The sequence below is a fragment of the Dreissena polymorpha genome, chromosome 2 (assembly GCF_020536995.1).
Source record: "Dreissena polymorpha isolate Duluth1 chromosome 2, UMN_Dpol_1.0, whole genome shotgun sequence".
Lineage (NCBI taxonomy): Eukaryota > Metazoa > Mollusca > Bivalvia > Myida > Dreissenidae > Dreissena > Dreissena polymorpha.
Genome location: NC_068356.1, coordinates 87,336,851 through 87,477,440, shown reverse-complemented (window position 1 = coordinate 87,477,440; position 140,590 = coordinate 87,336,851). Strand labels below are relative to the sequence as shown.

General features: G+C 35.8%; 7 protein-coding genes and 1 non-coding gene across 10 annotated transcripts in view; 4 read left to right on the top strand and 4 right to left on the bottom strand.

The window, feature by feature from the left end:
* Positions 1–18,964: 18,964 nt before the first annotated feature.
* On the bottom strand, positions 18,965–35,197 carry LOC127867951 (protein disulfide-isomerase-like). The gene is made up of 11 exons (XM_052409472.1): positions 34,970–35,197; positions 34,169–34,366; positions 33,530–33,663; positions 32,553–32,690; positions 31,715–31,819; positions 27,354–27,476; positions 26,324–26,524; positions 24,977–25,097; positions 24,119–24,297; positions 22,346–22,441; positions 18,965–21,201 (listed from the first exon to the last, which is right to left on the bottom strand). Exons 1-11 carry the CDS (start codon positions 35,112–35,114, stop codon positions 21,124–21,126), a joined length of 1,518 nt encoding a protein of 505 aa, XP_052265432.1. The 5' UTR covers positions 35,115–35,197; the 3' UTR covers positions 18,965–21,123.
* A 2,473-nt stretch (positions 35,198–37,670) lies between these two features.
* LOC127867950 (uncharacterized) lies at positions 37,671–51,770 on the top strand. Of its 2 annotated transcripts, XM_052409470.1 has the most exons (12): positions 37,671–37,812; positions 38,722–38,985; positions 39,664–39,978; positions 40,882–41,166; positions 41,775–42,104; positions 42,365–42,649; positions 44,000–44,323; positions 47,766–48,050; positions 49,441–49,812; positions 50,190–50,323; positions 50,566–51,310; positions 51,510–51,770. In XM_052409470.1, exons 1-12 carry the CDS (start codon positions 37,758–37,760, stop codon positions 51,608–51,610), a joined length of 3,495 nt encoding a protein of 1,164 aa, XP_052265430.1. In that variant the 5' UTR covers positions 37,671–37,757; the 3' UTR covers positions 51,611–51,770. The 2 variants fall into 2 exon arrangements, with proteins under 2 accessions (XP_052265430.1, XP_052265431.1); XM_052409471.1 differs by lacking the exon at positions 51,510–51,770 and having other exon boundaries at positions 50,190–50,313; positions 50,566–50,722.
* A 3,236-nt stretch (positions 51,771–55,006) lies between these two features.
* Positions 55,007–60,305, bottom strand: LOC127867949 (glutathione peroxidase-like). The gene is made up of 5 exons (XM_052409469.1): positions 60,066–60,305; positions 59,030–59,143; positions 57,849–57,992; positions 57,016–57,215; positions 55,007–55,651 (listed from the first exon to the last, which is right to left on the bottom strand). Exons 1-5 carry the CDS (start codon positions 60,261–60,263, stop codon positions 55,591–55,593), a joined length of 717 nt encoding a protein of 238 aa, XP_052265429.1. The 5' UTR covers positions 60,264–60,305; the 3' UTR covers positions 55,007–55,590.
* A 4,180-nt stretch (positions 60,306–64,485) lies between these two features.
* LOC127867948 (A disintegrin and metalloproteinase with thrombospondin motifs 2-like) lies at positions 64,486–84,814 on the top strand. The gene is made up of 25 exons (XM_052409468.1): positions 64,486–64,586; positions 65,089–65,378; positions 65,731–65,873; positions 66,559–66,685; positions 67,132–67,215; positions 68,042–68,189; positions 69,173–69,278; positions 70,111–70,254; positions 70,656–70,788; positions 71,064–71,180; positions 71,509–71,654; positions 72,141–72,204; positions 72,696–72,801; positions 75,097–75,230; positions 75,586–75,712; positions 76,259–76,351; positions 76,840–77,003; positions 77,474–77,612; positions 77,946–78,078; positions 78,825–78,964; positions 80,816–82,013; positions 82,373–82,595; positions 83,070–83,205; positions 83,886–84,029; positions 84,499–84,814. The coding sequence occupies exons 2-25, from the start codon at positions 65,208–65,210 to the stop codon at positions 84,663–84,665; spliced, it is 4,287 nt and encodes a 1,428-aa protein (XP_052265428.1). The 5' UTR covers positions 64,486–64,586; positions 65,089–65,207; the 3' UTR covers positions 84,666–84,814.
* Positions 84,815–85,546: 732 nt separating this feature from the next.
* LOC127867947 (major facilitator superfamily domain-containing protein 6-like) lies at positions 85,547–93,599 on the bottom strand. Of its 2 annotated transcripts, XR_008043816.1 has the most exons (3): positions 93,527–93,599; positions 88,023–92,703; positions 85,547–87,877 (listed from the first exon to the last, which is right to left on the bottom strand). XR_008043816.1 is itself a non-coding variant. In XM_052409467.1 (2 exons), the coding sequence occupies exon 2, from the start codon at positions 92,645–92,647 to the stop codon at positions 90,620–90,622; it is 2,028 nt and encodes a 675-aa protein (XP_052265427.1). In that variant the 5' UTR covers positions 92,648–92,703; positions 93,527–93,599; the 3' UTR covers positions 85,547–90,619. The 2 variants fall into 2 exon arrangements, 1 of the variants encoding a protein (XP_052265427.1); XM_052409467.1 differs by having other exon boundaries at positions 85,547–92,703.
* A 4,781-nt stretch (positions 93,600–98,380) lies between these two features.
* On the bottom strand, positions 98,381–117,114 carry LOC127867946 (N6-adenosine-methyltransferase non-catalytic subunit-like). Its single transcript, XM_052409466.1, has 10 exons — positions 117,003–117,114; positions 116,179–116,264; positions 111,064–111,139; positions 110,691–110,750; positions 110,060–110,147; positions 108,710–108,800; positions 107,182–107,320; positions 105,773–105,865; positions 104,245–104,361; positions 98,381–99,602 (listed from the first exon to the last, which is right to left on the bottom strand). Exons 1-10 carry the CDS (start codon positions 117,087–117,089, stop codon positions 99,075–99,077), a joined length of 1,365 nt encoding a protein of 454 aa, XP_052265426.1. The 5' UTR covers positions 117,090–117,114; the 3' UTR covers positions 98,381–99,074.
* Positions 117,115–134,370: 17,256 nt separating this feature from the next.
* On the top strand, positions 134,371–134,442 carry Trnad-guc (transfer RNA aspartic acid (anticodon GUC)). Its single transcript has one exon. It is a non-coding gene; the product is annotated as a tRNA-Asp (tRNA).
* Positions 134,443–139,145: 4,703 nt separating this feature from the next.
* The window catches only part of LOC127870340 (acetylcholine receptor subunit alpha-like), a 2,436-nt gene continuing 991 nt past the window's right edge, over positions 139,146–140,590 (top strand). The window contains exon 1 of the mRNA XM_052412967.1: positions 139,146–140,590. This exon is cut by the window's right edge and continues 991 nt beyond it. Coding sequence (XP_052268927.1) covers positions 139,477–140,590 — 1,114 coding nt within the window. The 5' untranslated portion in view covers positions 139,146–139,476.

Sequence of the window (140,590 nt, the reverse complement as noted above, 5' to 3'; positions counted from 1 at the left end):
TATATATAGCATACTTTTTGCTAGATCCATCTTTAACGTTATATAGCAATGAAAATCGAGGGCGACCGACGTTATTATTGTTTTGAATGAAACGACTATTTCAACGTGTGAGCTCAACTCGCAAATATTCATTAAAGAACAAAACTAATAACACAATAAAAAATGTTGAAAATAATGTAATTCTCTGTGTACATTTATATTATGAATAAAATTTTAGTTCATATCGTAACATATTAAATAGATATAAATAATTGATGTTTTTTTTTTATAAAAAATATATATATTCTTACATGCAGCTTTTAAAATCTTCCTGCATAGAGACTTACTCAAATGACTCATGAGTTTTTATCAAAAAAATAAAAATAAAACTGACACAAAACAAGCAAATTCGTTGAATTGATATCCCCGCAGCTTACATTTCGTTTGTTACAGACGGACGGACGGACGGCTGGACGGACGCCATTTCCATATTCTTCCGCCTTTGGCGAAGGATAAAAACTAAATCACAAGGCTCTTTTGTTCACAAATACATTTCAAAACACAACTCGCGGTCAAACAATACAAGCTTAGTTTCAACACACCACGACTGAAAATGCACTCAATAAAAAAATATCCGATCCTGTGTGCTCAAAATAATGCATGTCATTGTTCTGCCAAATGTTAGACGAATAATTCTTATTGAGAACATATTATATACTAGTAGTTCAAATGCTGATGTTGTCCCATTCCAAAATACGGGCCTTATCAAGTTCCTGTATGCTACATGTGATTGAATGTCGAGTCTTAAGTATTTAACGTGTCACAAAAAATAGAAAGAAATGTTTAAAAATATTTAGGTAGAAAGATTTAAATCTCGTTGCATTCTTTTTCTCTGACGCTATGTTTGTATTATAAATGGATTGCACATGCGGTACCGGGGTGTGTTCAAATACTTTGTTTAGCTTAACGATTGACCAACCTGTAAATGCCTCAGTGTACATCAATCTTTTTTAATCAATTGCTAACCAAAAATAAACTAAATGTTAGTTTTTTTCGACTTGAATCGGTCAGAGAGAAATAAATTAAGCGAACAAAAATCTATGATATTCGAGTAAAACTATTTGCACGTGCGGCAAGATGCAACCACATCCGCACATGGTTCAGACGTATCAGAGCGTCGTGGATGAATGGTTTGAAATCATTATATTCTATGTAGTAACTGATCTCAAACAACACTACATAAAAGTGGATTTCTTTAGTCGTTGTTTTAGAAATGAAAGTTATATGAGTGTTCCGAAATATTTTCAAGCATAAAATGAAATGAGGATTATTATTGCGACACAAACATTTTCAGTAATAAGGAAGCATTGACTGTTGGTTTTCCGTAATGAGATTCATGCTTGTCGATACAATAACGCGATAAAAAAGGTTTGTGTGGGGGGTATCATGGTCGATTATTTATGTGTAATTTAGAGGTTACAAATTGTTTATCAATTGTCTTTGCTTCATTATACGTTATTTCTTGGTATTGTTCCCTCATTGAATATGCATCCCGTTTTTATTCGAATTTACAAAAAAGCATACACTTATTTCGCAACCGGTATTACAGTCAAAAAAATTGCGTAAAACTAAAATCCGCGTATGTCCTAAATATTCATTCCATAACCTCCTACAAGCATGTATATATTTTAAAACGATTTAGGAATAACACTGTGGAACAAAATAGGGAGACGGAAAACTACAACGGGCGAGGCATGGTATGGTATTGCGCAAGGGGGGTTAGAAGGTTAGGGTTAGGGTTTGGGTTAGTGTTAGGGGTCGGGTTAGGGTTTGGGTTAGCCTAAACCCAACCCTAACCCGACCCCTAACCCTAACCCTTACCCTAACCCTTTTTGGGGGTTATCACCCCTGACCATGCCTCGCCCGTTGTAGTTTTCCGTCTCCCAACAAAATACGTAAAAAAACTATGGTAAAATGACTCAACACATTTACTCCTTTAATGTATTGTAAACGGTTATACTATTTAATTGACATATTGCGAGAAAATCGCGCACAAAGCAGTATGTTCTAATCAACAACTAGTCGTATAAGCCTTATTCGATCACTCCGGGCACACTTTTCGTAATACGATCGCAACTTCGAAAATTCTTCAGAAATCAAGAAAGCTGTGACATCCTATATAAAGATAATTAAACAGGAAATATTGTATCACCGTGGACAGATATCTAAAAGGTCGGCATTCTTAATACTGGTTGTGTGTGGGAATGGCGTGATAACGTCAGTCAAATATCAAACTTTGAAATTCTATCCACAGGGGCCAAAAATTACTCATGTATGTGTTAGCAATATTAACAAAACATTCGACACTCAATACTTACTCACAAAAATACAAAAAAAATCTTATTTTATTAAGAATACTGGACATGCGTCCTTAAGCCATTGTTGCCTCGTGAACGTTACACTTTAGTTTTTAAACTCCAATTACGTCGAAAAAAATATTTTTCAATGTTCTTGTTTTCACACACCAAACAAATGCAAATTTCTTGTGTGTTGTTTTATCGGGGGGGGGGGGGGGGGTCAGTCCATATTTACTTGTGTTTACATAAAGGTTATTTGCATAAAAATGTATTTTTAGTTTGTCCATTTCATGTAACCTACATTCTCTCTCTTTTAAACAAATGCTATGTGTTCTGTACATATAAATGTTTTATATAACATGTTGTTCGTAGGCATGACGACATATGTACATGCAAATGAAAATAAAGATATGTTGAATTATTTAGAATCTTCATGACTCTTGCCGAAATACTTTTCAATTGACGCTCCTCACAAAACAAAGACTGACGAACAGAACGGCGGAAAAAAATGAAACTTCAAATGTTATGTCCCTCTACCCTATGAAAGTGGGAGGATGCCAAATGATTCATTGATTTGTTCCTTCATGCATTTCACGGATCATTCATTTTCTTGTATCTAAGTAACTTTACGTTTATGTGCATGTCATATAAAAAGCATGCATGATAAAAAGTACATATTGCAAGAAATTGAAGAATACTGGGGCAATTTAAACTTTGGAAAATTCAGTCAGCGCAGAATTCGTTGGCTCTTTTAATTTATGTTGAGTGCATTTTCATCGTTTTACAGGTTTTAACAGTGTTTAAGTAGCAAGTTTACCTTTTTACGGGTAGTTTATATTTGAAATACCAAAATACCATTGTCGTCAAAGTTATAGATATATATACTCTTTAATTCCACTTTGCAGTGATTTAACATACATACATAATAATTAAAATATACATTTAGACATATAAACGTTGAGTCTTAAACTATTTACACATATATTACATGTATTTACATCTGAATACACTTCAACACCGTTATTTCGAACACCGATAATCCGAAGTCACCGTTATTTCGAAGTATTTTTCCGGTCCCGATTTTGGTTCTTCTTTGTTTAATGTAAAATTTCATTGTTAATCCGAACTTCGTTAAACCGAAGAAATCGTTAATTCGATTGATTCTGTCGGTCCCAACACTATAATTCGCACCTAATTATCAATCTTTAATCCGAAGTCAAAACTGCAAAATACTGAGCGCAATTTCACAACTTTGTCGTGGCGCGTCAAAAGCCGATAATTACACCTTTGTCGTCTGCGCGAACGCCGGTGTTCAGAGAGACATTGCGTATTATTTAAAAAAAAAGGTTAATTCATTTCCGAAAATGTATTCATATGTATGTATGTCTGATAATTTGTGCTATTCGTTTTATTTTATATGTTCTGTAAATAGAGAAAAATAAAAACAAGAAAAAGAATCGTTATATTCCCCCGTTTGTTACTTTCTTTTACCGTTTGTTACGGTTCTTTAATCCGTTAATTAATTTCCAAAAAATGTATTCATCTGTATTTACATGTATGACAATTTGTGCTATTCGTTATATTTTATATGGTCTGATAATTTGTGCTATTCGTTATATTTTATATGTTCAGATAATTAGCGCATATTCATTATATTTAATATGTTCTGTACTTAGAGAAAACATAAAAAGAAGAACAAGAATCGTTTTATTCCTTCATTTGTTACAAGTAGAAATCTATTGCAATCTGACTAGTTTACTTTTTTTAAGTAAACAACTATTAATAGTAGCGTTTAACTGAACCATGCGAGTTCCACAACGTTTTATTATTACAGAATCCTCAGAAGTCGTCTGTTAAATGTTTATTTCGAATTATCGTTAATCCGAAGTTTTTTTAACGGTCCCGACGACTTCGAAATAACGGTGTTGAAGTGTACTTTGTAAATTGAAATTCATTCAACGTCTGTTTGTTGAAACACGATTACTTTGATGTAATACTCAGATGAATGAAAGTACATATACGTCGGGTTGTCTCATCATTGAGAGAGTTGGCCGCTGATATCATATGGATTAGTATCGGAGAGAATGTGAAACTCTCGTTGTAATGTAAGTCTATGTTCACTTAGTCATTGACACGAGGCGACGGCATGAATGTCGCTGTCTATAACTATGAGACCACAGTGTCTGCAAGGATGTCTGGGAGTTTGTACCCGTGTGTTCACTAGCACACGCACAGCTGTGGAGGCTTCCGTTGTTTCAAAGGGTGTCCTCGCCGCGGCCCAGAGGCGAGCAGCCCTGATGTAGGGGTGAACGACGCTAAATTGCACACATTCTGGCTCCCTGTTACGCGTCCTGTCTATTGCTGCGCGTGATATTTGCGTATCGCATTATTTGCTATACGTTTCCACGTCAGTTTAGGAGAAATCGCATTGGATTCACAATTCACTTTATAATAGTCCACAAGGTTACACTTTTCAATATGTTCATATAGCACAGTTTATGAAAGAATATCAGTTGTCTTGCGTCGACTTTAGTAATCCTTGGTAGCCAACCGATTAGGCTTCGTGTGCGAGTTGGTAGATTTTGACACATTTTTGCTGTAAATCTGATGAATCTTCCTAGTTTAAGGATATCATAGTTCGTCGGTGATGACCATAGTTCCGATCCGTACAGAGCTATGGGGATGGATATCTTTTTCACGATATCAGCCATTTTCAACGAATTAATGTCGTATGTTGTTCCTGTTATTTTCTTCAGGGAAAACTCAGATGAGCGACCTTTTCGTATTCGTTCGTCGACTGCTTGTGAAGACTTAAGCGATCTGTGAAGCAGTATTACTACGTGTTTTTCTGAGGCAACACTCTTTTTTCGGCAGACTATGCAAATGCATTTGTCTTCATTAAGTCGGTATCCCCATGTATTAGCATATGTCGTTACAATATCTAGTTTGCGCTGTAATGATTGAGCACTGCATGAAATGAGCGTGAGGTCATCTGCTAAAGTTGGATTCACGGTGTAAAGGGGGCCAGTAGTAGTTCCATGTCCGGATAACTCCAGATCACACAGAAGCTTGTCTATAAATAGCAGATACAACCAAGTTGATAGGAAACCCCCTTGTCTGACTCCCTGTCGGACCGGAAATGGCATGGATAGAACCCCTTAACGCAAACTGCGCTTTTGATGTCTGTGTAGCAATTTATTAACGTCCGCAGCGGTGTTCCTTTTATTCCAAATTCTAGCAAGTTTTATTAAAAAAACGCGTTGTGAAGGACATTGTTAAAGGAACCGGAACTGTACAGCAGTTCCACGTGCGAAGAGGAGTCGTATTCTGTATTAGAATGTTTTCATTCCTGTAGGTTGAAAAACAGTCCGCACAGGCTAATCAGGGACAAAACTAAACGCCTAAACTGGATTTTTGCTAAGAATAGACTTTCTATAAACGAAAATTATCATAAATTTAAAGCAGAAAATGTCGTTCCTGATTAGCCTGTGCGGACTGCACACGCTAATCTGAGACAAAACTTTACGCACATGCATTAAACCCCCTTTTTACAGAGAACGGCTCAATGAAATGTAATCGTACCACATAGTGCGTTGAAATTGTGGCTATTGCTAGAAGGAACACTTATTGTTAAGGCGTTAACTTAATTTGACGAAATACTTTACGAAATTTTCGTTGATTTTTAGCGTTATAGAGACTTTAAACAAAAGAGTTGTCAGTGAAAAACAATGCATCTAAGTTTCACTCGAGCCGATACCATTTTTATTTTGATATAATACTTTAGATTTGTGGTAGACGAAGGCTTTATGAGGTAAAAAAAAAAGACAACTCCAACAAAACTGATGCAAATTTGTTGTCGTAGTTACCTCCCTATCTCTTAGTTTAACCACATTTATAGTGATCCATCTAATATTTATTCACGTATTGATAAAAACATGGAGCAATAAATAAATGTTTTGTAAGGTTTCTTTGAAAGGCATATATGTACAGCTAACTCAGAAGCTGCAAATTTATATTATGTGGTATTTAATGCAATAACGTTTGTGCGTTTATACTATTGATTGAGCGGGAGTTCTTCAGATAATTGAAACTAAGCATCATCTCGAAATTTTAATAGACTTTTGATACAACATAAATAATGTTTAATAGAGGTATATTGATTTGTATGTAGTATTAGGCCGCAACTTGTTATACTAATTATTCAATAGACTTTTACAATTGATTCCGGTTATTTACGGGAAACTTTACAATAGTATCCCCGCTATCATAGACACATATTATGTCAAACTGGATTCAATACCGTGATGAATATTGTAACACTGAACGATATTATGTGAATGTGTTGCCATAACGTTACAGAAATGTGTACATGGTTTCTAATTATTACAATTCTTAAGTGTTTTGGTTAACTTCACAGTCACCCTAGTTAATGCTATCCTTAAGAAGTATTGAGCCGAATAATCAAATATAACTACTTTCCTTATAAGAAACCCTTCCTTAAAACAGAATGCGAAGAATACCATTGAAATAAGTAACTACGTGTATAATTCGGTAGAATATGACATATACCCAGACTAAGGGTCTGTAGTAAATGTTAAAGGGTTGTTGTTGTTATTGCTTTTTGTTAGGATTATGTTTCTGATGAAAATTACAAATGATGCCGGTCTTTTATCATTTAAAGTTTTGACAAATTCAAGATGGCGTCCATGATGGCCGCCGTTTCAGAATTTCAACCTATGTGGTGATATAATCATGTCTGTATCCATCATTTCGGAGATTGTCAACCTTAAATAGAATTATACTATATGTTTTTGGAAGCAACAAAATAAATTCAAGATTATATGAAAGATGCGTGCTAATATGGTCGCTTATGCAAATAATTGTAGTTAAAATTCCACTCCCCTCCATTGAATCGAAATGTCACACTATAAAACGTGAATTAATTGTATTTCCGAATGACATCTTAAAAACACCATTATCATCCACAAAAATCCCGTAAATATATTAGTTTACCTTTACATAAAGGGATTAAAGACAATGAAACTATGATATGACCAAGTCGATAGAGTATGATAATATGATGAGTGGTATAAAGGACCGAAGAACCCACATATGCCAGTAAAAATGACACAAAAGCTGATGCTGCCACTGAAATTTCTGGCCAAAATGTTTGTGTCCTCAAACAATCCAAATCAATTTTACTTTGGTTTTCTTTAACATACACCTACCACACAGTCATGTCCTCAATATAAAGGATATAATACGCGGCTGTTCCGAAAGCAGGGGCATACAGTCAGACCGAAGACAATGCTACATTATTTGCCATATTAATATGAAACCTGCAGATCTAGACAAGATAATGACAACTATACCAAAAAACGTCGCAGTATGGTAAGATCTTCACCGTGCTTTCAATTGCTCGAAAATTATATAGATTTATATAGGTGTGCAATCAATATCATCTTGGCATACAAAGAGCAGATTTAGAATGTAACACTACGTCTCGGTTGTATACACTTCCTTGTGAGTTGCGTGGGTCACAGGGAACGCATAGGCAAGTATTGGGTTGGAAGAGCTGCTTGAGTCAACATTTGATGTAGTCGCCAAAGATCTTTCCTCAAGGCGAAGATATATTCACAGAATGTACGGGCATAAAGAATAGCGACAGAAGAAATGTTGCGCAAGATATTCACTGAAAATAATGTTCAGACATTTGATGATCTAGAAAGGTATCTTAACGTATCATCTGTAAATAATACGTCTGAATTGTGGGTGGACTGTTTGATTTAGCAAGTTTTTCTAATAATTGTGTATATCGAGCAGAAAGAGAAGGTGATTGCCGCTGCACGTGCATCAGTTAAGCTCGCTTTACCATACTTGTTTGCTGCTGAACACCCAAACTACTTGTGGTACGGCCTCTATGTGAACACCCAAACTACTTGTGGTACGGCCTCTATGTGAAAACCCAAACTACTTGTGGTACGGCCTCTATGTGAACACCCAAACTACTTGTGGTACGGCCTCTATTATCTACCCAAACTACTTGTGTTAGGGCCTCTATGAACACCCAAACTACTTGTGGTACGGCCTCTATGAACACCCAAACTACTTGTGGTACGGCCTCTGTTATCTAAGGTACTGAACACCCAAACTACTTGTGGTACGGTCTTTATTATCTAAGGTAACTGGAGAACATGCATTAAAGTGTACAGGAAAAGTTCTTAAAGGGTGAATATGTCATCAGACATGTTCCGGGGGTATGGAATGACATATGGAGCGACATATTTTTTATGAAATATGGCCATGGTAAGAAAAGGACTATACATGTAGTTTCAAAACTTTAACCTGATTCTCTGAGGGTTTAAGTCTCCATATTTGCAGCAGGATGGAAGGATCTGAGAGAAATGAGCTGCACCAATTAAGTTGATTCTTATGAACAACATAAAGACGAATGTAGGGATGATAATTGCAGATGCAAGGATAAAGCAAATATTCGGAGAAAGTTGACAGAATGTAATGAACCGTTGGACCCAAGCACGCACCCACCCAGTCTGGTGATCATTGTGACTGGAGCAATTGCACCATTGTCTGCCAATGTTGATTAGGCATTATATATTGGTAAAACCCAACGGATAGACTATGAAAACACATGGTCGGACAATTTGTATGGGTCAATATATAACAAGGTTGAAGCTCTGGTCGTGTCTTGAAGTTTTGCCATTTCAATTGGTATGTCGTATGCTTTGTGACATTGCATCGGTTTATTTTTATAACACAAACCATACCTTTGACGAAGTCGCTGTTACTGCGCAAACAGATCATATAATTTTATCCACTGGTCAAGATTAGGTTGGTATGTTCATGTAATACTATTCTGTGCATAATTATTATGTATTTTGAAATTCAATTAATCGGACACTATTTAAATACTTAAGTGCTTCTAAATGTTATTATTTGTACATATTCGTTATTTTAATACAAGATTAGGATATTATCTCGATTTCATCAGCAATTTTTGAGCAGCCATTTTAACGCCATCTTCATTTGTTTAGTGTAAAAAAAAGTTGGCACTTCTTTATTGATATTTAATATATATGTGTAACAATATCAAAATGACTTAATAATACATAAAAATGTATTTCTGTAATTTAAGCAAATACGACTGAAATAACGGATCTAGCGAAAAAATTGACACTTTTCTGCCGGACTAGTATGTCGGAAATATCAAGTGTGATTTTTTTTTTGTAATTACTAGTATTTAAAATGATTTCGATCTCGACCACAGACCTCGGGGCAAGTACATTACATTAAAAACATAAAAGTTACAGTCTGCAGAATATGTACCGTGTCCATAGTTTAGCAGTAACCCTGACCTTTGAGCTCGGAGACAGACCTGACACACAACTCGTTGCCATCGAATATTTTTGGAAATCAGTGTAAAGGATTACAGTATTGATATACTTATTAAGCGCTGTCATTCGACTATTAAATGTGAACTTGACATTTGGATTAGGGACACGACGATAAATGACACGCTACGGTCTACACAATCAGTATTATGTCTAAATGTTTTTGACCTCTATTTGCGACCTTGACTTGTGAGCTACGGACGCATGTATTTCAAGCAACACGCTGTCTCGGTAAGAAAAGAAGACGTTTGTGGCAAGTTGATTTATATTTGAATGAGGAATATAGTCCACATGTTATAATGCCAAAATTTGACTTTTGTCCTTCAAAATTGACTTTGATCTCTGAACTAGCGTATTTACGCCATCTTCACTAAATAAACATCTGTGGTAAGCTATTTTGAAATTGTAGGGTTGAGAGAACTTTAAAGAACGTTATAATAGATAAACTATTAATAAGCCACGTTTTCAGTACCCTACCAGTTTCATCGGAGGTGATTATAGATTTATTCCAGGTCCGTTTTGTCTGCACGTCTGGAAAAAATGTGCAGTTGTGCATGGATGACAAAAATCTAAATCCTGCGACAATTACAAACGTACGTGGTTGATGTTTGTTTTTTCGTCGTGCATAGTTTGTGCTTTTAGGTCAATCGTTTTCCATAAAAAGTTGCATAAAACTCACATATGATTACTAAACATACTAAACCAAAAAATAACATTAATGAATCTATTTATGTATGTTGGCGTTTCAAAATGGAAAGAGAAATCTTCAGGTGTAGATGTAAGTCAGATGTGCATATGCATCGCAAACCGGAGCAGTTTGGAGTGAACTATGCGATAGTTTTGGGTTCAGACTAAACTAGAGAATTGTCACAGACGTGACGTATACCGCCACATGCTGCATTGACACAGAATAGACGTGACGTATGCCGCCACATGCTGCATTGACACAGAATAGACGTGACGTATACCGCCACATGCTGCATTGACACAGAATAGACGTGACGTATACCGCCACATGCTGCATTGACACGGAATAGACGTGACGTATGCCGCCACATGCTGCATTGACACAGAATAGACTTGACGTATACCGTCACATGCTGCATTGACACAGAATAGACGTGACGTATACCGCCACATGCTGCATTGACACAGAATAGACGTGACGTATACCGCCACATGCTGCATTGACACAGAATAGACGTGACGTATACCGCCACATGCTGCATTGACACAGAATAGACGTGACGTATACCGCCACATGCTGCATTGACACAGAATAGACGTGACGTATACCGCCACATGCTGCATTGACACAGAATATTGTGCATGCTGTCTTCACAAACCAAGAGAAGCTATTTCATGGCGATTTTTAAGAATTATTATGCCATTAAAATTTATGGCCATTTTGACCTTTGAACTCTTGAATTCTTTAGCATGACATGCCGTCCAATGACTGTGAACAAAATTAATGTACAGCGTCATTATAAAATCTCACAATGAGTTACATAGTAATGGCCCGGACATGCTCATTTATGGCTTTTTTTTTACTTTTGAACTCCAAGTGTGACATTTACCTTGGGGATATCGACGTAATTCTTTCACAAGACACACCGTCCAATGATTGTGAACAAATGTACCGAGTTATTTTAAAGTCTCACAATGAATGACATAGTTATGGCCCGGACAAGATCAGTTATGGCCATTTTTGACCTTTGAACTCAAAATGTAACCTTGAAATGGCAGATATCGAAGTAATTCTTTCGCACGACACACCGTCCAATGATGATGAACAAATGTACCAAATAATTTTTAAATCTCACAATGAACAACATAGTTATGGCCTGGACAAGCTCATTTATAGCCATTTTTTTTTTTTTTTTTTTTAATTCAATATCATACATATAATGTAAACATGTATATGATCATACAACACAGTGATTGTATAAAGCAATAAAGTTCACACATGTTATACAAGATATGCTAATATATATAAATATTTTTTTTTAGAGAGAGAAAAGAAAAGAACAACAGAGGAATAGTTATGAAAAATGATGAGTTGTATAAAGTCGGAAGAAAGCATACTGTATTTGTGTGTTTAGTTGTATATTCACAATGATCTTGTTAGATTGAAAAAAAATATATAAACAAAAACTATATTAGAAAGATAAAAAAAAAACTGTTTTAGGAAGATAAACTAACATTAGAGTGAAATGTATATAAGTGGACAAAACATTATGAGAATTTAATCCGATTCCATTTTTGTTCAAAGATTTGTAATGTGTCATTACTAAGAGCTATTTCTTTCTCAATCTGGATTTTTAGTTTAAGACTATGGACAAAACAATTAAAATTTGGTACTTGTTTTTTGTACTTCTACTCGTAGCACAGTACATTTACTTTTGTTTAGTTTTAGACCCGATGTCATTCCGTAAAGGGTTAGCGACTCTATTAGGTTATGGAAAGAATCGTAATTGTCGTTTAAAAAGTAAGTTGCATCGTCAGCAAATAGGGATTGTTTGATTTCTTCGTCAGGTTCTAGTGATATGCCTTTTATGTGTTTATTTGATTGTATGTGATGTGATAGATACTCGATGCAAATAATAAATAGCGATGATGAGAGTGGACATCCTTGTCGAACCCCCCGTTCGATGTTAAAACTGTTTGAAAAGAAGCCATTGTTAATGATTATACTATTAATATCGGTATAGAAAAGTTTGACCCATTGAATGAGATTTTCACCAAAGTTCATATTTTCTAAGCAGGAGAACATAAATGAATGATCAAGCGAATCGAATGCCTTTTCAAAGTCTGCAAAGAATATTAGACCAGGACTATTTGAATTGTTGAAATAGTTTATGCATTCTTGGATAAGACGAACGTTTTCACCAATGTAACGTCCTTTTATGAAACCAGATTGAGATTTTGAAATAATTGATGGTAATATTTTTTTTATTCTGTTTGCTATACTTTTAGTTGCAATTTTATAATCATTGTTAAGTAAACTAATTGGGCGCCAGTTTGATAAGGATTCTAAGTTTTTTCCAGGTTTTGGAATAAGTGATATAATACCTTGTTTTTGTAGGGTAGTTAAGTTTTCATTGTTAAATGAAAAGTTAAGTGAATTAATTAGATGTGTTTTTATATCATTCCAGAATATTTTATAAAATTCGATTGTGATGCCATCAGATCCTGGGCTTTTGTTATTTTGCATTTCTTTTAGGGCTAATCCACATTCATATTCATTAAGCAATCCGTCGCACAGTTGTTTTTCCTCCTGGTTTAAAGCGTGATGTGTATTTTTAAAAAGGGTGTTATTTTCAACATTTTTTCGTTTATAGAGGGTTTCGAAAAATAAACGTTGTTCTTCTAGTATTTGAGTTCTGTTTGTTATATCTTTGCCATTGACTACTAATTTGTGTACAGTTTTTTGTTCACTTCTACGTTTTTCAATGTTTGCGAAATATTTTGTGTTTTTTTCATTGTGTTCAACATGCTGAGCACGCGCTCTTAGTATTATTCCATTGAGATGTGTATGATAGATTCCATCTAATATTTGTTTTTTTAATGTTATTTCATTTTCAATGTCGGTGGTATCATTTGTGTTTGTTTGGTGCAATTGTTTTTCAAGTGTTTCAATGGTTTTGATGGTTTCAGCTTCAAGTTTGTGTGTTTCTTTTTGTTTAAATGATGTGTATCTAATTGTTGTGTTGCGTATATTTCCTTTAATTACTTCCCATAAGGTGTTTGGGTTTGCATCTTTATTATTTTGAACTGTATTTAATATTTCCTGTTTTATTTGTGTTTGATATTGTGTATCTAATAAGATGCTGTTGTTAATTTTAAAGTATCCTGGGCCTCTTTCAGGTTGTATATTGTGCAGTTTAAGTTCAACTAGAGAGTGGTCAGTCATGAATCCTGGTTTTATGTTGCATGTGTCAATAATGTTGCAAAGAGATTCAGATATTAAAAAATAGTCTAATCTACAAAATATTGTTGGTTTTGTGTTTGAGTGCCAGGTGAATTTGCTTTCGTTTGGATATATTGTACGCCAGATGTCTATCATATTGTAGTTTTCAATTATGTTATTTAAAATGTTTCTATTTTTAGGATGAGTATAAAGGTTTCCATTCTTTTTGTCTAATAATGGGTTAAGAACAGTATTAAAATCACCACCGATTATAATGTTTTTATCTTGGTTATTAATTATAAAGGATTGTAATGTTTCATAGAATGTGTAATCATCTATGTTAGGGCCGTAAACATTAATTAATGTTAATTCTGTTTCGTGTATTTTGATATCTATACTTGCTTGTCTGCCAATTATTATTTCGTTAAAGTTATTGACTGTGATACCTATATTATTTTTTATCAGAAAGGCAATGCCTTGTTTATTAGTATGTTGTCCACTAAGATAGATGTCTCCGTCCCATTCATCTTTTAAGGTTTGTGCTAAAGTATGTGTCAAGTGACTTTCTTGTAGTAGGCATATACTATATTTTTTTTCGTCTAACCATTTGAAGATTTTAATGCGTTTGTCTTTATTGTTTAGCCCTTTTACGTTCAGAGTGCATAATTTAATCATTTAAAGAGAGGGAGGGTGTGTAAATATTATTATGTGGGTTTGTCCAGTAAGTTTCTATTTTAAAGATGTCCGTGCATTCATACAAAATTAGAAAACAAAAATTAAAGATCCAAAAATATGAAGATTCTATAGACGTGAAGAAGTGAAAAGAAATAATGACAGAAGGAAGAAAAATGAGCTGTAAAATATGAGTCCCAAAACAGGTATCTTGGAGCAATATATATAATACAATATTCATAACTTTCAGCTTCTGCATGTTTAGACACAAACAATTCAGCAACTTAAACACAAACATACAGTATAAGAACAAAATAACAAAAAGTACAAAAGGAGGCTTAAGGTATAATGAATGATTGTGGTTGCAATCAAACATAGGGGCTTATTTACATTAAAATACATGATTTACAACATATGAAAATATATTATATGTAATTTTATGGGTAATGTATTATGTATGGTGAAACATAAACATGTGACAAACAAACTACTGTCTTCATAAATCACACAAATAAAACCCGAATGCAACAATGTATGATGGTTCATTTTATTTCTTCTTTTCATATGTTTATAATTTAAATAATTATTAATTAAGCAATAAAGTTGGATAATTTGGAAAAATCTACACTTAAATATACTTATTACAAATACATTTGAGCTAAACATTTATTTATGGAAAGAAAAAACATCACCAGATATATTAAATTAAGGATTTTCATCAACCTTCGTGTATTGCAGATATCAATTATATTCATTGAAAACATTTAGTAAGAAAGAAAAAACACATCCCTAAAATGAAAGAATTTTCTTTGACATTCATATTTCTAATAATAAGAACATTTCGCAATAATTTTTAATATGGAAAGCTCACTTCATTCAGATTTACTTATTTCACAAAAACTGCATTTACACATACTTTTTACACATGTACACGTGTTAATCATATAATTAATGAAAGGATACATATCTCAGATAATAAGAGTTTTCATCAACGTTCACTTGTTGCAGATATCAATTACATTCATTTATAGACCTGACAATATTTAAAACATGTATCAAAACTTATTTATGTTCTAAAATATGTGTCCTTTACAGACTCTTATTTCAAACATTAATAAAGAAAATGAACAAGTCCGGTTGAATAATTAACCATTGTGATAAACTGCGTATGTTGTAAAGAACAATTACATTCATATCTATCTTCACATCTGAGATATAGTATACAAGAAAAGGCTAGTTTACAGTAGTTGTAGTTCTTACCACTCACAGTAGAATTATAAGCATATAGTAGTTTTAAAGGAGCCAATATAAGAACATGTAGTTTTATCTTGTCAAGCTTACATGTATAAAGGAAAATAATCATTGTGATCAGATAAACCGTTAGAATATAATTATAAGGATGTTTAATTTTCAATAATTTAAGAGCATCAGTAGAAATTGCAATTTACAATATATTTTTCTTTAAAGAGCAATACATTGTTCGTAATAGACCCATACGGATAGGTATAGGGATAACAATCATAAAATGTGCAACACAATCCTCTGTGCCAGAGTATGGAACATAATAAAAACAAGTACAATCATCAAATGTGCAACACAATCATCTGTGCCAGAGTATGGAACATAATAAAAACAAGTACAATCATAAAATGTGCAACACAATCATCTGTGCCAGAGTATGGAACATAATAAAAACAAGTACAATCATAAAATGTGCAACACGATCATCTGTGCCAGAGTATGGAACATAATAAAAACAAGTACAATGTCTGTATTTACATTAAATACAACAGTTTCTGACTTTCAAAAAGGATGTAATTTAGTTCAATAGTTCCCCTGTAATGTTTGTACATCACTATGTAGGGTAGGTTTATTAATGCATACATTATCCACAAAACTTAATGCAGCAACCAGTCAATAACATGGGAATATTTACTGTTAATTATAACATTTGATGTGTAATTTACATAACCTTAGTTCATACATCTTCACAGATTTTAAAATTAATGGGATTAGTATTTTAAACTAGATAAGGACTATGTTCTGCACTGTATTATTGCATACGTGCTATATGGTCATGCTAAAAATAGAAAGTATGATTCTATAGTCAATTTTTCAATCCAACAGGTGATTTTATAGTTAGTATCTTTATTTACTTATGTGATTGCTGCTTGCAGTTAATCGTAGTTTTTGGTAAAGGCTATATGGTCATGCTAAAAATAGAAACTATAAATCTATAGTCTATTTTTTTATCCAGCCGGTGATTATATAGTTAGTATCTTTATTTACTTGTGTGATTTCTGCTTTCGATTAATCAATTGCTAATTTCTACAAATTTAGACATAAACTGTTTTGTTTTTTTGTTTTAGAAAAAAAATTGTATTAATGTCTTTTTTTAAAGTTATATGATTATTCCAAAGATTAGGTTAAGGTGTTTGTTAAACATCTACGTACATAAATTTTAGAAGATAACAACACAAACGGGTTCAACATAGAACAGATTAAAGCTAAAAATGCGCTGTTTTGGTTTTACATGTAATATAGATGTACAGTCATAAAATTAGAAACATACCACTTATGCAAGTAATGTTCATTTCTCCGGGTGTCCGCTCACGCCATTTCTTCTATATTGCCTGAAGCTTTCGATAACATCATTCACATTATCATATATGTCGAATTTGATTCGCTCACCGGCAACAGTTTGTCCATATACCGCACCATTAAAATACCACGCACTGTCAATATTTGGATGCAGAAGAAGCCTGTTGATTAAGCCCTGGTTCGGTTTCGTGACATCGTCAACCAGCTTGTAACCGTTGCTCTTCATTGGAGCCCGTTTCCGCATGATGGCAGATTTCGCAGAGTTGTTGCGTAGCTTTATAAGTACGGGGCGAATCTGCCCCCTCTTGGTAGGGATACGGTGCAATGCCACTATATCTATTGGTTGAAGGTCAACTTCCGTGTGGGTCTTCAGAATTTGCCCTACAGTTTTTGCAAGTGTTATTTCATTTTCTTCTTTAGCTTCTGGTATATTGAGGATTTTTATGTTGTTTTTCCTCGAATATTGTTCGTTGTAGTTTGCCTTTTTATGTGCAGTTTTACTTATGCCATAGGTTTTTTCAATTTGCTCATTTATGGTTTTGTTTTTGATCTCATTGGTCTTTTCGAGATGTTCAATTTTTTCTCTTAGGCTTTTATTTTCGAAGTCTAGGCTGTCCATTTTGGATTGCATATCATTTACTTTTTCGTTGATCATTTGTTCAATTTTTTTGTGTGTGCTGTGTTCAAGGTTTTTCATAAGATTTGTGACTGTGTTCATTATCAGCTGTTCAACTTCATCTTTTTTTAGCATGCCTTTGACATCATCCCTTAAATTTGTAATTCCCTCATTCATGACTTGAAGTTGTACCTGTATTGAATTCAGTTCCTCCATACTTGAGTTACTGTTATCACTATTGTCTGGCCTGTATTTTTTGACAGCAGGCTTTGTCTGTGGCTTAGTCCCCGTGAAACTAAGTTTTGGCTGGTTTTTTGTTGTCTCGTTGCTCATGGTTTAATTGGTACAAGTACAGTTTTTTTTAAAGTAGATAATTGATAATCACTATAGTCAATGGTTATAATCCTTTTGTAATCCTTTTACACTCTGCTGATGTTTAGGGGTTTTGTCCAGGTGAAATTTGATGTTTGTCCTACAGGTAAACACTTAGGTGTCACAAAAATATTTAAATCTTTTGATATCTACTTCTTCAAACTACTATTTTATCACATAACTTTTCCAGGTTTTCACTTTTTTACAGCATCTATTAGTACTTCATGCACATGTTGCACTATAAATTACTACTTTTACTCCACTATATGCATGTATTTTAATGCTTTTTTGAAGAGCAAATTTATCCACACATCTCTCCAAGATGGCCTAGTTCAGTTCAGTTCAGCCATTTTTTACCTTTGAACTCAAAGTAAGACCTTGACCTTGGAGATATCGACGTAATTATTTCGCATGACACACCGTCCAATGATGGTTAACAAATGTGCCAAATATTATTAAAGTCTCACGATGAACGACATAGTTATGGCCTGGACAAGCTCATTTATGGCCATTTTTGACCTTTGAACTCAAAATGTGACCTTGACCTTGGAGATATTGACGTAATTATTTCGCATGACACACCGTCCAATGATGGTGAACAAATGTGCCAAATGATTTTAAAGTCTCATGATAAATGACAAATTTATGGCCCGGACAAGCTCATTTATAGGTATTTTGACCTTGACCTTGGAGATATCGATGTATTTCTTTCGCATAACACACCGTCCCATGATGGTGAACAAATGTACAAAGTCATTTTAAAATCTAACGATAAATGAAATAGTTATGGTCTGGACAAATTTCTTTCGGTTTAAAACGCACTAAGTGACCCCGTGACCTAGTTTTTGACCCGGCATGACCCATATTCAAACTTGACCCAGACATCATCTAGATACAACTTCTGACCAAGTTTGGTGAAGATTGGATAAAAATTTGGGGACAGACCGACCGACCGACAAAGGGAATCCTATATAGCCCCAATTACATTCATGGTAATGGGGGGGTATAATACAACAGTGTAATTATCAGACAAAAACAAACACATTGATATGTATTTAATTTATTTGTTTCACAAGAAACAATACTAGTTTTGACCATTTTCAGATAATAAATAATACATCAAAGTAAAGTGTATTATACTGCTTGAGAAGCATGGACAAACATCCGCTACAAAACAGACGGATGTCTTCCAATTGTGCCCAATGCTGATCACTAACAGAACAAAGTGTCATGAAAAATTCAACGCTTAACTGATATTAACATGAAAAGTAAGCAAAAACAGCTAATTTAACGATGCAAAACAGCCAATATTTTGTAAAAAAAATCAATTTGCGCTTTATTGGAATAGAATGTCAACAAAAAGTGCTCAAGGTTTTGATGTCATTCTCTATTCAAAATATATGATCGTACGAGAATAAAAATGCATTCGCAAATACACTGGAATGCGCAAACAGCAAACCACACGTTAATCTCACACTGTCAAACTTACTCCAAATTTTCTGAATCATTCATTATTTATACACAAAAATAATTTACAACAATCTATCTATAGCTTTATGCCAAAGAGAGGTCTTGCAATTATAACACATATTTGTAAAAAAAACTCAAAATATACATGAGTGCATTTGCCAATTCAAACAAAAACACCAAGTAAACTTGATCATAACTTAAGGGTGTCCAATTTTTTAAGTTCATAGCACAACATACATTGTATGTAATAAGCTTATACCCATGTGCTTGAAAGTACTGGAAGACCAATACCTTATGCTGAAAATCAGCTAAGGTAGTTTTATTTATTCAGTCAAATACTTTGGTACTAATTTAGCTTACAAAAATATAGTATCAACGTTTAAAACCAATCTTTCACTTCTTGTAAATACCTTATCTACCTCATCCAACTCATACACATTTTAGATGGAGTTGTTGAAAATTACCTTCCACGCAGACAAATACCTTGCATTCATTTTCAAACAAAAAAACAACGTAAACATGAATTTAGGTTTCTTATAACAGTAAATAATTTTTAAGATGTTGTAAATAATGATGATAATTAAAATGCAATAAAATAACACAATATGCATAGCAAAGGACGCATTTTTAAATATGAGAAGACATAAATTAACCATAATTAAGACAAAATGTGAAAAGTTCTTAAATAACAAATATATTATAAATTCAGAGGGAAAAACAGAACTGTACAATAGAGAAAGATGTCACTAACAGTATTGTGGCAGCATGAAAATTAAAAAATAAAAATAAAGATATAAATAACAACAAAAAACATATTAAGTATATTTGTTGAAATATATCTTAAAAAATACAGTCTGTAAACTGCAGACCAAAATTCCTTAGACCAAAAAAAGAAAAAAGGCCAACAAAAAATAAACACATCACCTAGTCAATAACAACAAATTGCCATGCACAATTAATCTCACAGTCATTATCTAAGAACACATTTTTCTTTCAAGGTATAAACACCAGCTTGATGTATAATGAACATATTTATTTGATTTTAAACATCAGTGAGAAAAGTCCTATGTGTTTTCAACATAATTGAACAACACTGGCGCACACTTTAGTGTACGTATCAATTTGAAGACCTACATGATTCAAGAATTCAAACACTTTAAAATGTATTAATATTTGTAAAACCTAGATGAGACGATCTATAACACAAGTAGGGCCAGCACCAAGCTTTCACCATGGGTTTGTTGACTAGACATACTTGTTTTAAAGATTAAACATGAATGAGAAATGAGACAAATAAACCTAATTTATAGCCACAGTGCTTTGTTTGCACATCTTAACAAACATAAAGCTGTTATAAAGATACCTTATCAACATGCCATAAAACAATATTAAGTAAGTTCTCAAAAACATTTTGGTTTTGGTTTTCAAACATTATGCAATTTTATGCATGTAACATATAACCATGCAAATCAGAATTGCTATATAAAAAGGTAGAAAATACTTTTGAGCAGTAACAAAAAAGTATAAATCTCATTGACAGGCACTTTTCTTTAATTTCATTTTAAACAAACGCAATTTTAGCACTATTTTTCTGGCACTGGAAGCAAACAAAAATCTTGAATCGAGAAAGCTGCCCATGTTATTCACTGGGCCGTTACAAAACCACTCATTCCGTGGCTGCAAGTGGATGGATGATAGACCGATATGATGAAAATCCACAACTTGAAGAGAGCGTATTTACAGCTCGTCGTCAAGCTTCTTATTTCCCCCTTCTGCCTCCTCCTCTTCCTCCTCCTCCTCTTCATCATCCTCATCCTTCCATGAGAAAGAAATTTCCAATGTACTAATTGTTAAGACAGTTATTTTAATATTATACCAAATGACTATTTTAAAATTATATTTGGGGATACTACATCAGTAAATTTCGTGAAAAAAATGTTCAATCATCAATAGTATTATAATCGAAATCTGGAACATTATGATATGAGAAACAACACCACTGAATGAAACAAGAGAAGTGTTTGTCAGAAACACAATGCCCCCTAATGTGCCGATTTGAAGCCATATATTTGACCTTTGACCTTGAAAGATGATCTTGACCTTTCACCACTGAAAATGTGCAGCTCCATGAGACACTTGCATGCCAAATATCAAGTTTCAATCTTTACACAGTTGCTATCTTAAATATTGCAAAAGTTATGACCAAGGTTTAAGTTTTGTGACACATACAATGACAGAAACACACAATGACAGACACATACAATGACAGACAGACAGGCCAAAAACAATATACCCCCGATCATTCGATCCGGGGGTATTAAATAGCATTCCAGAACCCAGTATTACATGAAAAATACTACAAGCATAACGCAGACTGTAATTTTATCCTAAACAACAACAAAAAATACCTTTGCCCTACGTAGGCTTTAGAACCATAGCTCACCAGAGTAATACAATTAAACAAGAGCTGTTTGTGAAACACAATGCCCCTTACTTCGCCGCTTTGAAGCCATATATTTAACCTTTGACCTTGAAGGATGACCTAGACCTTTCACCATTCAAAATGTGCAGCTACATGAGATACACATGCACGACAAATATCAAGTTGCTATCTTCAATGATGCAAAAGTTATTGCAAATGTTAAAGTTTGACGCAAACAAACAACCCAACAAACCAACAGACAGGCAAAAACAATATGTCCCCCCCACTATAGTGTTGGGGGAGGTAAAAACAAAAAACATTTCAGGCTCTTTAAGACAAGACAGGGCTTAATAATGCATAATAAACTGGATTTTTGCTAAGAGACCTCCTTAAATCACAAATTACTTTACAAGCGAAGAATGTCGTCCATTATTAGCCTGTGCAGACTGCACAGTGAATCTGGAACGACACTACACATCATCTTAAGCCCCTTGTTACCAACGTGCACACTATAAAACAGCCCACATTATTTCTCACCTCCTCTGATGCTGCACCAGCTGCCTCCTTGCTGCATCCAGAATCCAAGAACTTGCTGAATCCCTCTAGAGTTCTCTCACCATTGTAGTCAACAACCTGCAATAACACATTGGACATATTGTGCCAAATCAATGATATTTATCTCATATAAAGGACATTTAAGTAATCAATGACATCGTAATGCTGAATTAACTGTGTTCATACTGAATCAGTGAACATTATGCTTAATGAAATAGATTAGTGCCGTACCAAGGACATTTATGTTATTATCTATATTACTAAATATCACTTCACTTAATATAGATACGCATAACAATGTTCACTATGTAGGATACAACTGCATAAATCAACATGTTTTCAACATTTAGAATGTTGTAACATTATTTGTTTTATATTATAAACAAACACAAACCATAAACAAATTTATTCAGAATGCATGTACACATCAACAGTGCCAATTTGTGACCACCACCGGTCAACAACTATTTAATTTCAGGTAATATGTGCAACTTCAAATCCTTAACAAGAGCCCCGCATAACAGGTGCAACGCTCGGCTGCGAAAGGTTTTCAGAATTTTTTTTTGAATTTTTTTTAAGAGGTCACAGTGACATTGACCTTTGGCCTAATGACCCAACAAGAGATGTGTTTGTCAGAAACACAATGCCCCCTACTGCGCCGCATTGAAATTAAATTTCTATTTATCATTTGGCAGGTATAGAAATCATCTCCCTTTAAAGGTTATTACTTCCCTTGAAATTTGTCCAATCCAACCAGGGGGGGGGGTCTCAGAGTCAACTATGACCATGTCAGACATCACTTACAACCAAGGCCTGTGGTTTAAAAGAGATCATAGCCAGAGTTTTTTTTTTTCCATAAAACTTCATAGCCAGAGTTGGTCATGTATCTATGGACATAAGTCCACAGGTATGTAATGAACATGAAAGAAATTATAATTATATCATTAAAAAAAAAACTTCGAAAAATCAATCATTTGGGTTATAAATAATCAAAATAATAAATCTGTACAGTAACTGTGAAAAGAACTTCAATTCTTGGTAAGGAAATATATAATACGAGATTTATAATTATATAAATTACTTCCCTTGAAAATAATTGTTAAAAATCTCTATTTTTAGTAGCAAATAATTAAAAGCCACTACCGTGACTGGAGATTCACCACTCAAAATGTGCAGCTCCATGAGATACACATGCATGCCAAATATCTAAAGTGGCCATGTTCAATATTGAATAATTTTCTCCCTTTTTAAAGCTTATTTCTTCCCTTAAATCTGTTTTTTACCATAGACCGTAAAGGATGACCTTGACCTTTTACCACAATGTGTTTGTCAGAAACACAATGCCACCTACTGCACCGCTTTGATTTATTTAACAAAAATATATACGTGGGCAGGTCAGAAAACTATGTCCATTTAAAGCTTATTACTTCCCTTGACTTTGTTTTTTCGACCCTAGACCTTGAAGGATGATGTTCACCTTGAAATTTTACCACTCAAAATGTGCAGCTCCATGAGATACACATGCATGCCAACTATCAAGGTGCTATCTTCAATATTTAAAAAGTTATGGCCAATGTTAGGGTTTTAGCACGACGCCTACGGCGGATGACGAGCTGGCTATGACAATAGCTCGGGTTTTCTCCGAAAACAGCCTCGCTTAAAATAACTGACAAAATCCATCATTCAAAACATGAAAATTACACTAAAATAAATTTATTTAGCTTATATAGACTATAATGACCGAATATAACTTACGGCAGCACCATTCTTAGGAAAGCACTTGATTGTGGGAAAGCTCTGGACTTTTACGTCCTCAAGCTCGTTGGCTGTGGAGTCCATCTTGGCAATCACAATGCTGTCACTCTCCTGGTACTTCTCCCCAAGCTGGTCCCAGATGGGTGCAATCTGCTTGCAGTGGCCGCACCATGGGGCATCTGAAAGTGGGCGGTGCAAGGAATTATATTATCACAGTTTTTATTAACATACTTACTTGGATAAGAAAACCTCAAGTTTGTTGATTCATCTTGTAACAAGAAATGTGTCCAAAGGGCTTAGATGCTATCACATTCTTCTTTGGCCTCAAACATTGGCTTATATCTCACCTCCTACAAAAATGATCTAATCTGATTGGATAAGAGCGCTCACGGGCCCATGGAGTATTTTCCATACACCCTGAGTAGTTGGTTGAGATATAATTGTTACCCAGTAAGAAACTGATAGTGTATGGGATATACGCCCTCAGTACTTTCATACCATTCTCTAGCTTTGCTCTCGTATGGTATGAAATTACTAAGGGTGTATATCCCATACACCATCAGTTACTAACAGTGCAACTAATAATGTCACGTACAAACTGTTGATGACTAAATATTACTTTTGACCTTTGATCAGAAAACTTGTCGTAGAAATACTGAAATACAGTGCAAATGCTACACGATGGTCTGATAAAGCATTCATTTTGCCAGGTGTAAATATACCTGACGCATTGACAATTAGGTTCCTTGATGTGACATAGAGAATCAGATGTTTCTTCAAAGTCATCCACTGCACACAAAAATGGACATCAATTATAATTTGAATCTGAAAATTGACCAACAACTAAGAAATACTTACAAAATTCAACAAGGACATCCTTGTCCTTATTTTTGGCAACTTCCTCAAAATTCTTTCCAACAAGGACCTTGACAGGCTTGGCGTCCCAGTCAGCTGGCACTTCCTCTGTCATCAAGTGGGGCTGATATGGGAGCAAAGGAGGGATAATAAGCAAATGCATTAGAACTGACTTTTTCAGATTGAAATTATGACCTTGCCAGATTGAAGTTACTGCCTTGTCAGATTGAAATTATGACCTTGTCAGATGGAAATTATGACCTTGTTAAATGGAAATTATGACCTTGTCAGATGAAAATTATGATGTTGTCAAATTGAAATTATGACCTTCTCAGATGGAAATTATGACCTTGTCAGATTGAAATTACTGCCTTGTCAGATTGAAATTATGACCTTGTCAGATTGAAGTTATGACCTTGTCAGATTGAAGTTATGACCTTGTCAGATTGAAATTATGACCTTGTCAGATTGAAATTATGACCTTGTCAGATTGAAATTATGACCTTGTCAGATTGAAGTTATGACCTTGTCAGATTGAAATTATGACCTTGTCAGATGGAAATTATGACCTTGTCCAATTGAAATTATGACCTTGTCAGATGGAAATTATGACCTTGTCAGATTGAAGTTTTGACCTTGTCAGATTGAAATTACTGCCTTGTCGATTGAAATTAAGACCTTGTCAGATTGAAGTTATGACCTTGTCAGATTGAAATTATGACCTTGTCAGATGGAAATTATGACCTTGTCAGATCTAAACTATGACCTTATGACCTTGTCAGATTGAAATTATGACCTTGTCAGATTGAAGTTATGACCTTGTCAGATTGAAATAATGACCTTGTCAGATGGAAATTATGACCTTGTCAGATTGAAGTTATGACCTTGTCAGATTGAAATTATGACCTTGTCAGATTGAAGTTATGACCTTGTCAAATTGAAATTATGACCTTGTCAGATTGAAGTTATTGCCTTGTCAGATTGAAATTTTGACCTTGTCAGCTTGAAGTTATGACCATGTCAGATTGAAATTTTAACAATAGTACAGTCAAACAACTTGAAAATATATAGAAATAACTGACACAAATGAGAATCAACAATGCATTTAAGTTATTATATTATTTATTAAAGAAAGAACTAAGATATATTAAAAGATTCATAAAATAAACTACGATTTTGACATTGAATAATAATAATATCAATCTATCTGCTTAACCAACCGAACAACAAAATTAAATAACACAGTGTTGAGACATTTAGAAAGCAATTAATGGTTGAAACCAAAAGTCAAATATTGTAAGAGCTATACAACAATGAAACCAAATCGCCTCAATGAAAAATTACCCCTACCTTTATTTTACCATCCAAAACGCTGGACACGAATTCCTTGATGTAGGCAGCGGACAGGTCAGTTTTCTCTGGCTTGAATTTTGTCATATCTTCCTCAAGGCGGATGAGACGGATGGCTGGGCACTCCTCCTTCTTGAGGCCAAAGAACTCCAGGATTCTGCCGTTGTCTTCATCATTAATATTGATGTAGATAAAGAGTACCTGTAAAGTGTCGAGATATTAGCTGTCATGTTTTGTTTATTCACAAGAAGCTAAACCCATTTATGCCTAGTGGACTCTCCCATCCTTCTGAATTGGATCAATTTATTTCCAAAATTACGGATGTCTAGTATATTTATTTCTATATTTATATTTTTTACAGAATTTCTTTCAGCTAACAGCGCAGACCCAGATGAGACGCTGGATCATGCAGCGTCTCATCTGGGTCTACGCTGTTTGTCAAGGCCTTTTTTCTAGGCGCTAGGCATAAATGGGTTAAGTTTTTACCTGTTTATTTAGGCTTGATAACATCAATATCCTATGTTTTTTCTAGATACTCATTATTCTGCTTTTTGTGTGTGGAAGAATCTGTACTTTGATCTAAAGAGAATATCTCGAGAGCTTTCCAAGTATCTCCTGATTCCTACACAGACATCTTAAACACTAATTCAGACCAGAACATTATTCAAAAGGGCTTTAAAGGGAGACAACTGTGTGTCAGTGCAGTGTATTGAAACAATTTTCCTTTTGCCCTTAAGTCAGTTGTAAAATCAAACATCTTGATTCATTACTCGAGCCTGGTTCTGAGAATGCTGGGCTAAATGAGTGTGTGAAAGGTGTTATCTAGCGGATTGCACAGGTAAACATGGAGAAAATCTTTCCGCCTACACTGGATTTTTGTTTAGAAGCTCCTTTTTTTAATCTCTATAAAAGTGGAAAGTGTCATCCTGCTGACGGCACAGGCTAATCTGGGCCGATACTTTTCACACAAGCATTAGGCAGAGTTTTTCTAGAAAAGGGGCTCAGTGTATCTCCCTTCATGTCTCATTACCTTTCCCTTGAAGCCTGTGGCAGCCTCCTTGTATGCGACCATGTTGTCACTGTCCTTCTCCACGTTGTCAGAGAACAGCAGAATGTGGGTTTTCACATCACCACCGAAAATCTTCTGGGCACTCTGTGCACCATAACAAAAATATGATTATTGACTCTATATAGTAATATTTATAAGGCATTTAAAACAAAAAGAAAACTATTACACACCACAAACTTATTATTTATTAACATACATTTAGTGTTTTTTCCAGGAGGGCAAAGGGGCAAGGTGCATTCCTTTCAAAAAGGGCATTTTAACGTGCAGTTTAGGCAAAAAAAGGGCGAAAACGTACCGTGAAGACCTGCTTTTAGGAGAAACATTTAATCAGAGGCAGGTGTGCAAAACAAAAAATATAAACACGCAGATTTAATGGTAATTGATGTATTTAACTAACTTTAATTAATATTATGGAATATATATACCTTGCGAGTTCCATGCTGTTTCAAACTTTCAGTAAACTGTACAGCACGACAAACACAATAAAGCAATATATGCATATGAATCTGATTATAAACAGATCCACTAACATATAAGTGAAACCGTGTTTGTCTTATCCCGTTTTCTAACGATAATATTGTCAGATTTTTAACTAAAGTAAACTGACGCTAACGATTTGCAAACACTCGTTTCCGTGGCAATCATCCACTAAGTAGATTACTAATAAATATGTTGTTGGTATCGAAAACGTTGTGTGCATCGTTGATTATCATAGGCATTTCATTAATCTTGTCTAAATGTATGTTCTCTATTGTTAATTTGATCGTTATTTGCCATTTTTGCCAATTGGCACAAGTAATTTTCTGTATAGTCCGCCATCTTGTAAAGTTGTTAAAATGATGTAAGCGACAGTTGCGCATAGCAACGTAAATTCGTATATGTCCGCCTTATTCTCGATTCGCTTTTTGTTTAATTAGTATATGTTAATTATTGTTTCAATCATTAATTATCTTAAAGACGATAACAATCAAGATAAAACATTTTTCAAAAACTTAATTACGCCTAAAAATAAATGTTTTGATATAACTGAAATATGCATGAAATGCATAATTTTAAAGAGGATAACATCGAGGTTTTCATTACAAGTCTCCGGATTAACTGTCCACGATTTTATCATGGAGGAGTACACATTACGGGGTGATATGTGTGCTTGTTACAACAAAGCCACTGACATTATCGATTGATATTGACACGTGGTTATTCACGCATGACTAATTCACAACCGCGGGAATCTTCGCTGCCTTGGGACCATACTCGGATACATTCGGCTTAAAAGTATGGTCAAGCGGCCATAAATATTTTATCAATAAGGGCGCATGGCAGCTTTTAAGAGGACGGAAAACAGTGGATGCTCATGAAAGGACAGGGCGGCGGCCTTTGGAAAGGGCAGCGTGGCGCTAAATGGCTTCCAAAGGGGCAGCGTGGCGCTAAATGGCTTCCAAAGGGGCAGCGTGGCGCGGCAAAAAAGGGCATGGCGCTGAGCCACGCTAAAACAGCCTGGAAAAAACACTAACATTGCCAACAAGAAGAACTATGGACCTCATTTATAATATATGTATCTTTATTGACTATATATGTATCAACTATATAACAGTTTTAGAAAAAAGTAAATGCATCAATAAACTCAATAAAGAGCTGCGCCATGAGCGCATGATACGCCCGTCGTTCGCCAATGAAGTAGTAAGATAATAAATAACCCTTTGAATCATTTTTTTACTTCAGTTTATTTGTATTTGAATACATGGTTTATTTTATAAGTACATGAGCATGGAGCGCCGTCTCCTTGACATTCAACAAAGTCCCATAACTGTGGAACAACAATTCAGAATTCCGTCAAAAACGAAAGGGGATCAGGGTTTATCAATATTAAGATTGTGTTGAAATTTGAAAAAAATCCATCGAAGGATATTTGAGCTACGGTAGGACATTCAATGAAATAACGAAATTTTGACGAACAAAGTCCCATAACTCTGGAACGACAATTCAGAATTCCGTCAAAAACGAAAGGGGATCAGGGTTAATCAATATTAAGATTGTGTTGAAATTTGAAAAAAATCCATCGAAGGATATTTGAGCTACAGTAGGACATTCAATGAAATCACGAAATTTTGACGAACAAAGTCCCATAACTCTGGAACGACAATTCAGAATTCCGTCAAAAACGAAAGGGGATCAGGGTTTATCAATATTAAGATTGTGTTGAAATTTGAAAAAAATCCATCGAAGGATATTTGAGCTACAGTAGGACATTCAATGAAATCACGAAATTTTGACGAACAAAGTCCCATAACTCTGGAACGACAATTCAGAATTCCGTCAAAAACGAAAGGGGATCAGGGTTTATCAATATTAAGATTGTGTTGAAATTTGAAAAAAATCCATCGAAGGATATTTGAGCTACAGTAGGACATTCAATGAAATCACGAAATTTTGAAGAACAAAGTCCCATAACTCTGGAACGACAATTCAGAATTCCGTCAAAAACGAAAGGGGATCAGGGTTTATCAATATTAAGATTGTGTTAAAATTTGAAGAAAATCTGTCAAAGGATATTTGACGTAGCGTATGACATTAACAGACGGACGGACAGACAGACGGACGCGGGGTATACCATAATACGTCCCGTCATAGACGGGCGTATAAAAAGGCCATGATTTTTCAATATTTGAATAAAAACTGCATTTAGTAAAATTAGATTTCCATATTTTGTTTAAGTAGTGTGTTGTATTCCCATAGTGGACCTGATTCCAAATAAGGTTTGGAACTTAAATTTTGATTTTCTGTTCTTTCTTTGTATATTTCCTATTGTCAAGGTATTCTGCAGCCAAAATCAAAGTAAAGAGAAATTCACCAATCCATTGACTATTTTATGACATCCAAATGTATTAAACAGGATGAATAAAAAAAATTGCAGTACCCAGGATTCAAGCTTAATTAAAGACAAGGCTACACAACTAATGAACTTTATTATCCCCACGCTTTTTGAAAAAAAGGTGGGGATATTGTGGTGATCTCCGCCGTCCGTCCGTCCTGGCCACTATCTCCTCCTACACTAAAAGCACTAGAACCTTGAAATTTACACACATGGTAGCTATGAGCATATGTGCGACCCTGCACTATTTGGAATTTTGATCTGACCCCTGGGTCAAAAGTTATAGGGGTTGGGGTGGGGCCGCGTCAGAAATTATCACTCATTTTTTTAGGTTATTTTACATTTACTTCTTTATTTCTACACCGATTCACTTCAAATTGATACTGGACCTCACCTATGACAATACGGTCAATCTCAACCATGCATGGCCCCATTCCCAACCCTGGGGCGCCCCGCCCACATAGGCCACACCCACCAAAAATTTCCATTTACTATAATTTTTTCATTTCTACACGGATTCACTTCAAATTGATACTGAACTTTTGTTATGACATTAGGGTCAATCTCAACTATGCATGGCCCCAATCCCAACCCTGGGGCGCCCGCCCACATAGGCCACACCCACCAAAAAATTCCATTTACTATAATTTTTTCATTTCTACACGGATTCACTTCAAATTGATACTGAAATTCTCTTATGACATTAGGGTCAATCTCAACTATGCATGGCCCCATAACCAACCCTGGGGCCCCGCCCACATAGACCACACCCACCCAAAATTGCCTTTACTATAATTTCTTCATTTCTACACGGATTCACTTCAAATTGATATTGAACTTCTCTTATGACAATACAGTCAATCTCAACTATGCATGGCCCCATTACCAACCCTGGGGCGCCCCGCCCACATAGACCACACCCACCCAAAATTGCCTTTTACTATAATTTCTTCATTTCTACACCGATTCACTTCAAATTGATACTGAACCTCTCTTATGACAATACGGTCAATCTCAACTATGCATGGCACAATTACCAACCCTGGGGCGCCCTGCCCACATATGTCACACCCACCCAAAATTGCCTTTTACTATAACTTCTTCATTTCTACACCAATTCACTTCTAATTGATGATGAACTTCTCTTATGACAATACGGTCAATCTCAGCTATGCATGGCCCCATTACCAACCCTGGGGCACACCTAGGTCAAACATTCGGCGTGGGGATACGCGTCGGCCTCTGCCGCGCCATTTCTAGTTAACTATGTCACCTATTGAGACCGCTATCCTTTTTTTACCAATTTTTTGTAGTGCTGTGCTCACACTAAAAAAAATGTACAGATTTAGGGTCATTTAGGACACAAGGTAAAATTACCAAAGGTTCATAACATGTCTATGAACCTAGGCATGTGTAATGTCATTCACAATGATTCTCTTATAAACATTACCTCCTGTGTGAATTCAATAACGGTTGGAAGCTGGTTGCTTGTAATGAAATTCTTGAGATTCTCAGCTGTATGTTCACCATCAAATCGGTTCTTTCCTTCATCAAACTGAAACATATTTCATAATAAGTGTGAAATTGTTATAAACTGGTCATTGATACTGGTACTGCTCCTGGGAGACCACAATGCTCTCACATGCCATAACTGTCTCAATATGGTCTAAAAGTCATGGAAAAAGAGATTTGATCACTTTTTAACTAATGTCATTCATTCCACTAACAAAAAAAGCAATTATACAAATTAAAACCCCAATTCCAAGTATCGTTAATGAATTTATTTTCACATCATACCGTGCTTACACATAAAGCTCTATAATAATTGTGACAGAAAATCAAATGGTTATGTTTGTGGTGTCCGGCTTAAAAAGCATAACCCCACATAAATCAAATTCCCAAGCCCACCAGCTATAGAAGTTCATTTTCAGTATTCATATATTATGGTTAAACAAGCAAATTTTTTTAATTGATATTCCCCGTCAATTTGCTTCTGGACACAAAAGTGTTATATTTGACACTCAGCTAAAAGCATTATTTTAAGATACAAAGGGCCATAACTCCGTTATTAACAGATAGTGTACAATGCCATTTTGCATGCATCATCCTCTTATCCATATATATATGCACATACCAAGTTTCAATGAAATCCACCAAAGCACTTCCAAGATATGGCTCCGGACACAAAAGTGCCAGGCTGACAGAAAGACAGACAACGCCAAAACAATATCCATCCGCCTATGGCGGGGGATAAAAAGTGTGGTTATATATAAATGCTAGTAAATTACCTTCTTGAAGAGCATGACACCATCTGATTCCATCTCATGCTCCTTGAAGAGATCCTTGTTGGTTGTGATACCAAATGGAATGTCATCAGTGCTTGCGGCTACTTCATTGAACACCTTGGCAGCATCAGAATCTGCTTCCTAGAAATGGGAGAACAATACCAGTCTTAACAATACTTAGAAATCCACAGATTCCAAAAAGCAAATATATTGTTACCTGTTTATTGGTATGCAGACTAAAATAAGGGTTAATAATTATTTCATTATGTGGCTGTTTTTGGTTCCACTTATCGTGAAAATATGTTTACATGACCTCTCCTACAACAAAAATGTGGCTGTTCTGTCAAATTTGGGGCAGAAATTTGGACCCATTCTTAATCTCAAAAGGTACATTATTAACTCATGACTGCCTAAGAGTCCCAATGTTAAGATTCAAAATGTATATAATGTAAAAACAATTTTATTCTCAATTTTATATTATTTCTAAGAAAGCAAAAACAACAAACTAATATTCCCATTTTTTTCCAAAACAACAGGATTCTTCCTCATTCTTAAATACCCAGCCCCATTCCCAAAATGAAGGAAAGAAACTGTTTTCACAGATCTTTTTCAGCTGTACATACAAGTCCGTAAAATGCAATAAAAAAAATCACTTAATGACATCTAACAAAGTATAAAACTAAAATTCAAAATAATTAATATGATTTTTTTCTTATAATTATAATTTTATAAAGAGGTATATTAAATTAAAATTTTCCCAAATCTAAGTACATTCTGGCGAACAATTTCCAATCCCAAAATTGCATTTTCATTTCAAAATGTGCTTAACAAAAGCAAGAGTACAGTGTCACTGTCATATTTAAAATATAAACCATTAAGAAAGTATTGTAACAAATAATAAGGCATTTACCAACATTTATTCAGTAATACATGTTCAGTATCATAAAGCAAATTTAAAGGTATGAGTTATGAGTGATTACCTTGAAATATCCAATGACAACAACCTCATCCTTTTCAATCATCTTGTTGGCCTCCTCCACAGTTGACAGGGTGACAGCTGGCGGGCCGGTCTTCTTCTTCAGCCAGTTGACCATATCAGCAGCTGTGCGGCCAGCTGAATGGAGGTTTAAAAAAGTTCTTTATGCCTTTTCCTGATCATTTAGGGAAAAAAAGAAATTTCGAGATTGGGAATTTGTTCGCACGAAAAGTCCACTGATAGCACACCAAGAAAATATTTAAAGAGATTAAAAACCAGGCGGCAAAAAGACTAGATAAATGAAAGACATTGCAATACATTAATGGATCAAACAGTCTCCACAAAATTTTGTAACCCTCGGACAAAGACGGTAAAAATGCATGAGGGCAAAAGCGTTTTTTTCTTCAAATTTGAGGCTTACGTTCTGCCCATTTTCCAAGCTGACAAAACAACATATGTTTCCCAAACGACAGCCTCAAATTTACAACTGAAGAAGTCCATGTGAGAAAAAGTTTTAATATGTAGAAGTTGACTGGCGTAAACTGAAATTTGGGAGAGTGATGGTTTAGAGTTTACAATAAATTTAGGCAAGCAATGACTTTTGAGACTTTTATGATGACTAATCAAATTCTCATGCACATACCATTGTAATCACTAGGCTTTCCATTTCTGAAGAATTTGATAGTTGGATAGCCTTTAACTTCATATTTGGCAGCACTTTTTTGCTGAATTGTTGCATCAACTTTAGCCAGACGAATCTCACTGCCTTCAGCAGCAAGTGTTTGTGCTGCTTTTTCATATTCTGGGACAAGGGCTTGGCAATGTCCGCACCATGGGGCATCTACAATAGTAAATAATAACATGCAAATGATTACACCTCCGCAGCAAATTATTACACCTCCGCAAGTCAATCATCAAATAAGTAGTTCCTTAATAGGTTTGATTTGTATATTTACGACTGTTAAGCAAAGACAAAATACGTGTCATAAGAAAATCTGTTAATTTGGTAGGTTCAGCAGAAAATGTGTATAACACGGGACCATGCAAAATGTGAGTGATATTAAAATGTTTAAGACTGAATTATTATTTTAAATACTTCTTCTTTAAGCATATTCAATAAGAACATATGTTAGTCATTCATCAGTATGTATAAATTATAAGAAATCAGTGCATTGCTGCACATTTTTAAAATAAGAAGAAAATTATTGTTAAGTCTGGAAAAGTAAAAACAAATTAAAAACCTATTAATTTCAGTATTGACATATTGCAACAAACAACACCGATTTATTAAATTTTCAAGCATTATAAGTCAAATATCTTGTTATTTTCATTGTGAATAATGCAAAACATACAGAATAACAGCAAAAAAATAATAACTTCACCACACAAATTATGCTCACATTAGCGTCTGCTTTTGCTAAGCGAAACACAAATTCCAACTTACAAAATTCCACTAAGATGTATTTGAACTCATCTATAGCATCTGCAATGTCGTCATCTGTCAAAACAAGGACGCCTTTCTCATCTTTATATTCCCCTGCAAATGTGCCTGCAATGGCAATCAGTAAGAAAACTCCTAGGACTTGCATTTTTGTCAAATCTTGCTCGAAATGAAATGACACTTCAGTTCTGTTGTGATCAACGTGGCAAAAGAGACCGGTAGTGAGAGTGCGCATGCGCTTATCGACCGGCAATTCTCGTGTTGTGATTTTATTGGTCGAGATTGTGTTTCGTACAAAACACGGAGCTTCGGGCAACGTTTACAACCGGTCCCGGATTTCGTGACGTGTCAAATATATTTTACAATACTGCTCTTCTGTTTATTTTATATAGAAATGTTTACGTGTCATTTAAATACATTTCTTTTAAATGTCACAATAACCTCAAAATTAAACATAAGACGTTAAAAGCATGCATACATTGAACGAATCTGCAAGATGCCTATACAGATATACACAGATAACGGGCAACCTTATGCATACAGATCTAGTTTTAATTAAAATAATAAATAGATATACGGTCTAGTTAAATACTTATGTTTGAATATTAAAACCACTTATTTGAAATCATCACGCAAAAAACGTAATATTTGTTGCAATTTTAATTCATACTTATAACTCTAATGCGCGTAATGTTTGCGTGTTGCTTTTGTGGTAGAAACTCAGATTCAATTTACATCTTGGACACCACAAGACAATTCTTTCCGCAAAAAAGCGTGAACACGTGCTAAATAGAAAGACGAATAAAAACACTTATCTATAAGGTTGCGGTACTGGCATGTACAGTCAAGGTACATCTTAATTCATCCATGGCCCTAGCTACAATTAATTATATTGAATTAAAATGATCATAAATGTACCGGTAATGCAAAGTTACTAGAAATACAAAACAATAAAATATTGCATTATAAATCACTTTGCACTATATTTAACATTATGTAATGATCTTCCGTTTATTTGCGAACTAAATCGGACAAAAGTGCTCTTATAGCATTAATGTTTGCATTAATTAACTAAGTACATAAAATACTCAAGGTAAAGAAGAGGGTATGTTCAAATTTTAATCAGGCAAAGTATTGTGCTTTTTCACATTTATTAATTAAAACGATCTCAAATTAAGAACTAGAACATCAATACACGCGTAACTAAATCAGTGTAATTGACCCCGAGAAATCTAGATATTTCATCAAATACATCAAATGAGTTATAATGTTGTTATAATCGACTGCTGACGGATGACAACTGTTGTCACCATGACGTCATATTGGTGTGACGTTCGTTCACCGATGGTCTCAACGTACAACTTTTTTGTTGGTCATTAATAGCTATATAACGAATGTCATACACTCTTGTTAAAATTGACATATCAACATATGGCAAGCCTGCATGATCGCAGCTGTATACTTTGTGCTGTACATGACACTTTACCCAGAGGGAAAAGAGATTGTTCGAAGCGATATGAAAACAAACATGACAGCGTTTGAGTTGATTTAGCCTTGATTTGACTATCGCGTAGGGAAAACGGAGTTAAATGCACGGTGCGGAAAGTGTCGTCCCAGAAAAGCCTGTGCAATCCGCACGGGGAAATCATGGACGATACTATCCACTTAAACTGAATTTTAACTTAGGAGATATTTCTCATAAGCGAAAAATACAATAAACGCACAAAGTGTCGTCCCTAATTTGCCCGTGCAGACTGCACAGGCTAATATAATACGAAACTTACCGCACATGCATTAAACACTGTTTTCTAAAAGCGAGGCTCATTTCTATAAAAGTCTCACACAGGCGGGAGGTATATTTAATTATAATTAACTCCTCGCAACAGCTTCCAATCTGTTACCATGCAGTCGAAACTGTCATCACAACACACACGTACATCAATTAATGATGGCATTTACGTTCAATTGCATTTAATTCACGAAGTATAATTGAACACACAGTTCCATTTTCGTTCTGCATTCTAATAATATTGTTTTGTGAAAACGATGTTCAACGAAGTAAATCGATTGTTTACTGTTGGGCATTACTGATTTATTTGCTATATCAAACTAGGTGGGTACGGGGAAAAGTTTGTAAGATGACCGATGTATTTTGAAAGACAAAACTGATTAGGTACAGTGCGTTTTTTAAGACGGCATTTATATAAATTTATGCAAGCATGGACAAGCATGGGCCTAGCGATACCAATATTCATTATTGCATCCTGAACAATCAAATATAACATAATCCAATAAATATTTGAAAAGATTTTAGTCACTTTATTTTAGTTGCATGCTATGTTCGCATAATTGCGGCTAGTGTTTTTCACTACGATTGTTCTTTAATCCTAATATTAACTAAAGATAAAGTGCTGCTGTTATACTGTGTAGATTAATTACTACAATATTATCATTCATTTTCAATTTTGTCGCGTTAATTATGTTCGTGCTGGTTAGTGTATTATCAAAATGCAACGATATATTGACTGAATTGATAAACAAACAGCACACTGAGTTCATTTCTATAGGTTTAAAAGTACTTAAATGCAATAAATGACCATCGATATTTCACCAAAATACCCATTTACCCCAAATTATCTCTAAACTTATCGAAGACTTGGGCGTAGTTGATAAAGGGGCAGGTGTCCCTCTTTTAAGTGTTGCATTTAAACGTCTTAAATCCGAAAGATATAGTTTTAAAAATAATTTTCATTAACTTTAAGCCAGTGAAAGAAAGGTTACAACATTTAACATGAATACGAAAATTTATTTTTTCATCGTTTTATGTGTTGGATTTGTCGTGATTGGTAACTAAATGTTAATGTTTATGTGTATTGTCTTACAATGCAAAAATGTCTGTATTTTTTTAAACAATTAAATAAACAAGACTCGTTAATTGCTCGAAAGCTCTATTTGTTTTGAATTGTAAGGATGATAAATGGGCGATAGACAAATATTATTGTATTCATTAATTTTGGAATGGCCATCAGATATTGATGCTCTGTATTATTTCGTCGCTTGCGCAATCTTAATTTAATCCTAAAATTAAAACCATCTTAAGAACCTTTATTTCGTTCGTAAAAATATGTGAACAAACATTATAGAAATGTCTTAAACTTAAAGGGACCTATTCACAGATTTTGGCATGTATTGAAGTTTTTCATGAAATGCTTTTAATTTATTTATGTAAACATTGGCCAAAAAAGATCCAGTAAAAATAAATAAAGAAATATATTATCCATAACTGGGTTCGAATCACTGACGCTTAGAGTAAAAGTCTAACATTAAAACCACTCGGCCATCTATAGTGCGCAGAGTATTTTATACTTTATATAAGCAATCCTCGTAATGTCACAAAATATAACGATGACAACGGAACGCTCCAAATTATTCAATCGTTTCCTGTTTGTTACGCTTTATAATTGTTAGGTTTTTAAATCTGCCAAAGGTGCATGTAATTGATATTTAAGAGCATAGCAAAATGTTCAGTATAACAATTTCCTCGCACATGTCATAACTCCAACGAAAATTTGCAAATCTGAAACATTTTTTTTCAATTTTGTCAATGTACAAAACGTGAAAAGGCCCCTTTAACCCCTAAAACATACTTTTATAACGATATTTGGACCTGCAAATCAAAGATAAGAAACGTTAAACCGATTTCGAAAACCAAGGAAAACAAAATAAAACTAATAGATAATGATGTACTATTTCAGATTTCGCAAAAGCAAAGATTCAAGTTACCACACTACCAGCTCAACTGCAAATAGAATGGGATCCATCGAACATTTCTGTACAATCGTGGGACCTTACATATGACGTCATGGGTACCGAATACCATGGCGTCTTGGACGTGATCGGCACGAGTTTCTCAGTGAACGTGAGCACGGACCAATATCCGGGAAGCCTGTATAAAGTAAGCGTGTACCAGGTAGTTAATGGGACACGACAATTGTACGGGATCGGCTATGGAAGAGCGAGTAAGTTTGCTCATATGAATCAACGTTTTCCCCATAGTCTAACCGTTGACATCTCAATTAATTGAATAAACAAATCGTTCAGCAGCACTGCATAAATCTTAGGCAAAAGCCAATTCATTCGCATTATATAAGTCTTGTTCTGAGAAAACCAGGCATAATGCATGTACGTAAAGTGTCGTCCCAGATTAGTCCGCACAGGCTAATCAGGGACGACACTTTCCGTCTTAATTGGATTTTTGCTAAGAAGAGACTTCATTTAAACGAAAAATGTAATAAAAGCGGAAAGTGAAGTCCATGATTAGCCTCTGCGGACTGCACAGGCTAATCTGGGACGACACTTTACGCACATGCATTATGCCCGGTTTTCTCAGAACAAGACTCATATCATAAATAGATATGCACGCTGTATCGTAATGTCCGCTCTGATTTCGTGTTTCTTGTACTTTTTACTTTAGAATGTTATAAAACAATGAAAGATATATTTTACAATTAAAAAAAGCAAAGAAAAGAAATCAATAGGGTTTCGTGTCAACAATGTTTTTTATAAAGAATAAACAAAAACAGCAATAAAGTGACACGTCTAGATCTTCATGTCACTTTTAGTTTCCCCACAACCGTACGTTCTGTGTTCGTTTTTATAATTATTCCAATACCCTGCACTGATTTTCGACATTTCAGATTGTTCAACATCGTTTCACACAGTTATAGGGGACACTAACAGTCTACGTTTCCCTGGCTATTCTCGTGTCATTCCTTCAGGCGTCGTCTGCACGTGGAATTTTGTTGGAACCGTAGACACGTGGTATCGAATTCAAGTCAGTGACTTTAATATTAAGATGAATGAAAGTTGTGGCGATTACGTTACTGTTAATGACGGGTCGTTTTGCAATACTTCTATGTGGATATCTTCCAAGATCATAACAAATTCCAGTTTTAGCGTCAAACTGTTCACCAAATCTTCAAAGGGCGGTCCCTTTGAGTTTATTGTAACAGGTATGTAAAACAGATGAGCCGTGCTCTGTGAAAAAGGGGTTAAATGCATGTGCGTAAAGTTTCCTTCCAGATTAGCCTGTGTAGTCCGCACAGGCTAATCCATGACGGTACTTTCCGCTTTTATGTCATTTTTCGTTTCAAGAATCAAAGTCTCTTCTTACCAAAAAATCAAGTTTAGGCGGAATGTGTCGTCCCTTATTGACCTGTTCGGACTGCACAGGCTAATCTTGGACGACACTTTACGCACATGCATTAAAACCCCTTTTAACAAAGCGCGGCTCAGATGTATTAAAATGTGCACTGCGTGTACGTTGGGCCAATTACATCTGCGTTAAGTTTCGGTCAATTTATCAAATCTGCATAGAACAGATTAAAGTAGGCTTTTAAATCTTGTATGTTCTAATTGTTTAAAAAAAATAACTTTAATGGATCTAGTAATCAGGTAACACAATTAATGCCATCATACTTAAATTTTAATATTATCTTTTAAAGGTTTCATGGTTTCTAATGTAATATAATCATAAATGTCATCCATCAAATGTCGCGACGTACCAAGTACGGATGCACACAAACATGTCATATGCAAAATAGGAGATCGAAACGACCGAAGCGAAACAATCATGTAGAAAAAAAGTAAAAAACAAACGTTAATTGTTAAACTTAATTATCATAAACTTAGCTTTATATCATAGGAAAACATAACAAATGATTATGGACTACAAGTAAATGCTCCACGCGATACATACTGAAGATATTACTCTGCTATTGATTTTATATTTCCCAACAATTGTTTATTTTGAACATTTTTTATTTTGAATGCCTTTTATCGATGCAATATTTCGTGATCCCAAACATTTTAAAATCCTTAAACACGATGACTGAAATAACGATTCTCGTTAACAGCTGTACACAGACTATATGCTCCCACTAATGTGACGGCTTACGCACCTGATGACGTCATCAACGTCACGTGGGAACCACCGTCTTATCACCCAGAAAACTTCACTTATACGCTACGACTGGCGCACTACCCATTTACGTCATTTTTGGACATGACGTTGGAAGGAAATGCGACGTCTTACTCGATTTTGCTGACGAGTCACTTTGGTCAAAACTTCACCGTTCAGATCCGGTCTGTGTCCGCTGACGTCACAAGTGACTTCGGGACGCCAATTTTTGTTCGGACCAGTAAGTTTTTATTAGCTTACGTGTAAATGGATAAAAGAAAGTAATGAAATAATGAAGCAACCGGACTTAATATTCCTATATGCCTGATTGTCATGTATTAAAAGCTTTGGTGTTGCTTGTTATTTCAATTTTACTGATAACAATTCATATTCTGTTTAGCATGGAAATAAACACAGGAACTTAAAGTTACTTGTTCGTAGATTGGCGAACTAGAGTCCTTTGGTTTAAAAGGTAAACGCAATCGGGCATCATGACTGTTATCTAATGTCAGTTAGTCTTGATATAAATCATCAATCTGTTGTAACACAAGTTAACGAATATAACAGAATCATTCCAAATGCTTCAATTGTTTGATTAATTTAATCAAACAATTGAAGCAATAATAATTTAAATTAGAATACGATAATTCAACTCAGATGTATTTTCATATGAGAGAACATCCTATGTGGTATTTCGTTCACTGAGTTCAAGTGTTCTTATAGTTTTTGAATTGGTCGCAAAAAGTTGGGATAATGGTCATAACGAGAATCTGTGAACAAGTCTCTTAGACATTTTGAAAACGGTCAATTGTTTTACCATCGTATTATTATTATTGTTTTATTCTGCAGGCTGTAAGAAGGACTATTTCATCAAGGAAACGCAACAACTTTTTGTTACGTCGGAGCAGTTTCCAAATAATTATTTACCCGACGTCCACTGCACATTCACATTTAAAACGAATGACGAGTTTATTTTGCGGATTCTTACGCATACACTGGATATCTCAGGAAGCAGCTTTTGTCGGGTGCCGCCATTTCTTGAAATCAATGGAGAGCGCTTTTGTTCGGACCATTTGCCTTCCCCAATTATTGTTCACAATACGTCAATGCTGGAAATGATTTTTGATTCTGGATTGAATACGAGGGGCGTTGGGTTTAATTTCTCAATCCAGTCTGTCGGTATGCAACTTTCAATTGTAAAGCTCTAATAAATACACTGATACATGATTAAAATTTGCCCCACATAGAGGGAATATCTAAATTCTTTAGGAAAATATAACAGAAAATGTTAGTTTGACATTCAATTAAAATTTGATAATAAATGTCTGTTTTCCAAAGTCTGCAATACGCACACTGATAATTTTTAACTGTAATCTTCGGTAAAGGGTTAAAAATATCACATTAGTATAAATAGCTAGACTTAAATATCAACTTTGCAGCCCAACAACCATCACCACCCCAGAATGTACACGCCACAGTAGAGCAAGACGAAATCCGCATTTCCTGGGCACCCCCTGCTCACCGTCAGGCATACGTCTCGTTATACACCGTACAGTATGTCCTGCCTCCGCACACACCCGGCGCCACAATGGTCTTGACCCAGGAAAGCCGGAACTTCACTATCGACACCCATGGCTACAGTGGAAGACTTTACGTTTTTCGGATGTCGGCGTCAACTGACGGAGGTCAAAGCGCGTTTACGGCGCCGCTTTACGTAAGAGCAAGTAAGATCATCCAACTCGAGATTGCTATCACCAACAACTGCAGAAATCACAACATAGTATAAATCATAATCATCAACAACATGATTTTCATTGTCAGAATCCTATTAGACAATAATACCAGAACTTTCATTAATCACCACCACCGCAACCACCGCTATCATAACCAACATTATCATCATCATCATCATCATCATCATCATCATCATCATCATCATCATCATCATCATCATCATCATCATCATCATCATCATCATCATTATCATCATCATCATCATCATCATCATCATCATCATCATCATCATCATCACTATCATCATCATCATCATCATCATCATCATCATCATCATCATCATCATCATCATCATCATCATCACCATCATCATCATCACCATCATCCTCAGCATCACCATCATCATCATCATCATCATCATCATCAGCAGCAGCAGCAGCAGCAGCATCATCATCATAATCATCATCATCATTATCGTCATCAGCAGCAGCTGTAACATTAGTATCACCATCATCATCAGCAGCAGCAGCAGCAGCAACAACAACAACAACAACATCAACGACAACAACAACAGCAACAAAAACAACATCCTCTTCTTTTTCTTCACCGTCATCAGCGTCGTCGCCGTCCTCATATTCTCATTCTTCTTCGTCAGTATCGTGTTCGTTACTTATCAATATATCTTCCACTTCATCAACACAACTTAATGTTGAAACCGACAAAATACACATTGATCAAATCTCTCCAGGCGGATATCGCCCCTTCATCTGACCCGGATGTGGAATATTGCCTTTTAATATCAAACATGAACGTGGCTCTATTCTATTGCACAAATAGATTTCAACGTTAATATGTATTTCAATCATTCATGCGTGATGTTTATTGTCATATACTATGTGGTTTGCGTTTGGGTCAATAGACTGTAAATTGTTTTGCTATTTTTTCGATTTATGACATTAGGGAGAACATGTAGTAAAAACGATCTTACGCAAAAATCTAGACAGCAATTCAGACATACATCATTTCATCGGTTTTAATAGTTCAGTAGGACTGCTTCGAAATTTTTGAATGGGTGTTTTACTTAACATTGTCCTTGTAGGCTACGAAGCACACACGATAATTACCGCAATTGTTGTTTGCAAATAAGTTATAGAAGAAGAGACTATCTATACGCACGCTTTAATTTGTTTTGTATGCAAAATCTCACACCCTTCGACAATTGAACGAACTGATTTTGCATGCACATATATATATATTTACATACCGTTGGTATAATTTATCATTATTAAAACAGGTGTTGAAACTTTTGAAAAAGAACTCATATCGTTTTCCTTTGCAAGGTTGTGGTAACCAATTCCGTTTAGAACGCCACCAGGAGGTAATAATCCTCTCTCCAGGATCCACTTCCGCCTACTCACCGGCTGTCGTCTGCAACTGGTCAGTGGTAGCGCCGCCCAACAATTGGTTAAAACTCATTATGCAAGAATTTCATCTCGAGGATTCCGTTAATTGCACAAAGGATTCCCTATCTATATCTGGACAGGAGCCCCTATGTGGAAATCAAACCGGTTCATATATTTTTAGACGAAATAGCCTGGACTTTCGTTTCACCTCCGACTACGATATTGAGCGCAGAGGGTTTCATCTTGTAATAATATCTGAAGGTATGAACATTTTACGGAGTTTTCGTAGTTTCTACTTTCAAAGTTTCGTAGTTTTGAAACATGTCAAAACATATATTTACCAACAAATATATAGGCCCTACAATTCGAAACAATCTGAAATTATCATGATAGCAATAAAAAGGCCGATTATCCTCACCCTAGCCGTCTGGGAAAGCTACCCGGGGCATCTGGAAGCCAAATCTATCGCTCTGCGACTTAACCATTCACGTTTTACAACTTCAACGCCGTATTAACGCTTTCGTATTATATATTAATCTGATATGTTGTGAAAGATATATATTCACCATTTGTATATTTATTGTATTTTATATTTGTATATGAATAATGGTAAAACATAAAAATCCAAATGATCCTCTAATGGATTAGATTTTGACGCGTTGTTTGTAATGTTAACCCTTTGCATGCTGGGAAATTTGTCGTCTGCTAAAATGTCGTCTGCTGAATTTCTAAAATTAGCATTTTCTGCGATTTTGTTTCAAAGAATACTATCAGAATAGCAAACAGTTTGGATCCTGATGAGACGCCACGTTCTGTGGCGTCTCATCTGCATCCAAACTGTTTCAAAGACCTTCGAAATTCGGTTCCAGCACTGAAAGGGTTAATTTTAAAAATAAATGCAGATGCCTGTTACAAATTATCATTTAAATCGAGCTATTTAATATTTTGAGAAAGTTGCTATAATTCATGGACGATCTCTGTATAGTTTATTCAAGTGTCATCCATATATACATTATGTAGGCATGATATGAAATAAGTAAAACTAAGATGTCATACTTAAACTAATTCTAAGAGACCATACTATTGTTGCATCGTTCAATTTTAAAATATATATCAAGCAATATAATAAGATATAACATAAATACACCTGCTAAAAGAACGGAAAACTATTTTAGTGAATTTAAATTTTAAACGATAAAAACAAACTAGTCTAATATCTTGACTAAAAAATTCTTTAAACTGATAAGAGTTATTTGTTATCGTTTTTCTTTAAAACATGGATAACATTTGTCAAGTTTGTACAGCACAAAAACTTTTTACGTTTTGTGTAACATTGAGAAAGATACGAAGAAATAAAATTAACCTCTGTCGGTATAATCGTGACACAACGAAACTTATAGAATATGTACGTAATTAATTAAACTTAGTTGTTGAAGTCTGGCGATATTTCGCTCGGCTAATTTAAACAGTGTCCCGCTGTGCTACAAGATGATATTAATAGTTTTGTATTAATTGCAATTAACTCAGATAAAATAATACGTGAAGCCATGCGTAATATCCTTCGAACGAACGAGAGATTAAGCCATTCAATGGGATTACGGTCTATTTAAGGATGACATTTTTTCATAACTACTGGTAAAATGCGCCGTCTGTCAGCAAAATATCGTTAGGCCATACAAATGTGTATGTTTCATACACTAGTTTTGAACAGATTGACATGCTCGACGTTTAGCTTTTGTAAACTATGTTATCCTGATCCCATTATGCCCGGTGTCGTTGACGTGCGGTATGCGGTATGCGGTGTGCGTCGTCAACGTTTAGCTTTTAACCTCTTTAGTGGCCACATTTGTACGTATAATCTTAATGAAATAATGCCAGAACGTTTATCTGGAAAATATCTAGCCCAAGTTTGAATTTCGATTGCGTGCGTTCAAAACTAGGTCACGTATTGAACACCGGAAAACAACTCTAAAGATTAGAATCTTCATGAAGCATTTTGAGTATGTTTATTTCGACAATATGTAGGCCGATTTTGAATATGGGTCCCTCGTGTCCACACTCTATGCCACCAAGTCAAATCTTATAAAAACCTTTTTCTAATGGTAACCTGGAAAATATCTTGATCAAGTTCAAATCTTGGTCACATGCGTGTAAAAACTAGCTCACCACATCGAATCTTATTTAAAACAACTGGTTACCACTCTAGAGGCCACGTGTATGCCTCGATGTTGATAAAACTTGGTCAGAATGATTATCTCGACAAAACTCGTAACCACTCTAGAGGCCACATGTATGCCTCGATGTTGATAAAACTTTGTCAGAATGTTTATCTCGACAATATTTAGGCCGGGTTTGAAATCTTGACCACGTGCATCTAGAAACTGGGCCATAAGGTTATATCATAGACAAACATTATTACTACTCTAGAGGCTACATTTATGACGCAGTTCTGGAGAAAATTTACGAGGATGCTTATCTTGACCATAACAATGATATGTTATGTCTTGGACACTTACGTCCAAAAACTTATTCGTCAGGTTAAATATTAGAAGAACCTTGTCGCAACTCTAGAGGCTACATTTAGTATTAAGTCTTGATGGAACTTTAAAAAAAGTTTACAAAACGAAGGCAATGCTTGAATGTGGGGTCAACAATCAGATCACCAGTTCATGTCTTCAACAATGGGTGTCCGTGAACTCATGTGGGCGCTAAAGGGCCATGCTGTCCTTCTTGGTTTTCTCTAAAGAACACATTCTTCTTCTTAAAATAATGAAATTCTTACATCCATGGAATACGGATTTTACGGGAATTATGTAAGGTCAGATTGAATTGAATACAGAATAAGTTTTCTTCGGCCTTATGTAACGTGGCAATGCGTGTTCAGCGTACAATTCTGTGCTTTGATTTATACTGTTATAAACAGAGTAGCAAAGACGAAACGCATTTCGCAGCAAAGGACATTGTTTCCGAGTGTTTGTCATCATCCTAGCTAATTGTCAATCGACTTTCCGATGCACTTTATAGTAAAAATGGTTTAAATGAACGAGTCGGAGAAACGTTTGGAACCATTATTCCAATATCAGAGGGTGGGGATTTTGTTCATGGCTCTTTGTCAATTTTTCTCTCATTAAACATGATAATATATATTTATTTGAATATATTGGGCTCATGGGCCCATATACTATCCAGGGTACGTTACTTCCACCTGTGATTTTTACGCATTTGTAGTCGCTTAGAACGTTACCTTTAATAAAAGACCTTTTTACTATACTAGCATTCAAGTTTTAAAGGTTTCAGTTCCAACCATTAGATTCTGATAAGCAACGAACAGCATAAAACCCGAACAGACTGCGAGTTACTCACAGGCTGTTCTGGTTTTATGCTGTTTGCACTTAGCAATTTTTACGTTGCTTCTGAGTTGGATAGGGTTAACTAACCGCCGTGGTGTGACTACTACTACATTAACAAAAAAAACACAACAATGAAACAAACAATCGACTGAGTTATTTAAAAACATATGTATTAATTAATCAACTAAAGTTCACGTGTGTTTAGGCAGTTGTATGTTCAATAAATCATCAAATCAATAGGTATGTTATAAATCAATAATTCGAACTTATAACCTCCCCCCCCCCCAAAAAAAAAAAAAAAAAAAAAATTAAGCAAACAAACAACAACAACAACGAATCAACAATTATTGCAGGTCCTACACCGGGCGCACCTGAAAATGTCTCAATGCAGACGACCCAGTACGGCATAGTGGTGCAGTGGCGACCCCCGCCATTCCGCACTGAGTTTGTAAACGGGTACGCCATTATCTACGTGATTGGTAACGATGGAAGTAACCATACCGACAGAGTGATACCAAAGGCTCACTATCACGTGATCGATATGACGTCATTTACGGGAAGAATGGTTAACGTATGGATTCGCTCGATTGGCGATGTGGAAGACAGCGTCGCAGTTCCGGTCGGAAAGATTCGGACATGTATGTAGACAAGTAGATAACTGTAGACATAATACTATCCATTTAGGATTATTAAAAAAATGTCGGTACGTAGATGTATATGATGGTCATGAAATACATGCGCTGAAAGGTTTTGCTATTATTGTACCATAATTCAAGTACGATGCTTGTAGGTGAATTAAGATTGTATACACCTAGTTTCAAAAATTCGTAAGCAAAATTCCGAAGTATTTTGCTCATTTCATTAACTGGTGCGTACTGTCTCTTATCACTTCTTTGGAAAATACTTTAGTGACTTTTTGTTTTAAGAAACGTTCTGTATTGAACATTCACCAATATCACATTAACACGCATTCTGATACCCCATAAAAAGTTATTTGATATATGAGTCGTGTTCTGAGAAAACTGGTCATAATGCTTGTGCGTAAAGTGTCATCCTAGATTAGCCTGTGCAGTCCGCACAGGCTAATTAGGGACGACACTTTCCGCTTTTATGGTATTTTTAGTTTCAAGGAAGTCCGTTCTTACCGAAAATCAAGTTTAGGCGGAAAGTGTCGTCCCTGATTAGCCTGTGTGGACTGCACAGGCTAATCTGGGATGACACTTTACGCACATGCATAAAGCCCAGTTTTCTAAGAACAAGACTCATATGATCAATATACAATATGCAATATGTATAGATGTATAACGCTTTTCAAACAAAAGGTTGATGGATTTTAAATGTAACACTTATAATATACTTTTGAAATGCCAAGTTATACATCTCAAGCTCTTGTTGTTAGAATCAAATACCTTTACAGTCATTAACACACTTATCGAACATGTATTCATTTTAGTAAGCATTCTGATAAAGCGAGGGGTGTTCCAATACATTGCCATAGACTCAAAATGTATATACTTAAACATATTATCAGAAATCATCCTCAAGGCAAGTAACACTTCTTTGCGAGTTTAATAGCTGATTATAGCGTTTGCTTCCCTTTACATAGTTTTATTTTAATATTACAATACACATTAGCGAATGCTTCAAGAATATATAATTTTAATTATAATTGTTGTGTCATGAATTTCTAAAACATGATTGCCGGTGTAATGTAGACCGGATCAAGTAGGTAAACTGCGTTGCTATGTCTTAATAATGCACACTTGACAACACAAACACTTAAATTATTAATTATTAATTGTTTACACACTGCAATAATATGTGAATGTTCCAATCAATCAGGAACTGAAGTTTTTCTTTCAAAGAAAGTTTTTTTTTAATACTGTTAAATATAGAACTGGATTATGGCAATAAAGTTTAGGTAATAAGTGTATCGAGGTACTTTACATAATGCATTCAAACATGGTCGAGTTTGGAACTTCATAGAGCTCTATGAACGCTTGTACTCAATATGATCATTTCTTACAGTCTGTGGTGGGGTTGTGGAGATCGGTTTGGAACCAGTCTATATTTCGTCACCAGGATACGGAAAAGCGACACCTGCCGGCATTCTTTGTGACTGGTCCATACGAACAACACACGTCCACAACACAACGCTACGATTCGCGCTCATAAGCCTCGAACTTATAAATGTTGGTTCATCTTCTTTGGCACCCGAGATATCGTGTGGATCGTATCTTCGAATTGACAACGTAACACGTTGCGCTGGTATTGGGGAAGCGGAAGAAATGGAATTGACCCAACACAGGGAAACAACTCTGACCTTTCAAACTGGAGACGCCGATGTTGAGTCGCGTTTCCTGATTCGACTTGAAACTTACGAATATAGCGTTATCAGTGGTTAGTTGGTGATATATGTTCATTCACAACATTCAGTCTCACTGGATCATCTGTCAAATTATCAATCAACTAACTATATCTCACGTATTTGTATAAAAGTCCACAACTGCATTAAAGCTCTATACAATTTATCATAGTGTGTCCTTAATATGATTATATTGCTCTATTTAACTTTATATTCTTTATCACTGAAAAGTTGTTATCATTGAATTATGACTTCACTACATTGCATGAATTCATATGCGTAACTTTTACCATCGAAAACGGCTGTAATTCATATATTTATCAAAATGATGCTCCTAAATATTCTGAAATTGAAAGCTGATTTTAGCGTAAAGAGAAGCCGTGTTTGTACAGCCCGCAGTTTTAAACTTCAGACAGCCCTTTACAGTCAAGCTCTACACGTGTCTCCATTCTCCCGTCTAGTGCGAGCGCGTGCGCAACGTGCGCTGCTGTTATGACGACACTGTCGCCTTTGCTTACGTCATTATCAATGACACAGTATGTACATGTACGTATAAATGTGGTGGTTGGTTAAGTATAAGCATGTTCAATCTTACGCAATATTGTGGTAATTTTATTTAAACTTTATCCACTGACAGTTATTTAGCCACGTTAATGCACTTGCTTATAAAAATAGCTGTTGGTACTTCAATTAACGATGTTGAAATACTTTTACTTACCGGTATTCCGTATTTTCGTTTAAAATATTAGGTAATTAAAAGGTAAAGAGGTATTTTTTCTCTCACGCAGGTTTCTCCTATCGCGGACTTAGATGAACTTCGCCCATCAAACATCACTCGATCATCATGGATTTCCGCCCACATTAATTCAACATCGTCAAGTGCCTTACAAATATCTTCAGTACAGTCTTCGACATTACCATATATGGAAACTTTTGTACGTGATAAATCGGTGTTATTGGAAACACAACGATACCCACCAGAGTTAATACCTTCATTTTCATATGCATTTACATCAACATCTTCATCGTCATATTCATCATGTGTCCCATCAACATCAACGTTACCAACAGTAGCATTATTAATATCAACTACCGAATCAACATTATCGTCCTCGCCAACAATCGAGCCGATATCAACATCATCACCGTCGTTAGATAGAAGCAGTATATCAACAATCTTAATTGACGAATCAGGATCAGCAGACCTATATTCAGAAACACGAAGCATCAATGCAAACTCTGTTGCATCTGTGACACTATTCCCTACGACGATAGTTTCATCATTTGAAGACCGACATTTCAGCCATACCGTTTCGGCATTGATGGGGCTAAACACAAACCGTCTTGGACAATCGAACAAAGAAGACGTTTTCAAAGCGCCTAACACTGCAACCTTTCTTTCTTCGTCAATAAATTCGAGACCGACATCAAGGATTCTATCCTCGCAGACGGTTTTACCAACACAAACGTTATCTTTGTTACCGACAGAATCTGCAAACACCGTTGTGAAACGTCAACAAGCATTTGGTTCTGGTATGTTAAGTGAGTGTAGATAAACTGAATACTACATAAAAGGGAAATAAATAAACTAATATAAGACATGATCGAATTGTATTACAGGCTCACGGGTTAATTCGCTTGATTTCGGTCAAGTAAGTAATATATTACGCATTATTACGTGCTGCAAAAGTTGAAATTAAACTTCAATCAGATTCATTCTTTTTTCTTCCAGGTTCCACAACAAGGATGCAGTCATCTTACGCATTTATGACAATTTTATCATTTTTCGCCATAAATATCTTAAGATTGTATATGTTATTAAGTATGTATTGATACATATAACCGCGTATCGCTTGTGTTCAAAGTTGTTTGGTTTTTTCACTTGTCTTATCTCATCATTTAAGTGCATATTATGTCAGGAATCAGTTTTGTTTTTGTTGTATTATGTACTTTACGGATATATTTCATCAATAATAAAATAAAATTTGAAAATTACTAGTTGGTAAAACACATCTTGTGGAAGAAAATTACCCGATTCGATGGTACGTACCTATCTATATGTTATTCTCGAACATTTCCGAATGTATGATTTGCTGCAGTAGTTATAGTTATTGAGTTATTGAGGCTTAACATATTTAGCCGAACTTCAAGTTTGATTGCGTAAAATAGTACCGATTAGTAATAGCATTACGTAATAAAGGTAAAACAATTTTGGAATATCTGTAAAAAAAAACACTTCGAGGCTCTAAGTCACGAAAAAAAATTCTGAAACTAAAGTCTACAATTTAATATTATTCTTTAAACTGTTTTGTTTTTACAGTATAATATAGTACAACATAGAAATAAACCTCTCTTTACAACTTCATTTTTCGTTTAGAATAATTTATTGATGACATGTTCACTTTTGTATCCTGTATACATTGAAGCGCTGAAAATTATTTTGTTATTTCTAATTCTATTATTCAATCATACGTCTGTGAATAGATTTGTGAATATGGACCTTAAGCTGGCCTCGAGCTATTCTCTACGGTCGAATAAAATACTTCAAATTTATTGAATCAGTGCGAGTTTTCTGTACAGGTAAGCTTTAAAAAAAGATTTGTGAGACAAAACAAACTATTATTTGATTTTAAGTTTTATTTATTTTTTAATAGTGTATATATATTGCGACACAGCCTTTTCCGCGCTGCCTGTTCGGGGTCACAAAAGGCAACGAACGCATGAGTCGCCTCCCGATCGCCCGACTTCCGGAATTACCCCGATGGTTTAGGGTGACTCCTTCATATACAGGTGCGAGAAAATGGCGGACGGTCGCAAAATATAGTCACGATGTAAACATAGTTTTCATTTTTTTAAACAAAAATACACAAACAAAAAACGACAATGGCGTAAACATGTATACAAAAACAACAACAATCTTAGTAAAATTGATTTTCACAGGGTGGGTGTTTTATTCTAATTGCATTTTTTAGTCAAGTTAAAGTATAATAATGTACAAATTGGTATCCTTTTGGGCTATCTAATTTGAAATTCGTAACCAAACACGATATAGAGAATGTAACGGTATTGCGAATGAACTCAATCAACATCTTTTCAAGTGCTTAGCTGACAAGAGAAACATGTTATAAAGAAACTATGGATGACATTGAAGAATATCGGTGGTGTTGCGATGTTAAAGGGACTGTCCAACAGATTTTGGCATGTATTAAAGCTGGTCATTAACTGCTTTAAATGCTTTATATTGATAAATTTAAACATTTTAACTAAAAATGTCCCGTAAATTATAAGAATACAATATATAACAAGAAATATCTTTAAAAAAGATATACGGCGTTGATTGTGGTCGATGTTTATGAACGATCAAAAGTTATCTCTATGAGATAAAAAGTAGCGGATGCCTTTTTTCTGCGCAGTTCTTAGCTACATCACAAGAAAATCAATTACGGGGTGTTGTGCCAGATTTTGTGGCTTATTTTGCTTTATGTGATATTATTACTCAGATATCTATATTTACAGAATAGAAAGCACAAGAAACATGAAAATAAACGAGTGCATATAGGTCAGCCGGCAATACTCGAATCTTATTTAATTGCATAATTATAGTATAGTAAATTATTGTGCTCATGCTTAATAAACTGGTCTAAATGGATAAATATTTCTAATTAATTTTATCAAAATTGGTCCTTATCATGCAAATGTTGAAAACATATTAAAAATCGATGATTGACATACCACAATAATATCGCCGAATATCTTTATTTAGTATCTTTCTGATCAAAACAGACTTCAAGTGCACAAAGTTTACGAGACGGCGTTTATATAAAGATTTCTGCAACTGACCGCAAACTGACCTTGAAATCTTGCGGATTGGAATGCGATGCATTAAAGTTAGGTAACAATTCTCTGCTGAAACGACGGCTTGTTTACGCCAACTGTACACGACCAAGGCAACAGCTGTGCCTAAAATATTGATATATCGACAAAGCGACTAAACGAACTATTTACTCCATCAGACAAAAATAGCATAGATTCCTTCAATGAAAAGATCGCAACCCCTTCTGCGAACTGCGGTGATGAACTGTATATAAACTCTGACTTTCACACACTGGCCGCGAATTGACCCGAAACCTCGCGGGTTGAAATGCAATGCAAGTAAGTACTAAATATGAGTATATAGCCTTTAGTATAAACGCTTTTGCGCTTGTAATTCTCTGAAAATAAAAGGTGAACGCACAAACTGTATTTATGTCGAAAATTGATTGTAAAACTGTTCTATCTATTGAGCCTTTTCATCAGAGATAAAATTGTTTCATGCAGTAAAACAGTGTTACAAAGACGCGGATATGTTTCCAATGTTCTGGTGTTATACTCAAATCAGCCAATGGAATAAATGAAGTGTATTCATTCGTACCTAGCCGCGGGAAATTTTATTTGAATATTATTGGACACTTACAAAGGTCAAGTCAGGGTGAAAAGCTGGCTTAATACAGCTTACGCCGAAAAAGAGACAACACGTTAACCTCCACAGGGCTCGAACTACTGACCCCTAGAGTCATGGAGTTTTGGAGTAAAATATCTCCCGACTTTACCACTCGACCATCCACGCTCACAGCAAAGGTAGAGGTATTTTTAGCTATATAAGCAATCCTCGTAGTTCCCCAAAATATCGATTCGCGTCGAATGACGCTTTTGACTGTTGGAAAGTCCCTTTAATAAGGCCAAGGACGGTGTTAAATCCTTAAGGTTGATGTAATCTAGTAGATGAAGTTAGTTTTTTCTTCTAGCGCTTCAACGTCTACTATTTTAAACTCCGTCTCAACGAGATCGTATTGCTGAAACAATTAAAATTTAAAATTGAGCCGTGCTCTGTGAAAAAGGGGTTTAATGCATGTGCTTAAAGTGTCATCCCATATGAGCCTACGCAGTACGCACAGGCTAATCAGGGGCGACACTTTCCGCCTTAACTGAAATTTCGCTAAGAGGAGACTTTCCGTTTAGAATAATCAATTTATGACATAAACAATTTAGTTTCCTGTATATATTCAAACGCTTAACATTATTTCCTTAGTTCTAATTCTATTATTCAACCTTAAGTCTGTGAATACTTTTGTGAATATGGATCTTAAGCTGGCATCGAGCTTTGTTTGTGATGTGTGCCATTCGAATCAGTGTAAGTTTTCTGTCCAGGTAAGCGTTTAAAAAAGATTTGTAAGACAAAACAAGCCATGATTGGACTTTTTTAAAGTTTTATTAACCTTTTTGATAGTGAATATATATTGCGTCACAGCCATTTTCGCGCTGCCTGTTCGAGGTCACAAAAGGCAACGAACGCATGAGTCGCCTCCCGATCGCCCGACTTCCGGAATTACCCCGATTATTTAGGGTGACTCCTTCATATACAGGTGTGAGAAAATGGCGGACGGTCGCAAAATATATTCACGGTTTATAACACAGTTGTTCTCAACATTTTAACACAAATAAACAAACAAGAACGACAAGGTACACAAAAATAACGACAACAACAGAAACAACGTAATTTAGCAATGCGTGTGTTTAGTTCTCAATGCACGTCTTAATGAAATAAAATTCTAATTATGTATTCAATGGACGCCTATTGGCATATCTTATTTGAAATCTCTCACCAAAATCGATATGGAAAAATATATTGTATTACGAAAGTCAACATCTTGTCAAATGTTCAGCTAATTGAAAATCATATTATAAAAAAACTATTGATGGCATTCAAGAATTTCGGTGTTTTTGCGATGGTATTAATGTCAAGGAGGGTGTTAAGTTTTCGAAATTGATTATATCTAGTAGGTAGGTGATGTTGGGTTTTTCTTCCTCTTCGTATTTTCCTTCTTCTTCGTATTGCTGAAACAATAAAAATTGTATACACATACCAATGAATTGGCATAAATAATGAGGACGTTTTTATATTTAAAAGGACTTGCTCAACGTTTGTTAAAATAACGATTTTCATCGTATTTGTCATAGATGCAAACAAATAATGATTACATTATGTTCAAACAAAACAAGCGATATAGAACAATGTTTGCAATATTGGTTCATTTATGGATAATCATCATTCGAAATTGATAAAATAATAAAGCGCGTGTTACGGTTTTCCTCAATACATTGATTAAACGTTTAGTATTACAATATCGTTTATAAAATAGCCGGTATGATATAAAGACGGCATAGAGCGCTGGTAGAGAAATGACTTTCATTTCCAGATATCCCGGGTTCAAAATTTCGTAAAGGCTAATTTTTATTTCCTTTGTTTCTTGCTATAGTAATTATTGAAGACTATTCACAACATTTTAGATATGTTAATAAACATACGTTATAATATTTTTTTGATCTGAACAAGTCCCTTTAAAAAATACGAAGACAGCAAAACGCATAATGAAATTGTTCTAAGAAGAGATAATGCGTTGCATCAACACTGAGTCGCCTTGTTTTAAGAACGACCGTGTTACCGTGGTAATAGCAATGTTTCTATGATATACAGTATAGACTCGTTTTTTGCATAACATGCATAAGCGACTAATCAAAAGCGGACATGCAGGGTGATGTAGCATTCTCAGTTTTTGGTCCTCATGAGGAAACAGTTGGATAGCCGACATAAAAATGGTGAATATCTGCAGAGGTGCGATGCAGTTTTGCAAATAAATCCACGTATTAAGCAAATTATTCTACCTTTTAAAATAAAATACTAAGAATTTCACCAATGTCCCTTATAGCTGCACCCTGACTAAACGTGTGTTATACATCTTTTGGTAATTTATGAAGCACTTTTAACGAATAAGTTTGGTGCCGTGGCACATGACACGATTTGCGTTAACCAATCAAAACATGATTTTTGAAATTACTTGCCTGTGATTTTGAAAGATTTGCTTATTATTAGGTATTGTTAGTGAAAGTTTTAGAAGAAAAATGAAAGTATGCATTCAAGATTTTTTTCAGTCAATCAATGCTAACATATATGTAGAATATTCCAGAGAAATGTGTATTTTTGCATAGACAGGTCATTTAGTTTTTCTTCCAACATAATCGACCCTTCATGACTGAACACCCGTGTCTGCATTTGGAAGTCATGGAACGTTGAAACCTGATATGTTGGTATTCATGCCACTAAAACTGAGAGTACATTACTCTCAAAGGTCCGTTGATGAAGGCCCTTAACATAATGATAAAATACATACACGTAACACAGGTGTCCTATAGATACGCACCTCTCTTTTGGCTTTGCGGTGAACAGTTTCCGGATGTCGTCACGGACGAGTGACAGGTCGTGGTCGGGACTGTAACGGTAGAGGATCTTCCCCTTCTGGTCCACAAGGAAGATCTCGAAGTTCCAGCGCACGTCGCTCACCCTCTTCGGGTCGTAGAAGAGGTCATCCTCAAATTGGTCCGCGGTAGGACCGCACACAGACTGGAAAAAATGTAAAATAAGCCTCGCTCTGGGAAAACGGCACTTAATGCTTGTGCGTGAAGTATCGTCGCATATAAGCTTGTGTCATTCAGACTGCAGGAGCACTTTCTGCTATTAATCAGGGACGACGGCAGTGTGGACTGCACAGGCTAATCAAGGACAAAACTTTGCGAACATGAATTGACCGACGTTTTCCCAGAGCGAGAATCATATAGAGTTTTAAGAGATGAGATAGTAATTTGATAAACTAGCGTTTTTTAACGCATCAAAACGAGCATTAACATATTTTGAACACGATCGTTTTAATAGGAATCCAGAGCGGATTAGATTGGTGCGCCATAATCAGTGGTCAAAAACGTGGCGTCTCTGATGATTACACGATAAACAAATAAAGTTGAAAAACACATATTCATGTGAAAATCATAATTTTACTCGAACCCTTGATTCTTTAGACGGAGTAGTGGGGATCTTTCCTGAAATTCAGATGTTTATTATTACTTCTTAATAAAATGGTAATCGAAAGGGTAAACGTCGATATAATTGGAACACTGTCATACACTTATTATGACGTAACCTACAGTCACCGTATCGAACGTTCCCGACACATTTCCGGCTTACATCGGAAATACGTACCTTGAGGTAGGTGTAGAGCGCGTGCTCGTTCGCGCCGTTGACGTCAATCTTCTGGAACATCTGGAACATCGGCACGTAGCCACCGCCCGGCCGCACGTACTTGATGCCGTTAAGGAGCTCGTCGGCAGTTTTCGACGGCTCTTGCTGTAAATAGTAGAATTGTCGTGTTTACTATAATTGTGTTGTTTTTATATAAGAGTGACAAAATAATTATTTAACTCATCGCAATATATGCCTTTTAATAGTTGGTTCTTAAACAAATATTTGTGTATGACCTGTAACATTTGACCCTCATTTATTCAAATTGTAAATACAATGTAGATTACGATAAGTGCAGATCTGAATTTCTTTCTGAATGACATACTGTTAGGAATACCCACTGTACGACTTGATCAAAGATAACGTATCTCCATTTCAAACATGATTATATGTATGATAAGCTGTACATTTTAACAATCGTTTACTCGATTAACAACAGTAACCGAAGTACAGAGGTGTAAGACTTAAGACGAAAACAAACTATCCGTATACATATCTTCCGCTGATATCAAGCACGATTGTCTTACAAGGGCGAATTTAGCATGCGTGTCTCTTAAAGGGGAATTCATGATGTTGTCCACGAAAAATATCCCTTCATGAAAAACAACATAAACACACACATAACTGTTTAATAAATTCTTCACATGTCGTTTATGTTCGAGCCTGAAATCGTCCGCTGTCAATATCAGAATGAGATTGTCGGAAAAAGTAATAAGACTGGATGAAAATATTTTGTAAAAGGTATCAAACCTTTGGGGGGCTTTTTGAAGACGGCGGATATAGAGAATACAGTATGCGATTTTAACGGTTAAAAACATTAACAAAGAAGAATTTGATAATAGATCGATTTAAACAAAATCGAGGAGTATGTTTAGATTGAATTAGAGAGCGGTATGCACTAAGTCTCCAATTGAGTCGTGTTCTGAGAAAACTGGCTAATCAGGGACGACACTTTCCGCATTTACATGGATTTTCGTGTAGAAAAGACTTCTTTTTAAACGAAAAATACCATACAAGCGGAAAGTGTCGTCCCTGATTAACCTGTGCGGACTGCACAGGCTAATCTGGGACGACACTTTACGCACATGCATTATGCACAGTTTTCTCAAAACGCGGGTCAATTAATAAGATTGACAACTCACCAGATTAAAAACGTTGGATGGGAATCCGAGCACCTGGAAGCCCGAGCTCGAGAATTCCGTCCACAATGCGTTCATCCCCATGTAGTGGGGCGTGGTTCCACCTCAGTAGGTGGCCTGGCAGAGAGGAATAATGATGGAAATATTAGCAATCATTTACATAGCATTGGAATAGCGAATAGAGTATACATAGAGTATATAGAAGTTTCTATAGACATAGTATCAATTATACAGTTGTGTATTCTACATTATACAGTCCCTGCTGACCTGAACAAAATAATATACTGATGCATTATTTTGATTTATACTCATACTTTTAGACACAAAATAAGTCGTTTAAACTACTTTTACTATAAGCGGCTCGTAAAAGTGAACGGAAGTAGAATTACTTGCATTATATTTGCAAATTACTATAGGTATTTACCATTTGTTCTGTTTTGAGTCAAATATATGCAATGCAAAAAGTTATGATTGTTGTATTGACGTTTAAACATAATTCAAAACTGTTGTTTACAAGCCGACAAACAAACATGAATTACTAACATGCGTTATAAATACCATGTGCATATATGGGGTCATGTTCTGAGGACACTGGGTTTAATGCATGTGCCTTAAGCGTCATCGCATATTAGCCTGTGCAGTCCCTACAGGCTAATCAGGGACGACACTTTCCGCTTGTATGATATTTACTGTTTGAAGTAAGTCTCTTCTTAGCACAATCTAATCTGGGACGATACTTTACGCACAGGCCTTTAACCCCTTTTCACAAAGCATTGCCCATATGCACATACACATCAGTTCGTAACTTGTCTTCAAAATGTTCTGGGTTATAATGTGTTAATCTCCGTCAATAAACATGTTTACAACTTGTTTGCATGGAAATATAAAATTATAGTAAAAGATACTAATGGTTGTACTTATTGCATGACCAAAACAGTATACAAGACGCATGTTTAATGGTATAGATTAAAATTAATTTCCGCTTAGAACACTTAGCTGAAAAAAAGAAGAAAATGAAAAGAAAAAAACAAAAACTCACCAAATTTATAATGGCCAGCACACTACCTTGGTACATCGAAAACTGTATCGTCTCGTTTCCGTAAATATTCGTGGCATTAAAGTCATAGAAGCTCATCGAACTCGAAGGGTTTGGGTTACATATCACCCTGTTCCCCAGGCCTCGGGTCGCAAAGCCCAAAAGGGCCCCGGCCACAAGGGGCCAGTATGTGACAACCATCTGTAATAGGTTGCCAACGGTATAGCGACAAATGATAGATTTAAAGTTTTTATAGAGGGTAACAAGGCCTAATCTAGTCACATGAACATAGTCAGATTACAGCACCTCGTGTCGCGACGTTGTTCTGGTTTCGGTAATTGACTCTAGATTACTTGTTCTAGATTGTGATGACACCCGGGAAAGCATTAAAGGAGAAGTTATTTTGTGACGGTCGCAACGTACCCCTAAATGTCGCGGGGCCCATAGGGAGTTGCATACTCTTCCTTATGGGTAATCTAGGACTGCATGATGTAACTTGTTTGGGTTGGTTTTAGTATTTCAGGTTCTCAATGGGACGAAGACCAAGATATTTAGCCGTGATCTTTGAAAAGTGGGTTTAATGCATGTGCATAAAGTGTCGTCACAGATTAGCTTGTGCAGTCCGCACAGGCTAATCAAGGACGACACTTTCCACTTCTAGGATATTTTTCGTTTCAAGAAAGTCTCTTCTTATCAAAAATCAAGTTTAGGCGGAAAGTGTCGTCCCAGATTAGCCTTTGCGTACTGCACAGGCTAATGTGGGACGACACTTTACTCTTATGAATTAAACACCCTTTTCACAGAGCACGGCTAAGATTGTTCTGTAATAAGGAATTCATTTTGAGTGGAAACTAAGTAAATGTTATAGTTATCAACTAATTATATGTAATTGTGTCAGTATTGTAGTGAGTTATGCTAGGGATTGCAAGAAAATTGAGTTTTGGATTGAAGTCAATATTATTCGGTTGTCGAAACAGGGCTTCAGTAAAGTAAATTCTATTTCGTACTTTAAAATATGTTCGATTCAGTGTTTGTACCAAGTAAAATGTTCGTGATCGCATTTTAACAAATACCCACAAAGCAATAAGGCACTGGGATTATTCCATTCCAATTGACATTTTTATTTCGGTCATCGACTGTCCTTGTGCATGGTTTAACATAATTTGATACACTATACTTAATACATATTTATAAATATACTCTTGCTCGTGATTATTAACATGATATAGATAAACGTCTGTCTGTAGGCCCTATCATAGATAACACATATAAAGCAACCTTGGAACATGTTTTCCAGATAAAACGTCAGTGGCTGGAAAGGGGAAAGGTGTAAAGGCTACTTCACAGAGCGCTATACAAGTAATAAACAAGAGGGCCATCAGGCCCTAAGGCGCTCACCTGAAAGCCAAAGGAACTAGACTATTATGAAAAAAATGCAAGCTGATTCATGAAGATTATTTTGGACCAAAAAAGTGACTTTTAACATGTTTTTTTTTTATATTTGACCTTGTTGCAGTTTTTAGCTCATATGACCCAGCTTCAATCTCTGGCAAAATTTCAATGGGACAAATGTTCTGCCGGTTTCATGAAGATTGGCCAATAAATGTGGCTAATATAGTGTCAACAAGTTTTCACTAAAGCCATATAAGGACAACTGCCCCCCCCCCCCCTGGCGGCCATGTTTTTCAACAAACCATAACCATTTTCAAACTCACTCAAGCTATTGTTAGAACAAATGTTCACATCAAGTTTCATAAAGATTGGATAATAAATGTGACTTTTAGAGTGTTAACAAGGTTTTGTATTAAATAGCCATTTAATGAAAAATGCCACGCCCCTTGCGGCCATGTTTTTTAACTGATCTCAACCATTTTTGAACTAAGCCCAGATATATTACTTCAAATATTCTGACCAAGTTTCATGAGCATTGGACCACAAATGTGACTTCTAGAGTGTTAACAAGGTTTTACCATACAGTAAAGCCATATAAGGAAAATTGCCCCGCCCCATAGCGGCCATGTTTTTCATTCAACTGGAACCATTTTTGAACTCGTCCAAGATATTATTGGGACACATGTTTTGACCAAGTTTCATGAAGATTGGACTTAAAATGTGACTTCTAGAGTGTTAACAAGGTTTTATCATAGCCATATAAGGAAAACTGCCACGCCCCCTGGCGGCCATGTTTTTCAACCAACCGAAACCATTTTCAAACTCGTACAAGATATTATTGGCACACATGTTCTGACAAAGTTTCATGAAGATTGGACTACAAATGTGACTTCTAGAGTGTTAACAAGGTTTTACTATAGCCATATAAGGAAAACTGCCACGCCCCCTGGCGGCCATGTTTTGCAACCAACCGAAACCATTTTCGAACTCGTCCAAGATATTATTGGGACACATGTTCTGACAAAGTTTCATGAAGATCGGACAATAAATGTGACTTCTAGAGTGTTAACAAGGCTTAACTATAGCCATATAAGGAAAACTTCCACGCCCCCTGGCGGCCATGTTTTTCAATCAACCGGAACCATTTTCGAACTCGTCCAAGATATTATTAGGACACGTGTTCTGAGTAAGTGTCATGAAGATTGGACAATAAATGTGGCCTCTAGAGTGTTAACAAGGTAAATGTTGACGACGCACGACGGACAAAAGGCGATCACAATAGCTCACCATGAGCACGTTGTGCTCAGGTGAGCTTAAAAGGTAAACTTGTGATTTGTGTGTGTGTGTGTGTGTGTGTGTGTGTGTGTATTATTGCAGCTTTTGACATTTGGATAAAATATGCAAAAATGCCATGAATATTAAAATGTATACCACATGTACACCTTATACCGTGCAAAGAGTTCTTATTACACGTACATGTAAAGGGTTTAGTAACGGTTCATGATTTTCTTACAAACAGATATTTGCCAAACTTAATACATTGTTAATTTATTGAAATCAACCAGGCTCTGACATATCCACAAGTATGTCCCTTATAGTAGTTTTAACTTTAAACAAAAGCATTTATTTAAGAATTTAACATTTCATCTGTATATAAACCGTGTACGATAATTTGCATAAATCCTTACATCAGAAGTGCGCTCCTGTAAAAGCCTTTCTTGAAAGATCAAAGTGTTGAAACTAAGACAATATGAAGTCATTTCCAAGGAAACATGTTATTTACATTAATATCTTTATTAAAATTATAACAAATGCGTCTTTATAAAATATTTTCAGAAACTATTGTCTCCATATTGTGTTTCTTTAGTAATGCTTTTTTCAAGAAGTATGTGTACAAATCCCTTTAAACGTTTCAAGGAAAACAGGCTACAATGAGAACATGTGTTTAGTTCTGTTCTAGTTACGTTCGCTCTCACAGTTGAAACTGTCGACGTTAATTCAACAAATTGCTCATTCCACTGACTTATCTGACTTTCACCTCGTTAACTGTTCCTCAAAAGCAGACGCAACAGTCAACAAGCAGCACGCATCGTTTGTTGCCATCATAAAATCTTTTAATCGCGCTACTTTTTCGTTTACTATCCGTGAGAACAAGAAAGTGTTTTATTACCACCTGTAGACAGCGTTTTGAAGTGAATGATCAGTAAATGGCAAACTTTCCGATCCAAGCACCAGACATGTGCGAGGTTAACCGAACGCAAAGCCGAAGTGATTTCCGTGCTTGGTCGGGAAAAAAATCGGAACAAAACGTTTCCACCCGATATTTTCCAAAGCAATCCATCGCACACTATTTGTTCCGGCTGAAGTGTGCGATGGATACTTTTCCTTGCGTTATATTCGGAGTTTGTGTCACTGTTCTTGTAAGTACACAACAATATTTCGTTTGACAATGTATGGGCGTTTATTGCGTGTCCATATCTTCAACAAAATATAACAAAACATCATGTAATCTAAACTTTTATTTTTAACGCACGTTTATAGTTAAATAAACAATACATGGGATGTACATACGTAGGTTATACAATTTTATACAGTGCAATTAAACCGTTATAATTGATACATGCCTTACAATAGGCAAAAAATGTGCTGGTAAACAACTACAAAAACAGCATGCTGTGTCTTATTTTCATAAATTTCAGTTAATATATTTCAGTTCATAAATTTCAGTTCATAAATTTCAGTTTAATTAAAACCAGCAAATGAGCGCTAGACGCATGAGCACTTCAGAACCTGACAAGTAGACTGCCTGGTTCTGATATTAACATGTGCTTCATAAGAATTATGATAATTGCTCAAAATACTGTCGGGGAGGCATTTCGGTACGTTTTGCAACTGTTTCATGTAACATGCTGAATACTAATTCTCTGAGATTCTTGGTGTATCCAGAGCTACCGGTACATATTATTATACTTTTCACTTCATATCATATTATTTACAAATAGATATAAATATATACCACTCTTTTTGTATTTATTATTATGTTGTTTTAACTATTATCGCGTTTGTACATATGTTGACTGTCAAAATGGCAATACATTTCTGGTTTCCAGCTTTCGGGAGTAGCAGAACAAGGTATGAGTTCGTGTTCGAAAGCTTGGTAATTTAAGAGCAGGACATGTTATCGTCATCATTAACTATCCATAAAAGAAAAGAATCCCACAGGCTTTGGTTTAGTGGTAAGGCTAACTGAAACATAGACGAAGTGTGTTAATACTCTAGATTTCTGTCTGAATATAGCATTGTTCTGTTGCTTTGAACACATAACATTAGTTCAAATCTTTCGAGATCATAATTGAAATAATTCATATTGAAAATACATGTATATGTACCTTCGTCAAAATGTACATTTAATGGTTTCATAGTTTGCCTTAATTCAGAATTAAGGGACCCGTTTCTTTCATAACGGCATGCATTGTATCAATAAATCTGGCAATTAAAAATTCGTTTAGTTATCTACACCATTTTGTTAATCGATTAAACGTTTTGTTTATTTCCAAGCGAATAACCACATCATTAACGGATTGGCTTAAATTTTAATTACACTTCACTCTCAGAGAAATTCTCACGCTTTCAGCAAATGCTAGCCCGGCTTCCCAAACCCACAGAGAAGTCCACATTCCAAAAGTCATTTCAGACAACACAGCAAATAATTCGATAGTCCTCGTTTTAAAATGGCGGAATATACCATTGCGTATGCGTCTGGAGCGCCATGACATTGTCACTTCCGTTTCGGTGATAGAAATCCAGGAGGAAGATAACGTTACGGCGGCCGAGTTGCTGCAAGATGATTCAGTATTTTATCAAGGCTCTGTAATAGGGCGGAAATTCAGCTTTGTGGCCATTCAGGAATCAAAGAACGGTTTTGTGCGTATAATTAAATAATTGTAGTATAATTGGGTATGCAGGAATTCCGTTGAAAATCGATAGCATACAGTCTGTTATCCTTTATCATTAAAACCACGCACTAAATGGTATTTCATCAGTAAGAAAAGTTGTGCGTCGTATAACTTGTAATAAAATGATTAAACCCACATTTGTTCTAATTTGCATTTCCGAAATTGCATAATTTCGTCCTAATGTCGTCTTCTAAACTGCACGCATATTGCGTGTATAATGGTACATATCGTTGTTTAGTACAAGTTTACGCATATTGCATGTAAAACGATACAGGTTATTTTTTATACAACTGTACGCATATTCGTGTTAACCGATACAGATCGGATTTATACAACTTCCGGAAGAAGGATTATCCGTGGAGCCTCTCGGACACCCCGGGCCAGGAGAGTTGGGCGAGCACGTGCTTGAGAGTCAGGGGAAGTCAGCCCCACCACCGGCTGCTGTTGTCGACCGACACATTCGGTGGGTTTCATTGAGTGCCTGGTTATAATATATAGGATGTTAAAATATGCATATGCAATGTGCTAAATTTTAAATTTGGCACAACAGTAAGATATCAGTTTGCTTAGGTATTCAAAAACTGGTCGGCGTTATAATGTTAATATAACTAGATCGTATGCTGTTAAAGTAATATAAACGGTAATTTATACATGAAGATATATATTGTGTGCGGCTAAAGTGCAATACATACAATTCTCGTCTGTGAACAAATGGCACGATAGTTCCTAAAATACACTGATAAATGAGCCGGATCACGATCAAACCTTTAGTTGCGATCAGTTAAATTATTATTTTGTTTGTTTGTTTCGATTTCTAAACTGATGAGTGTATAAATAGTATTGCTACGTTGTTGCCTTCACCTTCCCGCTCCATTTACCAAATGGCGTTTAAGATGTATTTCTTCAACTAATGTCACAAATTCAGGTTTCTTCGTTCGAACATTGAAACCTGGTTTTAGCGAATCCTGCTTTAACAAATTATCGTGTAAACCAGACGGTCTTGTCGGTTCCGAATTTTTTTCTTAATTTATTTGTAAAAAAAAACAACAACACATAATCTGCATGACCCAATTCCGAACTATTTTAACAAAAATTAATCTCAGATCGTAATGCATATATCTCATCAAATGAACACACGTCGCTTTTAGTCGCCGACGTGCTGCGCCGACGGAGTTCACCAAGTACCTAGAGGTGTTGGTCGTCGTCGATACGACGGTGGCAGACTTCATCGGGATAGAGAAAGTGAAGACGTACATACTCACTCTTATGAACATTGTAAGTGGTCATACTGATAACTTTTAATTGACACATTAAATCATGTGACGGTTGATGGCGTGGTTGTTTGATGAGACACAGTAAAATTGGCATTTGTAAATTAATATACCGGATACAAATATTTTAAACCCCCCTAGAGTGGGGATATTCATTATTGGAATCACTTGGCCCGTCGGTCAGTCGTCATAAAATGTTATTACTTTGTGTAGCGAAAAAAACTTCCATACTTTTCAAGCTATTTAATTAAAACTTGAAATACGCAATAATTATGAATTGGAGATACGCAAGAAACCTTTTCAATATAAGTGATCCACACATTCAAGAGTTATTTGCCCTTAAACAAAGGCCACAAAGAGTCGGGGGTATTGGCATTATTTTACCTTGACCGTTGGGGTAATGGTCGTTACTTTTGTGACACAGATCTAGTTTTTATTTGCATCGGTCAGGTGAACACGGTGTATCACGACGCAAGTCTTGGGGTCAACATTGAAGTGGTCACCGTGAAGATCATGTACATGGAAAAGGCCTCGGTATGTATAGCGTTATTCTGTTGTAAATTACCTTTTGCAATACGGTTATATATTACCGGTGTTTTCGTGCGCGTGTGTGTGCTTGTGTTAATGTGTATACGAATCAGTCAGTGTGCCTGTCCGCCTATCCTAGCCACGGACGGTCGGTCGGTCTTCTTAATTGTGTGTTCTCCATATTAAACATGTTTTTACGTACACGAAATAAATGAGATACCAGCATTCTTAATGTTTATTCATTCTTACTTGGTATATACTTTTGAGTGATTCTATTATTCAAGTTGATACATTATATATATATTTTATATATATATAGTACCATGAATCGATATAAACATACTTTATTAAACTTTGGTCTTTAAATTTGTAGCTTTTTTCGCATGTTTATTGTCCGTTAAAATCAAAAAAATCGAATGTGTTGATAGTGTCAGGCCGCCATCTTGAGAAAAATCTCATTTTTGACTCGCGAATTCTGATTGGCTGTTCTTATGTAAATATGTGCATGCTGTAAACGCTCTTGAAAAGAGATTGCAGGGGAAGTTACTTTTTATGATGAATGAGGCCGCCATTTGTTGAAATGGCGTATATAAAATTATTGATTACAGCAAACACGCTTACCGTACATCATGCGTTGAATGATATCATTCAACGTTTAAGTTTTTGCTTTCAACCTTGACATGTTTTAGTCAGGATAAATTATCATAATTTTAGCTTTCGACTCGAATAAGTTGTTCAATTATTCTATTAAAGGCTTTCGACCCAATCGAACTAAAATAACTATATTTAAATTATAATTTTTTTTTATTTTAGTTCTGTTCTTTGCTTAAAGGAAAAATCCGTGGTGATTGTGAGCGACCCTCAGGGAACTGTGGACCGGTTTTGTCACTGGGTCAGTGCGCAGGCGCATAGAGGAGCAGGCACGGGGACCAATCATGACGTTGCAGTACTTCTCACTCGGCACAAGTTTACTCCGGCAGGTAGGCCAGTCTAAACTGTATCGCGGTTCTAATCACTTGGAATCATTTTTGAAAGGAAAGTAGAGGTTACGCATACGCAATTAATTTCCTTCTAGATTACATATAAAATAGTTGAAGTTCGATATCAATTTTTACCATGATCAAGCGCATAGCCACTATATCATCATACATCATTAGAAAGATAAATGCATAATCTTTTGACAAAAATGTATGTCAATAAATTCTATGCGTTGTAACTCAAAATATTTACCTTAGAATAGGCAAACCGGTTTTGAAAGCTATGGAGGCGGCCATTTTGGGCTCAAATAGTATGGCCTACTTTCAGAGCCGGGAACCATCAACAGAAAAGTAGAGCACAAAAATGGCGTTTTTTCTTATTGCTTTCAAATATACCTTCAATTTGATAACAAAACATACCATTTGTAATGTATTTTACAAATCCTAGGCAGCATGTACCGAACAATGTGTGCTAAGTATCAAGTTGACTGCATGTAACCCTGCAAACAGGAGTTCCGGTTTGGGGTTATGTGACCTAGATTGGATTTATGTTTGGTTTAATTACACTAAATAATTGTGTATCCCTCTGTGGTCGAACGTATTGCCTATATCTAAAGAGTCTATTCTCTCTGCTGGTTTAAACGCAATGTAGAGAGCGCAACCATTCTTTGCGTGGTTGTTGCATGAATCCTATGTGTGTCTGCAACATTTAAGTGCATTTAACTGGGGACTTCGTTGGAAGATTAACGTTTGGGGTACGTTAATTTTATTATGAAGCTTTTGTCGAAATATCAGCGTTAAATCCCAGTTCTACGAGGTTGCTTGCAATTGAGCGCATTGTACTTCTTTGATTGCCACATAATATTGGTGTATGCAATTACAAGGAAATTATAAATTGAATACAGTGACATTGTAGTTATGTATGTATCTGTGTATTGACATTTTAATTCTCTTAAAAGTTAAAACAATTAGTCCGTGTGTTCCAGGGTACGCCCCCATCACGGGTCTCTGTATTCCGATGCGCAACTGCGCCCTTGTGAAGGATGACGGATTTACGAGCGCCTTTGTGATCGCGCACGAGATGGCGCACGTGTAAGTAACATGTGCTATGACAATCGCGTACGAGATGTTCGTGAAAGTGAAAAGCCTCTATGATCGCATAGGTGTAGACGCACACTTTGCATAATATTGAACCTGTACGACGTCCTTATAGCTATCCTTTCATATAGTATACTATTGAAACCACTGAACTGCTCTCATTCGTGATATCTATCCTATCATATCGTATATTCGTATAACCACTTCAATGCATGCATTCCTGATATCTATCATCTCATGTCGTATACAGTTTTAACAAATTTATCGTGTGCCACCCTGATATCGATACTCTCATGTCATATAAAACCAAAAACAACTTCAACGCGCGCCCTTCTGATACTCAATCCTCTCATCACATAACTTTATAAGCACTTCAACTTACGCCTGCCTGATATTCAATGAGCCGTGTTCTGAGAAAACTGGGCTTAATGCATGTGCGTAAAGTGTCGTCCAAGATAAGCCTGTGCAATCCGCACAGGCTAATCAGGGACGACACTTTCCGCTTTTATGGCATTTTGAGTTTCATTGAAGTCACTCCTTACCAAAAATCACGTTAAGGCGGAAAGTGTCGTCCATGATTAGCCTGTTCGGACTGCACAGGCTAATCTGGGATGACACTTTACACACATGCATTAAGCCCAGTTTACTCAGAACAAGGCTCCAATCATCTCATCGTAGAACGGTATAACTTCTTGAACGTACGTCACAATGATGTACAATAACCTCATATCGTAAATAGCCACGTTACCGTATCCACATCCAATCCTCTCATAACGCATAACCTTATCGTCTCATATTTTGTAACCACTTGAATGTACGTCTTTAGGTTTGGGCTCTGGCACGACGGGCACGGAAACACGTGCTACGGACAGGCGTACACTACCAGCATCATGGCCACTGTCGTGCAGTCCTCCTTCAACCACTATTGGTGGTCCGGATGTAGCAAGACCAAGATGCTCGAGGTTCTACCGTAAGATATCATTAACGGTAGACATGAGCATTCTGGTAATGGGTTTACTCCGTTAGTACCAAGCAGCTGTGGAGTAAATATATTTGTTGTTTGTTCCAAGCACCTCTTGAGTGTATGCGGTTCATACCATAGCATAGCGTATGTATGTTCAGTCCGTACCATACGTTTTCGAACCTAGACTTCAATATATTAATTTCTTTTTAACGAAATAGTTTTCAATTAAATTAACGTCGTCTATTTTAAATAGAACTTACATTCTTTTTAACTGCTTAAGATTATTTTCTGTGTACTGGAGCTCTAACAAGTTAAAAGTCTTACTGAAGATACAAACACTCACTATTTAATAAACTACATCAATTCAGAATACTTGTATTAAATCTGCCGCAATACTTTCCTGTAAGGTATCTGACCTGCTTGAACAACAACCCGCATACGGTTGTCAAGGAGACGCTGCCATCGCCCCTGGGTCGGGGTTGGTCCCTGGACCAACAGTGCCGGGTTGAGTTTGGGGAGAGGGCGACATTCTGTAAAATCGTGAGTACTTTTTGTGATCAAATTATCGTTATCGTTGTCGTCGTCGTTGTTGTTGTTGTACATAATTATATTTGTCAATGATGTTTCAAGCAAGGTGATGAATTACATTTGAGATGACATTAGTTTTAATGACGATGTTAAAATTGCAATAGGTACGATTGTTAAGTTTTGCTTTTAGTCTGTTGGTGTATGGCAGTAAGGGGTTTATTAATAAATTGTCATCGTGTATTCGCGAAAAACTATTGTTACGTTATCAGTGCTTTGATTTCTTTCAGTTTGGCAATATCGACCCCTGTGGTCAAATGTGGTGCGACGATGCTACACGGGCATACTCGTGCAAAACAAAGAACGTCGTGCCCTTAGACGGGACTCAGTGCGGACCCACCTCTCATGTGATGTCATTTCCTGTGTTATAAAATATTCGAAAAAAACTTTTTTTTTAATTTAAAATGACTCTTACAATATTATTTTATGGGGGAGATTAAATTTTCAAATGATCTACTTTAAACATCAAATGGTATTCTCTTCGACTTAGCATGCATGGAATCGGATCATTTTCTTCATCGTTTAAGAAAATTGTAATCCTTTATGCACATGTGTAAATCGGGGTTACCCGCGCTGGTTCTGTCATGCTAGCTCGTTACGGTACAGTATATACTGTATTTCAATGTGTGCGTGAAAAGTAAGACATATCGGTACATGTTATATTCTTTCCCGCAGTGGTACTGTCAGTCGGGTGCGTGCGGTTACCGTGGTAACGAGTCGCCGGTTCAAGGCGGCTGGAGTGCCTGGTCCGGGTGGAGCAACTGCTCCGCTCAGTGCAACATCGGCTTCAAGCGGCGGTCCCGAGTCTGTACCAACCCAAAGTAGGCTTGACATGAGGACTTCACTAAAAAGATTGGAGCCTCGCTTTGAGAACACGTGGTTTAATGCATGTGCATATGCAGTCCTCGCAGGCTAATCAGGAACGATACTTTCCGCTTCGATTGTAATCGTAGACTTTTTTTAAGTACAAATCAAGTTAAGGCGTAAAGAATTGTCCCTGATAAGCCTGCGCGGACGACATAAGGCCCATTTTCCCAGAGCGAGGCTCATCGGTATGTTAAGCGTTCATATTGTCAGAATGACGATCGGGAAAATTGGTGCTGAAGTTTTCTATTTCACGTCCATAAGTACTCAACCCCATTGATATCTGAAATTGATCGCTTAAGTATTTCAAACAGTGTACTTAAGATAGCGCTGCATTTAATTGATCGCAAACAAATGTTGAACATTGGTAATATTATGTCCAATTCATTTTGATATACAGTAATATTGGTCGTCCGTTTAAGATTGAACATTATGCATTTCAGACCAGATTTCGGGGGCAAAGAATGTGACGGTGAAAGCGATAACACGGACACTTGCATTGCTCAGGTTTGTAACACATAAAACATGTATAAGCCTTGCTCTGGGAAAACGGGGCTTAATGCATATGCGAAAATAACTGCCACAGATAATCAGGGACTACACGTTACATATAGACTGAATTTTCGTTTCGAAGAAACTTCATTTAAATTCCATAAAAGCGGAGTGTCGACCCTGATAAGCCCGTGCGTACTACCCAGGGTAATCTGTGACGACACTTAAATATTAATTAAATATAAAACATAAATTAAGCCCCGTTTTCGTAAAGCAAGACTCACATTTATAATGTATCCACCTGTCAAATTGTCGAATTGAATGATCAACAAACGGAATGGTTCACAAATGTATATATTAATTCATATTCATAAAAAGCAATATTGAAATAACCTTCGAATCGATCGACACGTTACTATTGTGTGCAGTTTAAAAAAACGCACCAGCGCGTTGCTATTTGTAATCGTGCTAAAGCCGGATGCAGTAGTTCTGAGGGTATATTACAGGAGTGCACGGAATACTACGACCAGCGAGCCGCACAGTGCACAGCGATGGATGCCGTGCCAGTGAAAGGACAAACACGTACCTGGAGACCGTACCAAATCACTAAAGGTATAAACCATTCTAGCATGCTCAATCATTGAGTGTATAGTCTGATGAAACATAAACCTTTTGCTTGACACTGGTCAATATATACGGAATATTACGCTAGTCAATTGTTCCAAGAGTTTGTATCACTCGAGTTGCTTGTGTGATGACATAGCACACGAGAGGCGGAGCCTCGAGTGTGATGCGAAATAGCACAAGCCACGAGAGTGATACAAACTCTTGGAACAATTGACTAGCGTAATATTCCTTGTATTATATACAACAACTAACGAAAACAGTTAACAAATGTATTTTTTACTTTAACAAAACTGACAAAACAATGACTAAAACGGTACGCCATAGTTTATTTAAGACGCGTATGAATACAGTTTATGTAAATTAACGTGTAATTATTCGAACCGGGAAAACACAGGTTTCCGACACGCTTACCTTATTGCCATCGTTAATCCAATTTTTATAACAATTAAGTTGACAACTTTAATCCGATGTTTATAACAAAAATGTTTAAACGATATCCACTTCCACTTCTATCTTCCATGTCTTTATCGAAACTCAGTTTAAACCAAACTATTTTATTGTATTCATATCGAAATATACAATTATGCATGATAAACACACACTCCAAAATACGTTTATAACACATAGTTTACTGTTAAAAAACACCACGTCCGACATAAAACTGTTGTGTTTTGTCACAGAAATGACGTCACACGATGTACTACGTAATATATTTCGTAATATTAAATATTTCTATTTTCGGTGCGTGTAATGTGACGTCATTAAAGGGGTCGAAGTAGTCCGGCTAGTATGGTAATACGAAATTGGAAACAGCGAGTAGCGTAATACGGGATTTTTTATTTCAACGATTGATACAACCTGTATTTTGTTAAAAGCATTAAACAGGTATATAATAAAATTGTATAATTATGTTCATAAGCACCATCAGCATCATATATATTTTCATCAACACTAATACTAGCAGGAGAAGCAGGAATGTGCTTTTTTTAGGAATTGAGACCACCTTGATTGTACATGATATACTATAATCTCTATAATCTTTACTATGCTTCAGATTAATGTGGCTGAGTAGTCGGATCAAGGAATATAAATTATTACCGAGCATTATTTGATGTATTGTATAGAGTAAACAGTAGCAAGGAGAACATGATCGAAATGCATGCAAAACACCAAAACTGGTACTTGTATATCAAAACTTTAAAAAAAATAGCCTCTCCTTGTGAAAACGGAGCTTAATGCATGTGCGTAAATTGTCGACCCAGATAAGCAAGTGCAGTCTGCAACACTTTCCGCCTGGACAGGATTTTCGCTTAGACGATACTTTATTTTAATGAAATAATCCATGAAAGCGGAAAGTGTGTGTACCGTAATTGCTCTATGTTTTCGGACACTTAAAACTAATTAAATTTTGTCGTGTCCGAAAACTTAGATACGAAAAAATATTCACAAAATACAGGTGTCGAAAACTTAGAGTCGAAAATTTAAGTGTCCGAAAAAAAGCGTCAATTGTATCAACGCCTACCGGTAATAGCACGCGCTTGTAAAATACCATGCCGTATAGTATAAATTACAGTTATATATTTTTGCACTGCATTTTAAATAATTTTAAATGCTTTATTTATTTGACAGAAAGTTACTGCAAGGTTGTACTTTAACCAACGAGTTCAAAGATGAGCATGTGATGTACCGATACTCGCTAGTATGAACCTGTAATTAACGCATTAAAAAAGCAAACTATGAATTCTTTGCTTGGTCATTTCCGATAATTGTTGTCTAACTCCTTCCATTGTTCGTAAAACTTGCACTAGGGTGCATCCCACTTTGAAGCGTTTAGTATTTGTCACAGTTATTTTACTGAGAAGGGGTGGTACAATTTCGGTAGATAATTGAACTGTTAATTGGCACTACCTATGGTAATTGTCATAACGCTTATTATACTATCGGGCGAAACCATTGTTTAATACCAGCTTACAAGGTTATTTACCCAATAACGCAAATGTAATGGTCCGTTGCCCTCGGGCATGCACCTGCCATGTTTTAAGATGTTAATCTGGTTGTAAAAACCCTTAATCGAAGTGTCATTAGATATCGAAAACAGGACTGAAATTTGGCTTAATAACGCTGTAAAATATACTGTCCGAAAACTTAGAGACATTAATTATGGACGAAAACTCGTGTGTCCGAAAATTAAGAGTCACGAAAAATATTATTTTTGCTAAAAAAGGGCTGTCCGAAAACAAAGAGTTATTACGGTATGTATATATGTGTGTTGGGCTTTAGAGTCCGACCGCTGCAAGCTGACGTGTGTAGCAGACGGTAGCAGCGACGTCGTGACGTTCGACGCTTTCGTCGATAACGGAACTCCGTGTTCGTACGACGATCCAGGCCAGATATGCATCGATGGACAGTGCGTGGTACGACACGCATGCGTACACTGTATATACCTGTATGGACCCCCATATATAACACAGCACATAATGAAATTATCAGTGGTAAATGTTACCTACTTTGACTCAAACTAATTGTGTCACTAATATGTTCAAATGAGCAGGTTTGCACATACATGCAGGCGTGAAGACGCAGGGGACGTGTAAATTTACTTTGAAATACAAGCACACACAGGCACACGCGAATTTACCGGAAATTCGACGTACTGTAAATTCATTTGATTGTAATAAGAGTGGAATACAGAGTAGACATGGAAACAGTTTTAAGTATTATTATGCTTCATATGAGTAAATATCCAATGGTACATTTAATTATTTGCAGCCAGTTGGCTGTGATGGCGTGCGCGGTTCGGATGCGAAGCTTGACAAGTGTGGGTTGTGTCGAGGGAACGGGTCTAGTTGCAAAACTGTGACCGGAAATGTGCATCGCACATTCAAATATGGTGCAGGTGAAATAACTCGTACTGTTTCAGTTTGCAATTTTTCAATATGAGTCGTGTTATGAGAAAAATGGGCATAATGCATGTGCGTAAAGTGTGATTGAAAATCTATTTTACTTTTCATTCTGTTCATACATTTACAAATTATTCATTAAAATTTTGGAAACGAAGAACGTACCGTGTCTTTTATTATAGTTATGCCTGCTTGGAATTAATAAAACACACGATGGACGAACTATATATTATAAACATAATCTTACTTTATATAATGCATTCTTATTTCTCTGCATATACTATTCTATGGCCGCAAAACGATGACTTTAGCGGTCGCCGTGGCGTGGTGGATATGGTGTTCGCCTAGCGCCAAGGAGGTCGTGCGTCAACTCCCCATTGTGTGGGCGTTATTTATATCTCCTCTAAAGGAAACCAAATACTGGCTCTATGCAGGAAACGAAATCGGGAAGGGTTCAATAAATTTTAGGCTTTCGATGCAATAGAGCTAAAATACATAGGTCTAAATATGTCAAAATTAATGATAACCTCTCTTACCTCAAGCGGGAGGTGACCATTACGAGAGGGTGATGGTACTGCCGGAAGGGGCCCGGGACATCGTCATCAAAGAGACCGCCACCCTGCCGCACTTCATATGTACGTTGTACAATTTATTGAACACGAAATCAGTTTATACTCAATGATAAGCAGGATGAATGTGTGAAATGCAGTGTTTTAACGAATATGCTGTACTTGATTCACGATTGGAAAATGACATTCACACTGCAGAATGCAATAGCGGTTGCGTGTCTCTTTGGGATCATGCACAACTCCAACTTGTATCCAAAAACGTTGTTATTATTTTGATTTGTTTTCTCATTTGTGTACGTTTTTTAAAGAGTTTATGTTAACAAGCATTATTAATACAGAGTGATCTATTTGATCTGAGAATCTCTGAGTAACACAGAAATGCTTGATTTTGTTTCACAAGCAAAATATCATTAACAATACTTTCACTTTGATAAAGCATGACAAAACAAGATTTGTATTTGATGCCTTTTAGGGTCAATAATTTAATCGTTTTGCTTTTCGTAAACGAAAACGGTAGGTTATTTTAAAATAATAGTGTATTCTATTCCGCCCAGCTGTTGAGGATACACGCTACTATACTCGCGTACTCAACGGTGACGGCGCCCAGGGTCGAAGTCGCCCGTTTGTACTCGAGGGGGCGTGGTTCGAGTACACCAACAATCAGGGTCACGAAAAGCTGTCGACAAAGGGGCCTGTTCATAGGAATGTTAATGTTTTGGTAAGCCAGTTTAATTTACATTATTATACTGTTTGCGCAAGTTAACACGATTTAGGTGTATTCCGAAATTCGTATTGAGCTTCCTTTGTTCTATTAGTAAAAATTAGATTGAATTTCCCATTATATAGACTATCACAGAAGCCAATACAAAAGAGAAGCCAATTTCGATCCTTTCATTTGATTAAATGCGTTTGCGTTTATAATTAAACGTGTTTTAGTATGTTTTTTTTTTCTCTCAAACTTTCTTTCTACACTGTCAGCTTTTGATTACTTTCCAGCGAATCGCTTTACAATTGGGCATTTGAATACGATGGAAACTTTTATACTTGTCGCATTTGACGCATCTTTATAATTTTACGCCCAATGTGTAGAATCGTTCCTGATACGGTCAAGCCAAACCCCTATCTAACCGGCATACTAAATTTGCAATAAATACTAAAGGGTATGAAAATAAAACGTATATGTTGAAGGTTTATCCCATGGACTGGAAGATTCCGGCCAGCCTGGATTTCGCCTACACCATTGACAATAACGACTTCACATGGGAGAAGAGCAAATACACGTGGAAGTTTGAGGACTGGAGCCCGTGCAGTGTCACGTGCGGAAAAGGTGAGATTCCGCACGCGCGGAAACATCAAATTGAATAGCCTTTGGTAAAAACAACAACTTTGCTTAGTGCATGTGAAAAAACTGTCATCCCAGATTAGCATTGCAGTTCGCAGATTCAATAAGCCCAGTTTTCCAGGAACGCGGCTCATCGCATTACAATTCATTACAACTCCCAGTTATGAAATGTAAGTGATGAAACGTTACAGAGTTTCCAGAGCGAGAAGGAATTGCTTCAATCAAAAGATATTACATGTGTAGATGAAAAATATAGAAACTGCAAAGATTCTGATAATGTTAGAAGTTTGTATACATATTTACATGGTTTGTATTAAGGTGTTCAACACATTGTCTATGCCTGCACGGACAAACAGAAGGAGGTGAAGGTCGAGGACAAATTATGTGACGTCATAGAAAGGCGCGAGTCTAAAAACCACGTCTGCGAAATGATTGACTGCGATTCGCTGAAGTAAGAACATTTGAGTCGTATTCTAAGAAAACTGGGCATAATGCATGTGCGTAAAATGTCGTCCCAGATTCACCTGTGCAGTCCGCACAGGTTAATCAGGGACGACACTTTCCGCGTTTATGACATTTTTCGTTTAAAAGAGTGCATGTCTCTTCTTAGCAAAAATCCAATTTAGGCGGATTGTGTCATCCCTGATTAGCCTGTGCGGACTGCACATGCTAATCTGGGACGACACTTTATGCGCGTTAATTATGCCCAATTTTTCTCAGACCGCGACTCATTTTGTAAAAAAAAGGTCATTTTATCCTCGTGTGCATTCATTGTGGTCGTTTAACGGATACGCACAGCTGTTTGAGATAGCTGCATTTCTTTGTTTTTAAAAGGAAGTTTTAAACTAGTTTCATTTACATTTTATAACTAATGATTGGGTGGTTACTTACCGCGTTGGTTTATTAAGGCCGTGACGTTGCCGTTACTTTATTAGCTCGTTAAGATCCTGTTGTTATTCTTTGAACGAAGTCGACATTAGCTTTTGGTGCATGCTTATTTTAATTTGAAACTGAGTAGGGGCTTTATACTGCAATATGTTCAAATATTTAGGTCCACAAAACAATTTTCTAGAAACCAAGAAGAACCCTACTTGAGGGACTCGCAATCCCATATCTTTAGAATTGCAATTAATATACACGTATTCTTATTCGTACAAATATTGTATTTCACTACTATAAATCTACTGCGCGTGTCAGGTACCTATGGCGCATGCGCCGTGACTACAGCGCGTGCTCCGCCACGTGTGGGAAGGAAGGCGTCCACTATCAGTTGTACGAGTGCGAGTCGATAGAGAGCGGGGACACAGTGGACCGGATATACTGTCAGAACATATCAGGTCGGGTACCATTGTGCTTTTTAGCTCACCTGAGCACAACGTGCTCATGGTGAGCTTTTGTGATCGCCTTTTGTCCGTCGTGCGTCAACCGTCATCCGTCGTGCGCCGTCAACATTTGCCTTGTTAACTCTCTAGAGGCCACATTTATTGCCCAATCTTCATGAAATTTGGTCAGAAGATTGGTCTCAATGATATCTTGCATGAGTTCGAAAATGGTTACCTTTGCTTAAAAAACATGGCTGCCAAGGGGCGTGGCATTTTTCCATATATGGCTATATATATGGCTATAGTAAAATCTTGTTAACACTTTAACTTTGTTGAGACCACATTTATTGTCCAATCTACATGAAACTTGGTCAGAACATTCATTCTTATGATATCTTGGACGACTTTGAAAATGATGCCGGTTGGTTGAAAAACATGGCCGCCAGGGGGCGGGGCATTTTTCCTTATATGGCTATATATGTCTATAGAAAATCTTGTTAACACTCTAAAGGCCACATTTATTGTCCAATCTTCATGAAACTTGGTCAGATGATTTATCCCACTAATATCTTGGACGAGTTAAAAAATGATGCCCTTTAGTTGTAAAACATGGCCGCCAGTGGGCGGGGCATTTTTCCTTATATGGCTATAGTAAAACCTTGTTAACACTCTAGAGGCCACATTTATTTTCCGATCTTCATGAAACTTGGTCATAAGATTTGTCCCAATGATTACTTGGATGAGTTCGAAAATGGTTTTGGTTTCTTTAAAAACATGGCCACCAGGGCATTTTTTCCTTATATGGCTATATATGGCTTTTGTAAAACCTTGTTAACACTCTAGAGGCCACATTTATTGTCCAATCTTCATGAAATATGGCCAGAAGAGTGTTCTTATTGATATCTTGGATGAGTTCGAAAATGGTTACGTTTGCTTGAAAAACATGGCTGCCAAGGGGCGGGGCATTTTCCTTATACGGCGATATATGGCTATAGTAAAATCTTGTTAACACTCTAGAGACCACATTTATAGTCCGATCTTCATGAAACTCGGTCAGAAGATTCATCCAAATAATATCTTGGACGAGTTAAAAAAAGATGCCGGTTTGTTGAAAAGCATTGCTACCACGGGGCGGGGCATTTTTTCTTATATGGCTATATATGGCTATAGTTAAACCTTGTTGTCACTCTAGAGGCCACATGTATTGTCCAATCTTCATGAAACTTGGTCAGAAGATTTGTCCTAATAATTTCTTGTTATCTCATGTGAGCGACTTTGGGCCTTTCAGGCCCTCTGGCATAATTCGTCCTTTAACTAAAGTTAAACGTAAATGAGTTTTCAGTGTAATAGAAATCGACGCTTAGGAGAATTTTGAACGTTTATCGTTTAATATTTGTACATTTAAACCGTTTTTACTTCTTCTTTCGATATATTCCTTACCAAGCTTCGTTTCCGAACCAGGCACGCCATCACAAACAATTTCTTCTTAGGCATTATGATTGTTTTTCGACAACATATGTTGTTCATTAATACACATCCTTACCATGTTAACCCATAATTATGCCTAGCGTCTAGAAAAAAGGCCTTGGCAAACAGCGAAGACCCAGATGAGACGCCGCATGATGCGGCGTCTCATTTGGGTCTGCGCTGTTTGCTTAAAGGAATTTCTGTAAGAAATATTCTAAATATAGAAATAAATATACTAGAAATCCATTATTTTGGAAATAAATTGATTCAATTTTGAAGGATGGGACAGTCCACTCGGCATAAATGGGTTAAAGGAAACCGTCAGTTTATTGTTTACCTTTTATCCACAGCAGAAAAACACACACTGTCTTTCCAATAAAAGTTATTTTCCTTATTAAGAGCCAATCTCCAACGAGCCCTGCAATCGCATGGAATGCACGGCGGTGCTATTCAAATGGAATGTGACGTCAGATTGGAGCGAGTGCACGCAAACTTGCGGCGAGTCTGGAACACAGTATCAGTTGTTTTTCTGCCTGAAACTGACGGGAGACCGAGAACCAGAAACGGTGGAAAACCGATTTTGTTCCGATCTTAAAAGCCCTCAGGAACCACGTGCGTGTAACCGGCTACCGTGTTTGTCGTATAAATGGAGACCAACAGATACCTGGCACGATTGCAACGCAAGCTGTGGTACTGACGGAGTGCAGTTGCAGAAGTTGGTGTGCAAGAAGTACATAGGCGATAAGCCAATAAGCGACGTGAGTGCGTGGTTTTGCAGGAGCGAAGAAAAAACGACGGAAAGTAGGGCGTGTAACAGGAGGGACTGCTACAGGCTAAAGTGGGTAATGTCGGATATATGGTCGGACTGCAGTCAAACGTGCGGGCAATCAGCTGTCAGGGAGCGTCGGACTCAATGTAGAAATGTGACGTACGACGATCGGGAAACCAGTCTGGCTGACAAGTTTTGTGCTGAAATCGAGAAACCAGTCGTTATTGAAAACTGTAATTTACCGCCCTGTGAAAGTTTTGCCTGGCAACCTTCGGAGCGTTGGGGCAACTGCTCTAAGAAATGTGGCGATATGGGTACGCAAACTCGGGCGTACGATTGTGTCAAAGAAGGCACCGAAACTGTGATTTCCGATGAAAATTGCGCACAAAAATACGTTCAAAAAGAAGTTCGAGAATGTAATCGATTTCCATGCCACACATTCGAATGGCGGACAGACGACGCCTGGTTGCCGGCATGTCGTAAAACATGCCAAGAGGAGCATGTCGTAAAACAAATGCGAAACGTGAAATGCATGCAAATCTATCTTGGTGGACAAGAGGAGGTGACCGACGAATACTTCTGTGCTAATTTGACGAAACCGGATGTCATTAGAAAATGCGAAAACCTAAACTGCACTCGGAGCACCTGGTCGATGACCAACGTGGGTGAATGTAACGCTACCTGTGGGGTGCAGGGCGGTCAACGCCGCACTGCAGTCTGTGTGACCTCAGAGAAAAATGGAGGTCACGAAACGATTGCAGACGAACATTGTCCTCTGCCGAAGCCAGCCAATATATCACGGCCATGTTATATTGAATCGTGCTACAGGTTTGGTTTGAATAATACTCTATTAAATTTCTTCCGATGAAACTGACTAAAATGTTAAGATAACTGAAGAGATAACAACAACGCGATTGCATCAGTATAGAAATAATGTCCTGTAAAAAAACATTTATATTAAAATGTAAAGATAAGTTCTGTTTTCTTAAGCAATGTATCACTTTTCGAACAATATTTTGCAAGAACATAATTATGTTATGCAAGGCGACATTTGCGAACTTTGTATTAATGGTTGATAATTAAACTACTAGTTATTTGCAGATGTAAGAACTTTCGGACGTCAATGATAATGCTCTTAAAAGATCCGCAAAGTAAGCATGTGCATGTTACTTACACCCCTTCTTAAGGTACGCACCTTCCGGTTCCGGTGACTCCTGGGGCGTGTGCTCAGTTACGTGTGGTGGTGAAGGATACCAGATACAGGACGGCCAGTGTGTTCGGCAAAACGGTCCGCTTAGCACGCCTGTACCGGACAGCCACTGCCAAGAGGCGAGAGTGGAGAGGAACGCGCGCACATGCCATACGGCTTCCTGTGGTGTCCTGGACTGGAACGCGGGGCCCTGGTCAATGGTGAGTTATCTGTTTTGTAGGTGTCGTGTTTTCTTACTTGGTATTTTCGTCATCCTGTTTGTTTCATATGCCCTCATGCCGGTTTTATTTTCTTCTTTAAACTTTCATTAGTGGATGATTTTTTATTAATCGTATCGTTGTAAATGGATCGTTGCTGAGAATTGAGGATTGTTACGTTTCCATTACTCTTACTGTAAAATCATCATTTGGGGAGCGATTCTTTAACCAATTTATGCCTAGTGGACTCTCCCATCCTTCTAGATTGGATCAATTTATTTCCAAAATTAGGGATGTCTAGTATATTAATTTCTATATTTAGAATATTCTTACAGCATCATGCGGCGTCCCATCTGGGTCTACGCTGTTTGCCAATGTCTTTTTTCTAGACGCTAGACATAAATGGGTTAAGTATTTGATATTATCCGTTCACTGTTCTTCTACAAACAACGTGAGGATTTGCACTAATATCTTCAGTGTTCAAAGACGTGTGGTGCGGGACAAAAGAAGCGGGTGGTGTTTTGCGGAGAGCCCGGGGGTAAAGCCGACCCCTCGCAATGTCATGGTACCGCGCCTAGCGAATATGAGTCTTGTGAAGAGGAGAAATGTCCGGGTAGGTGAAGAGAACCAGAATTGTTAATAGTGATCAATGGAAATAATTAGCAATTTTGCAAGGACAAATGCTACTATTTATTGCCTTATCAATTCGTTACCCCCCCCCCCCCCACACACACACACACAAATATCCACTATATAGCAGAACTGAAAGGATTGACATCATGTTTTTCTTCAAAGATTATTACCAGCTCTCATCGGTACAGTGAGTCGCCGTCATATTTTTGTAATGCTATACGTTGTTTTCATTGAACAAGAATCATTACTCCGCTCGTTCTTCAAATATACCGGTATATCACATTGTATTATAACTCAAATAAAAAGTAATGCTTTATCAAGATGATTAAATACCCAATTTGTAATTTGGCGAATATATAATCTTAGAAATCACATTTCAGAAAGATCCCCAATAGTTAATTATTAATGACGAACATAATGAACCCATGTATGCCTAGCGTCTAGAAAAAATGCCTTGTTGATGCATGATGCGGCGTCTCATCAGGGTCTGCGCTGTTTGCTTAAAGGAATTTCTGTAAGAAATATTCTAAATATAGAAAAAAATATACTAGACATCTCTAATTTTCGAAATAAATTGATCCAATTCAGAAGGATGGAGGAGTCAACTAGGCATAAATGGGTTAACATGGTGGATTTGTAAATCTGTTTATAATATCGCAGCTGACAATAAAGAACCGGAATGCGTAAGAGACAAAGCGGCCATCTGCAAGCGTGCCACCGAGGTGCATTGTGGACATAAATCCTTCTTCCGGGTGTGCTGTCAGACGTGCGCGCGCATTCAGGCAGACGATCCTCATTCGGAAGGTGAAGTTTCAAGTATACGTCATTGCATTTTAAGTAAAGAGATTCTTGAAGAGCGCTACACTGTCCACAGGCACATGAGTTGTATTAAACATTTACTTCATTATGATTAAGCTACGCAGTTCTAATCCGTTTGCAGCTTTTGGCAAATTAAAAAAATCTCAGTTTTAAATGCACGGCTCGACTGCAATTCCGGCAAATTAACATCGATATAAGTCGGTTCTTCGTGAAAAAGATTACTTTCTCCATGTCCTATTCATATTACAATAAGATGGCACCAAACGCTTGTTTGTATTTATTTTATTTTTCAAAAGAAAATGTAGTTGACATTTAAACCCAAACAAATAAATAAAGCAGCGGATTTTCGAACATTATCACACAATTAATTAGCAATATACATACAAGTATGTATACAAGTATAATGATTATTTAGACTAACGACGTGAACAATGGTATTTTCTTTTTCTCATAGACAATGGAGGCAAGCCCGACTGCGGCGGAGACAGAGGGTCATTTTGCATAAATGCAACTCGGCGTCACTGCTCGTTCGATGCCTACCGACACGTCTGCTGTCGGAGCTGCGCGCGCATTCAATCGAGTGTGGACATGAGGAGCTATAGCAATCACAGCCGTCGCTAAGGAGGCTGATGTCTCTTGACTAGTTTCCAAAATCGGCGAAATATGTACAATGTCACGGAACGCTTGATTGATGTCCATACGAATGCCCCGCTTGTTTGATTTTAAGCTTGTACTTTGAAATAAAATGGGGAAATAACTAAGTACCAGTATATTTCGTTGTGATTCGAGTGGAGTGGTTGACCTAGATGTGGAAAGTGAAGTGACCTCTCTGCTTACTGGTCAAGTAAACTTGTCTTTATTATCATTTTAGGCGCTATACATCGCTTTACATCACAGAAACCTTTAAGAACAAGAGATGTGTTTGTTAGAAACACAATGCCCCCTTAATGCGCAGCTTTGAAGTAAAATTTCAATATATCATTTGCCAGGTTTTAAAGCTTATTACTTCCCTTGAATAGTATTTTTTGACTTTGACCTTGAAGGATAACCTTGAACTTTCACCACTCAAAATATGCAGCGTCATGAGATACACATGCATGCCAAATATCAAGCTGCTACCTTCAATATTGCAAAAGTTATGACCAATGTTAAAGTTTTCGGACAGACAGACAGACTGACGGACAGTTAAACTGCTTTATGCCACTCTACCGGGGGTCATAAAAATTATCTATATACAACATGTACTATATGCATTAGTACAGTTATAGTATGTAAAGTATTTTTCTTAAAAGGGCTATGCGCTTTTCATGGGACAACTGTGCTAAATTATTTAAAAATGCTACATTGAGTGTTCCTTTGGTGTGTTTTTAGGGGGGGGGGGGGATTCGGACAAAATAATTGACAGACAGGCGAACGGACCAACCGAAAGATCCACGAAAACGTGATACTAACCTGCTGGTAGTGAGAGTATAATCGATCATAAGAAACATAATTATCTGATGAAGCAGATGCACCATTTTATTTTATACCGTAATAAACTGCTATTTATACAAAATATAGTATCCCTAACCAGAACAATTCAATAGAAATAAAACTAAAAAGTAACGTAATGTAAATCATCAATAACACAACCTTTAGTTACCATGGTAGAAAACATGAAAAAATCACGAAAGCTAAATAAATGTTGTAAACATAACAAACATAAATCTGAATATAAGTGTTATCTACAATAAACAAAAGTTAGAATAGGCATTCTTATAACGTGTGTTGTAAATGTGAGAAAAAATAATAAAGATCAACATTTTCCATTCAGCTGAAAGGCACCTTTTTACAGAATTTGGCATGAATTTAAGTTTGTCAATAAATGCTTTATATTGATAAATAAAAAACATTGGATCTAAAATGCCCCAGTAAAACACAAAAATAAAATTAAAGAAAGAACTGAGTTCGAACAACTGACCCCTGGAGTAAAAGTCTAATGCTTAGACCACTCTGCCATCCGTGCTCATACAATCAGTGATGTATTTTATACATAATGTAAGTTTATATTTTATACTGTAAATAGTTTTGTCAATTTACATGAAAAGGCCCCTTTAAAATGTACTTTCAAAACATTTGCACAGACAAAGATGTGTATTTGCTAACAGCTGAAATATAAGACCAATCAACTGTAAATAATCCCCAGAGAATCGCTCAAAACGTTTATACAGAGGAGAGCGTTGGAAAATAACCAGCAATACTGAGAAATAAATGCAAACAATTAAGCACCTATGTTTGTATGGTGTCCTTTTTATGACCCAAATAAATTATTGGACAAATTGTACCCTCTTTGTCATGTATCATTTGTAAATAATTACATATTTGTTTGCAATTTATTCACATACAAAATTGAGCAAACAATAAACCCTCGAAATATACAAACTAAAAGTAATTAAAACAGCAAGCAAAGTAACAAGCACCTAAGTAGGTGTTTCCACAAAGTCAAATATGCGAGCATGAGCATGCATTTGTAAAGAATGTAACAAATACATGTACATAAAAGTAAATAGAACACAAAAATAATCTCGAATTTGTATTTATACAGATTGTTCATTACCTACCACAACACAATAATAGTTTAATCTCAAAGTTGCAAACAAAGGCTGTATAATAGTTTATTAAGTATGCAGTTTTCAAATTATTTTTAGTTAAAACTATTTTATTTATAAAAAGCTTAAATGTAATTTGATATTGACATAACAAATACAAATGTCATGACATTGAGATCATATCTTGACAGGTAAACATTCCTTTATTGTGTAAAATTATAAGTTAACTGAGGAAACAGACAGAGGGAAAATCACCCATTGCATAATTTGCACGTGTAACAAACGTTTTACAGTTTATTTTACAATACATGTACAAGATATAAAACACAATGGAAATGCTGAGAAATGTGAAATAATGTTTAACAGAAAAACATGTAATAACTGTCATGGATTTCACACTTGTTCAACACCACAACCTATAATTGCGTAAATTTGTGGGTTTTGTTGGAACAATGATTTAATACTTGTATTATATATGGATTTCAAACAAGTATAGAAAATATCCTTTTTGAATCACAAAGTTTCCATTGCACAAATACATTTAAATAGTAACAAGCAACATCTTATATTAAAATATGAGAGTATTCTAATAAGATTCCAAGGCACGTTTGAAGTATGGTTACAACACTGACTGACACAACAGAGTAAAATAAACAAACAATAAAATATAAGGAAAGGAAGTAACTTTTGGATTGCATAGTATAACAAGGGCTGTTTGTAAAACATGCATGCCCCCCATATGGGCTGTCCGTTGTAGTGGCAGCCATTGTGTGAATACGTTTTTTGTCACTGTGACCTTGACCTTTGATCTAGTGACCTGAAAATCAATAGGGGTCATCTGCAAGTCACGATCAATGTACCTATGAAGTGTCATGATCCTAGGCAAAAGCGTTCTTGAGTTATCATCCGAAAATCATTTTACTATTTCGGGTCACCGTGATCTTGACCTTTGACCTTGTGACCTCAAAATCAATAGGGTACATCTGCGAGTCATGATCAATCTACATGTGAAGTTTCATGATCCTAGGCATATGCGTTCTTGAGTTATCATCTGAAAACCATTTTACTATTTCGGGTCACCGTGACCTTGACCTAGTGACCTCAAAATCAATAGGGGTCATCTGCAAGTCATGATCAATCTACCCATGAAGTTTCATGATCCTAGGCGTATGCATTCTTGAGTTATCATCCGGAAACCATTTTACTATTTCGGGTCACCGTGACCTTGACCTTTGACCTAGTGACCTCAAAATCAATAGGGGTCATCTGCCAGTCATGATCAATCTACCCATGAAGTTTCATGATCCTAGGCGTATGCGTTCTTGAATTATCATTCAAAAACCATTTTACTATTTCGGGTCACTGTGACCTTGACCTTTGACCTAGTGACCTCAAAATCAATAGGGGTCATCTGCGAGTCATGATCAATGTACCTATGAAGTTTCATGATCCTAGGCCCAAGCGTTCTTGAGTTATCGTCTGACAACCACCTGGTGGACGGACCGACAGACCGACCGACAGACCGACATGAGCAAAGCAATATACCCCCTCTTCTTCGAGGGGGGGCATAATAATGACAGTTACACTGATATGGAATGAACATGTATATGAATATCATCTATGGAAGAAATATTGCATCTGGAAGACACTGACAAGCTGTGTTTAATAAATAAACAAGAAAACAAAAATCAAGCATATCACATGTTTGGCAAAACTGTTCTTTAAACTACACAAGTTTTCATTTTAAATAAACAGACCAAAAACCTTTCTTCTAAGATTTTTCTTTCTAAATAGCTTAAATTGCTGATAGATAAAGTTTGAGCTTGAGTACTGTCTTAGTCCTTGTCAAGATCTAGTTATTATATGAATGAATATGTGAATACATGAATATAAATGAGTGCATTAAGTTTTGTATTTTCTTCAAACATGGTAGACAGGAATTACATTAATAATTATTCTACTGCATTTACAACATAGGTGCTATATTTCTTGGGTAAGTATTTCTAAATATACACTATATAGTACTCAAAGAAAGCAAAAATTTTAAGCAATTTAGGAATGGAAGAAACAAAACAGCTGCTATTACTTGAGTAATTAAATCTTCAAAATAACTGGTGACTGCTTGACATTCAAAATAATAGTCTTTGGAAAACTGGTTTTCTAAATCTATTGAAATCCTTATTTTACCTTTACTCCATCAAAGTGGAGTACCAGTACATGTTTTGCAACTTGTACATCCATGCACAATATTACTAGGAATCACATTACATTCTTTTTTTTTAGCTTTAAAATTGAAATAACTATTGGAACATTTAACTATAACCACTGTTTTGAAATAAAAACAAATCTTCAGATAAAAGGCACTTGTACAATAGATTAATACCATTTTGCATAACAATATGTCATGGATGAAATATTGCATTACTATCACAAACCCCTTTATAATAACTAAGCCACATTGCACATAATATTACAATCGTGATGACAGCTGTTTAAGCCTAAATTGTTTCACACATAAAAATACAAGTCCCTCTAGAGTGCACATGTTTCCCACATCAAGATTCAAGTCCCTGCAGTGTGCAATTAAACTGTGCATTATTTTATGCATTTATAAATTGTTACAGATCACCATCATTCACATAAGCATGAATAACATACTTGACTTGAGCCTGATAATTATATTTGTTTCAGTTTGTTAACGTGTTCAAATAGATGGAAGACATGATAATAGTAAGTTTGAGGGTCGTTTTTGAATCTATTTAAGCAGATCCGATAACAAAACTAAAGTATACATGATAGCAGTACTTAAATATATTAACCATTTTCCTCTCAGATGCAAAGTGAAAATGGATATGCGCCAACAGCATAAAACCAGAACAGCCTGCAAGTAACTCACAGTCTGTTCAGGTTTTATGCTGTTCGACTTTAAAACTTGAATTTAGTAAGAAATGTTTTTAATTAAATTGAACTGTCTAAGGGACTACAAAATGCAGGAGAGTATCTAAGTGGTAAAGGGTTAATGCCATAATGCATAAAGGTCAGTGTCACACTAATATTGGCAAGCAAAAATACACAGAAATTTACAATATGGGTGATAAAAAAAAGTAATTAATACACAGAGAATGAGTAAAATAACTCATACTAGTAAATAGAGAACACTCAATAATAATAAATGCAACAGCTGTAAAGTTATTAAATGCAAAGTCAGAACATATAGCAAATAAAAAACATACTAAAGCAATTTACAAGTAAGTCATAGTAGGTATAACAAAAACAGTAATAATTTAAATCAAGTAAACTTTGGAATTGCGTCATTTTGGAAATGTGCATATTGGAATGTGATCACAAAAGACCATGTATAACCTTGTATAACAACAATTATGCATACACAATTTGCAACAGTAAAACAGATTTTATTTTAATTATATTAGTAAAAACTGCAAAAAAGAACATATAGCAGAGCCAAAATTCTAAATGTATAGTTGAACATTATTTCAATGGTCGACTTTTATTTAATTCCAAAACATTTAATTTATATTTTTCCATCTTAATTGCTATTTAGTATTAATTTTTTGTTGAAACAATTCTTTTGAAGTAATTACATTTTCAAAACTAACTATTCATAAACAGCATACACTTTCAAGTATACATTAAAAGAACTAAGATTAATGATTATATATTGTATTATAAACAAAACAACGAAGAGAAAATACACTCTTCAACCTTAAAATTACCACTGAAACTGTGTACATGTAAATGCAAAATGAGTTCATTTTAATGGTTCTTTTATATAAAGGCACTTAGCACACTCACTTTCTGTCTAGCCATTGAAATAGTTAACTCTAGCTTCATTACACTGCTATTCTGGTCAAAGCACACATACAACTGTTATTAATCTTATTTTGTTGGTAACAGATAATGAGATATATCATCCAATAGACACCCTAACACTTCATATCCTTTCACATTCAAACAAGAAATACCTTTTCAACGATCTTTAAGGGCATGTTCTAGCCAGTCATCTTCAGCAGAATCAGTGTCAGACACATCGTCAGAGTTCAACAAGCGGGAGTATTTCACCGTACTGCGGTCTTTCTCACGACAGCAGCGAAGCCCTATGCTGGCCACCACAAACCAGGCAATGGACAGGACTGCCCCTGCCTGGAAGAGTATGGCCTTTCCATAGACATCCCACACGATACCAGACACCAGACTTCCTGTGGCGAAGCCTACTCCGAAATAGACGGAAGACAAAATTGAGCGTATGCTGCGGCTCAAAACTGGTGACGTATTGAAGGAAGACGAGCTTAGTACGGCCCACCACATTGCTGTATGAGTGAAGGCGTGGCTTAATTCCGCTGGAAGGACTGCCCATGGTGTGGTAAGGAACGAGTAGTAAAGGCATCGCAGTGATAGAAAAAAAAGTGACAGGGCCACTACGCCACCGTTACCGATCTTCTTCACGAGCTTCTCAGTGAAGAGCAGCATCGGCACTTCAGATAAAGCCGCCAGGGTCAAACACATGCCCATCGTGAATTCACCACTTTGAAGGTCGTCAAGGAGCCAGAACAGGAAGTTGTAGTAGCTGGCGTACACAATGCCCATCAGAAGTAAAGTTATTGTAAGCATCAGGCTTCTACCACTGCAGCAGATCTGTCTCATGCCTTTTCCCACCTTACTTGCATACTTATACTTCTCCGAGATAGTCATCGGGTAGAACATGGCAATAATGAATGTTACACCCAGCAGGGCCCCGAAAAGGTACAAATGCAACATAAATGGGTGTACGGTCCAACCAAACAGACAGTCTGTATTGTCCACAGATAATGTCACAATAAAAGGAAACAGAATGTAAGCAAACGTTGACCAAATCTTTTGCATGCCATACTTTTCTAGGTCATCAATGCTTTCTAGAAATTCAAACCAACCGTCATCCGCAATTTTCTCAATAGGACTGCAGAATGCTTCACCAACCATCAAAACAACTAAGACAACAACAAACATATGAAATTCAGTCTTTATCAATTGATCCCGAACTCTGACACCTTCCTTGAAAAGCTTTTTCAGCCACACTTTATAAGAAGGTTCAGATGATTCTGAAGCGTTCTCAGCATTCTGATAAACACTAGTTCCGCTATCTGCAACATCCCTTCTCTTACGAGCAGTCATTTCTTGTAGTGTCTGCAGAGCTTCTGGAGAAAGCTTTTCCAAGGCTTCGTCAAGAATATTTTTATCATTTGGATTGTCCATCATAGTTGAAATCAATGAGGACATGTGGTCTGTTGACATGGCTTTTACTTTCCTGGCAGGAATTCCTACCGCAATCAAAATTTCCTGCAGGACAGCTTTGAGCTCATCGTTTGGTTTTTGTGTTATTTCTTCATGTTTGGGAGTTGGAGTTATATCAGATAAAGTTGAAAATGCAGGTGCAGGAGTCTGAGCTGCTGTTGTGGATTTAATTTGGTCAGGCAGGTGCAGGATTTCTTCGCTGACGTTCGTTTTGGGAGAAGCTGATTGGTCAGTGTGTTTTGGTGAAGCTACAGGTAAAACAGGAATTTCACTAGCTACGACATGATGTGACTCGTTACTGTTCACGCTTTCATTTCCTGGAGAATTCTTTCCAAGTTGAGCATCAATTGAAGTGACCCGCTGTGATTCATTGAACGCTGGATTTTGAACACACTTTGAGATAAACTGACTTTTGTCAAAACTTGGTACTGCTGTCAAAGACAGGTAGGTAGCAGCCATGACAAGCAACGAAAACAACAGGACAAAACGCCTCTTGCCACATCTGACTGCACACATTGACCACAGCGGAGCAAATATCAGGCCAACCACAGTCTTAGCACAAATAATGAAACCGACTTGAGTTGCTGGTATCCCTAGTTTCTTCAAATACAGTGTCAGAAATGGAATCAGGCATGCTTTGCTGGCAGATAGAAAAAAGTTGAAGATGTTGCATAGGAAAATTGATCGCACAAGATTCACTGGTGGATGACTCTCCATTATTGCCATGATTTACGGAAGAAATCCAAACTTGTTTAGAATGTTGACAGGTGCCTTCGTTATTTCTGAAAATAAATGATGAATTCCGTTAGCATTATGAGTTTTATAATTTATTGATGTACCTGCTATATTCACTATGCTTTTAAACTACTTATATAAAATTGCAAGATGATTCAGCAAATAACATGCACACAATTCATACAGTGCTTCCAATAAGATCACAGTACTATACTTAAAAATGAGTTGTGTAATTTTATACTCTCTAAACATTCTCTTGATTTACATGAAGACGTTTCTTTCAGTCAATGACACTTGTATTGTAAATCTTTGCTCAACCTCTGGGAATGGAAAGCGTTGATGTTCACCAAGAAATCAATGTTATTTTGTTAGATTGGAGACTACGAAAGGAACATTGTGTGGTCACAGAGGCCTGATACAATCAACTTAAAGCAGCTTGACTTTTTTAACATTTTGTCAAGTTCTTTCTAACATGTCGCATATCATAGCTTTGTTATTTCTAATATTCATTCACTGAATGATTCAGCTTTGAATGCTCTTCACTAAAATGTATGTGGCATGGTTATGTGGTTCCTATGTTCAAAGTGTTGACATTATTAATTATTTAACTTAGGCTGAAGACTTTACAGCAAATAGCGTAAGGTTTTGAATTAGTAGCTTGTGCGCAAAACCTTCGCATAAACGAACATAAAGTTCGCCTCAGGCTCCGGTTACGAAAATGATTGGTAACGAATTGATGATAATCTGTTACGAATCACATGCTGTCAAACAGCGTTCATGCTGACGGTTTATACAACATGCATTATTTAGGTACCTTTTAAAATAATATAACGTTATTTTGATACTGCAAATGAGAATCAAACTACTAACCTTTTAAGTGTTTCTGTTTATGTTTACGTGTAAGCTACAGACACTTAACGAAGCGTAGCGGGGCGTAACGAAGTTGTATGTCAAGACGGTCATAATCAGTAACGGCCAATTCGAAACGGTCTTTTGCCTCTTCTGTAATTGTGTTAAATGTTAAAAAATAGCACGGTCCCGACCCCAGAATTATTGCTTTTTAAGCTCAATTAAAGGCATTACTGTTTACTAATTCCATAATATGAATCAAAATTAATAACTTTAATTGATATATAATATATAGGACTGTACGGTGTGTGTGTTATTCTACAAGAGCAATTTAAAATTGCTATAACAGGGTCAATTCTCAAAATATGTCGAGTTTTTTTTCCATTTCTATAATTAGTAGTCTGATTTAGAAGACTTAGGTTAAAATGTTTCTTAAATAACTCGAAGATTAGTTCTTTAGTGATTGATCTTTCCCAACAGCCTCAATACAGAAACTCCTGTATATTTTTGTACACCAAAATAGAGTTAAGAGTTCTTGCAACTTGCTCTTACCCACAATTTTCCCTGTTTATCTATGACTTTTCATTATGAAATCTTTATATTTAATGGTATGCTGTAAATCAGGTTCAATCTCAGCTATTGTTTTATTTTTGCACCCCCCCCCCCGAATAAAGGCATACGATGCGGTCCGGTAATCTTGCGCAGTTAAGGGTCAATTGGTTTAAAAAACATGTTCTTTTATAAATTGACAGTATAATGCCTTAATTTACTATGAAAATGAGAATTTCGTGTGCTTATTAACACAATAATATCGCATTAATTCAGTGAAGAACTGTCCGATTTTATTTCAAAACAAACATGACCAGATGACTCACCTCAGTTTCAAACTGTCAGTGTTCGGTAGGAGCACTTGGTGAAATGACCTCATTTAGGCAAAATTGTAGACATATGGTGTCCAATTAATGACAAAAACATTCCAGAAAATTATTTTTAAAAATCAGTTTGTAAAACCATTCAAATTTAATGAGTATTTCTATTGCGGTTTTGATGATGATGGTGGTGGCATTCTGTTGACTGTAGCAAAAGAAACAATAAAATATAGAATGATTGATTTCTAGCGTAAAAAAATGTTTATGCATAACAGGTTTAATTTTACCTGGATCATGCTTCCATAGTTTACAGAAAATATCAAAACTAGGCCATTGCGCATGCGGAGATCGTACCAAATGTGGTTTGACAGAATGGCGGGAAATGATGACAATGTCGTCTGATGCGATATATTTTCAATGGCCAAAAAAATACCATAACTCATTGGATATTGTGCCATGGAATGCTAAATTACACGTTGGATTTATGAATTCTTAATTTTAAGTATGAAAACGCGAAAGACTGTAGGGAATTTGTGAGTCATGTCGAATTTATCGTAAGTACCGTATGTCAGTGTTTACGATACATGTACAATGTATAAAGATGACGCAATCGGTGTTAAAATGTAATAATCGAATTATTATTTTGCATGGAATACGTGCATTATAAATCCGTTTATGTGAAATTTTATCTTTCATCACTAAAAAAAACATTCTTCGTCGCAACTGCGGAGTGCTTAAGATTACCGGACGCGCAAGATTACCGGACTGTACTGTTATCTTCCCTCTATCTGTCTTCTGTCCGTTATCTAATCCCGCGTCTTGTAGGGAAAGTATCTCGGAAAGTATTGATGGGATTAAAATGAAACTTCACAAACTTATAGAGGGCATAAAGGGGAAATGCTTAATATGAAAACAATACCTTTTAAGTCAATTTTTACAATCGGAGCAAAATTCCATTAGTACTGATGGTATTTAAATGAAACGTGGTACCTTAATAATAGAGTACTGAGAGACAGCATTACATACTCCTCCAACCAAAAGTGTGTACTTAAGAAATAAGAATGTTTGTTATATGAAGAATGCTTCTAACAACTGTATTTATATTTTGGTGTAATATTAAAATTAAAGGTACTTATTCACAGATCCACAGTACTACACCTGTTTGTTAAAATATCAATGAAAACCATAAAAATGCATTATAATTTTCGCTGTTTTGTTTTATGATCGTTACTAAAGAGACAGTATATTTGAATCATTTGTTTAGTCAAATATTTTATTTTGCTTTTTCGAATATTTTGTATACATTTGTATTTGAATGTATGATTTTTTTTTTGGAATTTATGATTTTCTGTGATAAAGACCTTTAATATAATGTATGCTAAACAAACAACATATCAGTAAAACTGATGGATGCTCCCCCAATGATGCTTTGTCGATATATGATTTGTGTGGAAAAAAGTGTAACCTTGAGAAAATCTATTGTTAGCCTGTGTGACCTTGACCCCAGTGCTCTCAAAACTCATCAAGAAGGTAGAGGTCCATGCAAGGTACCTACACCCCAAATATATAAGAGAACAATCAAATATTGAAGGTGCTATGAGAAACTGTAACCAAAGTGTGACCTTGAGAAAATCTATTATTAGCCTGGTTACCTTGAACTTGGCCCCAGTGACCTCAAACTTCATCAAAAGGTAGAGGTCCATGCAAAGTACCTACATGCCAAATGTGTAATAAATCTGTAAAATTTTGAAGGTGCTATGAGAAACTGTAACAAAATTGTGACGGACAAATCTATTTTAAGCCTCAGTGACCTTGACCCCAGTCACCTCAAACGTACCTTCATGCCAAATATGTAAGAGAATGGTAAAATATGGAAGGCGCTATGAGAAACTGTAACAAAATTGTGACAGAAAAATCTATTATTGGCCTCGGTGACCTTGACCCAAGTGACCTCAAACCTCATCAAAAGGTAGAGGTCCATGAAAGGTACCTACATGCCAAATATGTAAGAGATCGGAAAAATATTGAAGGTGCTAAGAGAAACTGTAACAAAATTATGACGGAAAAATCTATTATTAGCCTCAGTAACCTTGAAGGTGCTATGTAACAAAATTATGATGGAAAAATCTATTATTAGCCTCAGTAACCTTGACCCCAGTGACCTCAAACATCATCAAAAGGTAGAGGTCCATGCTGCAAGGTACCTACCAGGGCTCGAATTTAACTTTTTTTTCTACTTGCAAAAAATTGCGAGCAGCTTTAATACCAACTCGCAAAATCAAAAACATTCTCGCAAATTTTGATGGAAACATAAAAAACCCTTGGTTTTTAGTTTAGTTCTATTTAAACAAAATAAAAGTACTTAACATGTATACACATTTTATTTCTGCAACCTTACAAAGATATCAGTTCCTTGTACCACAAGGGCCCACATTAGGTTGATTGACCATCTTCATCTATAACAAGTTTTAGTCTTATTTTAAGTTATTTTTTCCACGAATTCACTGTTTTCATAGAAGGATTTAAAATCTGTTTTTTCTAACTAAACGGTTAACTTTGCTTTATCTTTTGTATTATGTATATGTTGTGTTATTTCCGTCTGTGGGAATAAAGTGACAAGTTATTTTTCGCTTCAATGAACATGTGTGAATAGTCGACTGTTTCACTTCCTTTGTACCAATACCATCCGCGTGTCTGTATATACCAGTCTACATACAAGGTGCGCGCTTACGCATAAGGGTTCTTGGGCGTTCTATAAATTGACCTAAGATTTAGTGATCATGTGTCGAGCAGCATTATACCTACTCATTTCTTTTCACTATCAGGCTTTTTCCGCTCCATTTTGGGAAAACGCCACACTGGAATTTTGGGAATTTCGCGTCGTGAAAACCCCCATTTTGGGAAAAAAATTAATCGCAAAATTGGCTCAATTGGGAAAAATTATCGCATGTAAATTATTTAAAACAGTGTTTCTTATACTTCAAAGAAGCCGTTAACTGGTAAATAACGACTACTTTGATAACTTATTATTAAAATTTTACAAAATATTATGAACATGTGTGATTAGTGCAGGTTTTTTAATCTGAATTTGGGGAAAAGGCTTGAACTTTTTGAGGTGAAAAAAATCGCAGGAAGCGCCAGATTTTGAGGATAAAAAGTTAAGTCTTAAATAATCATTAACATATTTTACAGTTCTTAAAACAAATTCAAGGCAACAGATAATTTAATTATGCAATACTTTCTATTTTCTACACCAGATCAGGTCAACTTATATATTTAAAGGGTAAAAAAAAAAAAAAAAAAAAAAAAAAAAAAAAATGTTGCCTTGAATTTGTTTTAAGAACTGTAAAATATGTTAATGATTATTTAAGACTTAACTTTTTATCCTCAAAATCTGGCGCTTCCTGCGATTTTTTTCACCTCAAAAAGGCCAAGCCTTTTCCCAAAATTCAGATTAAAAAACCTGCACTAATCACACATGTTCATAATATTTTGTAAAATTTTAATAATAAGTTATCAAAGTAGTCGTTATTTACCAGTTAACGGCTTCTTTGAAGTATAAGAAACACAATTTTTTTTTTTTTTTTTTTTTTGAATTGGGAATTTTTTTTTCAATTGGGAAAAAAACAACCAGATTTGCATTGGGAATGGGGCCGAATTTCGGACCCGTGGCATAGGGCGGAAAAAGCCTGACTATTTACTTGCAAAAAAATACTAGTGGCTTAAAACTTGACTCGCATTCGGTATTTTTTACTCGCATTTTGCGAGTGTGCGAGTGTTAATTTCGAGCCCTGACCTACATGCCAAATATGTAAGAGATCGGTAAAATATTGAAGGCGCTATGAGAAACAGTAACAAAAGTGTGACGGAAGTAAGTAAGGAACCCCAAACCGGCAACTATATGCTCCCCATATATATATATATATATATATATATATATATATATATATATATATATATATATATATGGGGACCATAAAAATATATAATTTCCACAAAAAACTACTAGGTCTGCCAAATTTATTACAAAACCATTAATTTTTTTCAATATCATAGAGATTACAACAATCAGGACAAAACCAGAAATGTATACAAATACATTAACATAATTACAAAGGAACCTGCATTAAATTATGATTTAATATTTATTATCATGTTTCATAAGTTTGCATTTTTTAATTGCCAAAGCAGTACCACTTAGCAGATAAATAAATTACAAATATGTTTCTAACTAGTATCTCAAACTTGCAAGTGTTACATGATCAAAGGCTAGAAAATTAATTTTTCATACTAGTAACTATTGGTAAGATGATAGATTTACATAATCATATTCAGTTGCCTTTGATTTGCAGAAGAAATTGTTTTATGATAAAGGAATCATTAATTTATAGCAAACTTCAATCATATCATGATCACAAATTAAAGCCATTTACCCCAAATTTCCAGTAGTCAGCTTTTTGAAAAAGTATCATAAATAACTACTATTTCATTACTGGTAGTTACAGGTAACAAAAGATATCCTTAATAATTTTCATACTATGATTTGTAATCATCTGGACTTCAACCACCCTTAATGTTATACACATTTAATTACTATCATACATCAGCTATTTCTGAGATATGATCTCATTAATTTAAATCATCAAGTACAGAAATTTCACATGATTTCCCTAGCAACACACTTAAACTATCCCCAATTCTTATCGAAAATTTCCTCGTTGGGGACCCCGTCCCCGCATTCCCCTCCCCGGGCCTCCCCTGTTCATCATGCCCATGCCCCGCCCACCCCTGCCTGGCGCCCCGCCCTGCATTCCACCCCGCTGGGGGCCCCCGCGCCCTCCCCTAGGGGCATTGGCCATCCCCTGGGGCTTATTCTTGTTCACAGGCGATTTCGGACGCAGTCTTTCAATCTCTTCCGTACATCCAGTGGTAAGGCTCTGATCTCCCTTGAAGTAGCTCATGTAGATTTCCTTCTCGTAATTACTGCTCGTTAACTCTGACCCTATGCTGAGCCAGCCGGGCCTTATTGTGCTGTCCCTAGCAAAAATGTGCAGCCTGCGACGTCCCAAACAGAAATGCTCTATCATGTGAAAGATTTCCACGGGTTTGTCCTTGCAGCCGTATGGTGGCTCCTCCTCGATAATAAGGTCTATGTCAACATTAGCATGGATGAAGTCACCGTCTGTGCTTCGCTTTACGGTGCCTTTTATGCCCATGAGGCAGTGCTCCTGCAAAGTTATATTTTTTTTTATGTAAAAGTAAGCAATGGATGTTGTTTAACTGTAAAAAGAATATTATAGTAAGAAAGTGCAATTTATACAAAGATACAAGCGTTACTAAACTGTCACAGGGGTGTCGAATGGCCAAAATCTAAAATCCTGAAAATAAGCCTAGCATTTGGGCGTCCAGAACAAAAAGAGGGTTAATAATTCATGCTTACTAATTTGTTGACTATTGTTAGCTTTTAAACAATATGTCAATGTAAAATAATTTGTGTTTAAGATGACATTTTGTGACAATACTAGTAATCTTAAAATACAAGAAAAAAATCCTCAGATTTATATCAATATCAAAAGTGGTCCTTGAGGGCCAAAATCCTGATTTCAGGAATTATCCTGAACTTTGACACCTCGGTAAACAGTTTTTTTCCAGCTCAAGATAAGACAAGGTCTCCATGTGCTTATCTTATTTTATATTTGACCTGAAAATTAGACTTTGAACTTGGACTTGGATTATTGTATGAGCCCCTCAGCATGCTTGTAACTACTGCAAAGTTATTTAAAACAAGAGGGCCATGATGGCCCTGAATCGCTCACCTGACTCATTAAGATTAGATGAAAACTATGACCTCTATTGTCTACACAATGTTTTTCTATGATTTGACCTAGTGACCTAGTTCCTGACTCTAGATGACCCAAATACAATTCCAATCCAGATTTCATCAAGATAAACATTCTGACCACAGTTCATAAATATTGGATGAAAACTTTGACCTCTATTGTCAACACAAGGTTTTTCTATTTATTTGACCTAGATTTTTACCCCAGATGACCCAAATACAATCCCACCCAGATTTCATCAAGAATTCTGACCAAATTTCATAAAGGTTGGATGAAAACTGTGATCTCTAATGTCTACACAAGGTTTTTCTATTATTTGACCTAGTGACCTAGTTTTTGACCCCAGATGACCCAAATAAAATCCCAACCCAGATTTCATCAAGATAAACATTCTGACCAAATTTCATAAAGATTGGATGAAAACTGTGACCTCTATTGTCTACAGAAGGTTGTTCTATTATTTGACCTAGTGACCTTGTTTTTGACCCCAGATGACCCAAATACAATCCCAAACCGGATTTCATCAAGATAAACACTTTGACCAAATTTCATCAAGATTGGATGCAAACTGTGACCTCTACTGTATACACAAACAAATTGTTGACGGACGGACGCACGGACACCAGAGGCATGCACAACGGACGCCGGACATCACACGATCACATAAGCTCACCGTGTCACTTCATGACAGGTGACCTAAAAATATGTGTCGGAGATAAACATGAACAGTTGTGGTTAAAATCCCATAGAAACAAGGGCTGTTTGTAAAACATGCATGCCCCCCTATATGGGCTATAAGTTGTAGTAGCAGCCATTGTGTGAATACGTTTTTTGTCACTGTGAATGGTGGTGGTGGTGGTGGTGGTGGTGTAGTAGTAGTAGTAGTAGTAGTAGTAGTAATAGTAGTAGTAGTAGTAATAGTAGTTGTAGTAGTAGTAGTAGTAGTAGTAGTAGTAGTAGTAGTAGAAGTAGTAGTAGTAGTAGTAGTAGTAGAAGTAGTAGTAGAAGTAGTAGTAGTAGTAGTAGTAGTAGTGGTAGTAGTAGTAGTAGTAGTAGTAGTGGTAAAAGTAGTAGTAGTAGTGGCAGTAGTAGTAGAAGTAGTAATAGTAGACGTGGTGGTGGTGGTGGTGGTGGTAGTAGTACTAGTAGTAGTAGTACTAGTAGTAGTAGTAGTAGTAGTAGTAGTAGTAGTAGTGGTAGTAGTAGTAGAAGTAGTAGTAGTAGTAGTAGTAGTAGAAGTAGTAGTAGTAGTAGTAGTAGTAGTAGTAGTAGTAGTAGTAGCAGTAGCAGTAGCAGCATTACAAGACCAATACTTAAGAATAATCAAATGGGAAAAGGTAACATAGCACCGGCAGTAAATATGGGGCTCATTTACAGGTCAGATTTGGAATCTCTGCTGTAAAATGAGATTTTGAATGAATTAATGGAAGGCAAATCTGTAATAAAAAGAACATGCATAAACCGTAGTTGTTTCCCTTGTTTGAACCATGCTAAATCCTTACAAGTTTGGAAAGAATTGGATGAAAAATTTGGACTTTATTGCATAAACACCATTTTCTAAATTTAAGGGGAGGTAATTCTGTACTTCATGGACCAATAATGCTCATTTTTTGTAGGGTTCGTGTCCTCATTGATATAAAGACACTGTGCAAATTTGGAAAGGATCGGACAAAAAATGTGGAAGATTTTTGAAAGTTTTCACAAAATAGGCAAAAACGAATAAACATGCAAAGTTCAACGAGCTCCTGCGGCCATGTTTTTTGACGAATCGAATTTCTTTGAACAACTTTTTCAGGGGAGCCCTCAAAGGTCATCCCTGTGAATTTTTTTGAAAATCTGATGAGCGGTTTCTGACAAGAAGATTTTTTAAGGTTTTTACCATATATGGTCATGGCGGCCATCTTGGTTATGTGATCAAATTTTTTAAACAATTCTTTTGTCCCATGACCTAGGGATGCTCCACATGAAATTTAGTTGAAATTGGCTTAATGGTTTAGTAGAAGAAGATGTTTACAAATTGTTTACAGACGGACGGACGGACGCCGGACGCTGAGTGATCACAATAGCTCACCTCGAGCTATCGCTCAGGTGAGCTAAATACACGAATACGTTCATTTGTGATGTTGATCTAGTGACCATGTTTTTGCCTGTGACATTTATCCATACCAAACTTAACAAGACTATAAGACTATGCTCCGGCAAAAGAGATAATTACAGTCGATTGGTGTATAACGGATAGCTAAGGACTTCGAGTCTCATTTCAACGTAAACACCATGCATTCAGTAATTAAACCATTAAACCTAGATAGACACATGTCTTTCCTATTGAAACATGCCAGCGGTTTTAAATTTCCGAAAAATATTATTTGTTAACCGCGCGAATTTCATGGTACACTGATTCAGCCATTACCGGATCGCTTAGGTCTTTATCGGATTACATGTGTATCGTGTTATTTCTTGAAATTTGACACAGCATTTGTAAAAAATAATTGCAATATATGTACATTTCCATAAAGGAAATTCATTTCTGCGTTTAATAAGACAAAGTTCATGGAAATCGCTGCACAATTGATATAGTAATGGCTGTTCAAAGCGATGCACCCTATATTTGGGTCATTTTGAGATGAATACCTTGTTATATATATAGATATGATAATAAAAAATATGTTTTCAGAAAAGGCGATTTTTCGTTATAATTTGATAATTTTTCAATAAAAATGATGTTTTCACTAATTAATACCATAGCCACACGCTAACCACATGTGTATTGGACAACTTCAATTGAGTTTATATTTATTTTGAGACAATCCCCACATTCCTGGGTCACCACATGTCCGTTATTCACTAAATCCTGAGTTGCAGCTTTCATGCTTATTTTATATGGTTCGCATCAATTTGGTTTCTGAGCATTGTTACTTTTGTAAAGGACACATAATACTAAAATATTACATCAATGAACATTATGTTTACCAAACAAAATCTGCAAAATTCAAGAAACCATTCGTCTGCACTTTTCCTGTCGTCACAAAAATGGTGCGTACATAACGTGACCATGATTTGCATTCGAAAAAAGAAACAGTTGTAAACATTGACACACGTCAACAAAAACATGAATCGACTTAACAATGATTGGCTTTTTGTATTCAATTCATAGAAAACTATAAATCTTAACATAAATAAAAGTATTTTGCAAAAAACGTTTAACCTATCCGTTACTCACTAAAATCCGCTATACACCAATCAACTGTACTTATTTCCTTAATGACCGTTTCAAACAAGTGATAAATGGCTTTTTGGTTTGAAACCTAATGGCCACGAACACTTGGGGACTGACAAACTTTAGTTTAAAAAAATAACTAATCTACTCATCCGGTGGGAAGGGGGTAGGGGAATGCTGTTGATATTTATTGCTTGAGAATAAATGAGTGAATGCAATGATTGGTGCCAAAGGTGAATGCTGCCATCCTGTCTAAAACTCAGCAAGCCCAATTAAAACTGTACTAGGCTAGTCATACAGGATTTTGCTAATTTAATTTTGATCATACAAGCCGCTTTCTGTGCAAACTGGGCTTAATAAATGAGGGTCACATTTTATCTGAAATTAGCCTTTGCAGTCCACACAGGCTTATCAAAGGTGACACTTTCTATGCCTTTAAAAGAGGTCTCTTCTTATTAAAAATCAAGTGTAGGTGGAAAAAAATGTCACTGATAAGCCTGTGAAGACTGCACAGGCTGATCCAAGACAACACTGTGCACACATGCATTAACCCTTTCAGTGCGGGAACCAAATTTTGAAGGCCTTTGCAAACAGTTTGGATCCAGATGAGACGCCACAGAACGTGGCGTCTCATCAGGATCCAAACTGTTTGCTATTCAGATAATATTCTTTGAAAAAATCGAAGAAAATGCTAAGTTTAGAAATTCAGCAGACGACATTTTAGCAGACGACAAATTTCCCAGCATGCAAATGGTTAAGCCACATTTTCCAGAGCATGGCTCATATTCAACCAAAGTATCTCAAGTGGTAAACCTTTGTTCTCTGGTGGACAGCCCCTGGCTCCAGGTTCTTGTTGTGCCCGGGTCTCTTGATGTTGGTCTTGATCCAGCAGATGTCCTCACACCTTCTATAGCCCCATTGCTTCAGACACTAGATAGGGGATGAAGACAGATTGCAACATTGCTCAATAATTGTTTAGTTAACAACTTATGCACCTGTTCACTAAGAAATGCCATATGAAAAAAACAGCAAAAACATTTTGAATATATATTAAATGGAATATTACAATCTGACAAGATTTGCAATTGACATACATTTGAACTTCAAACAGGTTCTGAGTAGAAAGACAATTGCATAGGACAAGAAGGAAATACATGATCAGAATCCAAACAGCTCACAGTTGCTTATAACCTCGGATGATACTAAAAATTCATCATTCCCACACACAATTTATCACACGTAAGAATTACCGATAAATAAAGTTTGAAACTCAACAAGATTTAAAACAGGGAATAATCTCACCTTGAATATTTCTACACTTTTAATATATTTTAGTGGTGGCAAAGGACTACTAAAGCATTTTGTGAATGTAATTTAACATAGTGGGTATCACCAATACAACATCAAAAGATTCAGTCAATTCAGGCAAAATATTATTCAGCCTTGTTCTTTGAAAAAGGGAGTTAACCCTTTCAGTGCGGGAACCGAATTTTGAAGGCCTTTGCAAACAGTTTGGATCCAGATGAGACGCCACAGAACGTGGCGTCTCATCAGGATCCAAACTGTTTGCTATTCTGATAGTATTCTTCGAAAAAATCGAAGAAAATGCTAATTTTAGAAATTCAGAAGACGACATTTTAGCAGACGACAAAGTTCCCAGCATGCAAAGGGTTAATTGTATGTGCGTAAAGTGTCATCCCATATAAGCCTGTGCAGTACAAACTGGCTAACTAACACAACTATCTGCATAAACTGGATATAAGCAAAGAATACAAAAAATACCATAACACCAGACACTTTACAAACTCTTTATGCACATACATTGACTTTTTCCCCCATAATAATCAAAGTGAAAATGGCTTTTGCAACCAGCATAAAATCAGAACTGCCTGCGAGTAACTCGCAGTCTGTTCAGGTTTTATGCTGTTTGCTGCTCATCAGTATCTCAGGGTTGGAAATGAAGCCTTTAAAACTTGAATTTAGTAAGAAAGTCCTTGAATACAATTTAACTTTCTTAGGGACTACAAATGCATAAAAATACATATATTAGTGGTAAAGGGTTAAACCACTATTTCCAAAGTGAGGCTAAATTTTTAATGCTCAGGACAAACAGCAATCACATATGAATAATGTCCAGTCTTATGCTGCTGTACTATTTGCTCATCAACAAAATCAGAGGGTTTGACATAAATGTTCATCCTACTGTCAGGAACAACCAAAATATTGGGCCAGATTGTGCCAGACAGACAGAGCCCTACCATATTTGAAATAATACCCCTTTAAGAGGGGGCTAAACAAAACATTGCAAGCTTAAATTTTTTAAAGCGAGATGTCTCTGTACCAGTCTTCCCCGCTCCAGCCCCTCTGCATTTCCACACCAGATCCAGATGAAGGACCTCTGAGCTGCCACACTGGGGATGTCAAGTTTCTCAATCTGCAAACCATGAGAACCACTTACACTTACATTTAGTTCAACTATACAAATCAAACATTTTTTTTACCTATAGATATTTATCACAGGCCATACCCTGTTTCCAATGTAATACATCCATTACGAATATTTTTATCTTACACATGTGTAATATACTTTTTAAGCGTTTTCATTGGCTTATTTTCGTTCGAATGACACATCGCATTTTGTTATTTTGCTGAAATGACGTTGCAATGTCAAATAACGTCACAAAATGTAAACAACATTCAGGATTGATCATTGTTTGCGTAAATATTTATTTAATTTGCTAATTTAAAACCATGCGATAAAAAAGATCTGACACTCATTGTCATATCTGATAATCATACCATATTTTATTACACTTGTCCAGGAAATTTGTATGATATAACAACTTGTGCCAGATCCTATATATATTGAATGATACAACACTTATAGTTGTTAATTGAATAACAAGTAAGTGAAGATCATATGCTAGTTCAATTTGGATAAAAGAAGCAAACTATGTACATTTGTTGTAGTTGAAATATTTGTAATTTTGGTTTGATCTTTTCTTTGGTGGAAAACCAGCTTAAGTTACCATAAAACCCCCAATCATTCTACATATCATAACACTTTCCTGATAGGTCCTTTTCTGACACTTGTATATCTTTAAAACAATCAGAAAATGTGCAAACAACAAGTATAACTCTTGTGGAGTTCATGTATTTACAGACATATTTTCCTTGAAATCGTCTTGCATATCACATAACTTGAATTGCCTATTGGGTCTGGCTCTGGAAGAATGGGGCTTAATGCACGGGGATAAAAGTGTCATTCCATATTAACCCATTGAATGCTGGGAAATTTGTCTTCTGCTAAAATGTCGCCTGCTGAATTTCTTAAATTAGCATTTTCTTCGATTTTTTTCAAAGAATACTATCAGAATAGCAAACAGTTTGGATCCTGATGAGACGCCACGTTTTGTGGCGTCTCATCTGGATCCAAACTGTTTGCAAAGGCCTTCAAAATTCGGTTCCCGCACTGAAAGAGTTAACCTGCGAAGTCTGCATAAGTTGATCAGGGACAACACTTTCAATGGTATTTTATGTTCAAGGAAGTCCAGGCACAGGCTAATCAGGGACAATACTTTTTGCCTTCACTAGATTTTTGCTAAGAAGGAACTTCCTTAAAATGAAAAATTCCATGAAAAAGCAGAAAGTGACGTTTCTCATTATCCTGTGACAACTGCAAAGGCTTATCAGGTATGACACTTGACACACATGCATTAAGCCCATTTTTCCCATAGTGAGCCTACTCACCTCATCCCAGTCCCAGTACTTTTCAAAGACGGCCCCGTGCGCTCGCTGGTACTCCTCCAGGGGTGGCTCCAGGAGTATCGCGTCAAACTGGCACCCGAGTTCGTGGAGCTCAAACGCCTCCAAATCACACTTCATGTACCTGGAGAAAGTTTTCTAGTCTTTACTGGTTTAAATCTAATTTAGCTTGATTATATAAAGCCAAAGGCCCATTGAACCGGTCTCAAATTTGTGTCTTGGCTAGAACAAGTACTTGGTATCTTTGGGGGGAGACCTAAAGAGAGCTCCCACAGTGGGGATCAAACGTTTGACCTTCCCGTTGCTAGGCGGGAACCATATCAAACCTGTCACCTCCTGGTTGCTAGGCAGTAACCATATCCACTATGCCATGGCAACATAAAGTCGTTCTAGTCTTTGAATGTACAAGCTTGTCACTGTATTGATGCATGCCCCCAAATGCTGCATGTCATATTGTGTAACAAATTGTAACATTGCAATTATAGAAATTTTAAGTTGAAAAAAGTAGGCATAACCTTTTATCTGAGGCTATTATCAGTTGCATATTACAGTTTTGTATTCTTCGGAACAATGTTAGCAAATTTGAATGTGTGACATTAAAAAGTGAAGGAGTAATTCATATGACAAGTTTGTGACTTATGACAGGTAGACAGACCAATGTCCATGCTGAATGAAGTGTAGCCCATTCTACTTTGTGCAGGTAGTACAATTATGAGAATTTCACCTGAGAAGACCAGATCCTGTATTCATCAACCAATTCTTAGAATTAAAACTAAACAAGAGATGTGTTTGTCAGAAACACAATGCCCCCTAATGCGCCGCTTTTTTTTTTACCTTTGACCTTGGCCTTTCACCGCTCAAAATGTGCAGCTCCATGAGATACACATGCATGCCAAATATCAAGTTGCTATCATCAATATTGCAAAAGTTATGACCAAGGTTAAAGTTTTGCGACACATACAATGACAGACATATACAATGACAGACACACAGACAGACAGACGGACAGGCCAAAAACAATATACCCCCAATCATTCGATCCGGGGGCATAAAAATAGGAATATTCTTAAAACTGGTATGTGTTACAAATACTTAAAAATACAGTTTGTTAATGAAAGAAGCATCATTTTTAGCCTGTATATATATTCAATTGCTGAATGTTTTTCTTTTTTTAAGTCTCTTCTGCATTCTTAAGTCTAAGAATCGATTGGTGATTACAAACCAAGCACCCTTAACCCTTAACTATTTACCACTAAGATATATATTTTGACGTGTTTGTAGACCCTTAGAAAGTTATATTTAATTAAAGACCTTTCTTACTAGATTCAAGTTTTAAAGGCTTCATTCCCAATCCTTAGATGCTGATGAGCAGCAAACAGCATAAAACCTGAACAGACTGGGAGTTACTTGCAGGCTGTTCTGGTTTTATGCTGTTTGCACATAGCCATTTTCACTTTGCCTCTGACCGGGTAAGGATTAAGACAGACTGCCAAATTGTTTCACTGTTACTCACGTTGGGGGGATGCTGGTCTGTGAAATCAGTTCATCCTTCAACTTGATCAACTCCCGTAATTTTGGATATTCTTCAAATCTGTTAGCAAGACCTGAAAATATATTGCATGGAACATATGCGTATCCATCCAAATAGACCACAATTAATTATGGAGATTTTTGATAGTGTAACCCTGAAAACAATCCATATGGATACCCCCCTGAATGATTCAGTGCCTTGTTAAATTTACTACAATAATAATTCTCACACAGCAACTTTCACCAAAAGCCAACATGGCTTGGTTCTTGCAAGTAACACCAAAGGCTATAATTTCTGACAAAGATGGTCTTTTTATATCGATACATTGTAAAGGACCTAATTATATTTAACAAGACTATTTCCAAGCAATATAAGTCCCCTACCGGTGAAACTCCACCATTTTCAGCAATATTTATAGTCTATTTGTTGCCATAGCAACCAGAATTCTTGACGTAGGAACAAAATGAAATGGCGTGCATAATCTCCATATTGCCATCTACCCATGCTTCAAGTTTGATGAAAAAATAAAAGTTATCGCAAGATGCACTCCTTTCAGCATTATTTATAGTCTATTTGTTGCCATAACAACCAGAATTCTTGACGAAGGAACAAAATGAAATGACGTGATAATCTCCATATTGCCATCAATCCATGTTTCAAGTTTCATGAAAAAATATGAAAAACTTTGAAAGTTATCGCTGGATCCAGAAAAGTGTGACAGACTCACGGACACACAGAGCGCAAACCATAAGTCCCCTACGGTGTCACTGGTAGGAGACAATTATTTTATAATTACCAAAACTGTTGCAATTTCAACAAAAACAAATCTCAGCAAAAAGTTTTACATTTTAGACTGTCATATATTTATGCTTTTAAAAGTGACAAATACGATGAAAGATTTTCATGAGTTAAGTGATTACATTAGGTAGAGTTCTGGGACACACTCTGGGTCTACAATTAATAAAGGACTTTACTAACTTTTTATACACATATACACCATCGTTAGAACTTAAGATTGTTTTTTAATGGCAAACATTATTTCTTGAGATTACAATAAAGATGAAAATTGTTTCACTATTAAATTATCCTTTTTCCTCTCAGAAGCAAAAATGGCTATATACAACCAGCATACAACCAGAACAGCCTGCAAGTTACTCAAAGACTGATCAGGTGTCATTCTGTTTGCTTCTCATCAGTATCTTAAGATTGAAAACCGAAGGCTTTAAAACTTTAATCTAGTAAGATCTAAAATTTAGTTTGATTTTCTAAGAGACTACAAAACGCATATTTAAGTTAATTTAATAATGGTTAAGAACATCATGTCTATCTCACCAACGTCCCTTATGAAGTTTTGTGGTCTCTCTCCTGTGTCCACAAAGTGCTGACAATAGTCGTTGTGTGGATTGGCACTCTGTGTTCCCTAAAAATTCATCAGCATTTTAAGCATGTGACATGATACATTTATCAACAGGATGATTTAAAAGACATATACTAATTAACTTGTTAATAAGTGGCATCTACAGATGATTATGGTATACTGGGCAAGGTATCTTGATAAGTTTAATGCACAGAAAGTCACCAGATACAGAAACTAATTTGTTTACCGTAATCAATACTTGACTTGGTGTAAACTTTAACCCATTCGTTCTGGACTTCCCACCATAAATTATTGACTTCATGTAAACCTACACAAATAAATTATTGGCTTAGTGTAAATTTACCTCCATCAATGTTTATACCAAGTGTGTGCCCCCTTCAGTTATGGAGTGGACTATTTACTGCCCACTTAATTTGTACAGGTTGTGCATTGCACCTTTAACAACTTGACCAAGTGATCATTTACTTTTCTTCTAGACTCAGTGACATTTATCCTGGCCTAATTCATAAGAAAAAATAATCAGACTAGTTCCAAAATAATCACAATGCAAAAGTTACAAAAAGTCTTCCTTCAATGGGAACATACTTTTAGGAAAGCACTTGAGTCTGTGTACACTTCATCTGTTTCAAACTCTGCCTCCTTTTTCTGAAATGCATAATTTATTGAATAATTTGTAACGCAAGGGCACATCAATGTATAGGACTAATGAACATCATTACATCCTGATAAAATGATCAAAACATTCAAAGATGAGGTGATGAGAGCAGAACCATATACCAGCATATAAACATACAAATGACAATCCTATCAAGGCTCCATTTCACGTGTTAAAACAGTCATATAAAATACTTGATTATCTCAATAAAATTAGTAGTAGTTTAAATAAATATGCTTTTAAACAGCATAATGGAAGGAAAAATGTAAAACGACGATGTGCAATTCCTGTGATGTCACATGCCTCCAAAGTCCCTGATGGTGTATTCTTGTCTGACTTCTCATCTAGCCTTAGCTTCTTTTCTGCATGATCATTTTCACTGTAATTAAATATAAACAACACCATCATCATGATTTAAATCAACTTGACTATAATTGCAGTTCAAGCTAGTTATAATCTTAAATGAAATGTTAGATACTTAACTGAGCTCAACTATATCTAGAATTGTGACAACAGTATCGAAGAAAAAACCTTGATACCACATTAGTTCTGAAAACATTAGCAAGTTGATACCATCAAAATATTAATTGTGGGTGTGGGCAATTAACACAGGCATGGTTTAATACAGAGCCACTATAAAATGTCATGTACATAGTACACTGGGGTTACAAGAAAAATATATGTACATTTATTTTGATATACATGTATAAATTAATCATTGGACCCCCCCAAGGGTGTGGCCAGTTTTGATTCAGGAGGAATAATTTGAACACATTTTGTCAAAAACCACAGTGTATGTTAGTTACATTACAAATAGGAAACCTCTAGGCCTAGTTATTTAACCTTTTACCACATTTGCACACCCTTAGAAATTTAATTTTAATTAAAGGCCATTCTTACTAAATTTAAATTTTAAAGGCTTCATTTCCAACCCTCAGATACTGATGAGCAGCAAACAGCATAAAACCTGAACAGACTGCAATTTACTCACAGGCTGTTATGGGGTTTTGCTGTTTGCACATAGCCATTTTCTCTTTGCCTCTAAGTGGAAAAGGTTAAAAGATAACAAAGATGAGCGTTCATATACTATGGGTGTTTTTTATTAACGTTGTGACCTCCAAGGCATGACTGGTTTTTACATGACATTTGACACTGTAGAGTACTACCATTTGATGCTGCATACCATATATTAACCTGTGGACCTTGTGGTTGCAGAATATTTAACTCTAGGTTAAATGTGGGGGCCTTACTTTTGTCATTTTTTTTATATTGTGATAAAAATGGCACATAACAGGAGCAATGATGTACGTCCAGGAGTGTACGAGAACTCCTCCAGACAGACAGACAGACATGCAGCAGATGTCCATTGAAATGCTAGTAAATTTCCCGTTACTATGTTTTGGGGAATGTTACAAGTCACTTCTCCCTATTTTTAAGGCCTAGGGTAGTCTCTGGTTACATTAATTTACCAACTTTACATGGGTTATCAGTAAATAAGATCTACATGATTCTAAACACTAAACACATCTAAGATTATTATCTAGTATTGCTTGGCAATTAGGCCACAATAAGTAATACAGTGATCAGTTGTTTGATGAATTTTGGCCTCCAAATTTAAAGAAAGAGATTGCAATAAATTATAAACCATTGCTATGACATGCATTAAAAGCTACATATATATAGCATCTTAGTAAGTCAATAGTTACAACAATTTGGTCCACTTTGCCCTTAAATTGTGTAAGTGATCGCTACCAAATACCAATGACTTGTGTTCATGTTTCTGTTGTCACCATTGATTTTAAAAGGAAGTCAGTTCTGTCCACAGTATGCTTTTTTATGACTGAGGGCCTATTTTACCAGTGATGATCTTTCTTGTTTTATATTGTCAGTTTTGTGCATTTCATGCAAATTTTATTTGGTTCACAATGCCAACCAAACTGCTTTTGTTCTATGCAGTTAGTGAGCCAACCAAACTGCTTTTGTTCTATGCAGTTAATCCATACAACCCATAAAGACATTTTATAGTCATAAGTTTGGACACTGAGAAAAAATATTATTACAAAATATTAGTTTACACTGATTTAGAACAACTACAGTGAAATTACAAAATAGAAATGTATGTAGATTTTTTGTTGGCTTAACCACAATAAAAAAAGAAACAAAATACTATTCTTTTTTAAAATAAGATGTGTGGCAATTTGGACCCTTATTTTAATTCACAATTTGTAGGAGCAGCCAATCTGCCAACAAGAGGGCCATGGGCCCTAAGGCACTCACCTGAGACCCGAAGGAACTAAACTATTCTGGGAAGGTGGAGTTCAAAATAATAAAATACTTCATGAAACATAAATATTATCATGAGTTTCACAAGAAGAAATTTGCTCGCATGGAAACCATGCTCTTCAGAGCACCGGAGCCATTTTCAAACTAAATCAAGATATTATAGGAACATATGTTCTCAGCATTTTTCATTAAGATTGAACTAAAATGTGACTTATAGAGAGTTCACAATGTTTCACTACAGCAATAAAAAGAAATCTGCCACCTACCTCATGACCTTGCTTTTAAACATACTGGAACTATTTTTAGACTCACCTTGCAATGATATTTCCGATTAAAACAACAATCAACCCTATTTAAAACACAAATCTTTGATAATCACACCAAAACTACTGACCTCATCGATAAAACTGTGTGCCATAACAATTTGTATTCCACTCTTATCAGTCTGAAGGTCTTTGATGTGAGTTCCCAGCTGGGGCCTATTTTTAGGGACTAAGGGCATTTAAGCTGCAAGCCTATTACACAATCATCACAGTACCATTTCAAGGCATCAATGAATACTTCTGCACCAGAACAATTCAGGCACAGTCAATAGAGAATAAATTAGTTGCTGATAAGCAGGTGGCTGAATGGGTTAAATTGGAGAGAAAAGAGTGCATTCCTGACACGACATGCATTCATGATTGGAGGTCAAACACAATTCAAATTATTTACAGTTGTACTTTTCTGTGAAATCAATATTACTACTTGAAAATTTGTATATTTAATAAAGGGTTTTCAGATGGCATATTAAATATGTTTGTTGCACTTCATCCCCAACCAATTATCATCATAATAATCCTCTTCAGAAAGGAACAAAAATAAATAAATACAAATTTAGCAATTCAACTGTATATCTTATTGGCAGAATAATTATTCAGATGACTGCATGGAGATCATGAATATCATAATATGCATACATTTCATTCACAGTGTACATTGGTAATTTCTAAGTAGATAGTGAACAAGGTTACACTATAAAGCCATTTAAGGAAAACTACCCCATCCCATAAAAACAAATGTTGTGAGTAAGTTTCATAAATATTTGACTACAAATATGACTTCTAGAGTGCTAACAAGGTTTTACTGTAGCCATAAAAGGAAAACTGCCCTGCCCCCTGGAGGTCAATGTCTTTCAACAAACTGGAACCATTTTGGAACTCAGCTGAGATACAATGTACATGTATCATAAAAATAAATGTTCTCTTTTTTTTTCATGAATATTGGACTATAAATATGACTTCTAGAGTGCTAACAAGGTTTTTCTATAGCCATATAAGGAAAACTGCCCAATGTTTATCAACAGACCCCAACCATTTTCAAACTGAGCTGAGCTATCATAAGAACAAATGTTCTTACCAAGTTTCATGTAGATTGGAATATAAACGTGACTTCTAGAGTGTTAACAAGGTTTCACTATAGCCATTTAAGGAAAACTGTCGCGCCCCCTGGCGGCCATGTTTTTTAACAGACCAAACCCATTTTGGAACTCAGCTGAGATATTATTGGGACAAATAATCTGACCACCTTACATGAAGATTGGACTTTAAATGAGACTTCTAGAGTGCTAACAAGGTTTCACAATAGCCATATAAGGAAAACCGACCAGCCCCCTGGCAGACATGTTTTTCAACGGACCGGAACCATTTTCAAACTCGGCTGTGATATCATTGGGACAAATATTCTGACCAACTTTCATAAAGATTGGACTATAAATGTTACTTCTAGAGTGTTAACAAGGTTTCACTATGGGGGAAAACAGCCCTGTCCCCTTGCAGATATGTTTTTCAACGCACCAGAACCATTTTCAAACTCAGATGAGATATCATTGGGACAAATATTATGACCAAGTTTCATGAAGATTGGACTATAAATGTGACTCCTAGAGTGTTAACAAGGTTTTACTATAGCCATATATATAATGAAAACTGCCCAGCACCCTGGCGGCCATGTTTTTTTAAAGAACTGGAACCATTTTCGCACTCAGCCAAGCTATCATAAGAACAAAAATTTAAATGAAGATTGGACTATAAAATGTGACTTCTAGAGTGTTAACAAGGTTTTACAATAGCCATTTACGGAATACTGCCCCGCCCCCTGGTGGCCATGTTTTTCAACCAAGCGAAACCATTTTCGAACACAGCTGATAAAACATTAAGGCAAATCTTATGACCAAGTTTCATGAAGATTGGACAATAAATGTGACTTCTAGAGTGTTAACAAGTGTTTTCTTTAATTTGACCTAGTGACCTAGTTTTTGACCTCACATGATCCAGTTTCAAACTCGACCAAGATATAACTGGGTCACATCTTTGGACCAAGTTTCATGAAGATCAGACAAAAAATGTGGCCTCTAGAGTGTTAACAAGGCAAAATGTTGATGACGCACGACGGACAAAAGGTGATCCCAAAAGCTCACCATGAGCACGTTGTCACGTCGGACAACGGACAAAAGGTGATCCCAAAAGCTTACCATGACCACGTTGTGCTCAGGTGAGCTAAAAATGTTATCACTTTGTTGTGGTCTTAACTGTGGTGTGTCATCCCAAGGCGAAATTCTTTAAAAAAAACATGCTCTTTTGCAACAAATGAGTTCATTATTTTGTTTCTTATTTCTCAGACCAATCCTTACTCTCTTGATCAAGTATTGGAATTCAGTATGTCAAATAAATCTATATAACTTAATTCAATTATTCTCTATAACTTAAGTTACAAACAATGACAAGTCAGGGCACTCAATCTATAAAATCTGCGGCCGAAATTCGGCTGCATATTTTGGCCGCAGTCCCCCACCTGAAAAGTATACTTTTTCCCCTTTTGGGGGGAAAAATTCCCCCTGATTAAATTATTATTATTTTTTTTTTTAAAGATGTGTCTCATGATTATTATATCTCAATTCTATTTCAATTTAATCTTGTCAAACATACTTAATTATGACAAAAGAAATGAATATAGTGCAAACATGTACACATGTTATAATGAGAGAGTAAGTAAAAAAATCCCCCAAAAAGGGTAACGCCGCGAAAAATTCCCCCTCATGAGGGTAGCGACCCGCTTCCCCTAAAATGGATTGAGGGCCCTGAGAGTAAAATTTACTCTGCTGGTTTCTTTGCTGTTGACTGCTTTCTGTCTTCTTTGCTGTTCAAAACAATTTTCAATGCATCCGGACTGCTGACTCCAAGCTGTAAGAGATGTGTCCAGTCAGTAATAATATCTTTCTACCATTTTTCAAAATTTACATGTAATGAATTCAATTATAAACAAGAGCACCGCATAACGGGTGACAACGCTTGACTGCGATGCAGTTTTGAATAAATGAAAGCTTGTCAGATTTTATTTTTTTTAAAGGTCAGTGACCTTGACCTTTGACCTAGTGACCCCAAAATGGGTGTGATGTGTATAACTCGTCAAGGTGCATCTACATATGAAGTTTCAAAGTTGTAGGTGGAAGCACTTTGATTTTAGAGCCAATGTTCAAAAGGTTAACAAAATGTAAAGGTTTTAGCAAGACGCCAGATGACGAGTTGGCTATGACAATACCTTGGGTTTTCTCCGAAAACAGCCGAGCTAAAAATTAAAGCAAACACTGCCAATAAGTCTGTGTTACGTGATGAAAAATGAACTAAATAGATGTTGTAGGCATGTCTTCAAAACTTTGAAGACATCAAAAATCAGGATTCCGTTTCAGTTGAAATCACTGATTGACATTAGTTGCAATAATTCAAATCTCAGCTTTATAACCCAAAGAGTTGCTGAGAGTTGCAATGTTCATAAGTGTCAAAGTGAACTGTTATTTAAATATTTCATAAGTGAACTGTTTTTTCGGACGATATTTTTCGGATATTTAATTCAATTTATTTAATATTATAACATGATTGAACACATTTCTAAAAATCTATGTGCTAAATAAATGGCCATACAGCTTTTGCCAATAACTCCTTTCTCTTGTGTGATCTGTCTTTTAACTCTTGCAACCGGCTGCTGGTCTTCGGAGTCGGTTCAGCCATTGTCGTTACCGGATGGACTATGTCGTAAAATTATGGATTGAAGGTAAAACGCGGAGTTCATTCTAAACCACGGCTCAAATGATTTAAAAATGTCAGTCGCTCACCAAGTTCGAACTGTACGACAGTTATATTTTTAAAAAGGTTGAAAGTTAATACATCTTTAATCTAATACAAGTATATAAAACGCATACTGTAATGTATCAATAATGAACATACAGTAGCCATTATTATAAAAGAAGAAGAAAAAGAAGAACACTGATTTGCCGGTCAGAATTCAAACGCACTACACGTGGAGGAAGCGTCGTTTCGAAAGGGAATGAGGATTTTCCGAGTAGATGCGGTTGATTATTCATATTGCACACACCGTTATTTTATTTCTCTGTAACTACAAACACGAATTAAAAAAAATTAGATAACTACCGGGGTAGCTCGAATTTTTAAGCACGTATACGTGCTTATACATTAATTCTTCAATACTTGTATCATGAGTCATATAAATGATAAATATTCTACATCGCCCTAGCATAACGTTTTCCATGTTATGTTTTAACCCCATGTTCGAGAATAGTCACCATAGGAACCTCAATTAAGATAAGATAAGATAAGCTTTATTTAAAGTCGGCAAGACAGCAACATATACAAACATAAGCTCATGTGAGCTTTTTGAACCGACTATTGTACAACAAGGGTATATAATAAAACAAGTGTAAACCAGCTACAATGTTAAAAGGGTAAGTTACATGATAGTTACACAATTGTAAAGGAGGCATAGTATTAAGTAAGAAGGCATCATAGTGCACCTAAAAAGTAAAACATCTAGCAGTTTAATTTAAAAAAAACAACATGAAAAATGCCTATCCGCTTATATATAAATGGTTAAATGAGTATCATCTTTATAAGCTTATTGGGACGACATAAATAAGTAAAACAATTAAAAAGACTGCTTAAGAATTCTTCAATAGGAAAACACACAGAGACTTGGCACATGAGGCAGATTGGCTGTAGTCATGATTTGCAGCACAAATACAGCACATAGCTATAGGCGATTTAAAATTAGATATAAGCAAAGACATACAATCGACACAAGCAACACCATGCAAAAGACAAAAAACACAAGCATAGTATATGAAATACTACATTAACTGCTAACTTAAACACAAAGGGGGGAAAATATGATCATGCAAAAGGCAACACAAAAATACATATAAGCACATGTGAAAAAATCATATAGACTGCAAGCTGAGGCACAACAGGGGACACAGAAATACATATAAGCACATGTACAATACCATAAAATACAAAGCTGAAACGCAAAAGGGGAAAATATGAAACATGCAGCAAGCAAGCAATACAAAATACATAAAGCACATGAAATACCACATTTACTGCAAGCACAAAAAGGGAAATAAGAATATGCAGCAAGCAAAACAAAATACATATAAGCACATGAAAATGTGAACTCAAAGAACTGCTCGTCGGTGCTGTTGGTGCTCACCTACCCAGAATCACAGGCTATGCATTTGCAGTCTTTGCCGCTCCAGCTGGAGATCAGGGTCTTAAACTGACTAAAGCAGGAGCAGGTTCTTAAGTGATCTGGGAGTGAGTTCCAAAGCACCGGCGCAGCGTACTTGAAGGAGTTCTTACCATAAGAAGTGGTTCTAACCGCTGGTACCTGTAATAAATTGGAATATCTAAAAATTATACTTGTTGATTTTTTTACGACAAGGTCTGATAACACAGGAGGGGCAATGTTGTTGACTATTTTAAAAGTTTCTATAGCCATGGTTCTCATCCGGCGGACATGCAGCGATGGTAAGTTTGCCTTTGAGTGTAACATTGAAATACTTGAGGAGTAATCATCGTTAACAAATCTGAGAGCACGCTCTTGAATCTTTTACATTTTTCTAGTATTGCTTTCTGAGCAAAAGTGCCATGCCAATGAGCAAAAGTTAAAATTTGATAAAACAAAAGTATAAAATATAGTGCGCTTATTTAGTTTGCTAAGGTTGTTACCAATTCTTTTCAAAACATTGACCTGCTGTGCAGCCTTTTAACATATATTACTAACATGAGAATCAAATTTCAGCTTGCAGTCAATGTCCACTCCCAAGAGTTTGACGACTTCATACTGAATCCATCTAAATCTAAAATTGGGGATCTGCTGATAGTTTTTTGGCCTACAGCCATAGCCTAAAATTTGTCAGGATTAGCCTGCATACAATTGAAATTAAACCAGTAAATTAAAATTTTACTTTCATCTTGAAGTACTTGTTTTAGTTCATGAAAATCAGGGGAGTGGAAGGAGAGCGTATTATCGTCGGCATAGTTGTACAGAGTACCTCTTTTAATCAAGTAAAACATATCATTAATAAAAATATTGAATAAGAGGGGGCCTAGTATAGAACCCTGAGGCACACCCTTGTAAATGTCTTCCCATGAGCTAACAATACTTCCTATTTTAATCTGCTGCTGTCTGTTTGACAGGTATGATTTTAAAAGTTTGATAGAGTTTTCTGATACACCATAAGCCTGCAGTTTATGGAGTAGGATATCATGTGGAAGACAATCAATCGCTTTGGAGAGGTCCATTAGAAAGGCAGCAACATATTCATTGTGATCTAATGCAAATTTCCAGTCTTCTAGTAATTTTAATAAAGTAGTCTGGCATCCATATATATTTCTAAATGCGCAAAGGAAATTATCAAAAATCTTATCAAAGTAAGAGGACAATTGTTCACTAAGGACCGTTTCAAAGATTTTTGATGGGATGCGAAGAATACGGACTGGTCTGTAGTTTGATTTATCTAAATGGTCTTTCTTTTTGAAGATAGGTTTAACCTGGGCTTTTTTCAATTGGTCTGGAAAGATACATGAGTCAATGGATGTGTTTACAAACTTAGTAATAGGTGTAACTAGAGCCTCTTTGACAGCTTTCAATAATTTCACAGATATCTTATCTTCTCCTGTGGCCTTTTTTGAGTCAAATTTGTTTATAATTTTCATAACCCTATTTTCATCAGTATGTTCAAAACTAAACTGTGTTTTTGAGATTGTATTCATTATCTCTTCAATTTTACATAGGCTTGGGTGGCTTTCACAGTCAAAAATATAATCTTTGCCTATGTCCTTAGCTACATTTGTAAAAAAGTCATTAAAAATTTCAGCAACTTCAACATTTTCAGTTACAATAGCATCATTTTCACTTAAAATAATTTTAGTTTGATTGTTTTTTTATTTATTGGAAAGGTAAGGTTAAATAGTACCTTAGAAATCAGATGTCTTACAACCTCCAATGCACCTTTCTTGAAAATATATGTTCAGGGATTTTTTCTTAAGGCTTGTAACAGCATTTCTTGCTATTCTGTATTTATTCCAAGTTTTTGAATTTTTATTTTTCAAATATTTATGATACATCATTTTCTTCTGATAGATAGCCTTACAATCAGCTCAGTACTGATTGTCATCGAAGATAAACCATTTCCAGAACATTTTACACGGAGCTACACTTGTGTTACATCTTTTTTAAACGGGATAATGGGGCGGAAGACCTTATCTAACTACCAAACACATGGTCAGAGAGTATTAAAACTTCAAATCACTTATCGCAAAGGAGGGTCCATGATTTGTACAAGTGGAACATAAACAACATAACAACATATGTTATATTCGTTAAAAGGGTAGTGCTTACATTTTAAGAACATTATTCTTAAGTTTTCTTTTCCGGCTAAATACTTCTGTGGTAACATCTTTAGTCTTTAAACCATTACTATTTTATTAAGTTTAATCTGTTGAATACGCTTGTAATTTGTAAGGAACACATTCTAGTTTATAGAGAAGATGTCTACCTTCCGTCTGATCAAATTTTACAACCAAAAATGCATTCCGGATACATGTTTATCGAACTATGTATCAAAGTGTGAAACTGTCACATTAAAGTTCGACGGATTAAAGGTATAAATACGCCCGTGCATTCAGTCCACATCACTTCATTACATATCAACTTAGTGACTAAGATGGATAAACTGATAGTTCTGATCGGTTTTGTTGTCTGTGTGGCAGTCTGCAATGCCAGAGGTAAGGTCGAACTGTATTTTAAACATAGTTTCTATGTATAATCATTTATCCGACAATTAACTACAACATTCCAAACTGATAACAATCGGCATACAATATTCGTCTGCATGCATTTTTTGCGTTTGGTTATTTGAAATGAAGGCGTGAGTATTTTTTAAAATGTTCAATCATATTAAATACGTATTCTAATTGTTACATGCTCTCAAATGATATCAATACATTTTGTATATTTTATTGAAACATGAACAAAAGAAGTATTAATTTTGACTCAGTATCGCTAGCAGAAAGGAAATTGTGTTTTTTTATGGCTTAAATAAAAAAATCTGTAATTGTCACATTACCCATTCTAAACTATTATAAATCTGCGTGTAAAATGTTCGGTTAAAACTTATTATATTAATGATGAAACACCCTTCAATACAATTAGGAGAGACATCTGCGTTAGAATCTCAATTCATCATACTTTCAAAATATAAGTATTTCATTTGTTTTTGAATGGTTAGTGCCTCCTATTTGCATCAGCGTCCTTTACTTTCATATTTTAAAAAAGATAAGTATAGTATGATAAATGCAACAAAAACACATATTTTTCTTTCCTTTTTCATCAACGTTTCTGCTTACGCCTTTATCAAGATAATACATATAATAACAGAAAGCGGATGTTACGTCATTGACTTAACGTACATTAAAATGCGGGAAAATGTACGTCAATAAAATGAACGTTAATTAAATTAAGCTTAACTTTCGGAATCAAGAATACACAATTTCCTATAAAATTATGTATAAAAATACTAATAGGAAAAAACAAAAGTAAGATTAATTAAATTGAAGAGCTAGTCTTTTATGTTAAAAAGAACTTTGTTATTCAAACCATTAGGGTGTTATGTTTTAAAACATTTCTTTAAGTATAAGACCTGATTGAATATTGAGTAATTAATTAATGTTTGGACCATACGATACGCAAATACTCATAAGAGGTTGAGAAAATTATTTTCTAAAAGCTTTTTTGATTGGACAACGTGATTATAACCATACGATCTGTTTTGTTTTTCACACCAAGTCGGCTCTTTTTTTACTCATTTAATCTTTGATCATTTTAAATGTAATTCGAGTTATTAGATCAATACGTGTCGGTGTTTTAATTGCCATACGGTCTTATTTGTTTTTACACAAAGTTGGCTTTTCCTTTACTCATTTAATCTTTGATAATTTTAATTGTAATTCGAGTCATTGGATCAAGTGCAGGTCGGTGTTTTGATTGCCGACGCGATTTGCACCTATCATAATTTTGACACAAAGTGTCCGGCTTTGTTAGCGGGATTTATGACCGGTATACTGTCATCACCATAGCGACGCATTAACGCGCCTACCTGAATAAACATTATGACACGAGGAACAACTTTTTTGACAATGTTTGAAGCAAATTTTACGAATACAAAGTCTTTGAAATTACTCGATTTTTTATTTTTTCTGCCGAATATTCGATTCGGAAAACAGTATCCGAATATTCGGTCCGGGACCGAATATTCGGATATTCGGATATTCGTTGACATCTCTAGTTTTAAGTCTATGTATATAGTAAGTTTCTTTACACAGACGATTTATGTTGTTACTAACAACATCAATTGGCATAAAGGAAAAGTCATTTGCGCTGTGGTGATCTTCATTAAAATGTGATGCGACCAAAGTTGAACATTCAGGGTTAGAAAAGTTTCTTATGTCAAATCGATGACTGTTCATTCTTTTTGACACCGGTTGCATGGTTTGTCCAACGTACTGCTTCTTACACTGTTTACATGTAATGAGGTATATTACATCTTTAGATGCACACTTCATATTCTTCTGTAAATTAAATTGCTCGCCTGTTACTGTACTTTTAAATTTTTCTCCAACGTGTATGGATTTACAATGGGAGCAACGTGTTCTTCCACAGGCACTGGACGCACGTGAACTGTTCAAACTGTTCGTAAATTGAGCACGTGTAATGAAGTTTCCTATATTATTAGGCCTTTTAAACGCCAGTATGGGCTTATAAGTTTCATACACACTTCTCGCTTCTTTTTTCTGTGACAGGTTAAGTATGTCCCAATACTTGTTTATTGCGGCTCCTATGTTTGGCAATTACGGATTATATTCCATATTATATTGCAGGACTGAAATGCGTCTTCTTGAGATAGAGCAGAAACTTTTTCAAATGCACAATCGATAACTTTTTCCGGATAATCTCGCTCTTTGAAATGATGCTTGAGGTCTTGAAGTGACGATTTGAAACTGTTGTCATCCGATATAATACGTCTATATCGCTTCGGCTGACTGTATGGTATTCCGTCCTTACATTGTTTAGGGTGGCATGACGTATAGTCAAGATATTGGTGGTTATTGGTCTCCTTTATGTGTATATCTGTTTGAATTGTTAAGTCGTCATTAATAGAAACAGCCACATCGAGAAAAGACACGATTTCTTAGAAGCTGAATGCGTAAACTTCATGTTGGGGTGAAAACGGTTTAATGCTTCAATAAACAATTCAAGCTTCTCTTAAGAGTGGTCCCAAATCATAAATATATCATCTTATCAAAGTACTGATGTTACGATGCTTTTGAAGAGGATTGATATAAAAGCATCTATTTAAGTTTATCTACATCAACACAATAGTGTATGTGGGTACGAAAATTTTGGGAAGGAAAAAAATTGTTACGAAAATTTTGGGTACAAAAATTATGCCAAAAAAAATTGGGTACGAAAACAGATTTGGTTACGACAAAAAATTTTGGTAGGAAAAAAAATTGGGTACGAAAAAAATTTGGATACGAGCAAAAATTTGGGTACGAAAAAAAATGGGTACGAAAAAAATTGGGTACAAAAATGTAGGGTACGAAAAAAAATGGGGGTACGGGGAAGTAGTACCCGTGGGGAACTTGATCCATTCAGCGAAACTGGGAGGCGGGTTACATTCTCGATCAAATATAACAAGAAATATCTTTAAAAAGATATTCGACGTGTATTTTCTGTACCACTTATCTTAAAAAAACGTTCTGTTACAGTAAAACGTTTGTGGGTTATAACATAACGTTTCAGCATATATATTCAAAACTTGACATGCTCTTTAATTGACCTTTCGACAGCGAGAGTGAAGCCACGCCCCCCGATTTCAAGGGAGGTCACTCCGCCGAAGTCCGTCATAAAACTGGCTACGCGAATCGGTACGTTGGAAGATATTCACAAAGATTTCGGTCCAAATTACATGAAATGTTTCTATTGCTATCATGTTTTATTTAAAATGTGTTAAATGTAATGTATCAAATAGGTGTTTAGCTCCCCTCAAAGATATAGTACCAGAAAGGCCGTTTACCAAAAAGGCTTCCCAAAAAGTCCGCATCAGTGAACCAAAAACGCCTCATGGTATACCAGAAAGGCCATACAATATTTTTAATATGATTATAGGTGCTACCTAATTTACGGGCAAAAGCTTTTTATGTTTTTCTGATAACTATGTATTTTTAATAAATATATTGACATGATTGTGTTCAAAATATTATAATTGTTGCAATAATTAAGTAATGCATCCAAAAAAAATCAATTTTAAAACAAGTTACATGTTCCAAGCTTAAACATCTAGCCTCTTATATTTTTTTGTTTTCTAGCCACAGGAATTTATAGCTGGTTCGGTGTCTGTGGTATAGTGGATGGGGTGTCTGCTAACTGGCTTAGTCACTGGGAGGTCTCTGTATTGATCTCTTAAGTGGGAGCATTCTTTAGATAACCCTAAAGACATACTATGGCGTACCATTTGGGTTTAAAGTCAAGAAGACCTACAAGTTAAAAAGAGAAATGTACGTCAAAGTACAATAATTGTACGTCGACATAAATATAAAATACACTTCGAAGTATATATTTGTACGTCAAAGTACAATTTGTACTTCGACATACATGTTTGTACTTCGACGTACACATTTTTTGAACAGCCAATCAAAACACTAGTCTCTTGAGCCGCTTTTCCTTCAGATTTATTCATAATAAATGTTTAAAATCTCTTTTTTAATTGAGGACAAAATGAATAAAAATATCAGAATGGCAAAAAAACAACACATAGAAGTTTCAAGTATTTAATGCATTGAAATAGATTATATACAAATTTGAAGAAGATTCAATTGTTACCTTTTTAAAATTAAAATTATTCAGCATATTGTGAGTATTTATTGATCATGCGGAGCGGAGTATCACGACCGTCCAGTGCATTACTGTGTAGGAAATTCCCAACGGTAACCAAACAGTTACCAAGCATTAACAGGATAAATAATGTATTATAACCTCTCCGTTGGTCGTATTTTGTGATAACCATAACTTGCATAAGTCAGAGGTTAATTCCGCCACGCAAGGTCAATAAATACGCACAATATCTATGAGTTAGCGGTCGATAGTCGCATAATTTGGTATAAATTATAATAATAATAATGTTTAATCAATACGCACAATATCTATGAGTAAGCGGTCGATAGTCGCATAATTTGGTATAAATAATAATAATACTTATGTTCAATGTCAAATATCTCTAAAAGCAACAGATGTAAGGTGTCTTCTGATTGGCTAACACTCAAGGGTCGGTGAAAACTGTACGTCGAAGTACATTTCTCGTTCTACCTAGTAGGTCTTGTAGACTTTCGACGTCATGGTACGTCATATAGACACTAAGTACTGGTCCAACCCAGGAACCAGTTTGTTTCATCAAATGTCTCAATTCAACTTGACAGCTTGCTTAAGCAGTTGCATTAAGCATACAGTACATGTGATGTGTCAAATCAATTTTGATTGACAAATTTGACAGGATTTTTTTTAATCCAATAAGTTTTCGACTGCCAAATAAAACACACTACGTATTGAAAGCCATACCTGGAGCTTTCGTCTGTATACCACTGACTTCATCAGAAGAATGATTTCTACTGTTGGGAAACGTTAACACCACTAATTGTCTTCTTATTTATTATCAATGTATAATTATGTGTAACAGCATAACAACATACTTGTTTCGCAATTAAAATATTTAATAAATACAGGTATCTTGCAGGTTTCTAATTTTCTTTCGCAAACTATTGTTGAATAGTTTAAATTGTGTCGCCACTAAAAAACTAGCCATTTTGTAGCAATTCTAAAATCACAGTCTAAACTGCATACACTTAGCTCTACAGTTACAATTTGAATGCAAATATTAGAATGCATCGGCTTGCATCATGTTATATCATCCATATTTTTTTATTTAAACATTCAAATAACACATAATACAGTGCATATATAAAAAGATATGTGGTATTGTGTGGATATACAAAACACTTCACATCATTTATTTGCACATAAAATAATAGTTACAAAATAAGTAAAACTCATCAACCTACATTTCAAGAATATTTACGTATATGAAATTACAAAGTGGTGTTATTGTATTACCTTTTACAAAATTAACATTGCTGGTTTTGCACTAGCCATAAAACATTTATCATGGATTAGCAAGTAACAACCAATTTATTAATTACACAATAGAACGGAAATCATATTAATTGCATTATGCATTTACTAAACAAGCTATTTGCTACTGTTTAGAATTACACTATCTTACTAAAAATGATCACTGGTACTTAGTGCTTTTACATACTTGTGGTAAGTTTTGTATTACTAGTTTGACAATAATCGGCAGACACTTGTCGATATACAGACAAAATTTGAATGGAAACTTTTCATATTTTTTCAGCATAATTGCCTTCAAATTGTTAATTTTACAACCCTTTGACATTGTTTGCACATCTGATCTTATTATACCATAGCTGATTTTTGTTTATATATAGAAATATATAGACTTTTCAAAGTTCTATAAAAGTTCACACATGCTCCATCCAAGTAAACAAACAGAACCAATAAAGATCACCACAGATAATAAATGTGTGTATAGCTTGGAAATTTTGATAGTTCGGGAATCCCTCCTTTGTTGATTTCTGTAAACCAAAACTGTCAGTTTTGCTGGATATAATGGCTTGTATAATGCCCAGCTCTTGCCTTGGCAGAACAGCTTCTAAAACGGAAAACCAACAAATATCTTAAAATTGACTTTATAAATGTCTTGTTTTTTGTTGATTTCGAATCTGAAAGATTTTTTACGTAAGATTGTGGTACGAAAATTCCAACGGTATCGGATTTTGTGGTTTTAGGCCTAAACTATTTATAGTGATATGTAACCTTTTGGGATATCGGTAAAGTGCGAGCAGACGAGGTGAAAATACTTTAAAAATTAAAGCTAAAAGACTAAAAAGTTAGATCTGAATATCTTAAATATTTGTGAATAAATGTGTTTCTGGTGTATAACAACGACAACTTACCAGAATATTGCTCATGATCAAACGTAAAACTTCTTTCTGAGAGCGAATGGAAAATGCGTCACAAATTCTGATACATAAACAGTAGGGTGTCGTTATTGAAATACCGCGAGAATACTTGAAGAATAGAGATGCCAACTATAGTGTTTAAAACAAATAATTTTTTAACAAGCGTTTGTGATTTGTCAGGATAATAATAACAATAAGATATCGAAAAGATCAAAGAAAATAAATTCGACAGAAATCGGAGATTCGGCAATATATTAAAGACGGGTTATGTTCCCTTAAATTGTGTTCGGTGAAGACTGTTACTATATGTAGTGAACCAGTCTTCGGCTTATACCCACTGAAGAAGAGCATTCAGGGGAGATAATTGAGTAATGACCTAATTCTGGAACGGTTGCGAAGAAAAACAAATAATGCGAGAATATTTAGTGCGATTCGCTACACAATTATGATGTCATTGATATAACTTTTTCTGAGGTATGTATTTACATGTGATTTAGCATATGTCAAAGTGGTTTTGATTTGTTTAAGTTCATAAATAGCATCGCGAAAATATATGTCGCGTGGCAAATTTTTTTGAGACGTATCCATATGTGGTATTCTTATGTAATTTTATGTCTAAATTCCCATATGTATGAACGGTCAACGCCCGCTTCGCGGGCTTTTGCCCGTATTATCATTGAATAGTTATGCTGAATATAATTATCATATCTATGAAATAGTCATAACTTTTTATAAGTCTACTTAAAAGTCGTTAATCTATAGTCAAAGTCGGCCAATTATCGCAAATTATCACATACAGTATGCATTGTCGTTTGTCACAATACTTTTCATTGAGTAATAGATGTTTCAGTTTTTTAATTAAAAGCCGTTAATTTTGCAACCGATGGCAATATTGCAAATGTGGCAAAGGTAAGTAAATTTATTATATAAGAAGACAAAGAACGTTATATTGAAATCCGATATAACACATATCTATAATGCGTTTGGTCAAAATGACCCATGAGCATTGTTATAATCGTGTAACATAGTCAATGTCGTCAAAAAAGTAACATACACAATATATTATTAATTTCCTCTTAAACTATTTTTTGCAATGTTTAAAATATAAGAAGTTGAAAGAATTTTCATGTACAAAAAAAAACTCGCTAATCAGACTGGCTATCAAAGTGTCAAGGGTCATTCACAGTTTGTGGCATCTGTTTTGATAACGGATTAGTAGAAAGCCCACATATGGTGTAAAATGACATTTATTGGCAACTATTGATAATTACGTGCGCATTTTAAAATAGTTTCTTAACTTTTAACGATATACAACTAGCTACATTAAATCGGAAGATTTAAACCGAAAGAAATAAAAATGCTCTATTTTATGTGATATTATTAAAAATTATAACTGATTGTCTTTATTATTACGCATTTCATTAGCATTAATAATCTAGTTAGCAAAGTTTAGAATATTTTTTTATTAGCCGACTGCATTAGAATGTCAAATTTATTTAACGTTAGCCACCTTTGAAAATATGGTTTTAAATGTTCCTTTCTAATTTCTCTATATAGAGGAAAACAAAGTAAAAAGTGATACTCGTTTTCTATAGCGTGTCCGGTGCAAAACTTACATATTCTATTTTCGCGTAGTATCTTATTATGACGACCTTAGAACAAACGTCGAGGTGTTTTGCTTTCGGGCGATAGCTTAATATGTTGAGATTAAGCTGTTCGTTGAGACGACTACAAAGACGAATCCAACGTTTGCATTTTTTAAGATAAGTACCCGGTTAATGGAACGGAAAAAACGTAGTTCCATCTTTTAACCGTTCTGGATACATTGTGTCTGAATAACAAGTGCCATAACAGCACCTTTTAACCATTTTCTTTGTTTAAAACACAGCATTACGTATAAGCTTATGTGACGAACAACGGCGAGTTTGACGGACAAAATGGCGGATAGAAACGGGCCTAATCTATGCAGTAATCTGATTGGTTAATAAGCCTGTCAATCAATCGGCTGTCGAAAGGTCAATTACGCAATGCTCTTTAATTTCACATGTTTATCATACCAAACTTTATATTTCGTTGTTTCCTTTCCTAAGTTAATGATGCTATGTGTACGGACGTGATTTCACATGCCCATGTGCATGAACATATATTTTTTCTCTTTTGATTATTGTTTTTTTTCTCTTATTCAATAAGCTAAGGCATGTTTGTTCGTTGAGTACGGCAATAATTTCATGATGATTCCCGTAAGTAGGTATAAGCACATAGTCGTAAGAGCACTTGAATACGTGAGTTCGACCATGAACACATGGTAAGGTTAACTAAATCTTCGCGATATGACCTAATATGTGTTTAAAACAGCAAACAATATCCAACAAAGGAATGAATTATCATACATAGTATGTGCACTGATGTGGCTCTGTAATTTCTGTTTGAAAAGTTTATTGAATATGCAAAATGAGAAAGCACGCATAAGAGCGAGTTTCACAAATGTCATATGGCTATTATGCTGTTTATATACCATAGTCGCTACGACGTTTACAAATGGCAGGTTCGAAATAATTCGTTTTCTTTACACTCATGATCGCATTGAAAGTTAATTATACACGTTTTAACTCGCAATTTATTTACTGAATCACAACAAATGTCAAATACAATACAGAAAATGCATAGTTGTTTCATTGATCTATTAACATATAATGGATTGAATATAACTGATTTAAAATTAACGTTTTCAAACTATTATTAAATCTTTTCCCCAGAATATGAGGTCCTATTTATAGCTGAGCTTCCTATACCTTTATCAATGATAATCAGCGAGGTATGCCGATTAGAAAAATCGAGCTATCTCAATCGGACTGGCTTGGTCTTTTACATAGGTCGCAGTTGTGAAGAATTTTTTCATGGTATGATAACTTAGATGAGCTGCTACGCAGCATCGTCAAAAATGAAAAACTGCTTGGTTAGGTGATTATGTCAACATTTTTCATCAGATTCTTTCCAAACTTACAGTGTCTTCATATCAATGAGAATTTTACCTCATTTAAAATGAGAAACATCGGGACAATAAGTTCAGAATTTTTTTCTATTAAATTTGACAAAATAAACAATTTCCACTTGTTTAAAAGATTTCAAAACTTACGTCTGAATCTTTCACGTGTTAAAATGTTAAGTGTTTTTATATCAGTATTGCCCGAACCCTATTGAAAATGATGAATATCGGAGCAATAAATCTATTATGATCTTTTACTGAATTTCAAAGTATTGTGAAATGCAGCTTATTTATACAATTCACAGTTTTCATTCATTTTTTTCCAAACTTTTACAGTGTTTTCATATCAATGAGTACTCAACCTCTATCGTAAATGAGCAACGCAAGAATAAGTTCAGAATCATCTCCCCTTGAAGTTGAGAAAACTATGAAATTACGCTTACAAAATGAAGCAGATTTTTTAAAACCTACACAGTTCTGTTCCATTAATGAAAACTGCACACGGATACCAGTAAAAAGGAAACCAATGTAAATAAAATGAACTATGAAATATTTGGGAGTTACAACACAAAATCATAGATAATGGTTATTTGGGGGTTATAACACAACATCATAAATAATGGTTATTTGGGGGTTATAACACAAAATCATAGGTAATGGTTATACCAGTATCTTTTTCTATTTTCTTAAAAATAATCGGCCAATATATTAATATTTACAGAAGAATAAAAATCAACCCATGTTTCTTCATTGAGTGCCTTTTACACTGAAATTCCCGACGCCCTTTGATGCTTTGCATCAATACTTATCTTGTATTAATGGTGTGATGCATTTGTGCGCTCTATTGTGTATGCCTTAAAAATAACGAAGCACCCATCTTTAATGTTTTGGCGAATCATTTAAAACAGTTTATCAGGCAAAGTTATAATTTAGGGTTATTGTGTTTTAACGCTCACAAATAATGTAGAGGCAATTTTGCAAGTCAGTCTGCGTTTAGAACGCTAGGAACCGTAATCAATGACTGCCTGTGTGGATAACTGCAGTAAAATTAAGCAGACGACGAATTCTAGGAGCGTCTGCTCTAATCACCGCATCTGCCTGGTTATAGTTCCCACTGGTACACTACATAGTGTGTATGTATTCAAAAGTATTTAACAGCTTGTAAGACAACGTTGGCCAGTCTAGTGTTTATCATTGAAATACGTACGTATTGGCTTTTTAAAGAGAAAACGGGGCTTTATGCATGTCAAATAAGATTAGCCTTTGCACACTGATTAGCTGTATCAATGATTTGAAAAAACAAACACTTCTCGACCTGTGCTTTAAAACACACTCTTTTTAAATTTGAATGGGTTGTGGTCATTTCAAACTTGCGATATAAAAAGCTATAACTACATTTTGAAAACTGAGTTGCGTCTAAGATTATACAACAGCGTGCAAATTCGGTGCATTGAGCGCTTTGATTTTAACCTTAGTGCCTCTCGTAAGCGTGTCACTCTGAAAAACGAGCCTCGATCTAAGAAAACTGGGCACAAGCTAATCATAAACGACCATGAACGACACTTTCATCCTATAGTGGACTTTCTCGAAGAAGATACTTGCTTGAAACGAAAAATACCTTTAAAGTGGACGGTTTGTCCCTTATATGCCTGTGCGGTCTAAGAAGGCTAATAAGTGTCGACACTTTACGCACATTCATTAAGCCCCCTTTTCACGGAGCGCGGCACATTTCGTTATAAAATGTGCATACCTTTTCCACTAATCGGATAAAACAGGCGACAACGACCGCATTATTATGTTTTCTAAATAAATAAACATTTAAAGCCTAAACACACGGATGCCATCGGATTATATTATTTCCCTAACTTATTTTCAATGTTTTAGCCCAGGTTAAAATAGTTTTAATCCTTATATGCATGTTTGTGTTTCAGTTGAATTTATTGTCGTATTCAGTTCATTCAGCACTTTGTTACTTGTTGGAGATGTGCAAAGCATCATTATATGATTTAATATTATCTAGTGCAATGTAAAATGTAGTTATAAGGCGAATTCCTCTGAAGAAATAAAACTATAGACACCGGTTGATATCAATTAGGTGGGACGCCGCGAAGAATCCCCAATTAGTTTTAATTGACAGTTTATGGATGTATAAACTACCCAGTGAATTTGTCATACTAGTAATTGTCTGGTTCCACTAACACTATCGGTCCTTATCTGCCGCGCGAAGAGGTTTATATCCGGTCAGAAGTCTGGTAGGCGAATTAGTTGCTGAAAGATGAATCCAACATGGCGACCAAACTAGTTCAACAGTTTTACTGATTCAAAACGAGTTATTCTGCTACGATAAACCAGTGTATTCCATGCATATCGCATAGAGGCTTAGTTGAAATCCGCAAGAATTGACTATACATTGACATTTTCTATCATTTGTATGCGGCGGATAGTGGCAATGTTGTTGTGTAAGTCGGTTGAAGAGTCGGTAACAAATCATCAATGCATATTTCCATCAAGTATTAATTTTATCCCACACATTTTATTCCATGAACTAATGTGTCAATTTTATTTTTCGCGCAAAGGAAACATTGATCAATACTTGTGCACTCCATACATATAGTGTTACGTCATACATTGATTAGTGCCTTATTAATGGCCGCTCTATTTTATCATCTTTATAATACAAAAGACCTCATAATGCGCAATTACAATTCAAAGAAAGTGGACTAAAACGTCTTTATGGCTGTTCGTTGGGAACAGTTTACTTGTAACCTACTTAACAGTCGCCGCAAATCTCCAATACAAAGCGGGACATTGATGAAAAGGGAAACGAAAATCACTTTAATGTGTTTGATTATTGGTAAATTCATACAAATCTACGGGTCCGATAGGCCTGCATCAAAAGTAAGCGAATATTACTGCAAATAAATAGTCCCTATTTGTAAACCTGCTTAGCCCCGTACCTTTCCTCAAATTTAGTTAATTAATCCGGTATTTAACTCATCCTGTTGATTTTACGTCCCAGTGGACACATTTAGTATTCTGATCTGATCCGAAGCTTTCTGTAAATAAATCATTCAACTCTTTAAAGGGATCTTTTCACGCTTTGGTAAATTGACAAAATTGAAAAAAGTTGTTTCAGATTCGCAAATTTTCGTTTTAGTTATGATATTTGTGAGAAAACAGTAATACTGAACATTTACCATGGTCTAATATAGCCATTATATGCATCTTTTGACGATTTTAAAACCTAAAAATTATAAAGCGTTGCAACGCGAAACGATTGAATAATTTGGAGAGTTCTGTTTTTGTCGTTAAATTTTGTGAAACTACGAAGATTGCTTATATAAGGTATAAAATACCTTCAGTATGTGTACACGGCGGAATAGCTCAGTAGGTTAAAGCGTTTTTTACTTCAGGACTCTGGCAGGACTCCAGGGGTCACTGGTTCGAAACCTGCTCCGGGCAATGTTCTTTTCCTTTTTTTAATTTTATTCTTTATTTTTTACTGGAGCTTTTACGATCCAATGTTTACATTTATCGATATAAAGCATTTAATGAAGAAGTTAAAAAATGCCAAAATCTGTGAAAAGGCCCCTTTAATGTGAACAATTATTCACGTTTCCATCGCGTGTTGTTGGTTGTTCTTGATAGCGACATAAATAGGTAAGTGTATCTTGTTCATTTATTAATCGTATAGTACAGTGCGTAACGAAGTATCAATTCATGTTGTACACTATAGCTTGTATATCTGATTATGATTACCTCTGAGATGTATTATCCTAATATATATATCGATCAGTATGGTTATATGCGCCCATGGGTTTTAACAATAAGATAAGCTAAATATGTCCAATCTCCTCGATAGTATAGTGGTAAGTATCCCCGCCTGTCACGCGGGAGACCGGGGTTCGATTCCCCGTCGGGGAGCATATGTTTTATTTGGTATCTCGCCATGATTTGTAATATCAACAAATAACTACATTATAACAATGAAGGAACTTCTAGATAGCGACATCCATAGATAAGTATATCATGTTTATTTATTAACCTGGGTAAGCATAACCAACGGGACACCCTGGTTCGAAACTGGGATCTGCAGTTGATTGTAGGACATAAGCCCCCCAGGACAAAACCCCCCCAATGAAAAAATGAACATTTGGACAATTGCCCCCCCAGTAGTAATAACAGGTAGGATATAAGCCCCCCAGTGCTTTTTTTGCATCTGGATATTTGCCCCCCAGTGCTTATTTAAGGAGTGGACATTTGCCCCCCAGTGCTAATATCATATGTTGTTTCCATTAGACTAGTATATCTCTGTATTTGGATTCAGTATTATTTCATATCTCATAAATATATAATCATAGAAACTTGGATCATTATAATTCGAAATAAAAAAGGTCCAGAAACTCACTTTAATTGCCTAATCTTAGGTAAAACAAACATCTTAAAGAATTTGAATTGTTTTTTAATTAATCAATCAAAAGGATTATCAGCTTGTTAAAGGTGTTACATGTGGCTTTGATCATATACTTGTTAATGAAAATTAAAGGCTTCTGTATTTAATCAATCAAAAGGATTAAAAGGTGGTGATAATTGGACATGATTATCTGCTCAATCGAGTAATGTCGTTAAAAATTAGGCACTGGTGGGGGGCAAATGTCCACTTCTAAAATAAGCACTGGGGGGCAAATGTCCAGATGCAAAATAAGCACTGGGGGGCTTATATCCTACCTGTCATTTCTTCTGGGGGGCAATTGTCCAAATGTTCATTTTTTCATTGGGGGGGTTTTGTCCTGGGGGGCTTATGTCTGGATCCCTCTGCAGTTGTATGATGCACTACTGAGCTAAATCCCCATACAATAAGAACGGTACAACTTTGAATATGTTCAAGCTACAATGAGCGCCGAAAGCAAAACTAATTCGAAATCATGGAGGATTTACACATTACAAATGCAATTCCTAATGGCAATAAGAAAGTTTTCAATCCTTATTGTCTTTCTGAGTTGTATTAAAATAACAGCAGTGGATCCAGTGTGGCTGGAAGTTATTCAGATTAATTTTGCATAATTTCGCGACCTGTCAACTTGTGTTCCTGCATCATGTTATGTCTTGAAAGCATCTCTCGTCATATACCAAGTTTAAATGAAGTTTTATCTTCGGGCATTCATAACTTACATCGTAAGTTAGGATAGACTTGAAAGAACCAACACTTGGTACCGTAATTACTCTATGTTTTCGGACACTCTAAGTTTTCGGACACCCCCTTTTTTAGCAAAAATAATTATTTTTCGTGACTCTTTATTTTCGGACACACGAGTTTTCGTCCGTTATTTATGTCTCTAAGTTTTCGGACAGTATATTATACAGCGCTCTTTTACCAATTTTCTAACCTGTTTTCGATATCTAATGACACTTAGATCATGGGGTTTTACAACCAGATTAACATCATAAAACATTGCGGGTGCATGCCTGAGGGCAATGGACCATTACATTTGCGTTATTGGGTAAATAACCTTGTAAACCGGTATTAAACAATGGTTTCGCCCGATAGCATAAGCGTTATGACAATTACCAGGGGTAGTGCCAATTAACAGTTCAATTATCTACCGCAATGGTACTACCCCTTCTCAGTAAAATTACTGTGACAAATACTAAATGTTTCAAATTGTGATGCACCCTATTACAAGTTTTACGAACAATGGAAGGTGTTACACAACAACTATCGGAAATGAACAAACAAAGAATTCATAGTTTGCTTTTTGTTATTGCGTTAATTACAGGTTCATACAAGCGTGTATAGGTACATCACATGCTCAATTTTGAACTCGTTGGTCAAAGTACAACCTTGAAGTAACTTTCTGTCAACTAAATTAAGTATTTACAATTATTTAAAATGCAGTGCAAACATGTATAACTGTAATTTATACTATACGGCATGGTATTTTACAAGCGCGTGCTATTACCGGTAGTGGTAGATACAATTGACGCTATTTTCGAACACTTCCGTTTTCGACTCTAAGTTTTCGGACACCTGTATTTTGTTTATATTTTTCGTATCTAAGTTTTCGGACACGACAAAAAATAATTATTTTTAAGTGTCCGAAAACATAGAGTAATTACGGTATATGTGGAAACTTTATAACAACAACACTTGTTCTGAGAAAACTGGGCTTTATTCATGTGCGTAGAGTGTCGTTCCAGATTAGCCTGTGCAGTCCGCACAGGCTAATCAGGGACGACACTTTCCGCTTAAACTTGATTTTAGGTAAGATGGGACTTCCTTCAAACTAAAAATACCATAAAAGCGGAAAGTGTCGTCCCTGATTAGCTTGTGCGGACTGCACAAGCTAATCTGGGACGGCACTGTACGCACAAGCATTAAGTCCAGTTTTCTCCGAACAAGACACATATTATTCGGATGAGACATTAAACGTTCATAAAATAAGTATCTGCAAATTAACAGACGTACTGGCAAATAGAACCACCTGGTCAGTGCTCTAGCGCAGTTATCATTATAATGTTATAAAATTGTGTCCTTGTTAATATATTTCTGCGCTAATACAAACGTTCAATATAACTAACGTAGACAATTGATATTTCGACAAAAATAGTCTGTATTTTAATACATGTGCTTAAAGATGTGATCAAGTTTGGCCCTTAACTCCGCGACAAATCAAATTGTATTTTGATGTTATTTTCGGTTCACTGAATGCATTAAATTTTGTCAAATCAATGAGATCATTTTTGGTAAAATATTTTTTTTCATCAGCATTGAGTGCACAGAGTTAAGATGGCATCTCTGAAAAGGGCACCATCATTGTCGTTATGTTGACAGAGCTAATGAAGTAGTTGATCGAGTCATTTAGAATGTCTACAACTCATCAATTTCGGTTCGAAGCTGAAATACGTTTCGTTTACAAAGCGCTTGTTCACTAAAATGTCATTTTGCCTTAATTTGATACTTACGCAAATAATGGAGTGAAATTGTATTACATCGATTACTGAATTTTACAATCATATCTAGATGGGGAGTTAATGGATGTTTCAATGAGCTTTAATGCTTTTTCTAAAAAAAAGTCAGTGACACGGAAAACTGACCAAGACTCGCGACTAAGATTAATGCGCTTTCTATGAATCAAATATGGTCACATACATTTGTGTCTTGTTCTGTGAAAATTGGGCAAAATGCCTGTGCGTAAAGTGTCGTCTCAGATTAGCCTGTGCAGTCTGTGTGTTGTATTTTAGTATTCGTCGTTTAAAGAAAGTCCCTTTTAACCGTAAATCTAGATTTAGCGGAAAGTGTCGTCCCTGATTAGCCTGTGCGGACTGCACATTGACCAGTCTAGTGTTAAACAGCTTGTGCGACGACATTAGCCAGTCTAGTGTTAAACAGCTTGTGCGACGGCATTGGCCAGTTTATCATCGAAATCTGTACATATTGGCTGCTTTCAGGGAAACGGGGGCTTAATGCATGTCAAATAAGATGAGCCTGTGTACACTGATGCGCTGATGTAATGCGCACAAGCTAATCAAGGACGGCACGTTCTGATTTAATGGTGTTTTACGTTTAAAGAGAGTCTCTGGTATTAGGATAACAATTATTGGATGTGCATTAAGTCCTGTTTTCCCAAAATGGATCTTAACTTATCTGTTTTATTATTGATTTGAAAAAATGATAAAAGTGATAGTAACTTCAAAGTAACCTTGCTGACAAGGCAAATAAACAAAATCACTTTTAAATTAAATAAACCAATGATTTAATTTTTTTACTTTGTGGCATTTTTAGTAAATATATAAAAGGGACCTTTTCATAGTTTGTCATTAATTGCTTATTTTTGATAAATGTAAAAGTTATCTCAATAACATAAATATGAAAACAAGCAGTACACACACATCTCGACGTGTGCCTTAATTTAAAATTGCTTTTAACCGATTCTACTCAGCATTAAACAAACCATGTAATTGAGAAGGTATTTCGTAAAGCCAACCCTTTGTCATTGATTTTGCCGTTGCGTTTGTTTATTCAGTAAACATACAATTGCGTTAATTATTTCGTAAAGCAATTTTTATGCTGCAAGTATTGAATAAGAGACAATTACTCAGCCCAAGTGAATGTAAAATTAATATCTCTGGCGTTCTTCCCTCATGTGAAAGCTTTTAACACAGTTCATTCAGGACAGGTCTTCTATTAATCAATTTGTCTTGTCATGAATTATCGATAACGTCCATGTAAATGAATACCGTCCAAATAGTTTATCTGAGACCTTTCTAAATGAAACAAAACACTAATTACTGTATAGAATTATTACTTTTATTTACGAAGCTTTAAATGTTCGATCGTCCATAATCATCCATTAATTTGAACTAGATATTGTCCTCAGTCCGACGTCAATCGTCTGAGGTTTTACGAACCATTCAGCACGTAGATTTCTTGATTGCGTTGTGTTTGTTTCCCAAAAGTAAATAGGTGTCTAAAAGGTTTTGCAACTGAATTAATAAGATATTAATTAACGCTCTTATGAAATAACAAAACATTCAAGTAATCAATAACAATCGTTTTCCCCGCTATCCTTAAATGCGCGGGTGGCGATCATTTCAAAACATTTCAAACGCGATACATTAACATACTCACGTGACTCTTAGAAACTGTATTTAACATTTGAGAGTTGTATTGGAGTAATGTTTTCAAAATACTTATGCTTGTGGTCTATTATATGAATCGAGGATAAACATGTCGGCTGTTTTTTTTAAGTTAATGTCAAATAAACTGACACATGAGAAGTAATGAGTAATTAGATTGATAGTAATTAGTAATTATCAAAATCTTATTACAACAAACGTTTTCTTATGTGAGAAAGGACTTTATTACCAGAATGTTATAAAGTTGCTTATAACTATCGCCCACAAAACTTAATTAAAGCACGCAGTCTATGTACTGAAAATATATCATAGCAATTCAGAATGATGAGAAAAATAGGCATTGCGGCGTTTTTGTATGTTACATTTCTGTGCTGTGTTACCGGGGCTAGTTTAAATGACACAAAGACTTTGTTACGGGACTTGCTTAACAATTACAACAAAAACGTGCGACCTGTACACAATCAGAGTGAAATTGTTAATGTCACTGTTCAGCTATACGCCAAGTCAATTCAGGAGTTCAATGAAGTCAGCGAAGTATTCTCCGTTGTGGCTGGTTTTTCGATAAGCTGGAAGGATGAAAGTATGACATGGAACCCAGCGAATTACGGAGGCGCGTCTAAAATAATGACTTCATATGATGACGTGTGGGTGCCAGAACTTATCCTGACGTCGCCGTCAGACGACGTCGAGAGCCTTGGGGCGGCATGGAATCGCATAAGGTATTATGCCGATGGAACCGCTAGTTGGATCCCGGTAGTATTAGCAAAGTCCACGTGCACTGTCGACGTCGAAATCTACCCCTTTGATACACAGACGTGCACGCTCTCATATAATGCTATGGGGTACGAGCTTGGTGAAGTATTCATACTACCAGCGACGGAAGCAGTTGACATTACATTATTTTCAGAGCACCCTATGTGGGACCTGGTCGACACCGCAGCAAAGTCCGAATCGTTTGGGTATAGTTGGCAAGTGAGTTTTACTTTCAAACTCAAAAGAAGACCGGCATATGTCTTCGTGAATGTGGTATTACCTATTTTGTTCCTGAGCGTCCTGAATCTGTTGGTGTTCCTTTTGGTGCCGGAGTCCGGCGAGCGGGTTTCATACTGTATTACCGTTCTCCTTTCTATCGCGGTCTTCATGACCATTGTCAGCGCTATGTTACCCAGGACCTCGAAACCCGTTCCGATCGTTTCCTACAAACTTATCATAGATATGGTTATAAGTGCGGCGATTACCGTTGTGGTCATTCTTAACCTTCGTATCTACAGCAAGGATCCAGAAATTCCCGTTCCTAACTGTCTGATTGGTATTTACCGGTTTTGGACATGCGCCGTTTGTCGAAAGCGAAAAATAGAACCCTTATGGATGAGAAAGTTATTTAGGAAAACATCAAAAGCAACCAGATTACAGACGGTGAAAACTATTTCTGAAG

Excerpts from the sequence above, each read along its gene's own strand:
- LOC127867946 (XM_052409466.1), bottom strand. The coding sequence starts at position 117,089 with ATGGCTGAACCGACTCCGAAGACCAGCAGCCGGTTGCAAGAGTTAAAA. Across the intron at positions 116,265-117,002 it reads AGGAGTTATTGGCAAAAGCT|CTTGGAGTCAGCAGTCCGGA; the intron begins GTATGGCCATTT and ends CATCTCTTACAG. Across the intron at positions 108,801-110,059 it reads AAACTTCATAAGGGACGTTG|GTCTTGCTAACAGATTTGAA; the intron begins GTGAGATAGACA and ends ATATATTTTCAG.
- LOC127867947 (XM_052409467.1), bottom strand. The coding sequence starts at position 92,647 with ATGGCAATAATGGAGAGTCATCCACCAGTGAATCTTGTGCGATCAATT.
- LOC127867950 (XM_052409470.1), top strand. The coding sequence starts at position 37,758 with ATGAATACGAAAATTTATTTTTTCATCGTTTTATGTGTTGGATTTGTC. Across the intron at positions 42,650-43,999 it reads GCCGCTTTACGTAAGAGCAA|GTTGTGGTAACCAATTCCGT; the intron begins GTAAGATCATCC and ends TTCCTTTGCAAG. Across the intron at positions 44,324-47,765 it reads TCTTGTAATAATATCTGAAG|GTCCTACACCGGGCGCACCT; the intron begins GTATGAACATTT and ends CAATTATTGCAG.
- LOC127867951 (XM_052409472.1), bottom strand. The coding sequence starts at position 35,114 with ATGCAAGTCCTAGGAGTTTTCTTACTGATTGCCATTGCAGGCACATTT. Across the intron at positions 33,664-34,168 it reads AAAGCCTAGTGATTACAATG|CTGGCCGCACAGCTGCTGAT; the intron begins GTATGTGCATGA and ends ACCTCCATTCAG. Across the intron at positions 26,525-27,353 it reads CCACAGGCTTCAAGGGAAAG|GTACTCTTTATCTACATCAA; the intron begins GTAATGAGACAT and ends GACACTTTACAG.
- LOC127867948 (XM_052409468.1), top strand. The coding sequence starts at position 65,208 with ATGCGTCTGGAGCGCCATGACATTGTCACTTCCGTTTCGGTGATAGAA. Across the intron at positions 72,205-72,695 it reads CGGACACTTGCATTGCTCAG|GAGTGCACGGAATACTACGA; the intron begins GTTTGTAACACA and ends GGTATATTACAG. Across the intron at positions 75,713-76,258 it reads CACATTCAAATATGGTGCAG|CGGGAGGTGACCATTACGAG; the intron begins GTGAAATAACTC and ends TCTTACCTCAAG.